Consider the following 144,179-nt stretch of genomic DNA (forward strand, 5'->3'; position numbering starts at 1 on the left):
GCCTTTTTTTAAATTAAAACATATTTTTGAGTTCTGTTTATTAATTTTGATTCCACGTGAAGATACAAGAATTTTCCCAGAGATTATGCTTTTAAAGAATTTATACCTAGATATATCGTCAATTGATTTTTGATAAATCAGCTAAAAATCATTTTCCAAAAACGCCGATTTAGATAAGATTGGTAGGTATGCAAATTCGAATAGCTGTTTACCATTGTTTAGTCGAGTAGGAATGCGCTGCTGGTAGACATTTAAAGATGACTTCTAGTTTGGATGACCACTGGGCACCGATATGATATGATGACTCTATATGATACCATTGGGCAATAAATATATTATACGAGTGTAACAATGGGATGCTCCATCTAAACGGAAAAATCTGGACGTAATAAGGTCAATAAGGTGCAGAAATAAACCCAAAACCATTATGAATAAATAAATCTGTATTTAATAAATTACTATCGGACATTCATTAACTCTTATTGTTTGTTAATATGTTTCATTGTTTCAAATATTTTAAGCGTTCACCTCTGAACAATAAAAATCTGGAATATACTCGCCGCGTCGGGCAGATCATTTCATTCTGTACAGGTAATTTATCCTAACGATCATTCAGCTATCAATATATAAACCGCCGGTTTATTACTTCTCATTACCTACTGACAGTTCATTTTGTAAACTACGTCAATGCGCAAAAGTTCTTTAACACAATCCGTTTCCTACAAAGATATTAGAATACAAGGTTTCCTACGTCAACGCTTTGCTAAGCAGTCTCCTTGCTTTGACCGGCAGCTTTTCTTTTATTTTTATTACATATAAATAATAATCTGGATTTAAAATGCTTTTTATGTTGCTTTGATCGGTTGACTGATGTACTCCTTTTTAAAAAGTTGTTTTTCTGAAAGTCCTCCTTTTTAATTGCTGATTTTCTACAAGTCCTCCAATTTAATTGCTGTCCTTTTGAAGTCCTCTGTTTTAATTGCTGGTTTTCTAGAAGTCCTCCGATTTAATTGCTGTCCTTTTGAAGTCCTCTGTTTTAATTGCTGGTTTTTCAGAAGTCCTCCGATTTAATTGCTGTCCTTTTGAAGTCCTCTGTTTTAATTGCTGGTTTTCTAGAAGTCCTCCGATTTAATTGCTATCCTTTTGAAGTCCTTTTTTTTAATTGCTGGTTTTCTGGGAGTTATCCTTATTATTTGCTGGCTTTCTGGAAGTTGATTAGCCTTTACATTTGATCGTTAGTTTGGCGATAAATTAATGCAAGAGTTCGTTATGTTTCTGTTAAGTACACTTTAGTAGTTATGTATTGTTCTCTTGTATGTAGACATTTCCGGGCCCCGAGCCACGACCCTTTCCCTTTCCAACTGAAACAAAAGAAAACAAAACAAAACATTAGTATCTTCATAACATAAGAATTCAAGAAATTTCAAAGAAAGCTGAATGAATCCGTTCTTCCATCCAGAGGAATAAAGAGAACTAGAAAAACAAGCAGTTCAGAGGTACAACGTACAACAGATATTTATGGAATAAAATGGTTTAGGAACTGATAGAATTGGTTCGCGAACATAGCGATGGCCTATTTCTACACGGAGTCAAGAAAAACATACAGTTTTGAGTTATGCCTCGTTCTTAAGTTTTTAGTTGATCAACTTTTGTTGAACGACAAAAATTTAACAAGATTTCGGCTACACGTTTCAATTTAAATCGGACCGATATTGTTAATCAAGATGGCGTTAACTGAAAGAACGAACTTGAGAATATTATGTTGTTGAAAAATCACAAAAAAGGCGTATTTCGGTTAAAACATGGGATCCAATAAGAATTGAATTAGGTGCATTTAACACTATTCAGAAAAATGGCATAAGAATTTTATAAGATACTAATTCAGAAATTTTGGAAGACCAATACAGTTATGAAGGTGCTATCCCGGCAAAAATAAAATTACAAATATCAATGATCTGGCAAAGGGAGATTTATTTTCAAGTTTATGATTTCATTGCTAATCTTAATTCCTTCATATACATGGTTCTGATTGTTTTTATTTAATTTTTTTTATGTCTATCAATTTCGAAAATACTATTATTTAATGAAGTGTCACGGGCATTTCCCTTCCTGTATAGATCGAAAAATCTAAACGTCATAATATCATCCGACCTAATGATATTTTAGTTTTTCGTTTCAAGAATATGTCATGATGGTAGGTACATCTAACGTCTTCTTCGTCCGCAGGAACTAAAAATCTCAAGCGAGTTGAAACATATTTATGTTCACACGTGTCGATTCGGTGTAAATCACGAACGATGACTCATAATTGAAAAAAAAAGGAGACGGGCTTTCAACTTTAGTTGTTCAACTAAAAACTTGATCAACTTTGGTGAAATTTGATCAAGTTTCCTCCTTTCCAATGGAGAAACAAGCAATATATGTTACAAAGTACATAGCGCGAACAAAAATGAATGTAAATAAGTTGAAATAGTGTTCATTACTAGTGCTCCTAAAATATACAATGCATTAAACACCGATATAAAGTCCAATAATTCTATATACCCTTTGACGAGCATTCTTAGAATACACGAGTTTATTTATTTATTTTATTTAGGAATTAACAGTCGTACATTTAAGCATAAACAGTAATTATTCATATGTTCTAGACCAATAAAGTTGCATTAAGTTAATAATAATAATAATAATAATTGGATAATTTTTAGAACGCCGTTTTTGTGAAAAATCACCTCAAGGGCGCTGCACAATTTATTTCCTAGGATCTACATTTGTTATTTAGACCAACTGTGCCAGCACGAGGTTCGTCATCCGTTCAGGCATGTGTCTGCCGCCAATATAGCGCTGACATGTGTCAGCTGCCAATAAAGAGCGCCGACACAACATCCTCACATAGACAACAAACCTTGGCAGCACCGCTGTGACGCTCGACGAAGACAGAAGATGGAGACTCTGCTGCAAGAGTCCTAGGTAGCGAAGGAACTGTACCAGCTGCTGCAGGGAGACAGACTACCCCGTCCACCAACTGTGCCAGCACGAGGTTCGTCATCCGTTCAGGCATGTGTCTGCCGCCAATATAGCGCTGACATGTGTCTGCTGCCAATAAAGAGCGCCGACACAACATCCTCACATAGACAACAAACCTTGGCAGCACCGCTGTGACGCTCGACGAAGACAGAAGATGGAGACTCTGCTGCAAGAGTCCTATGTAGCGAAGGAACTGTACCAGCTGCTGCAGGGAGAGAGACTACCCCGTCCACCAACTGTGCCAGCACGAGGTTCGTCATCCGTTCAGGCATGTGTCTGCTGCCAATATAGCGCTGACATGTGTCTGCTGCCAATAAAGAGCGCCGACACAACATCCTCACATAGACAACAAACCTTGGCAGCACCGCTGTGACGCTCGACGAAGACAGAAGATGGAGACTCTGCTGCAAGAGTCCTATGTAGCGAAGGAACTGTACCAGCTGCTGCAGGGAGAGAGACTACCCCGTCCACCAACTGTGCCAGCACGAGGTTCGTCATCCGTTCAGGCATGTGTCTGCTGCCAATATAGCGCTGACATGTGTCTGCTGCCAATAAAGAGCGCCGACACAACATCCTCACATAGACAACAAACCTTGGCAGCACCGCTGTGACGCTCGACGAAGACAGAAGATGGAGACTCTGCTGCAAGAGTCCTAGGTAGCGAAGGAACTGTACCAGCTGCTGCAGGGAGACAGACTACCCCGTCCACCAACTGTGCCAGCACGAGGTTCGTCATCCGTTCAGGCATGTGTCTGCCGCCAATATAGCGCTGACATGTGTCTGCTGCCAATAAAGAGCGCCGACACAACATCCTCACATAGACAACAAACCTTGGCAGCACCGCTGTGACGCTCGACGAAGACAGAAGATGGAGACTCTGCTGCAAGAGTCCTATGTAGCGAAGGAACTGTACCAGCTGCTGCAGGGAGAGAGACTACCCCGTCCACCAACTGTGCCAGCACGAGGCTCGTCATCCGTTCAGGCATGTGTCCGCCGCTAATATAGCGCTGATATTGATTTAGTTTTTGTACCTAGATATTATATTTATAAATGACAAAGAAATATAAACTTCCTAACACCGTTTTAAAAAAAGTTTTTACTGTATCTTTTATTTTTTATGTAGCTAAATTCAAATGTGACCGTAAATAGTTACATTTCTAGATAAGTACATATAATGACATAAAATTATTTGGTATAATTTTGCATGGACATATTTTAATCTTACTTTTAATAATTTTATTTCTATTTTCTTTAAAATATCTCTTTATCAATCAATTTAATCTTTATTTTTATTTCTAATATGGTTTTCTATAATGATACTTACGTATTTTTTTTATTTTTTGTGTTACCATCACATGTCATTTTCCCTTATGTTTTATTATTTGTTCTACAAAATACTATTTTGTTATTATTACATAAATCATATACGACTACTATAACACGGGCATGAGCCTGGTTTAGTAGTTGAGAAATCCACCAGAAGTTAATTGTAGAAAAGTATAATCCACAAGAACTATTTGCATGATAAATTTTAGTTTGAAAAAAACTTCAAAGGCAATTTTATTAGGAAGCGGTGATTTTTGAGATATCTCACTGTAGAAATAGTCCATCGAATTCATAGAAGATAATGAGTAAGTAACTAATAATTACTTAGCGAATTTATTTACAATTAGGATCATTTATCCAGTCAAATTCTATAAATAAAAGTTTATCAAAACATAAATAAGCCGTTAACCCTACTTTACATCTATAGTGCCAACAATTGGTTTTGAAATTTTAGAATAGATTGTTTGATCGGGGAATACAGGTTAAATTGTAAATAATATTATAGTAAAATAGTCATCTAATAAATGGTATTTATATAGAGCAGTTTAGTGTCTTTTCACTGAGTGCGCTTTATTATAATGATAATTTAGTATTAGTGGTCATGTTATTAAAATTATTCCTACAGTGTGCCTTACCCAATACAGATCTAATATTATAACACTAAATATACTGTTTATACAAAGTGATGAATAACAATAACAGTAGGACAGGACAAAACAAGAATATTAAAACTAAGGATATAATATAAAACAGAAGGCAGTTTGTGCTCAGAAATGAGAATCTTCTTAGCAGACATTTTAAAAAGGTACAAGGAGGCAACCAAAGATATTAGAAGAACGAGGCAACCGAAACCAAACAATTACCGGAAGTTTTAGAATATGGCTTATTATAAAATATCGAAAAGTAGTTAAGATTTATGAATGATAAGATTTTTTAAATTTATTTATTTGGATAATCTCTAGCATGAGATAGTTAGCCATGAAATGAGATAGCTTGTTGAAATTATTATATACAAATTTATGGTGCTTTAAAATATCATTAATGTTTTTTTCCTGTAATTTTCGGTCGTTCAATCAGAATAAAAAGGCTACAAATTTCGAGAGAAATCGCGATAATCACAACTACCAATTTAAAAGGGCTACAAATTTCGAGAGAAATCGCGATAATCACAACTACCAATTTAAAAGGGCTACAAATTTCGAGAGAAATCGCGATAATCACAACTACCAATTTAAAAGGGCTACAAATCTCGAGAGAAATCGCGATAGTCACATTTAAAACATTTTGTACACTAGCCATGATCATGGTCAGTAAATTTATCCATTGGCGTAGATTGAATAAATCCTTTCAGAGCTTTACCAACACGTGGTATAAATCAAATCCTATCGTAGGACGTGACTGAAATGAAAGTAGATACAGGGTGTGTCCACTATTGCCAGACAATTGTAAAATTGGTCGGGCTCAACGTACGAGTACATAGATCAACCGATAAAAAGTATACACGTGTACGGGGATGGTCGAAGGAATCAAACGAAATTTTGGCGAGACAAAGAAACTTTTGTTGAATTTTTGCTGTAAGAAGTTCTTTAGATAGTAGGAATTAGTAAAATTTTGACAAGACAAAGTCAAGTGTTTGCTGGACTTTGCTGTAAGAAGTTCTTTAATTCGTAGGATTAGTTGAAATTTTGACAAGTCTAATATTTGCTAGACTTTGCTGCAAGAAGTTTTTTAGGTTGAAGGAATTAAACAACAGTTTGGCAATACAAAGTCCTGTGTCTGCTAGACTTTGCAAGACTTTCTTATTTATGAACTGCTCGAAAGTTCAGTGGGTGGACGTATCGAATTATCCTTCCATAGATGACAATTACTTTCTTACACCCTTCTCGAGGTAGCTGGCGCGATTAAAAAAGGTTTATAGCTTCTTAAAAATATAGAATTAAAATTTCACAGGGTGAAACATAGTATTATGTGCGGGACTACGTATTACCAAGTTTGGGGAGGTTTGGAAGGTAATGAGGCGAAGTGGGGTTGAGGGATAGGAAAGTATTTGTTTTTTCTGATCTGGTTACTAAACACAGCGATCTAATCATTTCAAGTATCTCTTTTGAAGAAGCTGTAAAAATATTCGAGTTATATTGATATTTCAAAGCTCCCAGGTCTTGATGGGAATAACACTATACGAGTTGGAAATAGTTACGCTTACTTTCATACGGAAAACTGTGATAATTTCATGCTTTTAGAGCTCACCGTTCAAAAGTTTTAGCGGACATAAAATAACACATTTTTGCTTTATACTTTATACTATGCAAGAAACAAGATAATATATGCAAAAAATGTCTTCCTAGAGTGTACCCAATTCATGTTTCCCTTATGGTGATTTTGTGAAATATACAAATGATCAAAACATGATTATTAAATTCCGAAGACCCTGTAGCTATAATTTCCACATACTTACTAACAACACCTCTATCTAGTTGGTATTTAAAGAGTGTCCCCGTCTTGTCCATATACTTGTGGCCATAAAGAGTAGACAATGCCTGTGATCAAACTGTGCAATTACTAAATCATCGTCTTCTTCATTTAGTCTCAGACGTATTTTAAGATAATAGTACAAAGGCTCTTAAACCGTCCACAACATGACGTTTGTTATTATGAATTTAATAGTAATAATACAAATATTATAATAATGTTCATCTATACATTCTATGACTAATTGTTTATTCTAAAAGGGAGGGGAATAATACAACAATATTAGGGAGTTACCAAGTTGGTACCTCCCTAATATTGTTGCAGAGCACTTTGGTTTTGAACCCAGAGGTCACGGGTTCACCCGTACCAATCTTTTCAGATACACCCGGCATTGCCCTGGCAGGAGACCAAGATTCAGAAAAGGAATAATATTTCGTCAAATAAATTTCGTTATATTTTAGGACAAGATCTGAATAGTTCCAGTGAACGTAAGGACAAGGAATTGTCCGTAGCCTTAAAATAAACGACTTTTTCGTTGAGTGCGATTCCAGCTAAGGAAAATAGAACCGTAATCGCCTCTCAGTAGAGACTTTCGTGCTATATCACAAGAATTATTATGGCAAGCAATCCATTGGTTACGAGGGGAGCAACATATATAATTGCCTCGCAGACGAAATTAAAAACGAAAAAAATGTCAGTACATTTAAAAAAATTTGTTCAGTTTTATGCTCAATCAACAAAACAATGAAAGTGAATATTATCGTTGTGTAATATATTTATGTTTAATGTATTTGTTATTTCTAGTTAAATAAGTGAAAAATGTAATTTTCTTATATCTTGAATAAAAAAAGAAAAAAAAGAAAACGGCATTAAGCCTGTGACAGAGCGCTATAAGCGCACTATATTCTCGTGGCTTGGCCTATTTTAGCATATCGCTCGTCTTACATTACCATTGGTAGTGTTTGGCGAGCGATATGCTGAAATAGGCCAAGTCATGATGCGTATAGCGTAATGTGTCGCCTACCTTACAATGCTATCTGTACGGTCAGTGGGCAAAATAGGTATTTACAAATGACCATTTTTTTAAGTCCATAGTTTTGTTGTGCCTACAACGTTTCCAGGAGCGTCCTCCCGACTGTATACATAAGTATGTCGATATTGTCGATCTCTAAGTTAGTTTATACCGATAGTGGTAGGAGCGACCTCCCGACTGCATACATAAGTATGTCGATATTGTCGATCTCTAAGTTAGTTTATACCGATAGTGGTCGGATAAAAGGTATTCCGCTATTTTTTTTTAATTTCAAATTGTCTCAGATTCCCATTGTTTTTCTACGTTTGTCAAAGATATAATATGTAAAGTAATATATATATATGTATTATGAATGTCAACATCTGCATGTATTTGTAAAGTTTTATTTATATTATTTTAAAGTACTTATATCATTTTATACATACAGTAAAAGAAAACAATTGTCCAATGATTCGTTACTGTACATCTCAATTTAAAGAGAAACCATTACATCTCAAGATATTGTAATGCATGCATTTAAGGATGGTACCTAATAGTGATAAAATTATATTTTTCCTTAGACGCAAGCTCCCGTTTGAACACCATGTAATCGAATTCTCGAAATACTTCGACCAAGGGGAAAAATAACATTTGTGGACCATGTCCGAAAGGTTAAACTCGGTACTTATCCTACAAAATTGTACCACAAAATTAAAATTAGGTTCCTTCTGGCGTCGGTCCCGATATAGCTCTCGTGACGGGCGTGGACGGAGGTAAACATTAAAACGCCGGAGTTACAACGGTAAATGCAAGCAAACAAAACACGAGGGAAAAAACTGAAATGTAAACAGCGGTTTATCGTCTGAACAAAAACGCAGCGAAACGGTCCGCCAACGTTTCACGGGGAAACTACTTTAAAAAATCCACCAAACGTGTCAAATACCTAGACTGCCAATTGATCAACTCACAGAAGGGATACGATACGATTGTACCACCCCAGCCAGGATCACAGGGCACTGATTTGTTAGGACTAGGTTGAGTTTAATCATCGTCGACCGGTATACAGGTAACCTAATAAGACAATATTGGAATTTAGGATGGGCAAGAATAAAGGAATTAAATGAGCGTTATTGTTTCTTCTTTATGACTTCTTACATTTCCTTGCTTCTGTTTGGCTCTTCCTGGTTCATCTTATCTTTTCTTGTCTCTCATTGTCTCTTCTTGTCTCTCCTTGCATCCTCTCACCCATTGGCTCCTCTTGGCTCTTTTTGCTTGTTCTTGCCTCTTCTTTCATCTTCTTGCCTCTACTTGGTTAGTCTTGTCTTTTCTTTAATCTTCTTACTTCTTACCGCCGCTTCAGTTTATTCTTGACTCTTTTAGTTTCTTCTTAGTTTTTCACATCTCATTTCTATTAGCCAAATATTACTGCATCTTCTCTCCCTTTCTCGGCTAACCTTTTCTCTTCTTGAATCTTCTTACTTCTTACCGCCGCTTCTCGTCTCTTGTAGTCTCTTTTTAGATCTCTGTTTAGGTTTTTTGGCTCTTCTTGTCTCTCTTCTAGTCTCTTCTTGGCCCTTCTAGTTTCTTCTTGGCTCTTGTTATGAAAATAACATACGATTTTTACTCTAAGTAAGAACCTGTCAAATCTGTGATTTATCTTGTCTATTGTTTATGCTCTGGCAACTTAGAACTCTAACAGGAAGTGACAAAAAATTCAAGATGGCTTCACTTCCCGGCCGGACAGAGGAGAGACAGGGTGTCCGGTCGGGGGTCAATTATTATTTCTGTAGGTCTGAGGATCTAATCGAAAGTTATTTCATGGATTTGTGATTAATACCGAAATGTTCAGTTTGTGCTTCAAGATTAGAAGTCTAGTAATATTTCCCGCGAGTGGAATTCGCCCCGGGTGGCGTGGATAATGAAAACGTATTTCACCATGAGTGGCCATGGGGGTAATCAGAGTTTATCCAAGCGATCGGTGATTATTTCTGCCGATAAACTGTTTTCGCCGTGTGCATTTTGATTCGGAGCATTATTAAGTTCCACCTTGCCTCGTGGAAGGGCAACTTACGGATTAACCGTGAAACCGGCACTTGGCTGGACCACATTGGGCCGTTGGCCAACCACATCCTGAAGCTGCCGTCTACTCCTCTTGGCTGGACCACACTGGGCCGTTGGCCAGCCACATCTTGATGCTGTCGTCTACTCCTCTTGGCTGGATCACACTGGGCCGTTGGCCAGCCACATCTTGATGCTGTCGTCTACTCCTCTTGGCTGGACCACACTGGGCCGTTGGCCAGCCACATCTTGATGCTGTCGTCTACTCCTCTTGGCTGGACCACACTGGGCCGTTGGCCAGCCACATCCTGTTGTCGTCTACTCCTCCTGGCTGGACCACACTGGGCCGTTGGCCAGCCACCTCCTGATGCTGCCGTCCTCTAGCTACTTGGCTGATTCATCTACTCCGCCATTCGCGGCACTCAGTGTTCGTTCCTCATAACTACGTACGTTCATATTATTTTAGACAGGGTAGATAGATTCTACGTTCTGGTCGATGGGGGTAAGTTTTCACCTTTTTGTATTTCTCTGTGAAATTTATCAAATATAACTTGTTACGGCCAGTTCAAAGTTTAACCAAATTATTTTCATTCTGTAACCTTGCAACTTCCTTTCAAACATCATGTAGATGGGATATATTTTCCCCACCCTGAATGGAGAATTATGCTCTACCGGCGGATGGTCGATTTGGCGAGTTCTTTTCCAGTTCAACCACTGGAAGGGACTCTGGCGCGTTGGTTTTCAAAGACCAACAAAGTCAAACTTGGCCACCCTCCTTTCATTCAACATAACAGTCAATAATGTACTTAAGAAGCCAAACACATAAACAGCCTTTTAACACAACTTTGGGCTAAGTAAGAATCATAACATTGTGCCCAATACTTATTCATAACACTCTTCTAGTCTCTTCTTGGCTCTTCTAGTCTCTTCTTGGCTCTTCTAGTCTCTTCTTCGCTCTTCTAGTCTCTTCTTGGCCCTTCTAGTCTCTTCTTGGATTTTCTTTTTTCTTGCCTCTTCTCGCCCCTTCTTGGCTCGTATTGTCTCTTCCTTGCTCTTCTTGCATCTTCTTACTTCTTGCCAACCCTTCTAGTACATTCGCTTCTCTTATAGCCGACTAATTATTGTTTCTTCTTGCCTCTTCCTGATCTTAGTAGATTCTTCTAGTATCTATGAAATACGTGAATATAATAAAAACCTAACCAAGAAATTTCATCTACGAACAAAGTGCGCTCCCTCGACGTGAAATCTTTGAGAAAATGATGAAAAATATTATAATAAAAAATAATACTCTGATATGACGATTGTTAAAATAAACAAAGTTAAGCAGACATTATTCGTTGCAAACATTAGTTTGCAATAAGACACCGTGACACCTCGTACTATTTCTCGTGGTCCAACGTTTTCATACCCCTGTCTCAGATCTTTTTTTTTTTAAACATACAACAAACGATGTTGTATTCCCATGAGTTATTAAACTCATTAAGGGATCGCCAATTGGTAGTTTTGAAATAGAAGAGTAAAAAAATTTAAAAAAAAGAGTTTTGTACAGAAAAATTAGACCCAAGCCAACCCAATGTGCAGACACAATGTATGAAGAAAACATTTACAAAACATTTCACAGAAGCAACATACAGACACAACATATGAAGAATCACTTTACAGATATGCCACAAAAAAAATTGTCTTATAAGACTTTATGAATTATTATAATCACTCATTTGATTTATGTACTGTTGGTGTCAAAAAGTTAAAAAAAGTATCCTCAATGATGGACTATAGAAATGCATAAAAACAAAATCAGGAAAATACATTAAAAAGTACGGGCTCAAAAATAAACAGACCTAATACAAGATGTTTTACATTCAAAATACATGAGAAGATTAAAAAAGCCCATCATCTCTGGATGTACAAAGTTTGGTATTTGGAGATAATTAGGACGGCTATCAGAACAGAGTTTATACCTACTTATGACTCGTTTTCCAAATAACATTTGAAAAAATAGGATTTCAATATATCGTTTCGAGATTTTTTAGAGGCATATATACCTGTCTTAATTCTTCAGGCAATTTGTTATAGTTAGTGTAGGCAATATATTCTAATGATTTCAGTCCGAACTTTGTTGAGTGTATTTTTGATATATGTATGTAGTTTGTTATGTTGTCGTGTATTATATTGGTGAACATCGTTGTTATAGTTCAGTTTTATATTTGTGTGGGTGTTACACTAAATAATATTTAAAATGGTGTTTGTTATCTCAAAGCTAGGAACCATCTTAAATGGCAAAACAAGTGCGTGACGGTAAATATCTTTAACAGGTATAACCCAAGGCAAGCCAAAAATGTAAAGGGCTTGAGTATCGCCGGCTATCATAAACAAAAAATATTCAACCAACAAACTGTCTTTATCCCAGAAACTAATAACATCATGTTTTTATTTGTATATTATAGCTACTAGTAGTACATTTTACTTACAATATGTATATCTATAATGTACACTCCTCTTCCAACCACAAGCGAATGCTTCTCTGGAAGAGTAGTAGGTATTAAATATTGTCATTGTTAATTGGAAAAATTATTACTTATATGTACTTTTTCCTTTAAAAAAAGTGTATATTCTCTTTATGTATGTCATCTGAAACAAAAAAATAATATTAAGCAAAATGCGGCTTTTCTGTTTTATACGAAAATACCCTTCAGACAGCTCGCTGAAGAGGTCCTATAAATCCCGAACTAATTACACTGCTTGACACTTTAGGGGCCGTGTGTTCAATCTCCGGCTGTATTGTCTTTGTTCGTATTAGCTTCACTTTCCAAATCTTATCGGTTCAAAATATTAAATGATAATAGTTACGCAAATTTCGCTGCTAGAGAAGGTAAGCACTACATAAAACACTTTTGTTGATCACTTTTCAGCGAAACCTTCTAAAAGGATTAAACGAACAGGAGCGGTTATATCACGTCCGCTGTGATGGGAATCCACGCGCTTCTCCGCCATTATTCTTCAGACTTTTAGGGTTCTAATAATGGAATGCGACAATAGACCAAATACGACATTTCTTATTACATCAATGCATGCGACTGATTCAACAGCTTTTCGTAAAACTATCGAAGCATTTTCAAGGTAATTAGGCTGTTGTTTTAAGTATTTTTATAACTTTGTAAAGCGCCCTCGAGGGAATATTTCACAAAAAATTGTTATTATTATGAAGTGGACGAGTAGCAGTACGTGTAAAATTTATGGGAAGGCAGAATGCAATTCGATAGGACTGTAGCAGAAGGTTCACATAAAAGAGGGTAGCAGTTCACAGCGGAGTTCTGAAACCAAGTCTGATTTAAAGCAGTGTGGGATGAAATTAGGAGAGCAGACTAAATAGAATAAATGATAAAATTATCAAATCGATCAAGTTCTTGAGTTGGACCATGTCTCAGAATTATTGACGGTTTATAATAAGAATATTTATTTCTATTTATTCAATAAATTTGAGAACCAAAAGAAAATAAGCTAACACTCCGGACACATTACCATTGTTGTAAATGTTAAACGCAATTAGCTAACATTGAATGTAGACATAATTTGTTTATCTAAACATAAAAAAGCATTTTTAAATACATTTTCACTAATGACGTGTATTTTTACAATAAAAGTAAAAGTTCATATTGAAACGCAATTAGCAAGTCAGTCAACGGACACATTGTGTTTCTCCAACAGAAATACATTTCTGTTGGACCGTTTAATTTTAGTAGCAATAGTCTGCAGTTCCGAAAAACAGTTATAATGAGTTCAACTTGATGACAGAAACATAAATATATATTAGGAGATTTAAAAGACCAACGTTGACATGAAAAGTCAATATAGATTTTTTACAGCTTTTGACAAACTTCCTTGTGAAATGGTATATGTTTTTCAGTTGTGAATCTGTCTGTAACTCTTATTTTACAAGCAATAATTGTTCGCCTGAAACACTCATCCACATTGAAAAATCTCCTGGTAAAAGATACATGCCTAACTACCAGGTAAGTATGGTAATGTATATTATCTACATACATAGTTAGTTTTAGCAGTTTACAGTGGAGTGCTGGTACCTATCCTGATGTATGGAAGTGAGCCATGGAACTGGCAGAGAAAGGACGAAAGTACATTGAATGATGTTGAGATGAGATCCCTGAGGCTTATGTGTGGTAAAACCATGTATGATCGCGTGAGAAATGTATGAGACGATGTATGAATTTGAATGAGGCAAGAAGTGTGTGCCGAGTTGTTTGGAGGTTCGTACTCTCTGCCTACCCCTACGGGGTAACGGCTTGATGGTTAGTTAGTTAGTTTATAGTTAGTAATAGCATAGACCAGTGTAGAAATGTATTGTATATTTTTACAGAGCCCTTGAGGTGATTTTGCACAACAACGGCGCTATACATATAAATCATCCAAATATTATATATTATTATAATGAACTGCTTTGAATTTAAGTGATATAGTTTTTAAAATTGGAAGTGTTTATTTGGAGAATTCGTCCTTATAATAATGTAATATTTCAAGAGAAAAGTATTTTAATTGATATTTTTAATATTGGAACTGATTTGTCGAGAATTCAGACTACCCGTGAGTATTCACGGGTCAGCACTAGTATATTCATAATCATGATCGAAACCAAGCTACGAGCATACTATTTATGTAGGCCCATAAATTTCAAAATAGAAAATGTGTGACACCAGAGCTCACGGTTCCAGAGATTTGTCTGTTGCAGAAAAAAGATATCTGGCTTAGTGGTTAATATTGAAAGTAGGAATGCACGATGTTAAAATAGTAGTAAGAAGTTAAATTATATTGGCTACTTTAATATTGATTTACAATTTGCGATAAAATTTTGACGTAATTACTCAAATGAGATTCGATCAAATTTTCACGCCATTAATTACATTACAATCCAAAATATAATTATATGCGAGTATTTATGACCGAAAACAGGAAATCGCGATTGAAAATATTTTCGACACATTTCGGCTTTATTACGGGAAAATCAAATCGTATTTTCCAAATAATAATGTTTAACAATTATTATTACCTATTCTCCAGTATTCGGAGCTAACCCAAGCACAAGGCGGGTTTAATTATAGGATTTTTACGACGCACGGCCCGAAGATGAAGTATGAAGAGAATTCAATGAAATTACGAATTGTTTATTTGAGTTTGGTAGTTGACACGATCAATGGCGGTGGAAATTAGATTATAGAGCTGGATGCGGCAGAGCGATGAAATAAAATAAAATTTTATCTCAACACGCACGGATAACAAACATATCATGACGAAAATCGAAAATATTTAGATTTTCATGAAAAGTGTTCCGACATCGTGACAATATATTCGTAATGCAATCCCGTTTTTCACCTGATTACCAATTATTTAAAGAAATTCTTAATAAATTAGTAATACTCATTTTTCTCCGTGAGCTAACCGGAAATGGTCGATATTCCAGTCCCGGTTAAACGGAACCGATTTCTTTGCTGTTTTGTGAAAACATTTTTTTCTATTCAATGGGATGTAGACATTGATATATATATACAGCTTTAAAATATTAATTTTACTCTTAAAAAATGCAAGAAGCCACATCGTTTTTCAGATATTTTAAATTATTTAACAAGATATAAGATTTCGACAAAAGATTGGGAAAACGGGCGAAACCGAGTAGTGGGTAACTTCTAGTTACGAACATACACAGTTTTCCTCTCCATGTCTTTAGAAAGTAAAATGTCGTATGACAATATTCTATAAGAATATAATAGGAAAGTCACATCGCGAGGCAACACCTCCCCTAATAAATAAAAAATTTGACTCCACGTACGAATCTTGATTTATTGCCATCGACTGAATAATATATTTGCGCAATTAACTTTATGAAATATACGACGGCTTACCAATGAACTCTAGATCAGGGTTCTTCAACTACCAACATCAGCGGACCGACGCGACGGGAATGGGAGATATATTTGCAGACTTAATGATTAATTATTAAAAAATTATGCACGAATGCTATACAATAATTGTTTTCGATATGGTATATTGAATGCATTTATATGGAGAATAGAATCAAATAAGCTAAGTAAATATTAGTATCAGAAAATCAATATATTTTTTGTTTGTTGATTGATCCTCTCCTTTAAAAATTTATTTACCTTTATAAGAACGTTTTTACCCCAAGGTGCACTGCTGATAGCTCCTTTGTAATTTCCAATTTGTGAACATTCGCATTTGAGATTTTCACAAATTTCTATGAATATCGGTAGATTTTTAATGAAATCGCTAGATCTACCGAAATTTTGGTAGGAATGGCATCACTGTGTACCACCGTGCATAGTGTATTACCATACAAATCAACTACTGGCTGCAATCTGCCAATAGTGCCACTAGGACCGGCACCGGCTCTCGAGCCAGCGGTTAAAAACAACTGTCCTAGAAGACAATAGGCCGTATGTTTGTCTGATGGTTTGTTGGTTTGTCTTTGGGCAAAGGCGTGCCTCCCATAAGCAATAGCTTTCTACCCATTAGTACGTGCCGTCTATGGAGGCAAACCCTTCAACTAAATTTCTACACTGACCAATTCGTCCAAAAATATGATTGATGTTATCCAACGTTCCTTACTAACGATGAGGTAATCATAAACTATTATAGAAAGATAGGCCAATATTCTGATGCCCGGCACGTCGAAATTGTTCCGTACATTGTATTAAATTATAACTAAAATAGAGCACCATAAAATGCTACACTTATCAACGAATTGGCCAACAATTTATTATTTTTGGATCATTGTGGATGTCAAGTCTTATCCTCGAGAGGTGCATAATCTATAAGGTTAATTTAAGAAAGAGAGCAAAAAGATGTCAGAAAATTTCCTGCAGACCAAACAGACTCGCTCAGAGTGTATAAATATGATAAGATGGACATTTATAATAATGCTATGTTTAGTACTGCATGATAATACTCGCGAAGGTTTTGGTCTTCTATTTTTTAGTTATATTTAAACAATTTTGATGAGATCTGACTGCTGTACTTTCCCCGTCGTCGGTGTTTCAATGGGAGGTGATTAAGAGTCTTTGATTCCTTCTACACGGTGCGAACTCGGCATATCTTCTACACAGAACAGATCAGAGCGACTGGAATGACTTGCCAACTTTTTACTTCCCTTCCTCCTACAATATGGGCATCATCAATACCCTAATCGATCAACGCCTCCTACGTGGAATTGATGGCCCAAATTTCTAAAGCTCATGGAGGGACCAAAATATATGTTACATATAAATAACGTATGAATAGCGTCGTTATCAAAACAACGATCGTTTTGGTGTACGATTTTGATGCCTTTCCGAAATCAACGTAGGTGGGACAGCAGTACTTATTGGAGTTGTTTTAAGGACCATGTATCCTTGTGTCGTGTCCAAGCATTTAACAAATTTACTATTCCCATCATGTCCGCGGAGGTTCACCGAAACTATCGGTATCTACAAATGCCTTTCGCCGCACAGTAGCGAGGCGCTTCTACTCGACAAGGAATGAAGAACGAATAATGAAAGACCTTCAACGAGTGACTTTTCAACCGTTACTGATATCGTGATATGCTTAATGTTTAATTCAGAGGAGTTTTTGCGGCTTGTATGCCACCACTTATCTCTGTTTGGTGGTTCAAAACAAGACGTGTGTGGTGTTCTAATGTTGCTTTCGATTTAATACATATCACATTATACCGTATGGTAATGGTGGAGCTTCTTCCAAATATTTTCAGTTTAAACATTATTCTGAATTTCAAATTGTTTAATTTAGAGTAAACAACAAAAATTCAGGCGTCTTTGAAACATAATGATTATAATTCGATTTAAGACAGCCCCGAAACAAATAAAACCTACTGTCTCCATAGAAATCAAAATGCTATACGACAATTTGCTTATAAGACGCCTTTCTCATTTGATTGATTCTTTAGAAAACTGAAAAATAAGAGATGAATGTATGTATAAGGAAAGATTATCAATATTGTTTGATTATCTGCAAAACTATAAAGCAAGAAGTGTTTATATTTTTTATTTTATATTTTCAGTGGTTCTTTTGTATTTAAACTAATAATTTATTTTACAAAAGCCTCAAATAAAAATCAATTTGTTACCGCTAAAATTTGCATTGTCTTCACCAGACTCATAACCCTTCCCAAAAAGCTAATGTATTGTATGAAGTTAATTGGTTTCTCCACTAGGTGACTAGGTGGACTAGGTACACTGAAGGTCCCGTAAACGTTGATACCATAAACACTGCTGATAGTTTAATATTTCAAATTGAATGTAGCGTAGCTTCCGTCGCCACTTCGAGCCGCGGCCCAATCGAAAGTCGAGGAATTGATTAACTGAGGTGCAGGTGTTACTTGTGAATGGTTATTGGTTCTTCATTCTTGATATGTGCGAGGCGTGTTATTTAAGGCCTGTAGTCGAGTTCTGAGTGTGACCTCGATCCTCGATCGAAGAGAATCCTAAATACCTGGCTGTAACTAAATCAAATTGCTACTACAACGTGGCCTATTATAGTTTCTAATTTATATCAGGGCTTCGGTTAAGTTGTTCAAAAGCTTTGCTTTACACTCAAATAAGGCTTGTAACTGAAGGGGATGGGCCGACTTTCAACAACAACTGGAGATGATTTAGCTTTAATTCGTTCTAAAGCTTGCTCAAATGAATAACTTTGGTGATAGGATCAGAAAATTAACCGCAATCTTGCATAACTTATTAGCCCACCTAATTTAGGGAATCCATTTGGCAGGAGTAACGAATAATTCTTAAATACTTCTATTTGTAATTTAAAGGAAAACACAATATGGACTAAATAGGTGTTATTAGCAAGGAGATTGATTTGTGACTAGACCATCATCGCATGATGCAGTCAATGTCTTTCTTTGTAGCTTTTAGTACCAAGGAAATTCGAGAACAAGTATTCTTCACATAAAATTCAATTCAAGAATGTTTGAGTAGACTAGCTGACGTGTACCCGGCGTAATATAATATGCATGAATTATATATATAAATCTTCCGGAAGAAATTCTCTAAATTACAGTGAAAACCCTATCAAAATCAGTTTACTATTATTTTAGCAAAATAGAGAAGCGATGATAATATCTTCGTCGCAAACTGGCTGATGGCGGATCTTGTTTGTTGGAATATAAAAGTGACTACTTTCTAGATATTCGTTAATATTTTTTGGCAAAGATAAGGTAAACAATAGTCGACCACGGGCACAGGCGCCACTATAAAACATTAGTAAACCGCTATCAACCGCTTTCAAATCGCATTAATATGGTTAGTAAACATTTGTAAATACTTGTGGGAGAAGAATGCTAAAACTGCGCCAGGAACAACGAATGTGGATGCATTGATGTATTTTCTATCTTCTCTATAACTAAAATTTACAAGTTTCTAGCAGACGATCTACCGAACTAAATATAATGTTTTATAAATACTTTATAAGACCCGCGAAGTGATATTTCAGATTCCAGTAAATAACACTTCCTGAAATATGATGCGGCGGATATTCCCAGTATTACTTTCAAAGAAAATAAATTTAAAATATCTATATCGACATTGATAATCGCTTCCGCCGTGTTTCATCTATTTTTCGTAATAACTGCCAGATTTGTGTAACATCTTCCGTGCCAGAAATATATGAGGTTTTTGTACATTATTATTTGATTAGATATATTAGATGTTCGTTTTTATTCTAATACAGTGTTAAAGTCCGAGTGCGTCAGAGCTTCGTCAGTGCTCTATAGCAGCAATATATATATATTTTTTTAATATTAAAAATATGTATGTTTATTTTAACCGTCGTCGAGAGAAATAAACCACTCCTAACTTCAGTCGATACTTTGTTATGCCACGTCTACACTCTCGGCGAGACAATACAGAAAAAACTTTTTGTGGGAGCCGAGTGTTACCTTCTTAAAACTCGCGTGTCGCGTGTCACGCAGTAACCAACTAACTAATCATTACGCCGTTTCACGCAGGGGTAAGCAGAGAGGACGGACCGCCAAACTACTCGGTCCAGGCACACACTTCTTACCTCATCCCCATTCATACATCATCTCATACATACTCTTCTATTATTCTGACTCTTGACATGGCTCGACTCGAGTATCTGATTCAATTGATCGTGCCAGGTCTTTCTCGGGCGTCTCCGACTTCTGCTACCATTCACATTTGCATCGTATATTCTCCTTACACTCCTTTCTTCGCTCATTCGCTCTACATGCCCAACCAATCTAAGCGTCCCTTTCTTGATCTTACTCATTACGCTTACATCAGCCTTGCACTCTTTGCGGATCTCCACATCCTCACACGATCATACATGGTTTTACCACACATACGCCTCAGGGATCTCATTTAAACAGCGTTGCCTCACTTCCATACATCAGGGTGGGTACCAGCACTCCATTGTCGCGCAGTACCTTGGTTTATTTTTAGTATTGAGGCCATCGTTATTGCGATGTCATTTAACCATCGCGTGTCTCGTTAGATTCATTATAGAATTGTTAGAAAACTGCACAAAACCTTAGAAAAGGGGTACACTTAGGTCAGTTTGCAAGTGCAGCGTGGCGTCTTTTTCTAGTCAATGACCGCCCCACTAGAAAGGTTGCATTTGTCCCAAAGTGCTGATATTACAACAAAAAACTGCATCGTCTAAAAAGTCAAATACTACTTTAGTAGGTAATGAAAATAGCTCCTCGAATGAAATTATAAAAATACCGATGTACAATAATAATTATTAATTTGATGAAAATATTGAATTAGTACTGTTATAAATCTGTCATGTTTTAATGGCTTTTTCCCATTATACTTGTTTCGACGCTGTGATGAAGGTTTTAGTGCATCAGGCGGGGATTCTAATGCTAATGTCGATGGACTGGATTTATTTACGAGTCTTGGTTTAAATGTGGCACCGAGTAGCAACTTACAATAACAATCAATAAGCAATTATGTTCATCGGTTTATCGAGTGCGAAAATCCAACAATTCCAAAATAAGCTACAATATTATATTCTATATACAAGGTACATTAACATAATATTTTTGTTTTTCGGAATAACTTTATTGAGTAAAACCTCAAATTGTAATATTTAAATATTGAAGACAATATTAGTGATTTCTAAACGAAAATCTGAAACAGAAAAATCAGAAAAGGAAACGGTCACATCTGGGACTCGAACCCAGGACCCTTGTCTTTCCGGGACAGTGCTCTACCAACTGAGCTAATGGGACCCTATTCCCCTCGGTCACTTTTAACTGTATCATACTTCGAATAAGAACCACTAACATTGTATTCATTTTTTCACCGCACATTTTTATTGGCAACTATCTTTATGTATGATCGCAAGATTCAACCCGAACTAAATGCAATCCAGACAGCGTCTTTTTAGATAAACCTATCTTATGTTTTATTTTAAATGTACGACATCTGTTGACTTTGTGAAAAATGTGCGGTGAAAAAATGAAGACAATGTTAGTGGTTCTTATTCGAAGTATGATACAGTTCGCTTTATCATTATTAGCTCAGTCGGTAGAGCACTGTCCCGGAAAGACAAGGGTCCTGGGTTCGAGTCCCAGATGTGACCGTTTCCTTTTCTGATTTTTCTGTTTCAGATTTTCGTTTAGAAATCACTAATATTGTCTTCAATATTTAAATATTACAATTTGAGGTTTTACTCAATAAAGTTATTCCGAAAAATAAATATTCATTCTAGACTTGCAGAAAAAGTCAACAGATGTCGTACATTAAAAATAAAACATAAGATAGGTTTATCTAAAAAGACGCTGTCTGGATTGCATTTAGTTCGGGTTGAATCTTGCGATCATACATAAAGATAGTTGCCAATAAAAATGTGCGGTGAAAAAATGAAGACACTGTTAGTGGTTCTTATTCGAAGTATGATACAGTTAAAAGTGACCGAGGGGAATAGAGTCCCATTAGCTCAATTGGTAGAGCACTGTCCCGGAAAGACAAGGGTTCTGGGTTCGAGTCCCAGATGTGACCGTTTCCTTTTCTGATTTTTCTGTTTCAGATTTTCGTTTAGAAATCACTAATATTGTCTTCAATATTTTAATATATTTGTTTGTGAAAAGCATTAACAGCTATAGAAAATGTGAAGATGATTAAGAGATACCGAAAGAAGGCACAGATTCCCGGGAACCTTGCGGAACCAGGAGACCAACAACAAATCCTAGTGAGAACTGGACTACAGTCAATGAAAAAAGGCAAAACATGGCAGAGAACACAATGGGTCTATGGCCCGAGTGCTTTGAGGAGATACGCAGAACGAAATTAAAGCTAAGAAATTGAACAAAGCAGAAGTCGTGCTTTGGTGCGGCTTATATCAAAGCTTAGTTAAAACTATATCATTATATTGCCACAAAGAAACCGTCAAATTACTTCAGGGGTCGGCAATTATACACTCTGACTATCGCAAATGTGTGTGCGATAATCTACTATTAGAATGCACCAAACAAACTCGGAACCCTGAAAGCGCAATGACGGAACCGCTGAACGATGGCTGAACGTCGATGTTTACAAATATCAAGTTTACAATCAGCATCACGTGCCGAAACTTAATGTATGCATCAAACTGCAATGCGAGACCGATTCCATCTTAATTTATGGAGATCGAAAAGTGAATTCAAAACCGCGGCAAACGGCAGGCGTTTCAGAATTAGATGCCGGTTTAAGTTTAAGCACTTCCGCTGGTCGCTTTCCGGAGCCTCCGATTAAATTTGTAAATGTCGCCGACACGAATGCTTCCCGCCATCTAGATGATATTATTTTGGAAAACTAGCCGTGACAGCGGATATTATTTGTCAGATTATCCGACTCGGTGCTCGCTTTGCATTCCTCCGCGTTCGCATTCGCTCGCGGGACCAATATTTACGATTTCAGTAGCTCTCTCAAAACGTGTCTTAAAAACTTTTAATTATTATTGCAGCAACATACACAAATGGACATTACAAATATTTGGATTCCTACGTACCTCCCCAATAAAAAGATCAATGCTTATCAAGAATTAGGTAAAATAATATTATATGGGTAAATAAGGAGTTAATTAAATAATATCGTGATAGAACACAATAACATTTTTTAAATCAGAGATTACATAAACGGCAATGTCAAATATAAGTACATCAATCTATAAAGGAATGAACGTATGTTAGTTTTAGAAAATAGTTTTAATCACATTTATTTAGTTTAGTTTTGAAACATTATGAACTGAGTTCAATGCTGTGGAAAATGAATGTATTTACAAATCAAACAAGTATTTCAGAATGTGGCTTACGTACTGGGAGAAATCAGGAATGTCTTTGGGTCTTCTCCTTTACTCAGAAAGAAATAAAAGAAGCAAAAAGCTGAGTGACGCTTCCTTCAAATTCGAGGAATGAAATCGTCATTCTGAATAGATCATCAAATAGATGTGTTAGTAAAGTTTATGAAACAGACTTAATGCGCATGGTACATAATGTGTAATGTGCAGAACAAGACATAGAAACACTCCGTGTTCTCTGGTGCCAAACAGCAGACAGGAACATGACAGAACATTAGAACATAAGACCGTATTGCATAAGAATTTTAGGATCGGAGTTGCCTAAACATTTGCCTGACAAGTTTAGGATCGCATTTGGCCAAACATTTGTGAAATTCGATAGTGATGGACCTCATCCGTTAACCACCAGTGTGCAGGTAGAGCATTAGATCACGCTAGACATTAGGGTAGTATAGAATATTAACAGTTTTTTTAATTTTTTTATTTCATTTATAATAGAATAAATTGTATACGTATATATATTTAAATAAAATGCCGCCAAAACGATATTTTTTATGTGAGTACGGAAGACGGCAATGGCGTCACGTCGGTAATGTCTCTTGGCGGTTTCGGGTCCCGGTAACACTGTCTTGTTGTTAGCAGCCAGTAGTGGACTTTTAGATCGTATTCAAAATTCATAATAACCCAATAGCTAAATATGTATATGCGAAATTCGATAGTGACTGACTTAATTTTTTCAATGCATTGGTGGTGGTGGTGGAATCAGACGCGAGCCGTTGGAATATTGTAAACACAGTGAATGTTTAATAGATAAAATTCCAGAGCCACTGGAATATCACCGAAAGTGTTGTAAATTTTAATGGACGTAGAACCGTGCCAAAACTGATGGAAAGAAAGACATTAGCCAATTCTCAAATAGCTATTTCTAAAGCTGAACTGAATTACTGACTAACATTGCAAAGTAATCCCGGTTTAAATTATACACGTTTTATACCATATTTTTAAAGAAATACGCGAAATTCACTTCTATTAATTCAGACCCATTTCTAAGAAAATTTATCATAGTTTGTTGATACAGACTACCAAAAGCCTACTACGGACAGTGTCAATTTATTATAGTTTGTTGATACAGACTATCAAAAGCCCACTACGGACAGTGTCAATTTATTATAGTTTGTTGATACAGATTACCAAAAGCCCACTATGGACAGTTTCAATTTATCATAGTTTGTTGGTTAATACAGACTACCAAAAGTCCACTACGGAGAGTTTCAATTCGAATTCAGCCGTAGATTTATAATCAAACATATCATCAAAGAAGATCGAGCAATGAGTGAAAATAAAAAGTAAACACAAAAAGATCAAAAGAGATTTGGACCGGGATTACTTTGTACAGGGATGCATTAATAGAAAAGGTGAAATTCTGCGTCTCATAAGCAGGCTTTTCGGCAAGATCATTCACCATACAGTTAAACTAAACTAAACTTCCTATATACTGGTACATGCCATATATCCTATATCAATTCATTATTTACAATATGAAACCGCGTCCAGACAATTTGGCGCCTGACACGATCTACCGACCAATAAATTCGCTTATAGCTAAATTAAAGACGGAATCATAAACAGTTAAATATTTACTACCTTTAACGATGAAATTCGCACTTGGGGCGATATTTATGCGGGACGTGATGTCCGCTTTCCATCCCAAGCCAAAAATTATAATAATGTTCATAATTCATACGCTGACACGTGATTTTTCTTACTGTCGTTCCGATGCTGCATTACACAACCGATTGAATTGCGGCATACAAGTTTCTGCTTTTTTACGAAGGTGCAGGTAAATCAAGTTTTAATGTACTTGTGCACATCTTCCGATCCGGAGTTGATTCATGACCCGCCTTCTGCATTAGCCATTAGCATTAAACAAATATATAATTGACACATAAATACTTCTAGAAACTTGGATGATATACAGGGTTTCCGGGGGTAAAGTGCGCTAACTTCGGAAGAGTGATTCTACATGATTTTAGAAGTAAAAACAAAAAAACTTTTTTCGAAATTCCGGAAAAGGGTAAAGCAAGTTAAAATAAATTAAATTGTTTGTAAGAGAAAATAAATATTCTTCAACGGAAAAATATTAATTGTATGGGAAAATTATAATTGGTATATCTAAAAAACTTATTTATCTTTTTTACTTTTACCATTATGTAGAATCACCTTCCGAAGTTAGCGCAATTTACCCCCGGACACCCTGTTAATACGTACCACGTAGAAGTAAACCGCTGGCGATTCAATTCTACAATATATTTTTATTTTTTTGTTTTATTCTATGAGCTTCGGAATAAAAACAAAAACTCACAAGAAAAAATATCATTTTGAAAATAATTTAAAAATCAAAGTTCCAAACTAAATGAAGTTGTGATTTTTAAAATAGGTTCACTGAAAGAAGTACGATGTGTCTATAGTAATATAATAATATCCTTCGTGCTCTATATTTAATAATTGTACAATAAAGTTTTCTCTTATGAATTTGCATCCAAGAAAATAGTTTTTGATACACTCAGTCAGTAAATCACCGCACGAGTAAGAATCTCTTTAATACGATTTACCTATATACTATACCCACAGTGCATTCCGAAATCTAAGGTGATATGGGATATCATTATGATATCAGTGGCGAGCCAATTTCTTCAAAGGTGTCAACAAATATTTCAAATTTAGATTCTAAATGTTGGCCGTTCCGGTATCACCAGAGTATCAACAACTTTGAATTAAAACTTGGTTTTTAGCAAGGAGTTGAGGATATCCCAAGAAATGTATGATTCAGAGAATCAATTCCTCGATGAGAATTAGGTCTGACATCTCCTACAGGAGATTTTGAAAACAACACAAGGCCACACCAGCTGAAGGTAAATGGTAAACTGAGCTTATCGAGTAACTTCAAATCATAGAATGAAGTGATCTGAGGGAATAGCCAACCTCGGCCATAAGAAGAATCCAGGTGAGATCATAGGAGTGTGTGCAGAACAACGTCATATCGGCATGGTGTTAAAGTTATCAGTTAAAAGTATTGGTGAACCTACTCAAAAGTTGCTCCAGGTAGGCGCATCTGATATTGCTGTACTGGTTCTCAGGACCAGGGCTGGACGGCTCGTGGAGGTCATGACCATCTGCTGAGGCCATCATCAGGTTCAACTTCGCTGAAAGTCCCTCTACGTCTGAAAGAAAGGAAAAATATATTCATATTTGTTTTACTGAGTGGGACCAAAATCACCACATTGTTTTAATAAAGATGTAATGATCACATACAGTTACAGTTACAGTAAGGATCCGACGTATTAAGTGTCCTGTGTTGAGGTGGTTTTGATAAAGATATAATGATCACATACAGTTACAGTTACAGTAAGGATCCGACGTATTAAGTGTCCTGTGTTGAGGTGGTTTTGATAAAGATATAATGATCACATACAGTTACAGTAAGGAAGTGTCCTGTGTTGAGGTGGTTTTGATGAGACACGAAATGAAATATACAAAATGATAATAGTTGTGGTCTGTGAGTAGGGTTGCCAGACGTCCTTTATTTTAAAGGACGTCCTCTATTTCAGACCCAAAAATTGATCTTGTCCTCTAATTTAAAATCTTCAATAGAGGACAATACTTTGTCGTTTAATTTGGAAAAAATAAATGAATCAGCGTGATTTCGCGCGATGTGCTGCGAGTCGAAATGTGGGGAAGGGGAACACGGTCGGCGCCTATTTCCTCTGCTAGGTGAGGTGACGCGTGACGTTAGAGAGCGTGTTATTTCGTCTGTACGCAAGTAAATCGAATTGAAGATGCCTTTTTTGGAATGGCAGTACTTCTCAGGCTGAAAAATACACTACTATATTTTTGGAGTGGTATCAAAATGTACTGACATATATAGAATCGTGATTCGATTTCTCAGAAAACAGTAATATCCATTGTTTGCAGCCGCTGACACTGACGAAAGAAATTAAGTTCCAGGAATTGTGCATCATGGTATCAAAACTACAGATACCTAATATTAACCTTGATGCATTGTATGAAGAGTTCAGTATATTAAAGCCTCTCCTGACGAAAATTATAGACGATAAGAAAAAATTTGGATGCAGATTCTCAAATCTACGGACGAAAACAAGAATCTGCTAAAAATAATACAATACGTATTTTTCATCCCCGTTTATAATGCCCAAGCCGAAAGGATTTTTTCCTTGTGTACGAATACGTGGACCAAAACCGAAATAAGTAAATATTGATACATTAAAAGCCAAAAGTAATACCAAGTATTAACTTTATTTATTACTTTAAATGCAAAATGACTGATTAAGGTCGTACTACTTACTTGGCTTCGATTAACATTGTGTATTATCATTTATTTTATTAATAAATGTAACTACTGAGACCATTACAGCATTTTATAAAACTAATATTGATGTCCTTTATTTTCATCCTATGTCCTTTATTTAATCGTATCAAATCCTCTAATTCATAAAACGGGAGCTGGCAACCCTATCTGTGAGTGAAATGTGATAAGAATATGTTTGTAAATCCAAAATAATAAATCATTAAAAAAAATTAGTTAGTTTTCTTTGAAAACTGTTTTTCATAGAATTGAAGTCTGTGTATATTATTTCTGTTTGATGAATACAAGGAAGAGTTTATGGTTGTTTTTCGTACATGCACGAGTATGTAAGCACAAAATAAAATAATTTGTTTATGAAATAATAAATAATTTTTCACACGCTTCCTCCAAAAAGAAAAAAAAACTTTGCTAAACACGTCAATCAAAGAAGCTTCTGGTTTTTGAGAAAATATTAATGGCCAAAAAAATAATGTTCGATGGGAATTGGAAACAATAATATTTACTCACGATAAATTCGCCATTTTGCTAAACTCAGAACATAACGACAGATGAGACTGATTTATGTGATGAAAATGGCAAGCAAATAACTAATACACAATGTTTTTGAATTTCTCGTATGGCCACTGACCACATGTTGAACTGCAACTAAATCTCAACCGTATTTATATTGTAAATGTGTGCGGGAGTAGCTACCGTTTCTACCATCTGCATTTCTCACGATAAATCACAGAAAGGCTCAGTTTTTGACGAAGCGTTTACAAAGAAAATATTAATATTTATTATTTAAATAATTTTCACAACTACATAAAGAAGGAAGGAACTACTGTTGTTATGTCAACAATTGTTGTTTGACGATGTTGCGTGATAATTATACTGCTGTAGCTTCGTTGTTACTTCTTGTACTTTCTCATAATGTATTTAACGCTAGCTGAACTGCGACTTGGAAACGAACGAAGAAACAGCAAATGGTGCGAAACGCCGCTTATGGTTGCTTCGTTCCTTTCCATAATTCGTGGCAGTCACAACGTACCTTTCAGTGAGAGATTCGTAATATCACATTATGGACTCACTCCAATTCCTGAAACCCATATTAAACTAATTTTCTTTCAGCTTGTTGCTTGTAGGTATATATATAATCTAGTACGTTTTGAAATGGTTGTTCGGAAAATAATCACCGTTTGTCTATAAATAAATAATAAAAAAAACCCGCACAGACACAAATATTTTATTACGTGCCTTTCAAAACTACACTATTTTTCAACTAAATCACCATTTAAATTCATGCATTTGTCAAAGCGTTTTACCAATTTGCAAATTCCAACTCGGCTGCCTGGGAATGTTGTCAGCCTTTCACAGCTTTATGTGAGTGAACAAATGGAAATCAGAAGCCAAACGGAGTCAAAGGATTATTTCCATATGTTATAATTTATAATAATTCATGTACAACTGTATATTTAGGAAACATACAGTTACAAATGTGAATTAATTTTGCACTTAAGATGTTGAGTATAAAATATACTAGTTAAGTTCCATTTACAATCTAAGTTCTAAATAACGAGAATGTGTGATAATCAGAAAGTTGTGAATATTTTTTTTAACTTACGGTGAAATTTTAGTTTTTCTTCGATGATTTTTATCAAGCAAGAGTTATACCATACGGGATATTTTGGAGTCATATTAACGGTTCGTGATGGGATATAACCAAAGATATTAGTCTAATATCTTTGGATGTAACGGTCGATAGCTTCGTAGATAATTTCATAGAATTTATTGGTAGGTTCTGCCATGAACATTTCACTGAAAATATGTGACCAGTTAAACTGTTCTAGAGATTTATTAATTTTAATATAGTCTGATATAAGCTCAGTTAAATAAAAGGACTTGGCGTGGTAAATGTTTTAAACTCCGGTCTCTTTGAAGAATTATCTCGATATGTAAAGATTTGTAATGGGTATCTTCAGTAAGAAAGGGAGTATAGAAGGGCATTAATGCACAATTCAAATTACTTGTTAACTATGTTGTTATATTTATTTATATTGAATATATCTTTTTCATACACAATCTGTTTAATTTTGACAGTATTCCACAAGTTCAGAGCTTTGTCACGACCCACACAGATTATTCTTATTAGATTATTATTATTTACAGATCTGTAAATAAGTAACGAATGGATATGGAAATCCAACAGTAGTTTCAAGCTTTTTAAAATGCTGTTCTGGAAAAAACACAAATATAGTGTAAAATTATATTGTAATTATTTTTAATTAGTTATTTAATTCATATCGAAAAGCGAATTGAAGAATTGTCCCCACAATAACAGATTCTAGAAACGCATTCGCTACAGTACATTGTAATGTTATAGCGTCGTAGAGCGACCTCTGCGCTTGTGCTCTGTGTCTCTGCAGTATGCAGTCTGCAAGCTCGTTATGTTATCTTGCTGCGGCGTCCACGGGGAATGGTCCTGAATTAATAATCATGGATCTAATGGAGATTATACAAAAATATATCTGTACGTTTCAGTTTAAAAGATAATGATTGAATTAGCATTATCCACATGTACTTGATGCATTCTGCCTTACAAGGATTCATGTCTTCGTGATGTTGTTCTCAACAACAACAAAATAATAAGTACTGAATAATAAGCGCGCTAGCAGACTGGTGCCGGGGCCGGGTGCCATTATTTAGAAATCTTCCTGATTTGCTTTTCGCCAGGACCTTGAAGGAAATGCCGGGACGGTTCCGGGCAGGTGTCGTTGTAGGAGTTCTACTTTGCGTACATTGACATACAAATCAGCGCTGGCCGGAGAAAACGTGGATGATTTCAATACTCAAAAGCGCTGATAATTTATTGTAACTTACTACCGCCAGTACGGGCTGCTTCACAGAATTTTAACAAGTTAATATTCAAGTTCTGTGGAAATCCAATTGTAGTTCTGTTATTATCTAAGTATATACTATGAAATAATAATAGAATATGTGATGAAATAATAATAGAACTTAAAATCATACAGGTAATTAACTATCAACTCGTGTAGAATAATAATTATTAAGATTACGAAAAATGACGACTACAAATGGATCTTCTGTAGGAGGGTTTTAAGATAATCGTTCAGTCAAGGGGCAAAAAAAACCTCCGCCAGATGGTTGGCAATGTTGGCGTGGGCCAAGTATTACTCTAAGGGGCCAAGCGAGGGTCAACTCCACCGAGTGAGCCGATAGAAGTGTATCGTGGGCGTGTCCGTGTGCCAGAACTAATCACAATTTTCTTTGCTTCTTGTTAAATTGGAAAAAGATTTCCAAACAAATACAGTTCTATTGGTCTGTCTATGGCTTAAAATTCGCAAGGACTGTATGTAGTACAAAAAACGGTGTATGTTATGTTACATGTGTACTGTACATTTAGTGTTATATTATTAGATTTGTATTGGGTAAGTACTGTAGGAATAATTTTAAGAAAATGACCACTAAAACTAAATTACCGTTTTTAAGTTTGTTATAGTAAAGCGCACTTGAAGTGAAATGACTAAATGCTATGTTATTACTATTATTACTATATATGCTAGGTAGGTATGCTGTCCTTGTTCTATCGGTATTACAATGGAAGATGCTCTGAGGAACTAGCGTCATTGATCCCTTCGGCACCGGTGCGTAGTCGGGATACACGCCAAACGCGCGCCCAACATTTGTACACAGTTGACACTTGTCACATGAGAATGGGTCGCTTCTACGATTCGTTCTTAAGTTCAACAGTTCGACTGTGGAACGAACTGCCGGCCTCTGTGTTTCCTCCCTCCTACAACATGGGACTCTTCAAGACCCATGTTTACTCCTTCCTCTCCACAAAAAGACCCTCCACACAGCATCCCCAAAGATGACATAGGCCCTGAGGGAAATTATTTTCTTCAGGGCCTCCTGTGTGGAGTAAATATAAAAAAATAAATAATGGTGTACATATTATTCTTACATTTACATACATGTGAGGTATATACGAGAATTACCTACATGGTGTTGCCAAATTTTACATCACGGATACTGAAAATAAACAAGACGCAATACTTTATTACAAAATAATTCCTGATATAAAAAGTCAGATAAAATGTACATTCTATGTATGTATAACATACGTCACTTTTCCAATTACCAATTTACTGGCGATTTTACTGTTAATTACACCTTCCCAGCTAACATATTCTTTACCTTTTTTACGGCATTAATAGCCAGAAGTGACATTTCCACATTGCGATGGTCCGCCATCTTTCATACGCAAGCTGAACGGCCGAACTGAACCTTATTATTTCCAATAGGAAAGGAATGAAGCAACCGCAAATGCCGTAAATAACCGTAATTTGTGGTAATACATATCATTAGGTAATATGTATAAATCATTGTACGATTAACCACAGATCATCAATCACAAAATCAACCATCAATCAATCACAGCAGTGTTTCCAAAAAAATGTTAAAATGTCTGTACAGTACAGTAAAAAACCGTTTTTTGACCAAATGTACTATTTAGATCCTTTTTGTGACCGTAAAAATAAGAATATTAAAGACAAGATTCTCAATGTAGAAAATGCAAGACACATTCCAGTTACCCTGTAGCTTCAGTACATTTATAAAGTACGGGTGTGATAGCATGCAGCGCTTTGAACAGTTCACACGCTTTTAATAAAGGTGAGTACGGCATACCTCACACGAAGTTCGCAGAATGAGGCACTTCATACTACAAAAGAACTGGACGAGTTGTCGACTAACTGCACAAAGACAATGCGGTGTATAATGAAGTATGTACAAACCACAAGAATTGCATAATTATTATTAAAATGTATGTCGAGTGTGTGTTGATGAATAAAACATCATGTACAACATTCCGCGCGCATGTATGATTAATATTATATGTATATATTGGCAGGCGGACTTGATAATGGCACTTTTGATGAGTGTATGTCTCAACGAAAAGAGTACAAGTAATGCGACTAGTACACGTTGGCCTAATGAATTGGGCAAAAATCGGCAAATCGAAAATGGCACTTTATAAATACCTAGTTATAAAAAATTTATTCGTCAACATAAAAATAAACTTCGTTCAAAATATACCTTCGTCATCGTACTTTTTTCGTAATTATGTCCAACACAAGAGTCCCAACTGCTCCCAACCGTCTGAAGGCAGTGAGACTACGGAATCCCCTATTGGGGTGTGTTGTGAGGCTGAAGATAGTGGAGAGGGTAAGGAGATGGGGAAGAAAAATGTGGAGTACCTGGCTATTCAGATCCTGTCACCAAACACGGCTAAATCCATTTCAAGCAACGTTTCTACATGGTAATCTCACACCAGGGCGACACTGAGAGTATCTTCCACTCTGGAACGTGCTGCAAGTATACTATATTATATTATTTTAAATTAATAAATTGTGAAATTTATGTATTTATAATTTATTTGTGCATAACATTTAATTATTAATCACCGTAATTCGTACACGTACATAATCACTCACGCAATAATCAACACGACTGTCTCCGCTAAACGCATATTGTTAACTGAAGACGGGCCAACGTGTGAACGCTGTTAGCGGATTGGCGCCAAGGTCCTTTGATATGAACCGACAATAATCGGGTTGACCGGCCAACGCTAGCGGCCAAAGTTGGCGGCCAACGCATGCAACGGCTCAAGTCGTCTTGTACGCGATGGGCCAACGCATTAGCCCAATGCATTGGGCAAACGCATAATATTATAAACTGCACCTATGGAATAATAATCGCACTATCCTACAGTATGTCACTCAAGTACAGCAAGTGAATTTGTTAAAATACTCAAAATGTATATTTACGAAATACATTTATAAAATCCATATTATTATTAAATATTACCAATTAGTTAGATTTGACCGACTGCAGAAATTAAATGAACGCATTTTGTGCCAAGGTGTCCGTCCACGATAATAAGAGTTTTGCCATAATTCATAAAGATTAAATTGTAGAAATGATATATTGTTATGCCTTGCGGAAATAACTGGAACTCACTCGTGTCAAATCGCCCCTGATCGTCACCGTTTTTAAAGTTTGACACCCGTTATTAAAATATAATGCGGGCTAATTTGAATGTGTATGGCCAGATATATCGGTTGATTTAAAGCCAGGCTTGGTTGGAATGTCGAGCTTAGCGCGACTTGGAACATAATCCGTGTATATGTAGGTCGGAAGCATAGATATTAGTAATATTACACGTGTTTTCTTTGATTTTAATAGAGGAATGTTTCTATATGAAACCAAATAACTATCTATGTCAGTGGTACATCTGTGCTATCTACTGTCATCGGGAGCTTTCGAAATGTCTAAAGTTTTAGGCGGGCTAATTAAAGAGTTAATTTTTTGATTAATTTCACCACTTCAATCAGCGTGGCGCAATATGCGAGGATACTAATTTTAAATAGTATTTGTTTTGCTGGAGTCAATGCGCTATTTATGAAATTATGACAAAAACCGCTAAAAAATATGAAAACACTGTCCCTGTGTTGAAAATTTCCTTTTACCACGAGACTACTTGTCTATTATATATTGATTATCAATAAATAACGCCAACATCCCTAATCCCTGGATGAATATAACAATCCATATTGATAAAATTATGCAATTTACGTATATCTCGGTTAGATGAAAGTACGTACCTAATCGTCATATATTTGACATCAGTTACTGGTAGCGCGTCGGTGTCTAAAATTTGGACTATTCTGCGGCTTACCAAGTATTAAGCGGCCGAGGAATCTTCAAACTGTTAAATAAATTACATTTTAAAATTATTTTATTACATAAATATATTATACTCCTAAAAATTTTAACATTTTCATACATAATAATACCAAAATTCACAGCCAAAACTATTGCAAATCAAACTGTACAGTACTAAAAACAACAAATAAAATTAAATATCTTGGAGTAATTATTGATAAAAATCTGAAATGGAAGGAACAAATATGTCAAGTAGTAAACAAAATTAGAAAATTAATATATATATATTTTTAAGAATTAGAAACTTTCTGTCGATAAAAAATTTATATTTAATTTACTATGCCTTAGTTCAATCCACTTTACAATACGTTATTATTAGTTGGGGATCCGCGTATAAATGTAACCTTCTTCCAATTGAAATTATACAAAGAACAATTATTAAAATTATATTAAAAAATCCTTTGACTACCCAACAGAACGCCTGTTTGAAGAATTTCAAGTACCTACATTTAAAGACCTATATATTAAAAACTCACTAATCCAAATTATAAAAGAAAAAGATAAATATCAATTTTTAAATGAAAACAGAACGCGACTTAGACATGTTTTTCTATGCCCAAAACTAAATACGTCTTTTGCACAACATCATTATACTTACCAGGGAAGAACCTTTTTCAATCGTCTACCAGAAGAAATCAGAAGCATTAATGATAAAACCCAAATACTGCTCTCTGTCAAGAGACACTTTAAAAATATTCTGAAAAAAAAAAACTACTATCACTTAATTAATCTCACAAATATCCTTAGTTTTCCATAACTTCCTTTATTTAAATTTTTTTTTTTATTAATATATTATCCTTCACTACTATCAAAAAAAATACTACAGCAAACATACATTTATGTACAATGAATTATTTAAATACTAACTAACAACAACATTTATGTACACTCCCCTTCCATACACAAGCAAATGCTTTCAATGGAAGAGTAGTAAAAAGACCCAAGATGTAAAATGAATTATGTACCATGTAAGCATATTATTGAAAATAAAAAATAATTACAAAAAAAAAAATAATAATAATGTGCAATGAAAATGTAATGTTTTGTTGTATGTGAAAAGTTGCGTATTACAAGACTGTGGGTCAAACGAACTTTAGTATTGAACAAAGATTTTCAAGAGCATTGCACTGTGCTCACTCCCACTTACATTACCAATAAATATAAACTTGCGCAATAAACAAAGAAAATATTCCAAAGATGGAGTAATGCCCCGTCAACAATGCCCAAAAATGGCGCCACGGCCACCATTCTACTTGTTTATGACCGACAATTTAAAACTTTAATGGTCTTCCTTATAACTGTACGGCGGTTCGCAGTTGGCACTCACAATAAGGTTAAAAATAACACTTTTATAAATCGTTTTTATGAATTCTAATTATTTGGAAAATATTCTAATAGCTTGAAAATTATTTTATTTATTGCTGATCAGATCTCAGAACATGTGCAAGGCCTATAAATAATATAATATTATATGAACAAATCTCAATGGAACACGAATCTATGATCCGTGCATGAACCAAAAAAAGACAGAAAATAAAAAAAGGAACGGTCGCAATCAAACCTACGTCCTCTGTCTTACCGGGGAAATACTTATCAATTGAGCTATTTAGTCCTATTTTCGGTATTATCTTCTTCAATTATTAAATATTACAATGAGGTTTTAAGCTTCAAGTTATTCCAATGAAACAAGGTTCTTTGATTTAACTCAATTGCGACGCTAACGTCATGAAATCTAGACAGTTTTTTCTTCTTTATAGCAATTTTCTTAGATCAGAAAAACTATGTTCGAGTCAGTAATTAAATCAAAACGCCATTTTCCATGTGAAAAAAGATGTTCAAATCTACTACTGACGAAATCCACTGTAGGAGAATCACGGATGCAAAACTAGTACATAAATCAGGGTTTAGAGGTAGTGACCTCCGGTCTCAGAGTCGATGAGCTTCCCGCTCCACCATGTGGCATGTCAAATTAGACTTTAATCTTCAAAGAGAAACCACCGAATTCTTGGAAACAGGTGTCAAATACAATCATTTTATTACAACAGGAAACAAATCCATCGGAAATAAACAGGAGGCCCCTAAAGTGCCCATTACGAAATGCCTAAGCACAATATGACAGGATACAAAACAAATCCAACCACGTGGCCCATAGATTTCTCCAAAAGCACGTGGCTATGGTCGATTTATGACAACTGCAATGGCAATAATTATTACCTATCATCGGTGTCCCTTTTAAAATTAATGTCCCCATACGATATCACAGTATGTGGCCACATTAAGAAGTCAAAATGTCGAGTGACAAATCACTACTTTTCAACTGTACCTAATTATACGATGTTTATCTATATTAGTAGCTGCATGCCATATTTTTGTACGCATTCACGGAGTTATGAATTTTTTGCTTGAGTTTGTTGCATCGTTTGTACAAAAGTGATCTTGTATGAATTGGGATGGATTGTTTATGTTTATTTCGGTGAATTCAGCAACCTTATAATTACGAAGGTTTTGACTGTAGCAAATCAGGTGAATTGTGGCAAATTCAACAAACCAAAATATTTATTAGCAAACCTTTATCATTAGGAACTGATAAAATTACAAACATTTCAAAAAGTGCTCTTGAATCTTGAGGTATTATTTATTTCATAGAGGCCCCATAGACATTGTTCAACAATACTTTAAAATCAAATTTTCACCTTTTGACTTGAAGCACTTGAAATATAATATTATTTCTGTAGGATTACCTCTGGTAGTCAATACTAGTGTCGCGGTGCCTAGACATTAGATACTAGAGACTAGAGACAGGGGAAAGAAAGAGGAAGTATAGGAAGATTCCGTGTGTAGAAACGAGATGGATGAAACAGGAAGCCATGTTCGTGGCGGAAGTAACTCGTGAGCTATCAGTGAGGGCTGTCTTATTCAATTAAACTAATCAAAATTATACGTGGCGTTAAACACAGTGGACATGTGGCACTTGTGAGATGCACATCAGGTAGGAGTGCAGAATCTCAGACCCGGAGTTAAATCGTCTGATTCGTAGGAGCAATTAAATCACCTGAGAGCAATTTATGGACGTATGTAGTGACAAACTCGGGAATAAAGTCTCAGAGGAAAAAATTGAAATGAATACTTAACTAGCGCAGACCCATGTAAATCCACATATAGTCTAAATTCTTGACACATCAATTCCAATTTTTGAAATGAAAATAATTTATCGCTTGTTCATATTTTGAAAATTGAACTTAAATTCAAAACAAATCCGATTTCATTGAATCAAAGTTACAATCATTCGATGACAGATTCACAACCGAAATTAGTATTTTTTATAAAGTAGACAGAGTTGAGGAAATTGTATAGACAGGTGATATTAACAGAATCAAGATATTGGTAACGAAAAGTAAGAGAAATCCATTCCCTTTTTATTTCATGTATTTTTCTATTTGAAATACTAAATTAGGAAAAACTTTTACACAGGTTTTACGTTTCGATCTTGTATTGTTTTCGATTACTAAGGAAAATCAACGAAGTCGTTTTAGACAAAAATGAGAGGAAATACACACTACAGGAGAAAAGCTATTGGAGGTTGGAGTAACACCTTGTAAGGATAATAAGATATTTTCTAAATAACTAAACGGTCAGTGGCTGAGTTGGCAGCTATAACTGCAAACACCGTGCAGTTTTCTTTTCCCATCAGCTGTTTCCCCGTAGGCATGACGGACATACCGTTGCACAAGTCTGTGGCAGAACACTCCTTGCATCATTCACATGTCTGTTATTGTGATTCTTCACAAGACTATACTCAAGTATTTGATTCCATTCATTGTCTTCCAAGCAGGGGTGGTTCGAGACTTTTCGTTAGCTATTGTGGTAAGATTGAAAAATACGACATTATTGTTGTTGCTGAAAATATACCATTTTATTTAAAATTTAAACTTTTTGCTTGAAGATTTTTTAGTTTGCGGAGTTTAGTTGTTTTAATTTGTTACAGCATCAGTAATGTCGTATTTTTCAATCTTTCCACTCTGGCTCACTGCTCTATTGAGTGTTGCTAATCACTTACAATCTGGTTAAAAAGGTCAAGTAGGCCATTTCCTAATAAACTACATACATTCATAATAATCGGGACACGTATTCATGCAGTTGCGTTTACCCCGATAAAAGTATGGTAATACGATAATAATTATCCTGATAAACGTAAACAAAATGACGAAAATAAAAAAATAATCGAACATTGCCATAAAAAAATGTGTTTTACTGATAGTTTACTAGGAAATCTGTCAATTCATTCGTTAAAGGCCTACAGTCCCATTTTAAACAGGAATGCGAATAATTTGAAATATTTTCAATAAATTAGAAATATTTTATTTCAATAAGTTCCTCCGTGTGTAAAGACACGAACCGCCACTGCTTCCACGGTCATCCTCCAGTTATTCTACCATTCTACATATATTCTCCTTACACACCTTCCGTCGTTCATCGGCTCTTCCTGCCCAAACCTTCTAAGCGTCCATTGTTGAACCACCCCTGCTTCTGATGAGTTGTTTGACATTATAGACGGCGAAGAGAACATTTTGCAGAAGTCCACTGCCTACCCGGTATACCTTTAGCAGAGTGCCTATCTTTAGATACTTAAATCGTAAGAAACAATTTAGCGGATAATAATAAAACTGACACAACTAACACCTTTCCATAGGTCTTCCAATGTTCCGGAACTCATTAATGGTTTATTGATAGATAAAAGCGCGGGAAATCTACTGAACGTTTGCCGAGAAGTACAAACACCTTCTTGGAATTTGCATTCATTTGCTCTGAGAATAATTAAGTAGGTATAATTTATGCGACACGGCAACATTTTGCTGAAAAGGAATATATTTTGAGAGGTTAACGGTAAATAATTGAAACAATATTCATTTTTAAGAAAGATTTTTTCAAGTTTTTCAAACGGTTTTAAAACTTATTCATAAAATCACAATGAAATTAATAATACAGTCGAACTTGGTTATAACGATCACGACAATAGCGAGTTCTCGGCTATAATGAGCAAGTTCAGACTTAATTTCATATAATTTTTATATCGTACGATATACCACCATACTATTATAGATAGATGAATGAATGAGTTGTTTAGTCTGCAACCTAACAAGGATAGAGAAATTCTCCGGTACCGCCCGTTTGACGTTTGACCGTTAGACGCTGGTTCTCGGCCCCTTTTAGCTTTTGATCAAATTGATTTTGAAAGATAATCACAATTGGATAAAAGCTGAAACAGTCAGAATCGGCGTTCAAACGTTATAAAATCTATTTTTGTACATTAGCTCCACACAGGAGGTCATGAAGATAATAATTCTTCTAATGTCATTTTTCAGGACGCTGTGTGGAGGGTCTTTTTTAGGAAAGGAAGGAGAGGTAGTTCTGGGACGGAAACAGGTATGAAGGGCCAGTGTATCCAGGAATTCATCACTCCCACTGCAGTGCAAGGCTATGGTACGAGAAAGACGTGTTGGAGAGGTCAAAAGATCTCCATCAACCTGTTTCTACCGATCTGGCCCGCCACGCAGTTGGTGGACAGACGCCAAGACCCGGTCAAACCTCACTCCATGTGTCCACTTGGGCGCTGATGGTCGATTTGAAGGACATCAAGTTTGTGGAGCAAATGTCAAACAAAGATATTATTGCTGCTCGCGTGCTTTGAAAAATACAAGAAATAAAGCTCTAACTTTTCATTAAACTTGCTGGCAACCATACTGGATACTGGCAACCTAAAGAATTTTAAAACTTGTCGGTTCGAAATGGGATAACTAATAATGTGGAGTTGTTGAATTATATTGCCGTCGATATGTGCTGTTATTATTCTGGTGCGGAGATGAACATGTAATAATTATTCGTGTCTCATGTTTTCTTAGACGATAGACGAAGGCCGTTTCTAGTCTCCTGCGCGTGCCAAGAGGCGACTAAAAATCACAGGAAGCCAGAAAAAACTGGCGTTCACATTAATATGTATTTTATAAATATCCACAGACATTCAGTAATTAAATAAAGTGTTCCGTGTCAAACTACTGGGCTTTTGGCAAAGAAAATGTGCTGAAATCACAACATCGGAATAAAATAAATTTAATGATGAAGAGGTATTACTTTTTATCTGAAATAAATCTCAAGTCATTTTTATTTTTAAATGACTTTTAAAAATTACTCGGCAACGAGGTGTCGATGAGGGTTCTGTTGTCACCTTTGCTTCTGTTATTTCTTCATTGTATACGATCCCTGTTAACCCCTCCCCCAAATGTTGTACACATTAAGCATAGTTTGGAATCATTGTTTCAATACACATGTCATTATAATTGTCAGTATCAAAATAGAAATATTAAAAGTTTTCTATCTTAGGTCCAATATGATACGGGAGTTTCGGAACACCGTTCATGCATCTTGGGTGGATGTATGTACAGAATGGTCATAATTTAGTGTTTGTACACAACAAGGCGAGAAAATACGACAACAGGTTGGTGCGGGACCGAACTATTCAAAAGTACTGTAAAACTGTCGACAGGTTTTATAATTCAGTATTTTAATAATCAACCTGAAATAAGTCTTAGCGTATCGCATATTACAAACAAAATGAAAAGGTTTGTGATTTATGCATTATTTTGAAGAAGATGAGTTTACATTATTCAATCCCAATCACTTGAGGATTCCACGCAACTCTACAATTGCATATTCAGAGCAGAGAGAGAGCACAGAGGCGTAGTCGTAGTCCCACTTGACAGACCATTTAGCTGGATTCGTAAAGAACTACCTACCTACAACATACGTACGTTGCCCTATTAAATACATTTAGTACCTAGTGTCTCACTGGGGGAAGAACTGCATTGTGTATTGAGTATATATTATCCAGCAGGACGAGCAGGACTGGAAGGTGCAACCCCGGTCTGCTTTAAAGGGATAGGATGAGATATTATACAATTATTATTTTGCACACTGAATTCGCACACATAACACACATATCCACATGCACACGTACACACACGCAAATAAAAACATAACATTCAAAAATAATAAAAGGATCGCCCTTCAGCATCAGCTTCATCCATCGCTCATTGAGTGGAGAACTGAGCCAGATGCAGTAGCAGGAGGTACCTAGCACCTAAACCAAGCACGGTTAAAAAGATCTACCCACAGTACCTACCTAAAGAGGTCGAGGGAGAAACACGAGTACGTGGAGAAGAGAACGACTGTGTTTTCTAGTGAGAAGGGATATACAACATCATTCCCGAACCCAGACCAGACATACCTCCTCACCTCTGAACTCTAGTACGAAGAATTGAAATCGCAACCTGAATAATAATAATATTTTGGAAGATTTGTTTATCGACGTTTTTGTGCAAAATCACCTCAAGGGCGCTGTACAAATATATAATACAATTCTACAATTATCTACGTTATTACTACCTATAGACAAGTCAAACTATTATCAATTTACGTCTAACAGATTGCATCCACCGGTTCGTCGATCACTAATGCAAAGCGATATGTACAACGCATTTGATTGATGAACGTGATGCTGGAATGGTATTATTCTTATTTATTTATATTTTGTATAGGCAAATCTCAAATCATCTATTTTCTGAAAACAATTCCCAACATTTGACCATAATATAATAAGTACGCTGTTAGTGCCCCAATAAAAGAAGAAGGAACATAAAAATCGTATATTTTCTTACTTCCTTTCCAGCATCACGGAGCCTACATATGATGTTGAAAAGGACACGCCTTTGGTTAGGACAATTGCTTTCACACACCTACTAAAAATATACGGGTTGTGAAAAATCCGGATATAAATATAATGCGCAATATCATTTTCTCATTTTATGGAGTGATAAACACAGGTCTCAATTTATACACCTGGAGCGTGAAAATAATTTATTTTCAAGACGCTAAGGCCCAAAATATCCAGACGGCATGTTTTGGCATAAACCAGACATAAAATGTTTCGATGAGAGAAGACTTGTACATAAAACCCACCCAGCACAGCACGGTGTTGGATATTAAAAATAACACATAATTTGAACATGGTCTGTTTCTTGTCGGTAGCGACCTTATAATATCAGACAAAATATTACTAAAATGATGATGCGGATGTAAAAAGTTGCAGAAGGAAGTAAAAAAGCAGTTTGTTGATGAACTGTACATATAAATAGAGAGCTTGGAACGTGACGCTCTCACATCAACGCACAAGAAAGCCACTTCTGCTTTAAAACGTAGGTACTGCAAAGACTGCAACAAGATTCTAAAGTTCTTTCTCAGAGATGAAATAATAAACCGCGGCAACTTTCGATTCTATAAATATGCGAGACCCGAAGACGCTTGGATCTACAAGACGTTTTTCTAGAGCACGGTGTCAATCTCATCTTTCAAAGGACTTTGACAAGACAAGCACCACAAGCATCACAAGCACTAAGCCGTACCAAGTGACGTGACGTGAACCCTGTTATACCGAGCTAAGAACAAACCGCAGAATACATTAAAAGCAAACCGCGAACATAATCATAAAACACCATTGAAAGCGGTGCCTATTTGATGATTCCAAATGATTGGGATAATGCATTGGTTATGTTAATGCTACCGCAACAATAAGTTTGTATTTTTACTTTAAAGCAGACACGAAACTGTTGGAATAGTGTATTATTACCCTCAGTTTTTGAAGTTATACACAACCTTTGTAGAAAGTAATGCACAATAAATTCATAGTACCTAGGATGTATACAATACCAGCGTAAATCCAAAGTCTGAGAAATCTGAGGTAAACATTAGTTTAATCAAAATCTCGTAAGCTTTCCACCTGCCCTTGGACTGCGCAATAAAATTTGGAGATGAAATGCGTATTTTTTTAAATTTGGTTTTTCAGGGTATATGAGAATGCGTAGCGAAGCCAAGCACATATTAAAAGGAAAAAGAGGGAATTGCAGGATTTGACTTACCGGCCTCCAGATTTTTTTTCATAAGTCTCCACTGCTTGGCATGGTGCACAGAAAAAGCAGCAACAACAATAAAGAACAGTACGCACGCAAAAGCGGCTAGCGTTAACACTATTGTTTGCCAATCCCAAATGAGATCTCCTTCACTTAAAAACGGCTCGGAGCCAAGTTCAACTTCGACTTCGGAGTCGTAGTCCGAGTAATCCTCAGCGGTATCAGTGAAGCTATTATCTTCCACCGAAGAAGAAGTCTGATCAAGTTTATCATCCGTCACCTCTGGATCAGGTTTGGGGTACTTTTCTTCTGATCTGTCTTGCGTCTCCTCGCCCGAAAGCGTGGAGAACCTCCAGATAATCCTACGACTATCTTTGGTCTCGTTCTTCCGTTGGACATGTTCGAGGTGTTCATGTTTCTTCTTGTGCTGGGGCTTTCTCTTGTAGTCTCTCAGCCAGGACCAGTCGATGTGTAGGTCTCCGAGACGAGCGCAGAGGGCGTCTTGATGCAGCTGGCAGGGGCGCAGCACCAGCAGGGGGGGCTCAAGCTTGTCGCAGCGCGTGCAGTCGATGCACGTGTCCCTGTGGGGGCTCCACCACGTGTGACCTGGCCTGCACAGACCCTGCGCTGCGGCCACGAGCCCCGCAACCACAAGCAACGTCGCTCCTAAGGCTGCTCCTCGCATCACCTAAACCAGAATACATATTCATTGAATTATCACGAATTTTCATAAAAAGCAATCACTCGTTGGGTAAAACCAATATTTCAGGGTTTTGGGTTTTGTCGTCTACCGGAATTCGCTAACATTCATTTTATATTAACTAACTTCACCTTTATATTACTACCAGCTGAAAATAGGTTGTCCTGATGTGGACAACAAATGTTTTGATGAATTTGTAATTTTACACGAAATGATCAATTTTAATATGTCTGAAATTATTTTCCTTACAACCTAGCAAATAATAGAACCAAAAGTATAAGACTGTAGCACAACGAGTTAGATGAGGAAATGTCAATGTCATTACATATTTTGTTCAGCACAGAGCACAGGCGGAATTTGCACCACTTCTTCACGACGCACATAGATAGATTTCAATGATTTAGGCGGCCAAAATTATTTTTGGGGTTATTTTAGTTCTAAGTTCAATTAAAATAAAGGAAAGGTATATATTTATAAAAACATACATATATTTGTCAGGTTATAAAGAACAGTAATATATAACAGAGCTAAATTCACTAAAAAATACAAATGAATGGAAACAGAATTTAACAAGTTTTCTTTAAATATAAAATTACATTAAAAATCGTTATCTTCAGGTCCAGATGTCTCTACTGACTCTGTGTTTGGGTCACCAGGTAATAAAAGTTTAACCGTTTCAGGTAGAAATGCGTTACGTGAAGGTTTTCTTATTTGTCTCAAGCAACTAATGAAGGGATCTGAACTTAACAAAAGCCTATAATATACATCTAAGTTACATTCTTCCCTAGAAAACTTTCTGGCAAAGTTTAGCCGGTACGATCGGAAATGCTTGTTCCGGGCTTCTGCAGCTTCTTCCGATAGCTGTCCAATTGGAAGGAGCCCCGAACTTTTTATGATTTGGCTTCCATGTACCAATATCTTGTGCATAGTTGGCGTCATTGGGTCCCAACCATACTGTTCTACGTACAATTTTGCTGTGTCGTACGCATACTTATCATATTTTTCAGCATCAATTTTATGGCCACTAGAAATAGTTTCTAAAATAACCTTGAATCTGTAAATCAGTTCAAAGTTAATACCTGTGATGGCTGAAGCCAATTCGGGGTTTTCAAAAAACCTCCGGCTTGTGTTGCCATCATTGGTGTTGCCAAAGTTGGCCTTTGGCATGTCAATAAGCAAACCGGTTTCATTTCGAAACCTCTCCTGAATTTCCAACTTCTTTTGGGCTTCTAATGCCTTGTCTTCTTCGGTTTTTCTTTCCCTGTATTTTTTTACTGGCAGTTTATACGAAAGGTGTATAATGCTTTCGAAAATGCGGATCCGGGCGTGTAATACTGACAAGCCGAATTCCAAAGCTTGAGGGTTTACACTATTTTTCTTCGATAGATCATTAAAGGTTTTCGAAGTAGCTCCACAGATGTAGCACTGGGATGTTGACTTTGTGTCTGTGGCTGCGTTACACACCTTTCCGTCAATCATAGTCATTTTGAGTTGGTGCCCAAACGAAAACTCCTCTTCATTCAACGTAACAACTGTTTTGTTCAGTTGCTTAATGGACTCCTGCACACATTTTATCTCTTCTTTAGTTATGTCCGTTGTTTCTTTTACAAATCGGAATCGAATCGGACGGCAAAACCTTGACGAAGAAGGAGTTGGATTCTGCCAAACAATTTTACTGCCTTCTTTTCCACAAACAATGCGCAAAGGCACAAAGGAACTCATAAAAATGTTGGCATCGGAATCAGTCTCATTATCGTAAATTTGTTTAAATTTGGATTGCTGAGAACCGTCACAACACCATTTGCAGATTATCATTAACGACTTCCTTTCTTGCTCGTTAAGCCGGATTATCACATCTTCTAGGTATTTTGATAATCGTGTTACGGTTAGATCCATTAAGCACTGTAGATTACTTTCCGCGCAAGTAGCCGTAATTCTTAGGGATTCTTTCGGCGGATAGCACTCTTGTTTTGCTTTCAAAACAAGATCATAGCAAGGAAAATGTTGTGGATTTGTTGCCCTTACTATCTCATACTGTCGTCTCGTAAAATCAGCTTCAACGAACATCTTAAGTGCTTGCAGAGGCGTCAATTGAGGTACCTCATCGTTGTTGGTAACTCTACTGTAGGCTTTTCTATATTTACTAGCCCGTGTTGGGGAGTTCGTAATATCTTTAAGCACTTTCGAGGCGGTCCTATGTCCCGTTGTCTGCAACACAGATGTAGCAGCGTGAACAATAACTTCATCACCTGCGGAGGCCCTTATTTCTTCCGTTTTTCTTCTTTTACTACGCTCACTTAGTTCTCCAAAAGACTTGGGTGGTCGACCTTGCGAGGAGGCTGATTCAATGGGAATCTCGAATGTTCCCTCTAACCATGATTGGTTTATTTTCAGGAAAACATCTTGGTGTTTATTTGCCTTTACCCATCGTTGCTTAATTTGTGATTTTACATAAGAAAATCTTTTTTTAAAGTCTTCTTTAGCCTCTTTGTTGTGCCCATAGCGCATAAGGAGAAAATTCTCATAATAGTCAAGTTTTTCATTTAAAGTTGGTAAATTTTGACTCTGTAGTTGGTCAAATATGTATTGACGAGTCACTACTTTAGTACCCGAGGTAGTAGGTAGACCTGAAACAAATATAAAAACAATTTTAATACAAAATATCGCACACTCAATATTTCCTATATTTGACAAAGAGCCTTTCAAAAGGGCTTAGCTCAAAAAAGCGCGATTTTGCGCGGCTATTTCTTATGGAATTAGTTAGTTACATATATGCACTATATAGTATAATGAAAATTAATACAGGGACGGACTCATAAGTACATTAAAAAGGCACTCGAATTTAAATATATTAAAAAAAAAAAAAATTTGACAGAGTGATGTTTGTCGTTTTAAAAATGAATGACAGAGAATGTTAATTAAATTTTTCTGTAACGAAAACAAATTGTTCTTACCTGTATTATCGCAATCCATCACAGTTAAAACGGAAATATTAGCTTGAAATGAATAATGCACGTTTGGAAAGTTATAAGTTTAGGAGAGCGCCGAGACCCGACACGTACACACTTGTTCACTATCGAATTCCGACTGATCAAAGTCGACTCCCGCTCTTCCAAGGAGGGGGGAGGGGATGTTATATTGTACATAGAACTGTTGACTCGCCAATTAAATAGATACCTTACCATTATATTGATTTAAAAAAAAATACTTTTGGCCGTCTAAATCATTAAAATCTACGTATGTGCGACGCGTAACCATTCGATACGCACAAGTTACAGCAACTTACTTTTCGTCACGACTGCAAAAGCATAATATATTTTTAAGGAGGGTCTGGATAAACACCGCCGTCCGCTGTCCACCAGTCAATAAAACACACCGAGGCACACAAGGCACAAAACAAACACCGTTGTCCTCGCGAGAATTGGAATATAAAAGACACCTTGTTGCCTTGGCTCACTGAATGGACGTTTACTGAAATAGCAGTCCTGGCAGCAGTTCAGTTGGATGGTTTGCATTCCCAACGTGGCTGGAATTATAGCCGGAACTGAAATGGCAATCGAACGCGTTTCTTCACTCGGAATAATACATAATACTACCGAGTCGAAGAAAACCTTTAGCCAGTGTATAAGTCTTTACTTTTTAATAGCAAGGTTCCATACGATGTTGCTTTGAGAATAATATGTCAACACCTTGGATTACACTTATTATATTTATATTACTTGGCAGACCTGCTTGGTCGCACGTAAGCAATTCCAGAAGGATATTTTTTACTAGTCGGGACCAGGAGCTACGGAAAATTATGTAAACATTATTATTTAAAATTAGAATATAATTGGTATGATAGTAAAAATAACTATTATTTTTAGTAAGGGTCGGTTAGCTACGAGGGGATCGAGGTAACCGAAATCCATAAAGGAAGTTTCATAAATAATTAATTTGCCGACGATTTTGTATTCATTTTGGTCATCGACTTTTCACTTTTACACTAAAATAAACATGATTTGAATATTTTTTTAATAACATTGTACATCTTATGGGTTACCTCTGTTATTAGTGACCATATAAATCTGCAATTTCTAAAATAAAATCGTTGCTTTTAAACCAGCTCTGAAAAAGAATGAATTGATACTTGAAATTAATTGACTTCAACAAAGGTAACACCGGTACAAGTAAGGACGTAAAGACTTAACCTTACCGTAAGGTCAAACAACGAATACGAAATAATAATCAATAACCAAGGACTCAAAACTCGTTATTGTTATTTGCCAACGTCACTCAAACAAGGATCAACCTTTTATTAAAAGAAATGTTAGATGTTATTAATCTGTATTGTTATTTGCCAACGTCACTCAAATAAAGATCAACCTTTTATTAAAAGAAATGTTAGATGTTATTGATCTGTATTGTTATTTGCCAACGTCACTCAAACAATGATCAACCTTTTATTAAAAGAAATGTTAGATGTTATTGATCTGTATTGTTATTTGCCAACGTCACTCAAACGAAGATCAACCTTTTCTTAAAAGAAATGTTAGATATTATTGATCTGTATTGTTATTTGCCAACGTCACTCAAACAAAGATCAACCTTTTATTAAAATAAATGTTAAATGTTATTGATCTGTATTGTTATTTGCCAACGTCACTCAAACGAAGATCAACCTTTTCTTAAAAGAAATGTTAGATGTTATTGATCTGTATTGTTATTTGCCAACGTCACTCAAACAAAGATCAACCTTTTATTAAAAGAAATGTTAGATGTTATTGATCTGTATTGTTATTTGTCAACGTCACTCAAACAATGATCAACCTTTTCTTAAAAGAAATCCTAGATTTTATTGATCTGTATTGTTATTTGCCAACGTCATTCAAACAAGGATCAACCTTTTCTTAAAAGAAATGTTAGATGTTATTGATCTGTATTTACGCACAAGTTGACCGACTTTCAGACGTTTCATGAGAAAACATAGTTCCAATTTAATTTCTGATAATCAGACGCTCAAACAGCCTTGCAAATTATCTTAAAATTTCTATAATTAGGGGCAACTGCTGTACCTATGGACGGTTTTACCTATGGACACTATGCATATTTCACAAACTGTGCAACCTAAAATTACAAAAAAAATATTAACATGTAGTAATTTTGTTATATGGCAAAAATGACTAACGGCCATTTCTCTTCTGTCCCAACTTGGTAAGCACGGCAAACTACAATATTTTTTTAATAAAAAGTTAGTTAATTACCATATTGAAACGGTTTTCCCTAATACCTGAATCACAAATTTCGATATGTATTTAGTTTTACTTGAGAAATAACATATCATATACCCATTGACGATATTTAAACCTTCTTAGTAGATTATCTTAGCCATTATAACAATTTTAGCTTATAATGTCAAAATTGTACCTGTGGACAACACGATGATTGTACCTGTGGACTGTCCACAGGTACAATCAATATATCTTTTAAAGTTTAAGAATTTAGTTTGTTTCTATTTCCAGTGCATATATAGTGCGTATATGTCCATTCCCTAAAGCACCATCCAGGAAGACAGAAAAACGAAGAAGAAAACCTGGTAGGACTAGAATACTGACAGACACCCCCGAAAAAAATGAGATAATGAACGCATCTTTAAAAAGAAATCACAACAAAATAAAGGCTGAAAAAATAAAGCTTCAAGGGTTAAAGGGGGTTCAAAAGGTCCCAGCATCAAAGATAAAACATTACTTGACAAGCCCAGCACCAGCAAGATTAAAATAATAAGCGATGTTACGCTTTTTATATGCACAGTTTGTAGACAATATGAAAACAAAATTAACATCCTGACATGTAACTTATACCAAGGTTATTATCACTCTAAGTGTGTTTCTAGAGCATACAGAGAGAATTATTATTCAGATGACGAGAATTCTTTTATATGCCAGAGATGCTATATACTATCTAAAGATACTGATGGAGATCAGGATAGTATTGATTCGGAAGAGTTATACAGAGCTGCGTGGGATGCTAATAAATAAGACTATTTAACGGACTGCACACCATTAAAATGTTATTATTACTTGTTAAGTTAAGACGGTTTCCTTCTTATATTTCTTTATTTTTTGTTTGTTTATATTATTACTGTCCACAAGTACAAACGCGTCCACAGGTACAATGATGTGTGTCCATAGGTACATTGGGTAGTTGTACCTATGGACAAATATGCCGTTTTTTTATAAATGTTAATAACTCGACACTGAAGTAGTTAAAATAAATTATTAATTGTAATTATTGTGTCTTAACTATTTATTTTCCAAATAAAATAATAATCTAACTAAAATGTTATACCCAAAAAATTAAAAATATTGTTTTATTGAAAAATCGGGATTTTGTCCACAGGTACAGCAGTTGCCCCTACATTAAAAAAGATGAAATGGAAAAATTTGTTTAAAAATGATGGAAACAGAGATTTGTTGCTTTTGGTAAGACGGTTTTCGCTCATAAATATAAAATAACTGTGGTAATGGTCTACATGGCATTGACTTGACTTAAGTCAGGAGGTTGCGGGTTACATTCCGAATAGAAATATAATAACATTTACTTTTAAACTTTCAGATTAACGAACCTTACAAAGATGACGTTAGAACAATCGTAAGGCGCACTGGGATATCAAATAATCCACCAAAATCTAAACCCTTTCACAGTCTGCAGTCTGTAAACAGTCCAACACAAACATTCCCGGGTTATGAAAATAATATCTAATTTAACAACCATTTTTTAAATTTAAAGTTATGTCAGCTATTTGTAAAAGCCATTGGGCCATTATAATTGATTCGGGAGGCGCAATATATACAATATGCTGTGCATAAAGTTCGTAGGAACATGGAATAAATAGCTTCCTATCGCTTAATAGTCTGTGATACCATCCAATTAGTTTGAAGTGGACGGAGAGCTGGCATCTTGCCATCGGTGGAAGTGTTCTCTGCATTCTCTCATAACATATTTACAACGGATACAGCTTCGAGTACCTAGCTACATATGATTTAGGATCGAGGATACAGCAAAACGCCCCCTGGATACAACAGCAGTTGGTTTTCATACGCCATGCACCATGCGCTTATTACTTATGTTATGATCGAAGTTGACCAATTCGAATACATACCCGCTAGATTGCCCCCAAATACAACAAAAGTTGGCTTTCGTACACCACGCACGTATTACAAAAGGCTTTTACGCACAATATTAAATCATTTTTATCACAGAAGTTGATAACTTCGAGTATGTTACTTAGATATGATACGGCAACGACATACAGTAGAAATTGGCATTCACATACGATGAAATTTGGTTTTCACACAAAAATTGGATGACATTATATTTTTAAAATACTGCAGTTAATACACTAAATAAATATCAGCACTATCAAATTAGGATTTAGCTTAGGTGTTAGCGGTGTTGACTCCAGTCGCTGGGGAGGAAGGCCAATCCTCAGTCAAACCAAAAAAATAAATATTTGAAATTGGCTTTAGGCGGCCGCGGCCCAAATAGATGGCGCAAATAACTCCAAAATTTAAAATTTTTGTTTTTACGGGTTGATTTTTTGTTTAATTTAAACTGTCATACCCTTAAATTAAATATCCCATTCCTGAGAGAAAGTCCAGTTACCTATATCAAATTTTCCAATTATGTCCTAAATCCTGCATCTAAATTTAGCTAATAAACAATTAGTTAATGTTAATCTCATGTGACCTACCAGGTAAGTATTGTACTGTATAATATTATCCCCATATATAGTTGGTAATAACATAGATCATTGTAGAAATGTATTATATGTATATTTGTAAAGCGCCCTTGAGGTGATTATGCATAAAAACGGCGCTGTACGAATCATCCAAATATTATTATTAATATTAGGGCTTTGGAAATGGAGTACATATTTTTATGAAAAAATAAAATGAAAATATAGGTAACATAAAATATAAATAAGTAATATAAAAATACAGTTTAGTTTTTACAATGTTTTCTTGAAGCTTGTACAATGATGTGATTGGTAGACACATATATATACTATATATATATACACTGTACAATAATTTTTTTTTTTTTTTTTTTTTTTTTTTTTGTCTTCTTTTTTGTTCCACATCTTCGGATCTACCGGATCTGCCCTGATGATGGACACTGCAACGCTGTCCGAAACGTCGGCTAAAGAAGGAGTTAGCGCAACACGGCATAACACCCCAAAAACAAACAACAAAAATGATTTTGGCCGTGAGAATCTAAAAACTTAACTGTACAATAAATGTTACATCTTTCACGGTGCTATAAAGAAAACACGATAACGGTTCCTCATCATAAAGAGACAAGGTTTTTGTGTTTGGTTTGGGAATTTATGATAAAATTGAAAATAAAATCATAATGCATGATATTATGCTACGTATACATCTGCGAACCGAACTGCCGAACTGAACCTCATATGGGAAAGAAACGAAGCAACCGCAAATGGCGCGAAACGCCGCTTGCAGTTGATTCGTTCCTTTCCCGTAATTCGTGGTACGGTTCGCAAATGTATAAGTAAAATGTGTACCTATATATATGTGTATAATTTAAGTAGATACTCGTATACCTACACAATCCACATTCCAGCAAGCATTAGTTAATATTAATATTAGTGAGATTACTATTTCCAGTGGGAAATAACTATGTATGTGTTGCGAAAGTTTGCAAACTTGCAAAATTTTTGAGACTGTAAAAATACCAAAATAACGATGCTCTTTATATATTCTCGAAAATAAGAAACATCTACACGCCTCTGGTTAACAAAAACCTTAGCGAAAAGTTAATATGTTTTTGTTGTTAATTAATGCCTTTACGACTGTTGTTAGGTAGAAATACTTCCAATAAACTAATCAGCAAAAAAAATATCTTACCTTTTACTTTGAAACTCGGTTATCCTGAAGAATAATTTACATCTTTCACTAAACTCAAAACAAAAACTAAATGAATTTCGTTGCACGTTCAACTCGCTTTTTGTTCGTAAGTAAGTAGGTACCTTAATTAATTTCTATCCTATTTGTTTACGTTTTTATTTTTATGTTGTCGATGTGTAGGTACTGATATTCCGCCGCGCATATTCAAACAGACAATAGAGCCACACGAACGAAGCTCACTATGTTCGAAATTCAACTGATGATTTGAACGAAAACGGATCTTCAATCTACTCGAGTGATGCGATTTAAACTTGCGATGCGACCATAGACCATAGACGCGACAACAAAAGCGCGCCTGAAAGCTGTCTTGTGAGTGGTTTATTTATGGCTGTCTTCAATGTTGAATGGTCCAAGTACTCGGTTTTCTTTAACTCTGCAAGGATGAAACGGTGAATTAGGTAGGCACGACGTAAATGGGATAACAAAATACCATGGAGTAAAGAAGGGAGAGGAGATGGCACTAGGACAACTGGGCACATCGCACCAAATAAACTCAACCGGGCTCAATTGGGCGTGGCTTACTAGGCCAGTGTGATTTCACTCAATTTCACCGCTCGGCGTGAGCACTCACAAGCTATAAAGTGGCATTGTTACCTCTAAACAAGTATTTTTCAATCTGTGGGTGGCCGGCAAAAGGAAAAAGGCAAGGTTCTAACTACAATAAAAACACTACTTTAGTGAGAAGAATGGGCTTGTTTATTTTTCATAAATAAACGCAGCCTTACCAACTCACCTCGTAGGTACTTACTTTGTAATTTTTTATTAATTTATATTGTAATAACGAATATAGGCACCAAAATAGAGAAAATAATTAACGTATTTAAAATACTAACTTTTTTCTGTATCTATGGCCAAAGGGGGTCGCCAGAATTTTTCACCCTGTAAAGGGGTCGCTTATTCAAAAATATTGAAAAACACTGCTCTAAACGATGAAATGCAGTACGAATTTTTGTAAAAAACCATAAAGAAGAAAGTTAAAAACTAGGAATGACATTTTTTTTAATAATAAATAGCTCACGTTTCTGCTACGTGTTTATGACGCGATTTTTCGTAGCAGCCTTCTTTGTGCAGCAATGATATGCGATCATGACCTTTGAAGAAAGTTAGTTTAGACATGCTTTAGAGGTCACAATCGCATAGCTTTGGCTTTTTTCATGGAACCTTGCTATTCCAAAGGGTCGGTACGTGATTTTGATTTCATTGTTTCTTTTAATTCCACTTCACAGCCTGTTTTATTCAATGTTTAAATTATTTTCATGTTTTAATTACCCCCGTCTATTGCTAATTTGAATAAAACACTTGGAAAGTGTACTGCGATGAATGGGCGTGTCAATTGTGCGTGTCAAACTCACAGTAGCTTTATTGGACCTCGCACTTTTAATCTATTACCAAAAAAAATTCAAGTAACAACTAAACTAGCGCAATACCAAAAAGAATTAAAATTGTGGCTGTACAATGCAAATGTTGAAGCATTATTCATTTAATTTTTACTTTTCTCTCTTTTTCTATTTTGTTTCTGTATAGTTAGAAGGTCATTTTTAATATACTGCAGTTCCTCAATATAAGTTGGTACTTAAATACCTACCTACTTAATTATAAACCATAATAACATTTGAGAACTTAACTTTTTTTAAACTTCAAATAAGGAGTTATACAATTTCTGCACTGAAACGTCACTATATAAACGACAATTCTATTTTCAAACTTCTACAGGCAGGTAGATACTAGGGCCGGCCCTATGCGGGTGCAATTGGAGCACTCCGCTCCAAGCGCCGAATAGCCAAGGCCAACACCTAACACATCGCCCATGAGATTATTTTTCATAAAAAGTTGCTACAAAAAATACAAATTATTTGAATATTATGGTACCTATATGAATAAAAAACAATGCTGAGAGCAAAACCGAACGCTGCGGAACACAATCATACAATGAATGAGTCAATAACCGTCAGGATCAGTTAATCGAACTTTCGTCGGAAGTGAATAAGTTTTGACGGGCGGCGGCTTGCTGACAAGCCCTCAGTTCTATACTTGTCAAAAGCGTTGGAAATGAATAAAGTAGTAGAAAACAATCTAAATTTCACGAACGATTTGCCATTATTTGTACATTATTTTCCAGACGGGGGCGGCCCTGAGCCAAACGGCATTAGTGCCTTAGCTGCTTGGCTCCTTGGCGCATTGGAAAGTCAACGCCCGGAGCGGACTACTCCAGGCCGGTCCTGTGCAGACGCACATGACCGGCCTTGTTCCATGACACAATGATGAATAAAAAACAGTTAATCTTTCGTGAAAAGATCCAAATAAATCAGTCACTTCTGGTTTTATTGAGAGATCTATACTTTTTTCATATGCATATTCGGGTGTCCGTGAAAGAGCGGTGTCCGATAATAAGTGAATAACGATTCAACTGTGGATGGGGGCCCCAAGACCTTTCCGAAAATAGAATAAGTAAGTATCATATTTGTAAAATTCTCTTGGTTTTAGAGTTGATTACGCCCTTACTCATTCTTTCCGGTACCATGTTTTCAAAAAGCAAAATGTTTGGTAAGTTTTTAGATTTTCACGGCCAAAAGCATCTGCCCTGATGATGGACACTGCAACGCTGTCCGAAACGTCGGCTAAAGAAGGAGTTAGCGCAACACGGCATAACACCCCAAAAACAAACAACAAAAAAGCAAAATGTTTGTTTATTTCAGTTGAAAAGAGCGTTAAGTTCGATATACTGTCTGCCATATAAAAGCATACATCTAAATAAATTACATGAGATTAAGTTGAACATAAAACATAAATAAAACATCTTTAGCATTTGTACTACGGTGGCTTGAGGAAAATTCTCCATCTATGGTGTAGGGGCGCGCCCTGCTACGACGGCCTGAACAAGAGTGTTTTCCGATCTCCGATAGCCCTGACTCGTCCCGGCTACGCTGTTGCGCATCAAGGCAGCCCTTCCCTCTGTGAACATCTGTGAGGCGCTGCATCGCCAAGGGAGGCCGACCAGCGCTATAAAAATAAATGTCTTCTACCTAGATGGGTTTATATTATTTCCACATTAAATTGGTTTTTAACACAATCGGTTTCAATTATTACAAGGATTGTAATTTATTTGTATCATTTATTAAGTTTTTAATTTTGTATTTTTATTATTCTACAGTACCTTCTTTGTCACATTTTATAACTAATGTATATATTATGTGCGCCACGATATTTCGATACATTGTCAAGGACAAATCAATTCTGTCAAAAATCATCACACAGTCCGACACAATACTTTTGAAACGTTGTCGAATAAAGGATCAATTCTGTCAAAAAAATTTCTTAACCACGGCCGTCACGTCAAAATTCATCGATTCCCAAATCCGAGATACGTCAAAAATATCTCGGATTGCTTGAAAAATAAAATATTCCCGGGGTACATTGCGTTACCTACTACCTAATGTGATTTAATATGCATTTGAGATTACGCAATTATTCTTTGGTAATATTGTCAAATGTTGGAATGTGAGGTATTAGATATTAGCTGTTAAGTTACGATATTATCTACCAAAAGAAGAAGATACGAGTATGACGTAGTGAAGTAGAAGAACAATAAATTCATTCATTTTTTAGGTTACGATTTACGACGCCAGTACATTTAGTGTGTGCAAAAAAATGGCATTCTGACTTATAATAAGTTGGGAAGATTATTAATACTAATAACCCCCCTCTCCCCCGAGATAAAAAAAACGCTGCCTCTGTCCACAGCTATTGCTTCCGCTGAACTCTGAGCGGTTAAATATTTATTCTTTTGATGTTTCGATTAAAATATTTCGATCATGTAAATGTTTCGATCATGCCCATCACTAACCGTGAGTGCTTTATTTATGTGACATGGGCATAACCATAGATTAAAAATGGACAGATTTTAAAATAAAACATAAAACAGAGTGGTTCTGAGTGGTTTATTTATCATAAAACACTGTCGTGACATTTTAGCATAGTGTTTATGTTTTTCACTTTAACTTTAATTTGTACAAAAAAGGGTTAATTTAATAAATCATTTTTTCCATTCCGGTGTTGCAGAACCAAACAAAACATGAATAGTGAAGTTAGATCGAATAACCGGGCTGGACGAGGTGAAAACAAACCTATACAGAGTTCAAGAGTATCTTCTTCCGACCCACTCACCATTTACCCAATATATTCACAAGCCTTCCAACCCGTCCGAACCTACCGATATCCCTATTCCAACCTATGTATGACCATTCAGAAAACTTCCCTGTCAAAATGATGTATTATATATATATATATATATATGGTTTTTTTCGCATTATTTTACTATATTTCTTTATGCAATTACAGCCTGGAGTACCCCCGTTCCAGCCAAAAAAGATACATCTGAATTATCGACTACGCGAGCCTTGATTTCAGTGGCTGCAATTTTTATATTTTCACTGTTGACATTAGGATACATTTATAGTAAATTTCCGGACCTAGAACCGTAAGTTCAGCCTTGCCTTTACTTTTGTGCTCCTGTGTTTTACATTTGTAGAAACCATTTTCTGTATCCATCATAGTTTTCCCCTAATTATTTGGTTTTGTTGTGAATGAGGCCTTAATAAAATGAAAATGAGTGGAATGGGTAAAATTAAAGGTGTTTTTAAATGTCTTATTTCTACACCCTCAGTGAGAAACATTTCTGTTGTAGCTGTTTTTACTGTGGTTTAACGATATTGAACTATCAACTTTTCCCTGATTACCCTGTTTTTGTTACAGATATGAAAAACAACACATAAAATTACCGTTAGATATTGAAGATGCTAAACAACTGGGTCTTGTACTGGACAGATACAAGGAGAAATACTTTTATGAAGTCTTAGCCGGTGTATTTACTGTTTACATATTGTATCCTTTTAATTTATTGTATATATGAATACCACACAAGACTCCCAACTGCTCCCAACCATTTGGAACCAGTGATACTATGGCATCCTCAATTGGCACGGAATGCCGTTGGCCCGAACTTGCTGGAAGGCAATTGCTCCATGCAGACCAACAAAATGTTATCTATATCTTTTCACTGCAAGATAACGCATTTTCTTTTTGAAAAATGTTTTCATAAGGGTGGACACATTACGCTATACTCACCATGGCTTGGCCTATTTCAGCATATGGCTCGCCATACACTACCAATGGAAATGTATGGCAAGCGATTGCTCAAATAGGCCAAGCCACGAGAACATTAATAACATGATGGTGAGCTCCGGGACTGTATAATATGTTTTGATCAGAACGGTTTTAAAAGGTTGAATGTTTCCTTGACTATAGAACAGTTTACAATCGTTCGCCATCCCCGGCTCTCTGTTCCTCAGCATCCTGGCGGGCTTCCTGTTCCCCTTCTCGCTGGCGCTGGCCATGGTGTGCTTCTGCTCCGCGGCCGGGGCATCCCTCTGCTTCCTGCTCTCCCACTTACTCGGCAAGAGGCTCATCAAGAGATACTTCCCGAAGAAGGCGCAAGAGTGGGCGGTCACTGTGGAGAAGAACAAGGGAAACCTTCTGTATTATATGATCTTTCTTCGGGTGACTCCGTTTCTCCCAAACTGGTTTATTAATTTGACTGCCCCCATTATTGGAGTGCCTTTGGTGCCATTTGCCTTGGGAACTTTTATTGGTAAGTTCATTATTTTTAATCTGTTTAAATCAATTTACTGCAAATTTTTTACTTTCCCCTTTTTTCAGTTGGAAAAATTATTTTAGATTATAGAAACCCCCTAGTGGCCGATTTTATTCATATTTGACCTAAAAACATCGAACTCGATTTACTCGAAAACATAAGCTCAAATCAATATGTACTGTTTTACCCTGTTCACCCAGGGCCAGTCCTGTGAAGTTGCAATCGGAGCAGTCCGCTCCGTGCATTGACTTGCCAAGGTGCCAAGAAAGTGTTGTGAAATTTTACAGCACAATCTATCACACCACACATCACCTTTTGACACAATGAGAGGCGTGCATTCTGTATGCGTAGATAACCACCATTACTCATATAAAAATATGAATAAGATATTTTAAAATAATTGCAAGAAACCAATGTACACTTTCGAAAAATCACACAAAGTTCCAGAGACGCGTGCGTCCGCCCTACTATAACGTATCAAAAAGTAAGAACTAAATATGCTTGTTCAAGGGAAATCACATTTGTGTTAGTGTGGAAAAAGGGCGTGCCTTTCAATACTAATCACAAATGTAGCAATCATTGTCGTCTGTTGGTTCCTCTATTAATTAGTACAATTGGGTATTTTATCTGTTTTTTTTTTATTATTGAAAAAAATTACTATAATAGAGGTATTTTTATATTGCTGAATAAATTTTCTATAACGATTTAAAATGTGGCATTTTCGATTTTCCGCCAAAAGACTTGTTAGTTTTTATTTGTGAATTCAGTGGCGTTAACATCACAACCATCTTGCCAGACATTGGTGTTTTCTATGTCTTTATGACGTTGTAGTCAGTTGGAACCGGAATGTGCTGCTTTAGATTGTTTTTGAAATCAATAATAATTAATGAAAATATATTAAAATTACTTATTTTTAGTACCCTAATCAAAATCAGAAAAATAAACTTCTTGGCGAAAACTTGCCACGTCTGTAGTAAGATGGTAAAGTAATATCTTTACCATGTTACTACAGTTTTGCCTACTGCCTACTCTGATTAAAATGTATGTGTTTTATTCTGGTTCACTTATCGTCGTTGTTCAGGTAAAAGTCACCAACTCACAGCACGTTTTGCCCGAACGACCATGCGAAGATCGATCAGGTTACATTCATGTATTTGACTTGGTTCCAGGTGTGGCGCCTCCAACGTTTGTAGCCGTACAAGCTGGTCAGACTTTACACACGCTCACATCTTCATCCGACGCCTGGTCGTGGATGTCTGTGGCGTTATTATCAGTATTTGCGTGCATATCGCTAATTCCTGTTCTACTGAAGAATAAATTACGGGAAAAGTTTGAATAAGTAGTCATTTTTAAAAAATGTTTCGTTATAATAACATCTTCATTTTGTGTATCCATTTGTACATTTCAATGTTATCTTTAAAGGAATATGGTTTCCTTTTTTGTATATTTATTTCTATAAATAATTTTTATTTGTATTGGGGGTTAGAAAATGGGTAGGTGTTCGGTAAATATTTTTAAGTCAATACCAAAATACATTTAAATAACGTACGCCAGGCGTACAGCGGTGTGATGTAATAATTTATTGCACATAGAATTCAGTGGGTATCTATCACAGAATAAAGAAGAACACAAGAAATGTTTTGTGACCAAGAGTTTGAGGCTCGTGAGAACTGTGTTTCACCATCATTATATGAAATTCAAATGGGATGGTGATATATAATGTCAAGCAAGTAAAAGAGAGACAGAGAGCATACTTAATAGAACCAAAAGGTACTAAATCAATGGCAGCTGTCCAATTTCAAAACTTAGTGAGTCATTACAAGCCAACTCTTCTATGGAAGAGTAGTATTCAAATCTCTTAATATGTAAAACCCAATGTTTTAACAGAAGACATTCAGGAAGGCTAAAAACCATATTCAATGTAGCTATTATTTAACCATACCCTTACGCATTTACCCTTTTAAGAATTTATTCCATAAAATACAGCAGCAATATATGCATTCCATATAACGTAATAACTACGGAATAACAAAAACATCAAACACAAAAGCATTTAAAAATTTGACCATTATGTACTAGGTTTTGAAATTGGACAGCTGATTGGTTTCCATTCAAATCTTTATGGAAGGCATTTTGACAGGTCAGTGGCCGAGTTGACATCGTGTCTGGTTCCCGCCAAAGCCCGAGGCGTCGTCAGTTTAATTCCTCAGCTGGCCAAGTCCCCCATCACGATACAAGCAACATTTTCCAATTACTGTGATGGTACATGTGGAGATTTTCAAATATTGTCAGGTTATTTGTAACCCGGGAATGTTTGTCTCTCTTTAAATAATTCTTTGTTCTATGGTAAGGTATCTATCGAAAACTATAAGTAAAAAAATATATAATATTAAAGTATTATGTATGTATTACTAAATTAAATCCCATAATATGAACATTTTATCGTAAATGCATAAAATTGTTATACATATAAAATATGTACTACAAAAATCCATAAAAATGTAGTCCAATATATTGAACAGAAATAACCGACCAGGGTTTTGAATGAGTTTGATAAATAAATCAAATGACTGTATTTTATAAATATACAATATCAAAGTTATTGGCTGCTATTTGAGGTATTATTATTTTGGACTGCCAAATTTTATGAAAGAATGAAGATTAGTTAAAAATTTTCATTGCTGCTCACATTTTGTATTGTATTACATTTTAGTACCTGGTCCATTTTCATTCTGATTTCATAACCGTATTTCACAAAAGAAAAATACAATAATTGTTTTCGGAAAGTTGTATTATGTGGATTTTTGTGTAAAACTGTATTATTGTGTTTCTCTCAAAGTGACACATTCATGTTAATTCTTGTTGAATGTATTATGCATTATTTTAAGTATTGCTATATAAATTAATTATTATTTAAAATGTATATTTTTGTGAGTGGTTAGTGAATTTAATAGGGCAATGAAATTAGTTTAATTTTTGACAAAGTTTTGAATAATTGTGTTTAGTGGTAGTAATTTGAAACAAATAAAAGTGCTAAAATATCCAGACGCAACAGATTGATTGTGCCAACTAAACGATATGCTAAATCATATAAGAATGGAGTTAATACATAGTTCTAATAAAAAGTACAACCTACCTACCTTAATAAAATACTTGTACCATTCCAACTCTTTTCAAATATTTATTTACAACTAGCCCATTTTGGAAAAATGCTTGATTTGATTTGTAAATTTTGCCTTCTACATCGGCCTAGAAATGTATTTTTTCAGCCTATTCAAAACAAGCTGTTAGTTTGACATTGTAATCTTGAGTACGCACAATGCTAAGGCAGCCGCTGCACTACTCATAAGTGACTTATGGAAAAATTACCAATGTAAATGACATTTTAAGTTACTTACTGTAATTTATAGAAACTTACAGAAATTGTTAATTGTAAATTATGATAGCAGCAACTCATTGACAGGAAGCCATCTTACCGTAAATAAACTTGTTGGAAAGCCAAAATTTGTTGGACTGAGGACGGGTTGTTGCACAAAATTTGAATAATTCATAAAATTTATTAAAGTTAATATCCAAGTTCTGTGAAAGTCCTGTACAAGAGCAGGAGTGTCTGCACATATACTGTATTCACGATAGGGGGCTGGACACAATTTGTCACGCAATCAATCTCGGAGCGTGGCGGGAAGCGAAGTGAATCTAAGTCAATTGCAAAGAAGAATTGAATTCTAGATCTGAATTGACACATGAATTTACTACTAGGAAAAACTGATTTTAGACTGGGAAAAGAACTATTTCACATGGAGATTTGGTTTAGGTTTTTCTGTTGAGCTGTTTCTTCTTCAGAGGTAGTTCTTGAACTGACTTGACATCGAATCTGGCTTTATATTTATAGGACAAACTCGGGTCAGGTGTTTACTGACGCGAAACTCCCCTTTCATTGAGGGTGAGTTTTAGTTATGTATTTTAGGACATAGCTGAGAGGGTTGAAAATCAGTTCAACTTACCTAAATCACCTCACATCTCTTTTATTTATTTTACAATAAAATATCCAGTTTTATATAATGGCTTTGATGCATAACATTTTCAGATAAAACATTTTAACAAAGAGCAGAACATACAGTTAGGTGCCAGTTTTCAGGTTATTATTTTAGCGTGTATTGATTTGTTGGTGCTGATATTTATTTCCTGGTTATAATTACAACCAGTTTCTCATACTTTAGTTTGACGTTATCGTAAATGGTCATTTTGAAGTTGACTGTTTGGGCCATTGAGAATTCGCATTTCATCCGGTGAGTAGTGGAGGGGGACAACATAAATACTGAGTCTGGTGGCTCCGGGTGAAGAGATACATGTTTATTTGGATGTGATTCAGAATCTGTTATTTTAACATACTGTTGGCATAATTCTGTACACATATGGTACAAGTCCTATTCAAGTTCTTTTACTATCCCAGTGATGAGAAACAAGCGGCCCATGATGAAATAATAACAGAAATTGAATTTTAACTTTGGAATTTGATGAATTATCCATATTCTGTGAAACTACCAGTCCTTAGTGTAGTTATTTTATGTATTAATTTGTTTGATATGTACTGTGTACTGGCTGGTATTTGTTATGTAACTTTAAAAATTCATATTTATATTTATAATAAACTAATTTGTACATCGACATCTTGTGATATAGGAGTATCACCTTTGTAATTCTATAAAACTTTAAGAAAAATTATAGGAGTCATGTTTATGAAGATTCAACCGGACCTTGCGTGCTTTCGGCGTTCCAACCTGTTCATTGAGCATAGAACAAGAAACAGTAAGTCCTCTCCGCCTTCGCTACGGCTACAATTAATGTAAAGCTAAGAAGTATGAATGTGTACTTCAGAACAGAGAGCTTTGTTTGTGTCAGGTTTTTGCTAAGTATCTCCAACAAACCACCGAAAATAGCTGAGCTTGCGCATGACAACTGGATTGTCCTATCGCTATCGTTTGTCACATTTGCCGACTAATTATTGGCACACAACCACTAATTGAACAAGCATTATTCACAGATCTCGCTCCCTGCACGGAGAAAAATGAATAGAAAGAAGAATCTCTTCAAATTATTGCTAATCAGGTTAAAAACAGGATTGCAAGCCTTTTTCTGATATTTTGAAGTGTATTGGTTGCTGTGTGCACATACATAAGTTAAACTCACGTGAGCATCAATTACCAATTACCATAGAAATTGGACAAATATGTAAAGGCACTTGTGAGCGCTTATCAAAAACTTACATAGATCGTAAATTTAATTTACGGGTGTAAAGCTAGCCTTATATTTTTATCACTGATTTTCAACCATTCAAACAAAGATTGTGAGTGTCAAAATGATCAAATTTTATACTTTAAAATTATTAATTCATTAATTGTTGAACAAAAATGAAATTTGAATACTGACAGTCGTTAGCTCGAAACTCTGTATCTAACTTTAGCTTTTACCAGGTAAAAACTTACAAAATCAGTAAGGCAAAAATTGCATCGTCCTTAAGTACTTCTTTTGTGGACAAAGTTTTAATCAGACACAATTTTTGAACAATACACAATAATTTAATTTTATACCGGGCAAAACAGTGGATACAGAAGTGTAAGTTAGAAATACAACAATGGTCTCTGTTTTATTTATTACTTTTTTAATCTCAAACATGATAATATTTATTGACAGCTTTCGATTGATGTGATTTCCTTTGCATAAATTACAATGTTATAATGGTATAAAAATGTTTGATTTATTGTTGATTTTTTATGTAAGTAGACCAATAAATTTATTTTGTTTTAATTATGTTTTTTATTTAAATTCAATATTACAGAACAATAATTATATATGTAAAAGTATTCAATCGTAAAACAAAATATAATGAAATGAATTTGAATTAATTTCATAGACTACATAATTTTTGGTTTGTTAATTTCACAAAAATTCTTAATTTTTGGTTTCACATACATATTATTTTTCACACTTTGTTTTACTGACAAGATAAAAATTTGGTTTGGTTTTTTAGTACGACGTGCATGCGCTTTTGCCTTAAAATAAAACAAATCAGATCTTTTTGGTTTACCAACTTCGGGGCTTGATTCTTTTCAGCAATAGGAGCCCATGTAAGAGATTGAGGATATGTTTGAATTAGTTGGATGACTTATTGGTCTCCAATACCACCAGTTGTACCACACTGCAAACAATAAACAAAATGTCACAGGAAATTCATAGGAATTAGATCTAATTACCTAAGCTTAATAAAATGGTAGATTATACTGTTATGTATAGATTTTTATATTTTAGGGGCCGTTCAAGTATTATGTAAGCACTATAGGGGGGCAGGGGGGTCGAGATAGTGATTACGTCAGCACTGCTCAGCAGTAGTTATTTTTTTTTACACATTGGCAACCCACACATTGTCTATGTTTGAAAACCGAATACATATTCGGGGATTCCCACTGTGTCAATAAAGTTTGTTTAAATGAATATTATGTGCATTAAAGTCCTCTATCCTAAGTCTATTTTATAAGTGCTGCTTATGAATCAATAAAAAAACAGAATACATTAACAGAAAAATGCATATATATAGGTACCAATTTTTACGTAAGCATGGGAGGGGGGGGTAAGAGCTTTGCTTACTTTTGATGACAAGGGGGAAGAGGGGGTAAATAATTATAATAAATCTGCTTATGTAATACTTGAATGGCCCCTTATTTGTAATGTGATGTGTGCAAGAAAGAGGAGTGACAGGAGGGAGCTCGAGCAGACCGCATAAAGAAAATGAATGCGATGTACAGAAGATGGCGAAGTCATTGTACGTTACCTGCTGCCAGTATCAAACTTCCATATCAGACCCATTCGACTGGTAAACTGGCATCCGACCGTCTACTTTCTGTTATTTAAATAATGTTTATACATATACAAGGGGGTACCCAAAAGAGTCGAACCGGGGTTAGTTTTTGTAGTACCGGGTTCTGCCGGTAGAAGCAACCTAGGTACCTTTCCTCAGTCAGTATTCCAAGGCCCTGCACTGGAGAAGTCGTACTTTCGGCTGGTGTGAATTTTTTGGTGATGGTTGTTTTGTGTGCTCGTCGTTTTTGTGATGGCTGGTTTTCGTGCATAGCGTGCAGCCGTGAAATTTTGAAAACTAGCACAGAAACTCTTAAAGTGTTGAAAACGGCCTACAAGGATGATACTACATGGAAAACCCAAACTTGAGAACCACAAATGTTGGTGGTTCTCAAATGAAGAACAAACTCTGAATGGTTGTCTCCTCTCACATTGAAAAAACAAATTGGCGTTGTCTGATGTAAAAAATGTGAATTTAATAAAAATTATTTATTATCAAGTTCTGCCGTGTAATTATTATTACTACGCATAACAGCTGTTTCCCCTTCTGAAGGCATTATCAAACTCTGGTAAAGCCACTTACAGATGATATATTTATATTATTTACATATAGGTTGGTACATATGGATAACAAATTGACTAAATTTTTATTACCTACTAGCTGTACCCCGCCACGCGTTTTTGTGTCTAAGTTTGTCTGTGCAGGTAGAGAAACAATAGCGCATTTTGCTTTTATGTCTAACAGACGGCGCAGTTTTTTGAAAAAGCATGTTTATACCTGTCACAGCTGACATAACATAACTTTTTTTTAAAATAAAGAAACATTCCCGTGTTACGAATAACCTGAAAATGTTTGAAAATCTACTAACACCACATTAAGCGGCAAATGTGGAGTGTGATGGGGGACTTAGCCAGTGGAGGAATTGAACGCACTCTGCCCGGGCGGGACCCAAAGGCGATGTCGAGTCAGCCTCGGCCACCGACCGGTCTAATCTATATAATATAGGAATATTAAAACACACGGCTGTTGTGGCGACATTTTAAAGCAATCGGTAAAGACCTTTTGGAGATTTAAGATTTTGAACAAACGAAATTAACATTTTTATTTATATAGAAAGAAGATGTCATTATTGATTTAGGACTAAATATGGAAAATTATGAATGGTTATTAACTCTTTGCACGCGGCCGTATCAACTGTTGTTACGGAAAAAAGTCTATACTCACACGTGGCTGTATCAACAGTTGATACGGAAACTTTGACGGCCGATATTGCAGCGCTCTTTCGTCATAAATGTATTTCTTGCTCACTTGGACATTCGTAGAACTATCACGATGCTGACATCTACAAGGATTTCTCAAAAATAAAATTGTATTTCATAAAAAAAGATCGATAATCAAGTGCGCCTCTTCGCGCCTTTTAGTCCTTTAGTTTACATTTTTGTCGACGGATGGTGTTAGTACTAGTATGTCATTCACAACTTTTCATAACTAAAAATGATAAGTGATCATGGTGTCCCACTTGTGTCTATCAACGCAGTGGCCTAAGTACACACACGCCGAGTGAATGGCGGGACCACATTCAAAAGATACGGTACGTCTTTGAATGAAATTTTATGTTTTTGTTTTTATAAACATCTAAGAGTGTTGACACACGAGGATTTGTTTTCATATTGTGGAGAATAATCTGTTCTGTCTATATAGTCCAATAAATCATGCCAGAATGCTATAATTTGACATTTAATTGCGTGCATAGGTATTTGAAAATATGTACCGCGTACGGGTATAGATAAAACGGAGCAAATTAACGCGTTCAAATGGTTAATAATTTCCCCCAATTATTGTATACTTTAAATTTGACTAAAGGTTGTTAGAGTGCGGTGTTTCCAGGTGAATAATTTGGGTAACTCGGGGGTTTCTTTTTCCTGCATTATTATTTTACTAACTTCTATTTTTGTGTTCTATAATAATTGAACTCGGCTTAAACATATCTAGGAATGTCTGGGCGTGGCCTCACCACAGTTTGATAATGCCTTCAGAAGGCGAAACAGCTATCACATATACATAATAATAATTACACATTTTAAGTTTTTTTTTGTAAATTTAATAATAATATTATTGAATAAATAAAAGAAAAACACAAAATTAAAAAGGAATTCTACAAATTAAGATGACAATAAATAATTAAAAAAAAACCTTTAATTTTTATTTTCTTTACTCGGTATAATATATTATTGTTTATTAGAGGTGTTACAGAATTTTTCCACGTTAATATTAGGCACATGCTCGTGTTGTAGTAGACTAGATAGATTAGGGGGAGGTAGAAATATTTATAGTGGATATACTCACATAGATACGAAGGTGTCAGGAGTATCGATATCGGACTACACTGTGTCTGACACTCCGGAGCTGGCTGTAACTCAATAAGTCTTTCCCCTAGACCTTGTATTACAAACACAAAGTTGCATTCAGGGTCCGTCAGGCTGTATGATGCGGAACCTGACTCGTCTATTGTGACGAATCTCTCTGTAGATAGACCCAGTCTCGGAACTACTTCGGGTCTTGGGAATAGGGCACGGATCAACTGCGCCGGAAACATCCTATTGAGACGCCTGAAAAATATATAAAGTTTGATTATTTTTAGAATAAGTAAAAAAAAGCTAATTAACCATCAACTATAAAACTAACTCTAACTATAAAAAACTAACTAACCATCAACATCAATAATGAACAATGAAAAAAAGTCCTATATCCTGCAAAAATCAAATTTCCTTTTGAGGCAGATGGAGTTATAAACTCAACTACTTGGGATTTGATAAGGTGCATTTAGGCCAGACAGAATATCTTCGAAACAATTTCGTCCCGAGACAGATGGAGTTATAAAATCAATTGCTCGGGATTTGATAAGGTGCATTTAGGCCAGACAGAATATCTTCAAAACAATTTCGTCATGAGACGTTATAAAATCAATTGCTCGGGATTTGATAAGGTGCATTTAGGCCAGACAGAATTTCTTCAAAACAATTTCGTCCCGAGACAGATGGAGTTATAAAATCAATTGCTCGGGATTTTATAAGGTGCATTTAGGCCAGACAGAATATCTTCAAAACAATTTCGTCATGAGACGTTATAAAATCAATTGCTCGGGATTTGATAAGGTGCATTTAGGCCAGACAGAATATCTTCAAAACAATTTCGTCCTGAGACAGATGGAGTTATAAAATCACTTGCTCGGGATTTGATAAGGTGCATTTAGGCCAGACAGAATATCTTCAAAACAATTTCGTCCTGAGACAGATGGAGTTATAAAATCACTTGCTCGGGATTTGATAAGGTGCATTTAGGCCAGACAGAATATCTTTAAAACAATTTCGAGAATGCAAACTCGACTGTCTGGACAAATTGATAATTAGCACTTACTTTGCCATTATCCATTACTTGGATTTGTGCCTAAAGTGCTGGGAAGGCCTGAAACACATCGAGCGCGTGTTTGAAATCCATAAAATGCTATAAATATTAAGAGGGGTGACGGGGCTAAGCTTAATAGTTCCTGATATCCGGTATTAGACGGCTACACCAGAACCAAAACACAGAAAACCATTTCAACTTTATTTGTTCTATAGCGGACTGAATATCAGGGATGAAAAATAATCTTTACAATGGTTTAATTAATTTGTTCACAGTAGTGGGAGCCTGCCAGTGAAAATATTTCAATGATATTGCCTATTTTTGAAAACTGAAAAAAAAGTCATCTTGTGATAAGTAAACATTTTTTTAGTAATATGTTAAAAATTGAAGTATGTACATAGGTAGGGGATTTTTAGAAGCCTGTAACTATATATTAATGAATCGCAATCTTCTATTTTCATACAAAAAAATATCTGTAAGTGGCTTTGTTTATTATACAAATCTACAGTTTTATTCTAAGATTGATGAAAGTTTGCACACTTCACCTTCGAAACAAGATAAAGGTTACTGTTGACACTGTCTACATGAGATTTTGAAAAACCACTCTCATCCCCTTTTACCACCCCTTAGAACAGAATTTCGAAACTTCTCGATGAAATTTGTTTCTTGACGTTCAAAATAAGAGGAAGATAACTATCTACATCTAATTTCGACATACTCTGCATGAAGCCCGGGCAATGTCGGGGACTTGCTCCAGTATTTATGTAAGTTTTAAAGTATTCTCACCATATAAAGCTGTTTCCAGCCTTGTTACCTCTTCCATTTAAATTATAATCCGTGAAAAATTTGGACACAAGCATTGTATTTTTGTTGTTCACAGTAATTTTATACGCATCCTTGTCAAATACATTTTTATTTTCTTTGTATGCCGTCTGCAGATCCTCAAAGGTAACCTCCTTTTGGTCAGTCTGCAAAAAAATTAAGTAACTGTTATTATAGCGTGAATAAGTTAGTTTAAAGCAGCCTTTCATAAATAAAATGTCAAAACTACTACCTTATACACGAATGGCGGTGATGAATTCGGATCAAATTCAATGCTTGTCAATTCTGCAACATATCTTATTGAGTTACAAGGCCAACAATCCATATGGGTGATACGGAAATATGGGTTTTGTACAAGGCACGTTTCATCGTACAATTCTGTAAGCAATACAGTACAATAGTAATTATACGGAATTCTAACTTTATATACTTGTAGAAAGAATAATTATTAAAAGCTTTACCTGTGAGTGATGGAAAATACGATATTACAGGAATTGAAATAATTCTCAATAGTCTTAATCCGGGGTAGATTAATTCTTGCAGTTTACAGAATACAACACTGAAAGGTTTCCCATTGAACAAATAATTCACAACATACAATGAAACTCCTATGATAATTAAGCGCCAAATAAACCATAATATTATATCCTTCTTGTTTCTTTTGGTTTTTATGTTACTTTCATCGTTTTCAACACTGCCAAGACAGTCATTAAATAGGCAATCGAATTCATTGTCGCTTAGACCGACATTGTAAGTAAAAGCTCGAATACTCTTTATAGATCTTTTATATTCACGAAGCAAGCGTTTTTTCGTCATATTCGTCTGTACAAAATATCATCACGTATTTAATTTTATTCACAAAGTTTTGCAACATTTAATAACGTTTATTTTGTACATAAAGTAATATAATGTTACCAATAGTAGAAATTATGTATAATATTGACAGCTGACTGACAGTGACAGTTGTCCAAAAATAAACATTCAGTTGTCAAATACTAACAGTGCTACCACAAATAAACCACTCACAGTGCTACCATCTTCGGTGATGTATTCTCGTATTCTGTGCCAAAAGTGGGAACGGTTCCTAACCTAATAATTTTGGTTTCTATGTAGGGACTTTTGATATTATACTCGTTTCAGTTTGGAGCAGAATGATTTGCTATCATTTTATTTACAAATAAAAGATGGTAAATAGAAAAATTATCAAATTTTTATTTTTAATATAACTTACAACTTAAAACCTAGTAACACGAGTTAAAATAAATGCGATAAAATATTATTTACACTAAATAACTATTTTATTTTAAACATTACGCCTCTGGCCACAAATGTTGAACATTGTGATGCTTTCTTATAACAACGACAAGAGGTATAACTACCCAAATAAGTCCGGAAAGGGAGAGTAACACAATTAAAACACCAAAACAAGGGGAGAGTCCGTTTTCAGTTGTGAGCAAATAGCTCATCCATGCAACTAAACCAGCTATAATAAATCCCGCGAGGCAGTCCAAACTCCCTCTCAACTTTGACCATTTCCTAAGGCCGATGCAATTTCTCATAGTCTCTTCACATGAAGCTAGAATTGCACCATATCCAACACCTGTGAAAGCTGACCCAAGGGAGATGAATTCAAATACATTTGAGTCCATTATAACTGTAAAATATAAAAAGAGCAAAAGTTTCATTTTATAACACTGTCATGAACAATATAAAAAAGCAATATAAATGACCATCTAATTGATAAAATATAAATTAATTACCAAAAGATCCAAAGGCTGATGCAAAACATCCAAAAGCTGCAATGTATTTATATTTGGATTTGGGAATAGCAGTCATCCACGGAAACAGTATTAAAAAGGCTAGCCAAGCGATTCCATGAACCGAAAGAACAAATCCCAATTCGGCTGTACTTAATATTGGCTTTACATCATTGGCCAAGAGAGCGATCAGCGAGGATAAGCAGCAAGGAATAAATATTGAGCAGACTTTTAATAGAAGCGCAGGATAAAATTGAATAGTCTTTATGGCGAGTTTCAATGGCCTGATAAATATTTCATTCAAGTAATCGAAAGCGTTTCTAAATTTTCGTTTTGTTCTGTAACAGCTATAGCATGAACAGCAACATCTAAAGCCTGACAAGGTATTCCTCGAATACTCCAGGTGAGAAGTGTCATTCAGCCAATCCATGGAATTACTCGTTCTTCTTACAATAGAATATTCACTTTTACCATCACCCATTTTACTAAGATTAGAAACGCCGTCACTCATTTTTGGTTCACTAGGTTCGGGCATTTCAGATTTTATAATAATTTCGTCCAGCTTATCACTTATTATGCTAAGTCGCTTAATGTCGTCGTTGACTTTTTTCTTATCTCTAATTTTTACTGTTCCAGATTTATGAGAATCACTGGATTCATTTTCTTCTCCGTCTGTATCACTGTTCTCGCTCTCTTCAAGTATTTGAGGAAGAATATCAACACCGTACAGGTTTTTTGTTTTGTTTTCGGTCGCAGCGGTTTCAGTTACATTTTCATATTCTTCTACATCAGGATCTTCTTCAAATTCTTCTGTTTGCTCTGCAAGGTTTTCATCAGAAGGACTTTTCCACGATTTTTTTGTTAAATCAACCAGTTGGACGTCATTCAGCCCGCTAGCCACTGACATGTCATCCTCAAAGAGAGAGTAAGCTCTCACGTAAGATCTTTGTTGCAACACTGCTTTTGGTTGTTGTATTGTTGCAGTTTTGAGGAAAAGAATTACCGGAAGTAATTGTAACACACTGCAACTGAGAAGCAAGTATCCCATGGAATGTCCATAAAAATGGAACAGTACCATAGCCAGGTATGGCATTGTACATTGCCCCAAAGCTTGTCCATACTGTCCTAAAAGTCGCACTCGATTGATATTAACTTGAAAGAGATCGGTGATGACAAAATCTATTTGCGATAGAACGAGGCTGCTACCAATTCCTGAAAAATTAAAAACATTTTTTTTAAATGGTGTGGCTGAACATGGATAAAATATTATTCTGAAAAACTACCTTGATGTAGGTATATAATATCTTATTAAAAAGGTTTCTGTTAAAAAATTATAAAGGAAATCGATTATTTGTACGAACCTCCAAGCAAACCAAAGCTAACAGCATGCAAAATCTGCGGTCCACCCACCGTGCTAGCGGCTACTCCCAGACAACAGATGAATACTCCACAAAATGCCAGAGTTCTGCTGGTTATTCCGTTTTTCCAAGAGTCCGCAGCATCTCTGAACCAGGGATCTTAAAATTTTTAGTAAATTGAATAAATAAATGCACCTAGTAATAACAAGTAGGCATGTTATCGAATTGATGAGGGATTTTTAGAAAAACGTTTTGACTATGGTCATTGTGAGTCACGAAACCACACCAATCATCCCTTTGAATTATTTATGGCTCACTGTATAATTGAATAAATCTAGATAATTTGTAATTATAAGATTTGTGATTGCGATCCAATATCCAATGATAATTTCCAGATATTAGTCAGCATATTTAAGTTGAATTAGACAATTGATCGCTCATTTTGAACGGTTTCGATAGTCTACTCTACTTCCGAAATCTGCTTTCTAATAATTGAAAGATAAATAATCAACGATAGATGATGTTTTCTCTTTGTTTAAACATGAAATGCATATTTCAAAGCTAAATAGCTCACAATGAATTCCAGAAATTCCAGAGACGCCAGACCTCAGAAGTTAGAGTTTTTGCTGCTTCAAACAACCAGGGTTTTTGTGATAAATGTTCCATAATAACGAATTTGTATTGTATTTTTTACCTGCTAGACTTCTCGAAATGCAGAAAATGCCAGGAGCCAATAGAAGCTCATGGATCTCCACTCCAGAAGTTAATCTGATGGACACGATGATGCCATAGGACAGGAGAACACCACTTAGGACCAACTGAAAATACATTTGACTCATTTATATCAAACTAGCTGGAGTGATGATTCAAATGGTTTGGAGTAATGCTCTGAGGTTGGAAATTCTAGTGTATGAACCCGAATATTTATTTTCAACGTGGAAGTAATAGTCCAGTCAGTGGGGGATAAAAAAGGGCTCCACCTTGCAAAAGGTTAGGTAGTAGCGATTTTCACATATGTTGTTAAGATTGGGACTCTAAAGAAAAAAAAAAGTTTTCGACCTTGGGGGGGTCGAGCTCGATCCGCCATCTTGGATTGAAGGTGCCAAAATTTGGTTTTTTTCAAATAATTATGAAGTGGTTGATTTTACAAGCAAATTGTTGAAAGCAAACTTAAATACAACTAAATTACCTACATTTTTTGTAGAGAGTTTTTTTTTGTAAGTCTAATAGGTAACGAGTTACAGCGGTTGAAAGAAGAAAATTTTGACAAAAAATTGTAAAACTCCAGTTTTCTTGATAAATTTTGTACGAACATATTACACAATATCATTTTAACATATTTCTACGTTACAATATACTTATATAGCATCATCCGTGTACTCGATGACGTTGATTTGTTATAGTGGGATCCTAGTCTACAGCTGACATGGCAACACTGATTGAGTCCTGGTTACAGGACGTTGCCTGGATGCTCATGTCTGCAGATGTTCTTTTCGATGAAACAATGCCAGTTCAAGTTTCACAAGAACGATTTTTAGCCAATGAAAATAACAAAGTCCGTCTGATTTCGATGCTTACAAAGCAATTTATACAGGATGATTTTACAGTTAAGCAGGCTGAAGAAGATGCTGATGAGTTGATTGTCAATACTGCGATTTCCTTGTGTTCATCATATGACGCTGTTTTCATTATTGGCGAAGACGTTGATCTCCTAGTTCTGCTGACAGCATTAGCACCACCCAAAAGTAGTATATATCTTCGCAAACCCGGGAGAGGCAAAACTTTTGAAAGACTGTTCCGCGAATAGTGTGAAATACAAAGAGGCGGCTGAGAATATTCTGTTTCTTCATGCCTTTAGCGGCTGCGATACAACATCGTCCTTCTTCAACCAAGGAAAAACAAAATTTTGTTCGCTTGTGCAAAACGACACAAGACTCAATGCCATGATAGGAATCTTTAAACAACATGATGCAACACCAGAAGACATAGCAGTTGCAAGAACACGCTTTCTTGTTGCTTTGTACAGGGGTGACATGGATAAGGAAACCTTGGAAGAAGTCCGCTACAAACGTTTCGCAAAGTCGACAACAAAAAGCAAATTCAATATTGCCTCTTTGCCACCAACAAACGACGCTGCACGGTACCATGCATTTAGAACGTACCATCAAGTCGAAAAATGGTATGGAATCCAAAAAAATCCAGAAACTGGGGCTGGAAACGTGACACCAACGGGCTTGTTCTAGTAAGAATGACAAAGAAACCAGGACCCGAGACTTTATTAAAATTTATTTCATGCAATTGTAAAAAAGGATGCGGCGTTGCATGTAGCTGCAAGAAAGCTGGATTGAAGTGTTCTATTGTATGTGGGTGCTGTAATGGTCAAACATGCTGAAATTCGCTAGAGGTTCACATCGATGTCGAGGACGAAGAAGAAGAGATTTTGTCAATGAAAGCCCAGAATCTCAGTATCACAGGCAATGAGTTAGATGATGACATTGGTGACGAAGACTGTTATTAAGTAACATAATTTATAGTAACATAATTCATAGTAATGTAACATAATTTCGAAATCTACCATCGCTGGTATATCTGTGGAGTAGACCTACTGGAGATACCACAATAAAAAAAATGCGCCATGTTCTCTACCTCATGGTGGTGTGGAAATGAGTTTACAAAATTATTATAATTATGTAATGAATAACCCGAAAAAATTACAAAGTTGGGAATTTCATCATTTTTTAGAAACATATTCACATTTCCGCCACTGTAACTCGTTACCTATTAGACTTACAAAAAAATACCATAATACAAAATTTATCAAGAAAACTGGAGTTTTACAATTTTTTGTCAAAATTTTCTTCTTTCAACCGCTGTAACTCGTTACCTATTAGACTTACAAAAAAATACTTCCTACAAAAAATGTAGGTTATATAGTTGTCTTTAAGTTTGCCATCAACAAATTGGTTGTAAAAACGACCACTTCACAATTATTTTGAAAAAAACAAATTTTGGCACCTTCAATCCAAGATGGCGGGTCGAGCTCGACCCTCCCAAGGTCGAAAACTTTTTTTTTTCCTTAGAGTCCCAATCTTAACAACATATATCAAAATCGCTACTACCTAACCTTTTGCAAGGTAAAACTCCCCACTGACTGGACTATAATACTATTTTAAAGAATTCATAATGTTTACTTTTCATAAGTTTTTGTTTCACTTGATCGTGCTATGTCTTCCTCGGGCGTCCCCGACTTCTATCATTCGATACTGTATACCGCATTGTAATATTAAAAAAAACTACATTATATGGACTTTTATTCGATTCCGTATAACGTTCCAGTGCAGAGATAAAGTCTTCCTCGGCGTCCTCGTACACATATTTACTGTTGCAGTGATTTTACAACTTGACTTTGATATAAAAGCAACGGAACACAAAAGTAAAGTCCGAAAGTAAGGTAACGGTCAGCAGACCATTGTGAGATTTTGGAGCGGCGCGTGGTACCGTCGCTCCGAAGTGTACGTGTGGCAGAGCCTATTTCTGCGCGGCGCCCTAGAGCGGCCCGTGGTACCGTCGCTCCGAAGTGTACCTGTGGCAGAACCTATTTCTGAGCGGCGCCCTAGAGCGGCGCGTGGTAATGTCGCTCCGAAGTGTACCTGTGGCAGAACCTATTTCTGAGCGGCGCCCTAGAGCGGCGCGTGGTAATGTCGCTCCGAAGTGTACCTGTGGCAGAACCTATTTCTGAGCGGCGCCCTAGAGCGGCGCGTGGTAATGTCGCTCCGAAGTGTACCTGTGGCAGAACCTATTTCTGAGCGGCGCCCTAGAGCGGCGCGTGGTAATGTCGCTCCGAAGTGTACCTGTGGCAGAACCTATTTCTGAGCGGCGCCCTAGAGCGGCGCGTGGTACCGTCGCTCCGAAGTGTACCTGTGGCAGAACCTATTTCTGAGCGGCGCCCTAAAGCGGCCCGTGGTACCGTCGCTCCGAAGTGTACCTGTGGCAGAACCTATTTCTGAGCGGCGCCCTAGAGCGGCGCGTGGTAATGTCGCTCCGAAGTGTACCTGTGGCAGAACCTATTTCTGAGCGGCGCCCTAGAGCGGCGCGTGGTACCGTCGCTCCGAAGTGTACCTGTGGCAGAACCTATTTCTGCGCGGCGCCCTAAAGCGGCCCGTGGTACCGTCGCTCCGAAGTGTACCTGTGGCAGAACCTATTTCTGAGCGGCGCCCTAGAGCGGCGCGTGGTAATGTCGCTCCGAAGTGTACCTGTGGCAGAACCTATTTCTGCGCGGCGCCCTAGAGCGGCCCGTGGTACCGTCGCTCCGAAGTGTACCTGTGGCAGAACCTATTTCTGAGCGGCGCCCTAGAGCGGCGCGTGGTAATGTCGCTCCGAAGTGTACCTGTGGCAGAACCTATTTCTGAGCGGCGCCCTAGAGCGGCGCGTGGTAATGTCGCTCCGAAGTGTACCTGTGGCAGAACCTATTTCTGAGCGGCGCCCTAGAGCGGCGCGTGGTAATGTCGCTCCGAAGTGTACCTGTGGCAGAACCTATTTCTGAGCGGCGCCCTAGAGCGGCGCGTGGTAATGTCGCTCCGAAGTGTACCTGTGGCAGAACCTATTTCTGAGCGGCGCCCTAGAGCGGCGCGTGGTACCGTCGCTCCGAAGTGTACCTGTGGCAGAACCTATTTCTGAGCGGCGCCCTAAAGCGGCCCGTGGTACCGTCGCTCCGAAGTGTACCTGTGGCAGAACCTATTTCTGAGCGGCGCCCTAGAGCGGCGCGTGGTAATGTCGCTCCGAAGTGTACCTGTGGCAGAACCTATTTCTGAGCGGCGCCCTAGAGCGGCGCGTGGTACCGTCGCTCCGAAGTGTACCTGTGGCAGAACCTATTTCTGCGCGGCGCCCTAAAGCGGCCCGTGGTACCGTCGCTCCGAAGTGTACCTGTGGCAGAACCTATTTCTGAGCGGCGCCCTAGAGCGGCGCGTGGTAATGTCGCTCCGAAGTGTACCTGTGGCAGAACCTATTTCTGCGCGGCGCCCTAGAGCGGCCCGTGGTACCGTCGCTCCGAAGTGTACCTGTGGCAGAACCTATTTCTGAGCGGCGCCCTAGAGCGGCGCGTGGTAATGTCGCTCCGAAGTGTACCTGTGGCAGAACCTATTTCTGCGCGGCGCCCTAGAGCGGCCCGTGGTACCGTCGCTCCGAAGTGTACCTGTGGCAGAACCTATTTCTGAGCGGCGCCCTAGAGCGGCGCGTGGTAATGTCGCTCCGAAGTGTACCTGTGGCAGAACCTATTTCTGAGCGGCGCCCTAGAGCGGCGCGTGGTAATGTCGCTCCGAAGTGTACCTGTGGCAGAACCTATTTCTGCGCGGCGCCCTAGAGCGGCCCGTGGTACCGTCGCTCCGAAGTGTACCTGTGGCAGAACCTATTTCTGAGCGGCGCCCTAGAGCGGCGCGTGGTAATGTCGCTCCGAAGTGTACCTGTGGCAGAACCTATTTCTGAGCGGCGCCCTAGAGCGGCGCGTGGTAATGTCGCTCCGAAGTGTACCTGTGGCAGAACCTATTTCTGAGCGGCGCCCTAGAGCGGCGCGTGGTACCGTCGCTCCGAAGTGTACCTGTGGCAGAACCTATTTCTGAGCGGCGCCCTAAAGCGGCCCGTGGTACCGTCGCTCCGAAGTGTACCTGTGGCAGAACCTATTTCTGAGCGGCGCCCTAGAGCGGCGCGTGGTAATGTCGCTCCGAAGTGTACCTGTGGCAGAACCTATTTCTGAGCGGCGCCCTAGAGCGGCGCGTGGTACCGTCGCTCCGAAGTGTACCTGTGGCAGAACCTATTTCTGCGCGGCGCCCTAAAGCGGCCCGTGGTACCGTCGCTCCGAAGTGTACCTGTGGCAGAACCTATTTCTGAGCGGCGCCCTAGAGCGGCGCGTGGTAATGTCGCTCCGAAGTGTACCTGTGGCAGAACCTATTTCTGCGCGGCGCCCTAGAGCGGCCCGTGGTACCGTCGCTCCGAAGTGTACCTGTGGCAGAACCTATTTCTGAGCGGCGCCCTAGAGCGGCGCGTGGTAATGTCGCTCCGAAGTGTACCTGTGGCAGAACCTATTTCTGAGCGGCGCCCTAGAGCGGCGCGTGGTACCGTCGCTCCGAAGTGTACCTGTGGCAGAACCTATTTCTGAGCGGCGCCCTAGAGCGGCGCGTGGTAATGTCGCTCCGAAGTGTACCTGTGGCAGAACCTATTTCTGAGCGGCGCCCTAGAGCGGCGCGTGGTACCGTCGCTCCGAAGTGTACCTGTGGCAGAACCTATTTCTGCGCGGCGCCCTAGAGCGGCCCGTGGTACCGTCGCTCCGAAGTGTACCTGTGGCAGAACCTATTTCTGAGCGGCGCCCTAGAGCGGCGCGTGGTAATGTCGCTCCGAAGTGTACCTGTGGCAGAACCTATTTCTGAGCGGCGCCCTAGAGCGGCGCGTGGTAATGTCGCTCCGAAGTGTACCTGTGGCAGAACCTATTTCTGAGCGGCGCCCTAGAGCGGCGCGTGGTACCGTCGCTCCGAAGTGTACCTGTGGCAGAACCTATTTCTGAGCGGCGCCCTAGAGCGGCGCGTGGTACCGTCGCTCCGAAGTGTACCTGTGGCAGAACCTATTTCTGAGCGGCGCCCTAGAGCGGCGCGTGGTACCGTCGCTCCGAAGTGTACCTGTGGCAGAACCTATTTCTGAGCGGCGCCCTAGAGCGGCGCGTGGTACCGTCGCTCCGAAGTGTACGTGTGGCAGAGCCTATTTCTGCGCGGCGCCCTAAAGCGGCGCGTGGTACCGTCGCTCCGAAGTGTACCTGTGGCAGAACCTATTTCTGAGCGGCGCCCTAGAGCGGCGCGTGGTACCGTCGCTCCGAAGTGTACCTGTGGCAGAACCTATTTCTGAGCGGCGCCCTAGAGCGGCGCGTGGTACCGTCGCTCCGAAGTGTACGTGTGGCAGAGCCTATTTCTGCGCGGCGCCCTAAAGCGGCGCGTGGTACCGTCGCTCCGAAGTGTACGTGTGGCAGAACCTATTTCTGAGCGGCGCCCTAGAGCGGCGCGTGGTACCGTCGCTCCGAAGTGTACGTGTGGCAGAGCCTATTTCTGCGCGGCGCCCTAAAGCGGCGCGTGGTACCGTCGCTCCGAAGTGTACGTGTGGCAGAACCTATTTCTGAGCGGCGCCCTAGATCGACGCGTGGTACCGTCGCTCCGAAGTGTACGTGTGGCAGTGCCTATTTAATAAAAGTCAAAAAACTAATTAAGCGTCCAAATACATATTTTTTTACTGACTGTCATATTTTTAAATGATAAACCGCCGTAAGGATGTCAAAATAAATATGTTAATTTTATACTATATCGAAAATAATTAATATATCGAAACGATATAATTCTTTTCTGGGGTTCATTGTTGGTTTACCGTGCTATTTATGTTTGTTTGTGCCCTCTTGTAAAAGCAGTTTGTTTATCGAAATAAAATAAATAGTATTATCTTTGTAAATAATAATAATAAGTGTTTTATTCCTTTTTGTAACAAATAAAGATAATTATATCCTCATTGGCATCTCCCGTGCTGAGGATTTCGGTTACATATTATTATATATGCAGTGCTACTGTAGGTAGGTACCTATCTGTTTTATAAAATATTATTTATTATTTTATTATTTCAGTTTTTGTAACAAATAGAGATAATGATATCCTCATTGGGATCTCCCGTGCTGAGGATTGTGACATGGTGTTTTTTTAGATTGGTTTCAGTCAGTATGTTATCTATTTCTGAGCTCTCTATGATTTGTATCCAGCATTGTATTTGAGATTTAATTGTTATAATATTAGTGAGTATGAGTTTTGAAAGAGAGTGGAATTTTGTTGTAGATGTAGTGGAATTTTACCTAGTTGCTTTTTTAATTTAGTTTTGACTCTGAGGGCTAGTGTTTCTAGAATTCGTGTTATTATTTCCTGTGTGTTGTATATAATATGAATGCGAAGTATATTGTTTTAGAATAGCGTTGTTTAGATTTCAGTGCTGGTTCTTACAGGAAACAGTATACCTGGTAATCAATTCACTGTGTGATGCAGTTGTCATTCATTTATTTATATCACGCATTTACGCAAAGACAGGCTTAACATTTCCGAAGAGTAGTTTGTTTATTGTAGGTAAGCTCTACCTACAAAATGAAAACGATGATATGCGATCTAATAAAATCTACACTCTTGCAATGGCATTGGCATAAAACTACCAATACAACTTTCTTATTGCATTGAGGCCACATTACACAGCCCGAAATAATTGACGCATATTTTAATATAATAAAGATATTGGGTTGGTACCAACTGATTAAATAATCCAACTGTAAAATATTGACATTCTTGCGATATAACGTACCTGTGAACCTAACAAAAATATTTACGATAGAATAACATATACAATTTATTGATAGCTACCAGTACGTACAACATCATGTTGCATATACAAATTTGTTTATTGCTGCCAGTAGGTACAACATCATGTTGCATATACACATTTGTTGATAGCTGCCAGTAGGTACAACATCATGTTGCATATACACATTTTTAGAGCCTGGGACTAATTTCAGAATTGGTATTTGTTTATTATAATATAATTGTTGGTCGACAATTGTAGTAGATAGCTATAGGAAATTAGGTAGGTGCTAGATATATGAAACAAACGATACGAGAGTAGTGTTCGCAAGAGTGAGAAGGTGACGGTAAAGGAAGTGTAAATTTGTGAATTCGTTGCGCTTGTGGCCATCAAATAAACCTTATCTCAAGGTGTCATGTGTCATGCAATATCATCATCAACAAGTATTAGGAAAGAACCCACTTATCTATCAATATTTGAAACGGGGATACAGTTGCATAAGGAAATCGCACATTAGATTAGGCGTGGTCGAAGACTTACATTACTGAAGAAAGTTGCAAACAGAACTCCATATCTTTTCTTTTCGCCTTCGTCGATATTATAGAAAGATGCGAATTTTCTGTCCGACAAAGTGGTCCGGAAGATTTCGTTATCCATCATGACAAAAGGCGCTTGGTCATTGAATAATCGAAAAGAATATTCCAATTGTTTTGAACATCACTGCGAAAATGTCCAATAATTAATTTTTCATTTTCCATTAAAACAACACAGCAAACTGTTCGATATATGACCACAAGACCTTTGTGTACGGTCTCAAAAGTTTAATTTTAAAATCAAATCAATCCGAGCATTTCACACATCGAATAGCCTCTCAAATATCAAAAAGGTATATTTAAGTAAAGCCTCACGAAAGAACATTTGAAAACACTTGTTTCGCAGTCACTTTCACTCGAGTATTTTCCTTGGTCACAAGAAACTATAGGGCTACGTTTGTCGTGTTTCTTCATCAAAAAACCGTCGGTAATGGGGAAAATATATTTTTTATCTCGGTTTAGTAAGGTGACTGATAATGATTACGTATCTTATCACAAAGCAATGCGGTGACGAGAACGTGCGGGTAAACTTGAACTGTAGGTAAATTAAATCTGTTGATAAAATGATGAATTAGCACCTTTGGCAGGCCAAACATAACACATTGTGTTCACTTGTAAGGTTTCAAATATTTTGTCTATTTTATCTGCCTTTAGTCATGCTATTTATTTCTCAATGATCTATTATTAATACATACATACTACTTTTATTGAGTCACTTGATTGCTCATTGTTTTGATAATTATTTTAACTCTTCAGTTTTGACTTAATGTTTTTCTTAATTAGATATTAGTTAATAAATTATTATAACCAATAATTAGTCGCCTGTAATATCAATACAAATTGAAAATATTTACTGAGTAAAAATAAATGCCGCCGACGGGAATTGAACCCGCGCCTTCTGATGTCTGGTCAGACGCTCTGGACCACTGAGCCACGTCGGCTATATCAATAAGTACTAGTAGGTACTTCAATCAACAATTACTGCTTATTATATTTTTTCCACCTGTAAAAAACCAACTTTATTTTATTACATGCGTCAAATTATTGCTTATAATAATTTATTATTCTTTGTGCTATGCATAAAACCTTGTCTTATAAACATTAGTTTATCATTAAAAAATATTAGATATTAGTTATTAGTTATTAAAACTTTAATCTAGGTACACACGTAGAACCCAGCATTGTGCGTGAATATTTTGCTGTACCTACCTACATGTAGTTTAAAAAAGACTGGATTGAATTACGAATACGATTCAGGTAGCCTTTGCCAAGCAGACGAATGACTGCCGATGATGATAATAGTTAAATTAGATTGAACCTCGGCACATTCAACTTTCGCATGATTTGTTATCTACATAAATCAATCTACGTAGGTACATTGGTGTTCAATATGAAGTGCGACTCCATGTAGGTATAGACTGCTAAATTCATTTGAGTTCATTTATTCTCACCGAAGAGATAAACCAGCGTAAGTGTGTGATACGAATACGGAGGTCCCGGTTTCAACACAAAGATAAATGGCTGTACACGTGTATTTATTGCGTTATATTCTCTCTTTATTTACTGGAACATATTTCACAATTTATTAATAAAAAAATAATATATCGTATATTTGCACAAGTTCCAGAGTGCTGGACACTTTCCGTATCGCCCTGATGAAAATCAACCATTCAGAATCGAAACGTTACTTGGAATGGCTTTAGCTGTGTTTGGTGACCAGATCTGAACAGCCAGGTTCTACTCCACTCTCATCCTCTTCCATCTCCACTACCTTCAGCCTCATAACAAACCCCAATTGGGCATGCCATAGTCTCACTGGCTCCAGATCGTTGGGAGCAGTTATTTTTATTTATTCATTAATTCGAAAAAAAACTGAAAGCAGCGATTTTTTTTCTTTATTTTCCGAATTTCTCTGGAATTTTCTTTACTAAAGTAGAATAACAAATTTGAAACGTGCTGTATGCAAGCAATTCATCTGTTTGAGTAACAATACCTATGCACCCAGATCACAGTGCTTTAGATTGCTGACCACAGAATAAATATTAAAATTAGAAGTGCAAATTCAAATTTGAATGGAAACATTTATCCCAATAGTCCAGCGCTCCATCTCACTTGACATTGTAGATCTCCATCTCATTTAAATTTCGTAAACACACTTTTGTATTAGAATTTTATGCCTCGATTAGGCAAATATTTGGATCACGAAACACGCCCACAAGGCACTTGTTGTGTTATTCTTTATTCTATGGTACCGAGATACAGTATTCAGTAGAATCATTAGAGATTCTTGCTTGTGTTGTTCAGTGGTGTATGTAGGACTTCTGAGGGGTAAAAGGGGTCTATTTCGAACCAACTTCTATCGGTCAAATATTTCGTATACTATCGGGTGCACAGATATATTAAAATATACGCTCTTTAAAATGATTTTCCCGTACCTACATGTAGCTGACAGCGAACAAGCTGAATGCGACCAACAATCAAAGAGATGGCGTGAACCCGTGAACGAGTCAATTATTTTGTTTCGAATTTTATTATATATTTATGTTCAATATGACAAAGAAAATACTGAACGTCTGCATTTTTATCTCCCATCTTTATTTTACAATAAAAAAATACATAAACTTTTTATTGACCACTTTAATTTTATTTACGCTCTACCGGCCTCGGAAGAACCTTCCGAAGTAAAATGTTATAGTTGTTGATATTAATAAACGTTTAATTTTAATTAGTTTTTTTTTTAAAAACTCTGTTTTTAATAATCTCCTGATTAAGGAAGGGTTCTTCCCAAAGATATTAGACTAATATCTTTGGTTCTTCCGAACCCGGTAGAGTGTAAATAAAATAAAATTGGTTAGCAACAAATTTATGTGTTTTTTATTGTAAATTATGACGAGCCACAAAGTTAATGCTTTTTACAAATACGTCTTATTTTTAAATACATACGTAGCAATCGGATATACATTTAATAACACTGTCCAGTCTACAAGTGCAAGTATTTTGTTTTAAAATGCAACATAAAAGAGCTATACCTACATAAATTATTGTCGTTTCTCAGGGGTGTAAAATTTAAAACATTAAAAAAATAACAGGGGGTAACCCACGTACTGATAAACGTGTTTTAAATTTAACAAAACTGATAAACCACCTTTCAAAATAAATAAATTGTCGTTTCTCAGGTGTCTAAAACTCCTTTATTAGTAAGGGGGTAACTCCCTTAAATGACAATTTATAAATGGTAAATGGTTGATTGTGTTAAGTTTAGTTATTAAATTCTTGAGAGTATTTATTATTGCGGGCCAGAATATTTAATTGATTTAAAATATGAATAGGGGAGAGAACGCTGCATTAATAAGGGAGAGATTGCGGCAGGAATAGGGGAGAGAATGCGGCTGAAATAGGGGAGAGTATGCTGCAGGAATAGGAGAGAGAATGCTGCAGAAAAAGGGGAGAGAATTCCGAGAATACCTTACAAAATAATATTTCTTGTTCCAAATTTGTGTGTTCTTGGTTATTTATAGCCATGGACAGGTAGCCTTGCACCTCTTTCATAATGTTCATAATGCATGCCAATTGCAAAAACCTAAATTCATAAAAATGTCTCGCAATCCATAGTCTCAATACAACAAGATGTGTTAGAATATTAATAAAGAAGCACATTGTGTCACTGGATTATATTTAAAAAGAATTAATTAAGGCATTTCCTTGCAAATACAAAAGGCCATCCTGCATACTCACGAAGACATACATAGGTAATACAAAAGAATCGATATTCAAAACTGAAAAAGACTTAATTATTCACTTTTCTGACGACATTACAAGTGTTACGATATGTAGGTGCTTTAACAGCGCCACTGTCACCGCCACTACCACTGCCACTGCAACCGATGTGACCAGCATTATATCATAATATCGTAGTGAAGTTCTTTTGACAGTCAACATCATCAGGCGATTGATGAAATACTAATTACAGTTTTACGCAGTTAGCGTAGAACCAAAGAGATCAACGCCGCATTCCAACTTTAGACTCGTGAACGATCTTCGGAACTCTACCAATTATCTCTCGATGTCTGTTTGAAAGTTTAACACGAAAACACGACAAAACGACAAAATGTTGCTAGGAATGTATTTAGGATTAACGTTTTCCGTTGTGGTGAGTTCATAATGTATTTATTTTATTTTAACTCTTTACAAACATTAGCAAACCCTTCATCAAACTCTGCTGAAATACCTACCTACCTACTTTAATTTTAATTTGCTACTTGCAAACGGTTATAAATATAAGATTATAACAATTGTCAAATTCATAATTTATTTTCCCGAGTAGATATTAAATATTAACTTGTGAGATGTAAATTATTCATGACCAACGTTTGGGTGTAGGTACGTTGATTTCTACAGCATGTTTCTCACGAATGCATTATGTTTAATGTTCTTGTTGTTTTTTTTACAATATTTATTTCAGATAATTTTTACTCACGTCCGAGGGGAGAACATAAATTGCAACGGTAAAGGATTTATTTGCAAAAATTCCACACATTTCCTGATATGCGTGGATATGGGAGCGGGATTAATCCAGACTGTGGACGCTGTGGCACAAAAATGTCCAGAAAATACGTTTTGTGACGACAAAAACCTTTTTGAATGTTCTGAAAGATACAATGGTACCAAGAATGGAACAATTTCAACATCACCCCTCGAAATGAGTTTCACCATCCCTTCAAATACTTCGATTGCTTTAAACAGCACAGTACAAGGTACAACAGTATCGCCAGTTGGCCTTAATACCTCGATAACTATTATTCATCCTGCAGGACCAACAGTGTTCCGTTCGTGTATCAATGGTGTATCAACTTTGACTGAAGTTTCTACTGTATACTTGGATTCGATCGCTCTTCCATCTGTTACTACTCCTTGTGTTATTCAAAGTGTTTTTAATCAGAATCAGAATTATGGATGTCAAAGACCAGGCCAATATCCAGATGCAAACAACTGTCAGTCTTATTTTTCTTGTTATAATAATAATATGTATAGATTTAACTGTCCTTTCAACATGGTTTACAGCCCCTCTCAGCTAATGTGTACAACGTCCAAAGAACAGTGTTTGAACAGTGATATTTTTATGTGTAACTCAATGGGTCGTTTCCCGGATTCTAAATCATGCTACTCGTACTTTGCCTGTCAAGGTTCGGGCTATGCTGCCACGAGATACTATTGTCCTTCGTATTCGTCATTCCAAGCTAGTAATGGTCAATGTGTCAGAACAAAAACGACTTGCGATTGTCGGCAAACACCCCAGTCAAGCGCAAATTCTCCAAAATGCCCAAATCCGTCACAATATCCAACTGCACCACTATACCCAAATCCATCACCACATCCAACTGCCCCACCATATCCAAATCCATCACAATATCCAACTGCATCGAGGTATCCAAATCAATCGCAATATCCGACATCACCACAATACCCAAATCCCTCACAATATCTAACGGCACCACAATATCCAAATCCAGCACAATATCCAACTGCTCCACAGTATCCAAATCCATCACAATATCTAACGGCACCACAATATCCAAATCCAGCACAATATCCAACTGTTCCACAGTATCCAAATCCCTCACAATATCCAGCTCCATCACAAAATCCAGCTCCACCACAAAATCCAGATCCACCACAATATCCTATCCCACCCCAATATCCAACTCAAATTGGTGAAAGAAATTACTACGGTAACAGCTACCAGCCACCCAACCCTGCCCCTGCCGCTAGAGATGTCCCAGCTGACCGCACTAATATTTTGTACAATGTTGCTCCAGTCGATAGCACACATGACCGCTCTTACGCCCCAGTAGACTATATCAATCCAAACATCGGATACAATGTGCCAAATCGCGATGAGAATACTCGGTACAACGGAGAAGCGGTTGGACCCACCAGGTATAACTTTGTTCCAATAGATAGTACGAATAGTATCATCCAACCTCCGCCTAGTATAGTGTCTCCTGATCGCGGTGATACTACCAACCGACGCACCCCTGCTCCAACTGACTCTAGTATTGGATACACGTCGTACTCTGAAGATGTGGCCAATAATAGGGGTCAACCGAACTTCCAAGGGAAATGGTCTCAGCCTGTGATGAACGAGCCGCCTGCTTTCCAACAGTGGACTTCAACTTACTTTGGCTCCTCCGCTTGGTGGGGTGTACCTTGGTTGCCATGATTTACAATATGATTAAGTATTATTTTTGAACTTTATACTGAAAAAAATAAATTTTTGGAGGTGAATATGGTTTTCATTTTATAAAGACGATGTATATTTTAAGTTGTGTTACGGTTCTAAAATATGGTTGGTAAAGTTAAATTTATAAAAATTTTCATTTATTGTACTTGATTTTAATTAAATAAAATATATATATCGTTTGACCAAAATTTTAAATCTCTGAAAGATTTTCACCGATTGCTTTGAAAATTTGACACAAAGTTGCATTCGAATACATGTGTTTTTATATACCTATATTATATAATTGTCATCTGTGACCGGTAAAAACATGATTTTTTTGAAAAACAGCGCCACTGTTGTTCGTAAATTGTTTCTCTATCTTCACAGACAGACTGAGCCACATCAACGTGTGGCAGGGTACAGTTAGTATACAATATAAAATAAAAGTTTTGGTAAAATTTTTGGAAATTAAAAAAAACGATCAAATACATCAATTATGCTGTAATATTTTTTTACGTTTTTCAGCCACTAAAAAAATAGCATTCAAAATGAAAACTGTAAAATTTTCATCTGGTCACAGCTTATTTTCTACAGTTCTTAAAAAAAAAGAAAAAAACAAATTTAACGTTTAAAAAACGAGAAACAATTTATTATCACTTGAAAAATCGTACAAAATTGTACACACTGTTGAGAAATACCCGCTAATGGTTTTTGTGATTCACTGCGATTTTATTTAAATTCACTGCTAAACACATTGGCTAGTAAATCACCAAACAATTTTGCAACACACAAACTGACTGTAGATCACACTGACTTGTATGATCATTTCTATTATTATTTACATTTCTCATTTTTTTACATCAATCAAGTAGATTATTTAGACGATCATACCCTTCTAGAAAAAGTGACTGAATCATTGATGTTGTATTTAGTCTGTGGGCTGAATAGATTTAAAAAAATAAATACATCATGTTTGTATAAAGACGGGTTAATAAGATATTTGACTTATTTCGTTTGTCCACCAAATAAACAGCATAGCGACCTTATCTAATTTTACATTTAAATAACTAAATACAAATATCTTTCACCCCTTCGTGAGACAAATGCTTATAATTATATTTATGATATTATTATTATTTATTGGATACTTTGTATAGCGCCGCTTTTGTGAGATATCACCTCAGGGGCGCTAATAAATGGATTTATTTAGTCTTTATTAATTGATTTTCATAATTAATTTTAATATAATTTAAAACATACACTAATAATAATAGATGTTTTCGTGACTGGCAACATAATATTATTATAAATACTAGAGATCTGCTACGATAGAAGGCAAGTGTAGGTATGATTTATTCTGAGAAAATCAAGACGCGAGCTAAACCCAGGGTTGTACCCAAACACCATTATATCGATGGTCGTGGCTCATTTGCCAGACAACATATTTGTATGGTTCCAAATATACATCTTGCGTTTTACACCTAAAAAGATCATTAAGGTATTCTAAAATAGTGCATGATAGGAAAGCCTTATTTTGTCACATTTTCTCAGTCTATTCCAGCAAGGATGAAAGAAAGCCGAACACCAAAGATGCTTCTTTTATAATGAAAAGACCCCAAAGACTTACAGCCATAATAATCCCCATCCCACAGGACACAACAGGTGGTATTTCTTACAGTCAACCAGAACTTTTGGTTTTGTAGCACCGATGGTAATGATGATGATGTTTGGCTGGTTTAAGTCTTGGCGGCTGCCACATGAATCAGTCAAGAGGCCTACTTGTGTTTGGTAATGACTAAGAATTATTATAAATCATAAATAAATTAGCTCAGCTTGGCCACGAAACGAAATGGAATTGAATGTATTTAGGCAATACCTTGCCACCGCAAACAGTTACCTGCCCACCTGTGAATCCATAATTAACAGCTGATCAATCAAAGCATCCGCAACCATCGACCATAGACTACTGCAATTGTGAAGAACACTTCTCTCGACCCGACTAGTGATATACTCTGCTGTCTTTTAAATATGACGTGTGTTCAAAGGAAAATATCCAGCAAATAAGAGTCACGGTGAAGATTGTTCGACACCCAATATTTTATCCATTGAAATATGTCATTTTTATAACAGCAGTGAGTGCAGTGTGATGTACATACAATTGAACAGTGTAACTAACATAGTTTCAACAAAGAAGTTTCATTCTCCGGCCGGCAAAGTACAGTGAATATACCACCTGGAAATACACATTTTTAACAATATGTATCAACGATTATTACTACTACTTTCGATTTTGGTAAGCGAATTGCATGAATAATTAATTAAGCATATCTTTTGCAGTGATTTTTGAATTTTTTTAACATTCAAGAATTATTTTATTCAAATTTGTTATTATTATTTTATTGATTTAATATTTAAACCGATAAGTATGCACATCGATTAGATTCATGTTAAATCTAAAAAGATGCTCAAAGTATTGAAATGATTAAAAGTATTATTTATGCCTATTTAAAATGTCTGCGATATTTGCTTAGGTGAACCAACAGATTACTTTTCTGATTGATTCAAGATTTTTAAAATATTCCTCCAGATGTGAACCTTTTTATATTAAATGTTATACTTGTACTATCATAGTTTTTCTATCGCAATCTTGTATTTATATTTTCTATCTGCTTAAATTTCAGGTTTATATGAGAAATGTTGGAGCTTTGCATATCAATTGCAATGGAAAAGGATTCTACTGTCAAAACTCGACACATTTCTATGTTTGCGTGGACATGGGAGGTGGATTTACAATGACAATGGACGACGTGGAACAGCAGTGCCCTGGCAACACATATTGTGACAACATGAATCCATTTGAATGTATGGAGATCACAACCACCACAACAACCACGACCACTCCAAAAAGTACCGACGCTTCGGTCTTGACTCTTCAGTGGCCATCTGCTTATCTCGCAAACTTGGGCATTGCTCCTGTTACTGTTCAACCGAATCCAGCATCGTCTACTACTCAAAGTCCTCCAATATTTTCACCAATCGCACCTGTAGCGCCACCACCTTTCGATTCGTTTTCAATACCCGCAGTGCCGTCAGCTGCTCCAACAGGTACTGAGATTGTAAAGGAAGAGAATTATTTCAAATTCTTACCAATAATAAAACGCGATACCATAGAGACTCTTCCCCCTACGATACCTCCTTACACAGAAAGGGGCAACAATCCTATCTTCGACGATGCCACGACGATTTTGCCGCTTAATTCAACAATATTAAATCCAATATCGACATTAGTAGAATCATCTTTACTGGACACAGTGCTTAATGCTACCGAAAGCAGTCAAATCTTAAATGTAAATTCAACTACCTTTTCCACACCATATTCAACACCGACAAACACATCACAAACTCAATCGAGAAGTTTTATTCCATCAAAACAGGATTCTGTGACATCGACGACGGAACCTTATTTGCAAACTTCCACTTTGCTATCTACAACTGAACCAAACACAAACACAACTACACTAGATTCGATAAGAGATGTAAGCAATTTAAAATCAACAACACCGGATTCAGAAAATACCTCTGAAAGTTTGTTCGATACAACAACTGAATATCCCCATAGCTCAACACCATTAGATTCTTTTTCGACCGTAAACAACTCGATTAATTCAACAACCGAATACCCCATTAGTTCAAAACTATTGGATTCACTATCAACAGTTCAAGACTTTTATAATTCAACAACTGAAAACATACTCGACTCATCGACATTGGATTCAACTTCAATTACTGAAATCCCATTAAATTCAACGTTTTTGGATGAAACATCGATTAATCGAGATTCAATAAAATCAATTTCAATATCACAAACTCAATCGACAACTTTTATTCCATCAACACAGGATTATGTGACATCGACGACGGAATCTAATTTGCAAACATCCACTTTATTATCTATGACTGAACCAGACACAAATACAACTACACTAGATTCGATAAGAGATGTAAGTAATTTAAATTCAGAAAATACCTCTGAAAATTTGTTCGATTCAACAACTGAATACCCCCTTAGCTCAACACCATTAGATTATTTTTCGACCGTTAACAATTTGTTTAATTCAACAACCGAATACCCCATTAGTTCAAAGTCACTGGATTCACTATCAACAGTTCAAGACTTGTATAATTCAACAATTGAAAACATACTCGACTCGTCGACATTGGATTCAACTACAATTACTGAAATCCCATTAAATTCAACGTGTTTGGATGAAACATCTACTTATCAAAACTTGTTCAATTCAACAACTGAAAATCCCCTTGATTCGTCAACATTTAATTCAATATTGTTAACTACTGTTAACTCAAGTGAAAACCCACCTGAAACAACGACATGGGTTCCGATATCGGCAAATGAAACCTTGTTTAATTCAACATCATTGAATTTAACATTGTCTAATTCAACTAGTGAAAACCAATATAAACCAAATATATGGGTTCCAATATCGACTACTAAAAAAATATTTAACAAAACAATTGAAACCCCCTGGAATTCAACCGTAGATATTTCAATGACTGATATTCCACTTATTTTAACCACATTAGATTCAATAGCCAATACTTTTACCTCACTAAATTTAACTGATAACACACTTAATTCTTCAACACCAGATTTAGTATTATCAACTGAATCGAGCATATTAAATTCAGTTCAGTCTCCGGATCTTTCCAAAACGTCTTCACCACCTACCACCAAATTTAGCAAAGCAAGAGATAATACACCTGTAAAATTTAATTTAACACAAGTAAATCTGATCTTAGAGGTAATATCTACAACCCCTGCAACAGGGTTTGAAACGACGACCGTGAAAAGTTATACTGTCGATTCTGTACCCCAAGAAAAGGATGCTGGTAATTCAACTGATAATATATTACCTCTGATACCCAAAGTTGCTAATTTTTCAAGTAATAACTTGCCCGACGTGCCCTTGACACCAGACCATGCGATATCTACTAGAATGATACAAACAACAGAAATGCTCCCATTCAATGACAGAGTGTCAGGCTTTGTACCCGGTAATGTTGCGAACACAGGAGCATATCCATCTACTGCTCCACCTTTGACCATTTCGTTGCCAATTCCTAGTGACCCAAATGCTTATAACGCTTGTCAGAGACCCGGTCAGTATCCAGATGAAAACAGTTGCCATTCATATTATACGTGCAATAATAACGTAAGATATAAACTCGTATGTCCCTACAACATGGTTTACAGCCCCTCTTTGCAAAAATGCACCACAGCCAAAGACCATTGTTCAAATTATAATGATTTTATATGCAACCAGGTAGGCCGATTCCCCGATTCAAGATCGTGTTACTCTTATTATGATTGTCAGCCAAACGGCGCCGGATTTACTGCCTCTAGGGTCCATTGCCCATGGTATTCATCATTCCAACCTAATAATGGCCAATGTGTGACTAACAACAATGCATGTGGATGTCAACAGACACCTCAAACGTGTAGATATCCACAACAGGTGCCCATGGGCTACCAAGGTGGGCAGCCAACTCCTTTTACATTCTACCCAGAAATTCCAGTTACTTATGGTCGAGAGTATGGTTATCCACCTATATCCAGTAGTAATGTTCCAATAGTGGTTAGCACTCCTAGCCCAGGAGATCGTGTTTTACCTGCTGACCGTGTTGCTATTTATAATAGAGAGAATGCTCTTCCAGTCGATCCTTCCAATACCTATACCGATAGAGATTACATTCGAGAAAAATTACCAGTCGGAGTAAACTATCCTAGTTTTGGAGAAAACGTCGTTCCTTTTGTTGACCGTACACCTACGTATGTTAGAGATAGTGCACCAGGTACCATTACTAATGGTTATATTCAAGATTATGCCCCAATCGTTGGAAATACCCCATATATTCCAGAAAATATAATTCCAATCAGTGGGACTAACACGTATTATCAAAATAGTGTACCTGCTGACCACAGCAATACTTACTACCAAAATAACGTTCCAGGTGAGAACATTTATACTTATAATGGCAATGTTGTCGCACGTGTAGATTCCGCTAATAACAAATATATTCCCGCTAACGTCGGCTCAGTTGAACGACCAAATCCTTCCTACGTTCGAGATAACATTTCACCTGGTAATTACAATTCTGGCTTTAACAGATTGACAGGAACAAATAATAATTTTGACGACAGGACACGATGGTCTCAACCTGATCCAGGTAATGAGGCTCCTGGTCAATGGACTCCAAACTATTACAGTTCCTGGTTCAATTAATGAAGTTTTGTAAAATTTATGTATAATTTTAACATAGTCTAAATCATGTTCCTATGAAAATATTTTTTAAATTTTATTTTAATAAATAATAATTAATGCTGTTCATATGTATTTAATTTGTTTTCATTTATGTTAAGTCAGAAAATGATTTTTCTTTTGCACCATTCAACAAAAAACCCCAAAATTATATATTCAGATTCTAACAATTTTCAAATGTTTTTTTTGTTGTTTGTTTTTGGGGTGTTATGCCGTGTTGCGCTAACTCCTTCTTTAGCCGACGTTTCGATCAATTTTCTAATGTTTTTCAAATCATTTTCAGATAGCGAAACTTCACCAAAAAGGAAATCAATAAAAACAATTTTCGTGAATAAAATGAAAAGTGTAGGTTCCATGGCTAGAACCGTCATAAAAGAAGGAAAGGGGTTTATTCGCGAGAACATGTCATCATTGATTAAAGGAACGAGCTTATTAATTAAATTTTTAGGTTATGCAGGGTAAATATTTTGTAGAAAATGTAGAACAATATTATCTAGAAATAAATAATTCCCATGTCTCCTAGTATATTTTTCGCAAATAAATCTTAGCAAAATTGTAGAAGATAAATTAAATCCAAATTTGACATTCTTTTGGGCTGACAAAAGTATAATTCATACATCAATGATTGAGACTCTCCCCTGTCTCTTAGTATATTTTTCGCAAATAAATCTTAGTAAAATTGTTCAAGAAAAATTAAATCAAAATTTGATATTCTTTTTTGCTAACAATCCTACATACTTAATGAGAAGATAATATTAATTCCCAAATAACTATATCATAGGAACTTTGGCATAAAATACATATATTGTATCTTCTTCCTCCGTGAAATTGCATTTTCTACCTGCAAAGGTAAAAGATATTATAAACTGATATTTTTCTTAGCGATTTTTTTTCGGGAAATTGTCTTTAAAAAAATTGAAAAAGACACTCATTAAATAATTATTCACCTACTTTATAGTATGTCTGATTTATTCTTCACGTAATCAGTTCCAATTTCTGAATGTCACAAATTCAAAGTAAATTTGATTTCATTGAACCAGATTTCACGCAGGAGATTTCAACCAAAACTAGTATGTTTGATTTACCTCCTTAAAATTAAGAATGAAATCAAACTGTTTTTTGGTTGTTAAAAGGCAGTATTATCTGAAATTCCGCAGTTAGTCGTAAAACCGATCACATAAAGAAACTATGAAGTCAATAGTCAAAGATAGGACACGGGTTCACGTCCCGTTGGCGTCATGTCTCTTTTATCGGGAAATTATTCAATGTGGATGAGTGTTTCAGACTAGTAATTATTGCTTATAACATAATTGTTATCAATAGTTTTAGTTGTTGGCGATACAAGGTTAACTGGGCTACGTGCAAAAACGAGATTTAAAAAGTATTGGATAAACAACAGTAAATTACAAGTTTATGAAAAGCAGCCGTTTCAGTTGACTGACGGATGCTGACAAATAAATATATTATTTCACTTTATATTGAAACAATTTAACTAGGTAGAGTGATTATAATACAGGGTCCGACAGGAGGATATATTTTGGAACGTATAAAAAGTAAGATGTTAACATATTGTTCACAATAATCAATGATGGAAAATTAATAAAGAGACTCAAATGCTGATTCCAGCAGTAGAAATAAGAAAAAATAATGTTGAAATCGCCCAAAATCCAATATTATTATTCACTTTATATTTTCAAACAGCTCGCAGAACCATAAGAAGAAAATACCGTTTTGGGTTTCAAAAGGCGCAACATTTCAATTTGCTCCAGGCGCCATTTGGATTTGGGCCATTTTGGAGGAGGCCCACCACTTCCCCGCCCTGTTTTAGGTACTGATGGTACCCCTTCAGAGCTCTCGCAAGGACGCTAATTTTTTAAAAAACGAATCTACATTTAAAATTTCAAAACAAGACCTCCAAAATGTCCATGCATACGTTGTTATTCGCAGTATGCAAGTGCTGTGTTTTAATAATTTTAGTAAGTTCTATTCTACTTGGTTAATATAATAAAAACACATTTACAAAATGTCAACAATAGGTAGAGAAGAATTAAAATAATACACAGCCACCTACAAAGAGAACAAAAAAGAAAAATGGTAAAGTATGCGCCTCTTTCTGTGGTGAAGGGGGTGTCGATACCCACTAACAGGCAGACCTAGGGAGAGAAAGCTGGGCGTTGGATCGGCTTCACGAGAATCAGGTTCCGCGCCCCTAAGCCAGGAAACCGGTTGTGCCTCGACGAGAAGTGTGAGTTGGGGTTGGGAATATCCCGAAGACCATGAGGAGAAAGCGTCGGAATACCTGGAGGCAGGGCGGAAGGTCGCCAATCCACGTTCGGCCCATCCTCAATCCAGTTCCTGACCTCAGGGGAGGCGCTGCGAGCAGACGATGACACAGATCCCTCATCGTGATTTGATCTTGAAGTTTGATATGCACGGACGAGGTCTTCTGTCACCCCAGAGTTGGGGTACGCCGGACTGACACAAGAAAAATATAAGTTCAGTGCTACTACCAGCAAGCAGGTCACTCTATAGTAGAAAAGAAAGAACAAGATACAAAGCAGTGTATAAAAATAAAAGAAAATCTTAAAAAAATTATAAGCAGAATCAGTCTGTTACAAAATATCCAAAATAACCTGCAATAAGAGATAGAAAGTAAACATTAGATGCAAATAATAAACATTAGTATAATCAGGAACAGAAAATTTGTAGAATGCTAATTAATACAGTAAATAAACAGAAAGAAAAAGAAAAAAAAACAGTTATAAATATGTACATGAAAACAATTGTCTCGCAGTCCATTGTGTCCAGGAGCAACACCTGGCGTTAAAGCTATCGATTTTAGTCTAGTACTCGACTCTAAGATCAGACCATCTCTCAACCCAGATCTTTGTATACTTCCTCAGACACTCGAAATTCACTTTGTTCGAGACGAGATCGGAGTTCCAAACCGGTCTCGTTGTTACTTCCAAACCGGCCAATAATTCATCTCTTGCATCCATCATAATCTCACAGTGCCACAAAATGTGCTCAGCGGTTTGATCAGAACTACCACACGCGCAGTTTGGATGTGGGGACAGGGAGAGTCTATGTAGTCTCCCCCTGAACTCACCATGTCCTGACAAAATTTGGGTCATGTGATGATCCAATTTAATGTGGGCTTCTTCCATTCTGATTTTAACTGATGGGAAGAAGGAGAAAGTCCATCTTCCCATATTCGACCTATCCCAGCGAGATTGCCACTCGTTGAGTGACAAATCACTCATTTGTCTAAGCAGTCCAGGAAGAGTCCCGACACCGCCTGGCGTAAGAGTTACGCCGAGATGGGTAGCGGGGAGTCCCCTGGTCAACTTTTTCTTCGTTAAAACCTCCCTAATTTCTAGATCGATTGGCAAAATACCGGCCAACACGGGCAAAGCGTCTGAAGCAACGGTTCTATAAGCACCGGAGAGCGCCAGCAAGGGGGTTCGCTGACCCCTCTTGAGAGCCGAGAGTATAAGCGAATTCCCCAAACGGTGCTCCCACACAGAGGCAGCATACGAGACTTGCGCCACGTATGTACCCCTATAAAGAAGTCGCAGCGCTGGGGATCGCAACCCCCACTCAGCTGTAGAGATTCTTCTCAGTTTCAAGAAGAGGGCCTGGGCCTTGCTGGAGACCTCTTTAACATGAGTTAAAAAGGAAGACGATCGATCTAGTGTTACACCAAGATATTTGACAGAGTCTGCAAATTGAATAGTGGAGGCTCCCATTCTGATGAAAGGATTTCTTCCTCTACTGAGGGTGCCTTTCATCAAGAGTCCCACGGTCTTTTGGGGGGCAAAGTTCAACTTGTTCCTCTCACCCCAACTGAGGATTGCTCGCAAACCTTCTTCAGCCTTTCTTTCCACTTCCCTTCTGCTGTCCCCCGAGACCAGATACAACTTATCATCAGCGTAGTCGACCGATGTGCATCCTTCAGGAAAGGGTAACCTGGAGGAGTCATCAAAATTTATATTCCAATATTTAGGTGCCAATATGGAGCCTTGTGGGCATCCCTTATCAACCTTACGCACTATTTTCTGATCACCATAAACGATCTCTATTGTGCGATCATTTAAGTAATCGCAGTTGATTTTAAAAAGGTCTGGTGGGCAGCCTCTATTTTTAATTTTTGTGATCAACATCGGCCACCACGCGTGATCGAAGGCACCAGTTATATCTAAGAAGATTCCAATGACATACTTCTTTGGACAGACCTTCACCCATTCAAGCGCATACATAATGGCGTGCTCGGTAGATTTCCCAGGGACGAAGCCAAATTGTCGCTCACATGCTGGTGAAAGATATTGCTGCAACCTGTTATTTATTAGTGTTTCCAAAATTTTGCTGAAAACAGGCAAAAGGGTGATTGGACGGTAGGCCTTCACGTCCGTCCTGAGTTTGTCGTTTCCCTTTGGGATAATCTTGAGCACACCTCACTTCCATTCCGTAGGGAAAACTCCTCTACGCAGACATGTTTCCATAACCTGGAACAACTCTTCCTTGGCATGGATCCAGACGTTCTTCGCTATTATACCATTAAGACGATCGTGCCCTGGTGCCTTCTTCGGACCCAAACCCTTAATTATAACATCAATTTCAGCCTTAGTTACTTTTAGCGTTCTATCCTCACTGGCGAGGATCCTAGGTTGAAGCCGTGACAGAGCTCTTATCTGTTTGTGGTGGTCGTTTTCCCCGATTACTGAGTCTAATGGAACTAATTTATCCAACAAGGTGTTTAGTGTGCTGGTCACATCGGTACTCTCAGAGTTCCCAGAGGGATTATCCGATATGACGCTAGTCAAATACCGGTCAGAACCTTTTCCCGTTTTTTCGATTGCGCTGTGGATTTCCCACGGGTTGGCGTTACCCACTTGTTTTACCCAATTGTGCCATGCAGTTCGTTTTGCCGAGAGGATAGATAATTTGAAAGCTTTCCTGGCCCTACTGACACGAGTCTTAAGAGATGTGAGCATCTCTTGCGTGCCACCAGTCCTCTTTAGGGATCCAAGTGCCCTAAAAGCCCTCTTATAGTCCCCCTTCAGCAAAGTCAACTCACTCGACCACCACGGCGTTCTAATAGCGGTTTTTGGGTTTGATCTTCCCAAAGACCTTTCAGCAGCTGACACAACGGCTGCGTTAAAGTAATTTCCCAAATTATCCGGATCGTTTGCTGCTACGTTGTGAAATCCCCTTAGAGTGTCACGTAGAGCCTCCCCAAAGTTATCCCAATTCGCCCCTGTGGTTTTGAAGTTCCAGGAGGTTTTCGGAGCATGGGTCTTTTGGACCCCCACAGCAAAAGTAATTAATCTATGATCGGAGACAATTGCGCTATCATGGACCTTCCAGTTTGACATCCTGGTCGCAACTGATCCAGAGCAAAGAGTTAGATCTATGTTGCTCTCCCCATGTATGTTTGCGAATGTGGTTAAGTGACAGTTTTCATTTAATAGTAATAGACCTTGCGCAGCAATTAGATCCTCAACGGCGTCTGATCGTTCCGTTCTATGATTATTATCGTCAAACCACATTGGGGAGCGAGCATTAAAGTCACCTCCAATAACTATGTTACGGCCTTTAAGCGCGTTAAGGGCGCGCGTCAAGCTCAGAATGTGTGGTCCGACAGGGTTGCTATATTTAAAGTAGACTGAGATTAGAATAATCTCAGTCTGGCCAAAATTAATAGATACACAGGTTTGGTATTCGTTCGACAGGCCAACCAGGAGGAGGGGGCTGATCAATGTGGTATTGACCAGGACACCCGCCCCCGGTGATCTGCCTACTTCAAGCACCGCCCCTGGATGACTTACTGGTGTTCTCCCTTGCCAGGTGTATTGCTCCTGGATGAGCATAAGATCGATTTTCAGGTCGGACATGACCTTCAGCGCCTCGAGCGTAGCTGCCCGAGATCTCTGGAGGTTGATCTGACCTATGGTAAAGAGAGGGTTAACGGCCATAATCAGTCATTCTGACCTGAGCGTTTATGGCAGCCAACTGGGCCGGGCATTGTCTGTCTCCTGTTGTGTGGTTGGACGGCTTCTTGAAACGGCTACAAGTAGCACAGACAGCCGCTTTGCCTTTGTTGGGGCAGACTTCGAAATCATGTCCAGTTGTTGCACAATGTCTGCAGATGGCGGTTTCCTGTGTACAAACCTTCGAAATATGACCATACAAATGGCATTTGAAGCATCTAGTGGCTCCAACGAAATCTCTAACCCTACAAGAATTCCAACCAAGGAAACAATGGCCACTGTCGATTAGAATTTTCCTGGCCTCGGGATGGCAGGTTAAGATCATGTTCATATACGGCCCGTCCCTCTTTCCGAAGAGCGAGACTCGTCGCATGGTCCTTATGTGATCTTCCTTGGTGAGGCTACCTTTATCTGAAATGTTATTAGTATAAATTTCCTCAAAAAGGGCCACGTCTGAGCTTGATTCTCCTCTTGGGACGTCATACAAAACGATTTTGGGTAATCTGCCTTGGGGGGAGATCATCTTAATTCCTTGGGCGCTTAGTTTTTCTTCAGCCTTTTTGATGTTATCTAGACCTCCAAGAGAGGTGGTCTGTAAGGCCAGGCCAGCTCCCTTTATCTTACGAGTGCGCACCACTTGAAAGCCGTCCTTTTTAGGATCTAGAATTTCTGTGAGCGCTTTCTGTAGTTGTTCAGAAGTTTTACCCTCCGCGATCGAAGGGTAAAACAGCACCGTAGGTTGTTTTTGAGGTGTTGGTCGCTCTAACCCATTAAGTACAATGGTCTGTGATGCTGGGGCTCCCGAGGCTACACTGACATAACTCCTTCTTTGTGGTACAGTGACAGGCGGTTGTACTATGATTTTGTCCATTTTATCTGACATCTTTTGTTGAGCTTCCAAAAGTTCCTCAATGGTTGCACCTCTCGTTTTTACTTTTGTAAGTTCAATCGTCATGGAGGTCAAATCCGTCATGAGTGCATCTACCAAGGTGGTAATTTCCGTTTTGTCGGTTTTATTTAATCTATTGCTGCCATCATTAATAATTCTAACAATCCTCATCAGTTTTTCCATAGAGGGGATAATCCGTTCTTGTTCGCTATTAGGTGAATCATTAATTCTGGCACGTTTCCTATTTTCCTGGTTAGGTGAGTTTTCGATCGAAACTATGGTAGGGTTTGGTTGGTCATCAAGTAGCACGACTTGCTTGTCGCCTTTGTCTCTTTTATCACTCTTATTTTTTTTTCGTGGTTTCTTGTTTTTTTTATTGACAAATTCCATGAATTCTTTGATATTGTGAGTGGATATGGTTCCAGTAGACGTACCAGGTTGTTCTGAACCTGCGACATGCTTGTCACCATTGTCTTTATCATCCATTTTGTTCTTTCCAGAAATGAATTCCATAAACTGACTCAAACTGAGCTCCGCTTCTTCATCGCTTGAAATTTCATTCGTTGAGGACATTGTTTTCGAAAATTTGGGGAAAAATTTCCCTAAAAAAGGGAGAAATTTTTTCACTAGAAATCACATAAAATGTTCAAATACTTAATATCATTAAGCGAAAATATATTTACTAAATATGATAAATGGAAGCACCAAAAAAAAAAAATATATATATATTTATTAAAATTAATTAAATAACTAAAGAGAGCCTGTCTAGTTCACTGGTTTCTGTGGAGAAAAAAAAAACATGGCCGGCGCCAAAAATGTCGAGTAATTAAAATCTTAAAAATAAGATTAAGTGTACAACCACTACACCGAACTGGGTATGGGGGGTGTCAAACGACGCAGGAAAATTTCCCGGGTCCGGATGACCGTGGTCACAAGTTAAAAAGAGCACTTAAAGGTAATTAAATTATTAAAAAAAAAACAGTTTTAACACAAGTGTGATGAATTGTCATTGTGATGAATTGTCTGAAACACTCAACACAATAAAAACAACACTGAAATTGTATTAAGAGGATCACACGCAGATTCTACCTGCGTAGATTTTGACGGCGCACTTTTTAGTGTTATATTTGTCTCTCTAACACTATTATTACTAAAGTTATTACACTATTTATATTCGTATATCACAAGGATTATATTAGGCCCTCTATTTTTGAGGACTTAAATTGTTGATAAAATGCACAATTGTTGAATCGGTTTTCAAATAGTTTTTTCCTATGCGTACCCGGGAAAAACGCGCACACAAGGGTTACCCTTAGGGGAACCTAAGGGATACGGGGGCACTTGGATGGCACCCAAACGGGAAGTTTGAATGCCAAATTGTTACTTTGAAAACTAAAAATACTAAAAAAGCACGGTTTATACACTTAAGAACACTGAAAAAAAGCACAAGGCTTTAAGCCCGTCACTTATAATCCCGGTAACACACTTTTTTGTTCGATTTGCACGATATTAATGTTTTTTATGAGAAATATGGCGCTGAGCGAGAGAAAGTTTGACAGATCTGCTCAAAGGCGAGAACTGAACGGGGATTTGGGCCAGGGGGTTGGACATAGTTAGTTTCTGATTTCACCGTCAACAAGTTTTCGATGATTAAGTAAGCAAGGTAGATTTTGACTGACACTGGCCATAACTGTAATTTAATTCCACAAGTCAAGTTGTCGGACCCTGTACAATAATATTAATAAACATGAAACTAAATGTCTTAAATTTTTTGTATACAAAACAAACGCACAGAGATCCTTTGATAAACATACATTAATTTATATCATAGTCTAGTAAATAGAGTTGCGTTATCTCAATTTGAAGATTTAAACTGTGAACAGTATATAAAGACATGAATTTCTACAATAGTCACCATAACGGTAAATCAAAGCTTTCAAATGGCGTTCTCTTTTAAGTGTTCTCTTTTGGTAAGTAAAATAATTAAATAGGTATATATATATAGGCATCAATTAAAAGAACCTATACAATTTGTAAATTTAATAAATAATTAATTACGAAACATTTTCAGGTTCTCGCACTGTTAATCTGGGAGTCTGATTCTCAAATAACGAATTGTAATGGAAAAACATTTTTATGTCTTAGTCTACAATCGTATGTTCGATGCGTCGCCGGTCCATTTGGTGTGTTTAGACCTACGATGTCATTTGGTGTTTGTGCTGCGGGTACACGATGTTTAAATACAGCCCCGAGACCGTGCACTCTGAATCCAATTAGCACCACCACCAACCATCCAACCACGGTAGCCCCTACAACAACCAAGAAACAAACAACCACGATAGCACCTACTACTGCCAAGAAACCGACAACTACGGTTTCTCCGATAAGTACAATAGCTCCTACAACTATCAAGATACCGTTAACAACGGCAGTTCCTACAACTACAAATAAAGCGACGACAATTCCTTCTATAACAACTAAAATAAGTCAAGTAACTACGACAGCGCCTACAACTACTAAGAAATCAACAACCACGGTAGCTCCAATAACTTCCGAAAACCCAACTACTAAATTATTTCCTACGACTACTACGAAACCAACAACCACGGTGGCTCCAACAACGACCGAGAACCCAACTACAAAATTAGCTACTACAACTACTACGAAACCAATAACAACGAGAACTCCAACTACTAAGAAACCAACAACTACGGTGGCTCCAACAACGACCGAGAACCCGACTACAAAATTAGCTACCACAACTACTACGAAACCAATAACAACGAGAACTCCAACTACTAAGAAACCAACAACCACGGTGGCTCCAACAACGACCGAGAACCCGACTACAAAATTAGCTACCACAACTACTACGAAACCAATAACAACGAGAACTCCTACAACTACTAACAAACCCACAACCACAGTAGCTCTAACAACTACCGAAAACAAAACTACTAGATTAGCTCCCACAACTACTACGGCACAAATAACAATGAGAACTTCTACAACTACTAAGCAAACAACAACCGCGAGAGCTTCTACAACTACTAAGAAAACAATAACTACAAAATCTCCAACGACAACAAAGAAAGCAACAACCACAAGACGTCCTGTATCTGTAAGTTCTACAAATAGAATAACGACAAGACGGACTCTTCCGAAATCTACTAAACACCATGGACATGGTAGTCATGAACACGGTAGTCATGAACACGGTAGTCATGAACACCATGGACACGGTAGTCATGAACACCATGGACGCGGTAGTCATGAACACCATGGACATGGTCACGTTCATCACGGATCATCCTCACACGAAAATAATCACCATTCAATACCAGTCATTCATCCCCCGATCAAGATACCTATCCATCTACCAATAATTAAACCAATCCCTCGTCCATCTCTTAAACCACTTTCTCCACCAATTATAAAACCAATCTCTTTTCCAACTATCAAACCACCTTCCCCTGCAATTATTAAACCCTTCCCTCTTCCGATCACAAAACAAATTCAACTTCCAATTATTAAACTAAACCCTTTGCCGATTAAACCAATCATTCTACCAACTATTAAACCAATTTCTCCATCGGTTATTAAACTAATACCTCCTCCGATTCTTACTAAACCAATTTATCCACAAATTGTTAATCCAACCCCTCATCCAATTAAACCAATTCCTCTTCCAATACTTAAGCCAATTTCACGACCAATCATTTTACCAATTCCTTCTCCAACCATCAGACCAATTTATCTTCCTACCATTAAACGAATTCCTCCACCAATAAAGCAAATCCTTCTTCCAAGTATTTAAACCACGCCAAAAAACTGATCAAACGATTGGTATCACAAATTGCCAGATACCTCATATTCATGCGAGGCTTTTATCAGATGTGTAACTTTAATAATGTTACATTTAAAAAGAAAATTTATTTTTAAATTGTAATTCTTAATTTGTATGTGTATAAGTATTTCAATAAACAGCATTTAAAAAAAATCATTTCATTCTGCATTTTTTATTAATTCCTAACGATGGTAATACACATGCTTAAGAAAACTACCCTCCCTCCAGTAGGTGAGGTCTAATTACGGTCTTCGATAGTATGGCGACGCCTGCAACCATAAATTTTAATTTTAGATAGGTATATTAATTAAAAAAAATGTAAAGAAAAAAACTATTACGATGACCGCAGCGAGAGAGATTCAGTCTAAGAATCAATAACTGATGTGTTTTCTAAACCACATTGTAGATTAATTTGATCATACACGATGTCCTTCGGATGTCTCGGGGTAAAGTGCAGTAACTTCGGGCATAATTCTGAGGTAATTTAAATTAATTTTTAAATCAATCTCCCCAATAAAGACTCCATTGAAATGCTTGGAGTTACTATATCAGACCAGCTCAAGTATCGGGGATCCATAGAAGCCCGAGTAAATCAGGCCTCCAAAAAGTTGGGCGTCTTGTACAGGGCTCGGATATTCTTCAACAGTGACCAGCTGCTGACCCTGTACAAGTCTCAAGTCCGCCCAACTATTGAATTTGGGAGCCACCTTTGGGCTGGTGCCCCAAAATACAATAAACCTGCTTGAATCTGTGCAAAGGAGAGCGATCCGTCTGATTGACAATCCGTTGTTAACAGACCGATTGCCTTCTCTAATGCATAGACGCAATGTAGGCATGCTGTGTCTGTTCTACAGGTATTTCAATGGAGCCTGCTCCAAGGAGCTAGCAGCATTGATTCCTGATGCACCGGTGCACGTGCGCGAAACTCGACGGACACGAACTGAACACCCGTTCACGGTTGACGTTGGCTTCATGAGAACGGGCCGTTTTTACGACTCGTTTTTGTGTAAGTCGGCTCGTATGTGGAACGAGCTACCGGCATCTGTTTTTCCTCCCTCCTATAATCCGAGCCTCTTCAAGGCCCGCATTAACAAATCCCTTCCTACAGCCCCTACCTTATTCCGCCTCACAACGCCGCCCAACCGGGTGGTGACATAGTTCCCCTGTCTGTACACTGCACAGGCAGGGACACTCTTGTGAGGTGTCACATAAAAAAAAAATAAAAATAAAAAAAAATAAAAAAAAATTTTCCGTTCAAGCCTTTACCTGAAAAGTATCTTAAATCCGGAGCTCTTATTGGGACACCATTCATTTTCCAAATTCCAAAAGAAACGTTTTAAGAGGAACGGTTTTTTCAGACAAAACTTAAATTTGGATTCGAGACTTTTATTTTATAAAATTAAAGCATTAAAATAGCCATATCTTAAATTTATTTTCGCTTTGATACCTATCTCTATATCTATACATATCTCTATATCTATAATCGTTAATCAAAATCAAAAATCTCCAAAAGTTCTTCACTGATTGCTTTGATTGCTTTGACACAATGTTGCATTTGAACTCGCCTATGTTTTTATATTATGTGGATATCACCTGTGCGTGGTAAAAATAGGCTTTTTGAAAAATAGCTTAATCTGTTGGACAAACATGTTTATTTTTTAAACAGCGACTTCTGTTGGACGTAAAAGCAACACCCGCTATTGTTTCTCTATCTGCACAGACAGACTGAGCCACAGCAACGCGTGGCAAAGTAAAGCTAGTTGATAATAATTTTAATTTAGTATTTGTATTTTAGTTTTTATATATTTTAGTTACTACTCGATTATTTTATGTTGAATTATAAAAGTTTTTTGAAATTTACATAATTGTGATATTTCAATATTTACATATATTATGAAATAATTAACTATTTCATGAAATTTTAATTTTAATTTTGTTGTAATAATAAGTAATAAATCACCTCTCATTATAATAAATATATTTTTGTCTAGAAGCACTTATTTGTCTATTTTTGAAATCGTTGATTTTAATTATTCTGGGGATAACTTTTAGTGTCATATAACTACTAAATTAATAAATAGTAGTTATATATACCAAAGCTATATATTCTACTAAACAAAATCTCAAATATAAACAACATTGTAAACTGTTCCAGAATATTTTATGAAGAGACAAAAAATCGAAAATTTATTACATTTTTTCAAACTTCGAAGGACCCCCGGAGCCTAAAGGAATGTTATGTTTTTTTTTTTAAATCTATATTAGTTTGATGTTGTAGATACAACTTCCATTTATTATTTGGTCGATTTTGGGTCCAACCCTTTATATTATATTTGTATCAATAATGAAAAAAATATTTAAATATGTAAGACACTTTGTATATGCTGACGACACTGCTCTTGTCATATCTGATGAACAATTATCCATTGCGATTAAATATATGCAACATGAATTTACGTCCCTGATAAAATGGTCACGTGACGCAGGTCTAATCATTAATACCAAGAAAACTAAATTGATGCACATACGGTCTCCACATGCTTCATTTCAGATCATGCCTAAAATAATTTCACATAACTTTATATGTATTCATCAAAACATTTTACAGCCCTGTATGTGTGAAAGTATTAAACTGGTAAATGAATACGTTTATTTGGGGGTGACTGTTGATTGTCATTTCAAATGGGATACACAAATAAACAAAACTTGCAAGCGGCTGAGAGCGATAGTGGGTAGGATATGCAAACTGAAATGTTTCGTTCCGGTGAATATTTTAAAAATTATTTATCTATCACTCGCAGAATCAACTTTACGGTATGGTTTAACTACTTGGGGTCACTCTTGTAAAACTAATTTAAACCACCTGCAATCAGTACAAAATTCTATGGTTAAGTTATTAGCTCAAAAACATATTTTTTCACAGAGACGAAACATATCATTGTTGTATCGGAATTTAACAATATTACCGGTGCAGGCCTTATTATGGTACAAAATATTGATTCAACATATATCTGAGTCTGATTATAAAAGGAAAGTGGAACATGAATATAATACAAGGTTTACAAAGAATGAAGGAATGCTTGTTCCAAAATATAATAATAAATACGGACGGCGAACCCTAGAATTTAACGTGCCAAAAATGCTTAACATGTTACCCATTAATATAAAAAATTGCGATTCTACAAATAGATTGAGATATATGCTGAAACAGTGGTTACTAAATAGAGATAGTTTATATTAATTTAGGTGTGTTAATTGTATAGTTATAGTAATAATAGTATGTGTGTATGTATGTAATTGATCATTAACATCCTGTTGACAAACTGCTTTATTGCAGTTTAACGGGATTGTAGCTTGAAAACCAATAAAAAAATTTACTTTTTTATTTTAACTTTTCCATATACATTTAAATATTGTTATCCCTGTAGAATAACCTACACTTTCTATTATGTCTTCACGGTGTAAATGTATAAATGCGTTGTAATTTATATTTTAGTTATAGTTATGCATGTATCAAAAAATATTTAAATACCCATTTATGTATCCAATACGTCTGTCTCGACACACGTATATCCTAGTGAGACAGATATCGAAAAACACATGTAAAAAAAACAGCTGAATTAAAAATAAATAAATAAAAATAAATTGTGAAAAAAATCAGCCCACACAATAGCAGGTGGGATTTCGCCTCCTCTGCAGATAGTCTTCGTCGGTTGCGGTCCTTTGCCACTCGCCTTCGTCCTCCGTCCTTCCGGTCCTGCTACAATCCTCCTTCACGCAGTTTAGCCAATTCTTCTTTGGTCTGCCTTCCACCGGGGCACCATTATTTGTTGAGCAACCGCCCATCGATCGACCGTCCAGAACAGCCCATCGCAGTCTTTGGGACCTAATAACCTTACAATGGTAATATGATCTATTAGGTCCCAGAACAGCCCATCGCAGTCTTTGGGACCTAATAACCTTACAGTGGTAATATGATCTATTAGGTCCCAGAACTGCCCATCGCAGTCTTTGGGACCTAATAACCTTACAGTGGTAATATGATCTATTAGGTCCCAGAACAGCCCATCGCAGTCTTTGGGACCTAATAACCTTACAGTGGTAATATGATCTATTAGGTCCCAGAACAGCCCATCGCAGTCTTTGGGACCTAATAACCTTACAGTGGTAATATGATCTATTAGGTCCCAGAACAGCCCATCGCAGTCTTTGGGACCTAATAACCTTACAATGGTAATATGATCTATTAGGTTGTCAAGTTCACGATTCGTTACCCTGTAAGATCAATTTTCTAGCGCAGGTCCAAAGTATTTAGTTTGGTCCTTTTGCCAAGTATTTTCGACCCCAGTCCAGTAGTCCCTTATTATAGGTGGAACCAAAGATATTAGAAGAACGAGATGTGCTATGAGCAATTCATACTGTGTGGAATTGTTTTGCCCAGTGTCGCCGGTTTTGTTCACCAATACTACTGCACACCTTCGCTTGCGCTAATATACGTCCCGATAGTATTCAAAGGTACTACTCCGCCTACGGTCCTGCGGCCAACATAGCATATCTCGTTCTTCTAATATCTTTGGGTGGAACCATCTGCTTCCAACCAGTAATGTACGCAGCATGTTTAACTATGTTGGTACTTCCTTCATTTTGTGTGAATCGGGTATTATGTACCAACACATATGAGTTACACCACTTTCAATGAGACAACTTACAAAATCACAGTAATTATGGAGTAATTTTAATTCTAAGCCAAAATTGTATTCGGCTTTGGTCAGATTACCGTTTGCTAACTAGCCACCTAATCAGGCTTTTGCGTTTCGAATCAGCTGAAAGCTTGTTAGTCTTATAAACGTAAGTTGTTGGTGATTCTGCAAGGTGTAATATTTACGATTTCGTCTGAATTTCTCTACGTTTTGCATTTATAATGTGGTGATATTTAATGCGTACGTGTATCAACATTAGCGCGTACGTGCATTGTAGCATTGTAGCATTGTAGCAGTTACGAATAACACAATTTACCTATTCATGAATTTACGCGATGTCTTTTCACACATTTGGCCCTGATTCGCATAGAGCATTGACTTTTAAAGATGTGTTATCATATTAACCTCTCACAATCATAATAATGGCCTCCCCGGCTCCTGTCCCCATCCATTCACCGCTAGTCTTCAGTCCTGGTCCAATTGTCTTTTATTCAGTTTTTTTATCTGCCTCTGGGTTACTTCCACTTGGTCACCTATCATCTGGCATTCTCTTTGCATAGCAAGCCTATTATCATTTCAGTGTCATAGTTTCACTGTCATAAATCATTCGAGAGTTTAACCTCTTATAGCCCGATGAGGAGGAGCTAGGACGGTAGCCGTCTGTATTAAAACACGCGGAATCATATTTATACGTTTTCTCCTAAACTTTCGCAACTAATTTTGAGAGACCTTTTTGACTGTGATTATTTTTCAATATTTTTAACAGCTGCGTATGATTTAACAATTTTTCATCCGTTCCTCCTGGAATACTTGAATTATTCTACTGACTATACATTGTAAACAAATTTTGTTTTCTGAAAGCTTGAACATGAATTAACCTGAACCATGCAGTTTTAGAGAATAGCGGCCAAGTTAGAAATTAGATAAATGGATGAAATATTTTTCCAGACACTTCATATAAGACCTGGAATTTAGCACAAGATTTTAAAAATAAACCAATAATAATGTCGCCCATCTGCACTATTTACTGTTATTACTGGATTAAACGCGTCATTAAGGGACTGAGACGACAGAAGAGAAATGTATGTAGGTACGTAGGTAGAAATTACGTAGGCAATATGTTGTTATTACAATGCTAAATGCTAAAATAATCTACAAGTGTGTTACATTTATTTATATGGATAAAATATAGTCATACATGATTTTTCAATGGAAATTCCCGTGTTGAGACAGATGTAGGAGTTTACATGTAATTGGATTTTATTTTAAAAATTAATATTCATGGGTGAGTAGTGATTTCCAATGAATGTATTGTTTTAGTAACTCTTCAAATTTGGGATCATTGCATTTTGACAAACTAGGCATTGTGTCATTTCGCTGCAACTTAAAAAAACATCCTTCTGACTTCTTCTCGTATCACTGTTATAAGCATCTTGACGTGCACCTGATACATTTGATCATACCATGTTTTCCTCCTTTATATTCCTGTTGTTTAAATGATTAAATTAAACACTATAAGCAAATTTTCATTTTTAAAACTTGTTAAATTTTTTATTTTTTCTCCAAGGAAAAAATGGGTACTTTGTTTTCTAATGATTAGAAATGGATCTAATTCTCATTACATAATACCATTGACTCGATCTTAAGAAGATGTGAATCAACCGTAAAAGGTTATTCCTCTTTCTTCGTTACTTTGAGTAAAAGGAAAGAGGAAAAACAAACACTCAGAGAAATCACAAATATTGTACGAGTATATATGAGTGCACAAAATGAGTATTCTAATGATGTGAGCCATAACCCCATAACCATGGTTCATTAAGGGTGTAATTGCCAGGATATTTGGATTAAATGGAAATACACGACGTTTCAACCACATTTGAAAAAGATTGAAACGTTTTATTTAACTTTCCGCTACCAAGTTGGTCAAGGTTTGCATGTCATAAAGATGATATTCTTTTTACCAAGGGAGCCTTTTTGTGTTTTACGTTATAATTGTATTTATTTAATAACATATTCTTTAGTGAAAATGTGAGTTAGAGTTTACTTTCATTATCTTAATAATAAACAGCTGGGTCCTTGAGTGACTGAGCGTGTAAATAAAACGTACAGAGAATAATTATTAATATTAAATGTCTCACGAAACTATATAAAGACAATTTCTTGGACAGACCATTCAGACTCCACTGATACACCTAATCAAACAACATACGAACTCGTTGCCAAACACAATCATGAAGAACGTACTCTTTTTTACACTTTCAGTAAGTCATATATTTTCTTAATGCTTTTTAAATTAATTAAAGATTATTGAAAATAACTGAACAAGAATTTCCTCATTGTACCTATTTTGTTTTATTTAAATTACGACCGAATAAAGTCAACATTGATATTTATTAATTTATTGTTTATGTTTTCAAAATAATGTAGATGTGTAGACTAAGTGTGTTGTAGCTACAACCGTGTTCACTAAGTGTGTTGTAGCTACATCCACGTTCACTAAACGAGAAATTTACCCTTGCGTATTTATATTAACAACTGTTATCAAGCCTTATGTTCTCTAGTATTATGATCTGCTATTCTTCAGATGAGCGGTGCCCCCTTTAAGGCTTTATTTTGGTGTTGTTTTATTTTATATTGCTTCTTTTACCAGGTCTGTCTGGTGTTCACCATGGTCAGCAGTCAACAGAGTTGCAATGGCAAAGGGTTTCTTTGCTTGAACTCATCGGATTTCCTCATCTGCGTAGACGATGGAAAAGGCCAAACACAAACGATTGACAACAATGTCCAGAAGTGCCCAGCCCTGACTGCTTGCAAGAACACAAACGATCTGGAATGCACGGCAGCTTGAGAACAATACTCATATTAGTATTATATTTCCAGTGTCCTCCTTTGCATATTATTATACGTTGAACCAAACCATTACAATATTAAAGTCTACACTGATGGACAAGATGGCCGTCAATCACGTCCAAAGGTAATTGCGAATACTATGTTGGATGTTTTGTAAGAATATGGTTATTTATATTTATAAGCACACTGAGGTTAATCTTTGCCAATTCGTACATTCCTGTACTTGTGAATTGAGTATATTGTTAAGATCAAAGATATGTGTATTAAAATAGGTGACCGGATAATCATAATCAAAATATCATCAAAATAATAATTCAACACACCAAAGTGGTATAAAGTCTTGAAAAGTGATGAAACAAAAATTAAGTTAAGTAGGCTACGTAGGTAACTATTAAATCTAGTTTTTGTTCAATCACTTTTAATGGATTTATATTACTTTTTAAAGGTATGTTGAGTTGCCATTTTGATTTGAGTTAATTGGAAACAATTTGTGGATTTCGCTATTATGATGTTATGTATGTATTTTCGTTAATGTAAGTTTAATTCGAAGTGAAATAAATTATAATGTGTTGATCTGCTGTGTTATTATTTACATTGATATAATCATTTGGGCTAAAATAGTTATTTTTATCACTTGTGCAAATCTTGAATAATGACAAATATTGAATGTACCAATAATTTATGACTCAGTGGAAACAGACTACACGAATTTTTCTAAAATAAAGCGTTATTCAACCACAAAATTAAGAATAGACAATTTGCACGAATTTTATAATGTTTTTACAATATTACGAAAATATCACAAAAAAAAGTTTAGTTAAATAATAAAAATAGAATGAATACGTTGATAGTGATTTGTTTTTGGGGTATTATGCCGTGTTGCGCTAACTCCTTCTTTAGGCAACGTTTCGGACAGCATTGCAGTGTCCATCATCAGGGCAGATGTGTGACCGTGAAAATCTCAAATCATTCCTGAATACGTTAAATTTGTATGCTCTTATTTTTAATCCGTTATAATAGTTTTTATTGTCATTTGGACATTCTAAGTATTAAATTATATATATTTACCCAAGTTAAGTACCCATTACGTACAAATGTCTTGGTAATTTCATGTGGGATGAAATTTATCATTCTTAGTGATGTAGATGTGAGTTTTGAGTAATAATAACAAAAATATACTAAGTAGGAAGAAGGTGTGTGGCGAGATGAAGAGAACATTTTTGAAAATGTTCTCTTAAAGCTCACGAATTGTAAAAGACTGTTAATAAAAGATTAATGAAAAATTAAGTGCAAATAATTTTGTTATGATTTATCACTCCATTTTTTTTAATAATTAAATCAAAGCCATTAAATAAATGCAGTGATTTGTCATTTTTTTAATGGTTATGTGGAAATCGAATTATTTCTTTTAAGAACATAATACAAATGGTTGCTTAATGTTGAATAGTGTTGAATAATGCAATACAATGCACGTATATAGTGGCTTGATTTTGGATAATGCAATACAATGCTCGTATATGGTGGCTTAATTTTGGATAATGCAATACGATGCACGTATATTATCTAGTATTAGTTATGTTGGGGCTATAGTCACTCGATAAAAGGAATTAATTGTGAAAAAAAAACATAAGATTTTATTTGGTTTAGGAGATTTGACCGGATTGTGTATTTTTTAAAAATTTTGTACCAAAATTAAATGAAAATTCACCATTAACAAACGGGTGATTATATGAGTTATCGTTTAGACACGAGTAAATAGAGCCACTTACAGAAATGGGGCTTATTTTATTTTATACTGAACAATATGCTGTTTTAATCACAATTAAATAAAGGGAGAAGAACATTAACTTTTTAGACTAATTTACGGTTGATAATTTTTTTATTCACTATTAATGATTTTTACAGACCTGTACAGATTTCGGAAAAAAATCGGTTTATGGGCGAAATTCCTAAAAAATAAAACTAGTTATTTTTATACTAACTTTGGGCCGGGGAATCCGAATCTACGCGAGTAGGCGCTACGAAGGGGGCACTTTCTTTTCTTTAGTTTTTAAATTTAGTTTTAGGGATAAATATTTTTGAGAGTTGGTAACACTGTATGTAATATCTTTGGTTATTTTTCTATGGATTTTATTGTCAAAACGTGTCGAAAATGGGGTATTGTATTTTGTTCTGCATCGAAAATTTTTAAGTCGTGTATTTCAGTTTATATTGCTTGCCCCAACCTAATTCTTTCGGATTCGGATTCCCCGGCCGAAAGTTAGTATAAAGAAAACTAGTTTTATTGTCAGAAAGCGTTCAAAATGGCCAGTTAAATTGTTTGTGCGTTGAAATTTTAAAGTCGTGTAATTCAGTTAATATTGCTTGCCGCAACCTTATTCTTCCAGATTCGGATTCCCCGGCCCAAAGTTAGTATAAAAATAACTAGTTTTATTTTTTAGGAATTTCGCCCATAAACCGAAGTTTACCCCAGATTTCTTACCTCGAAACAGGTTATTTAAATTATTTTTAGTAAAATGTGTTAAATTTAGTTCTTTGAAATTTGGGCCTGACCATTACAAACAAAAAACGGCCTATTTAAGTTTTCGTAATTCGAATTCGAAAAGGACTTTCAATCTATGTAATCACTACCAGCGCAAAGAGTACGTGTCTTTGTCTAATCAAGTACTAAATAATTTATAGGTCATTCGAATATATGTCTATTTTTATTGGAACAACTTTTCTTGTTATAACTTTGAAGTTTATACCTTAATATATTATTGAGAAGAAGATAATACTAGTAAATTTAAACGTACCATGAAACAGAACAAGACACAGAAAAATAATAAAGATTCTATTATAGATTAATGAGTTAATTGAGACCTTTATCTTTTTATTTTTCTGTGCATTGTTCTGTTTCATGTATCGTTTATATTTATTAGTATTATCTTCATCTACAATGATATTATTTTCTTCTTCACATTTATTTTTAAATTTTAGACTTCTACGAAAGTTGCCAAACTTTGAGAGGTAAATATTGTAACGGTGTCGCTTTATATCCACTACTTGTGTTCAATACATTATAATATTGTGATAGTTTTTTTGCATCTACATTTCGTATAAATTAAGGCGTTTAATAAGTATTTTATTTTTTTTTTTTTTATTTATTTGTTCGAGACACAAACAGGATATTTATAAAAACATTAATTATGGATTACAAAATAAAAAAAAAGTACAATTATAAATATCCCTAGACTAATGTGTCTGCAGCAATCACATTTGCACATTCACATAAGCAAACATGTAAAACAATGACAGTATTAACATACAAAACTTAAAACTTAATTACAAAGATTGAAGCACATAATAAGTAGAAAAATTTAAAGAGTATATATAAAAAAATTCTAAACCACTAAATTTTTTTTTTATTTATTTATTTTTCTTTTTTTTTTAAGTACAGAAATCGTGGAGATATTTCTTGAAATAAGTTATATTATTTGCAAAAATATCTATGACAGTGTGTGTTTTAGTAAGATGATCGTATGATACAGATGAGAATGTCTATGTCAGATGATGGTTTGCGATTCATTTTTAATACATTTGAATGATTTTTCGAGAATTGCATAAATGTCTTTATTTTTTAGTTACCCGAAATACCTACAATATTATTGTAGACATATCTAGAGTTCTAATAACTCATCTGGATTGATAAATAAAATTAAATACTTTTCATAATCCTAGCAATCTTCAAGCCTCTTTAGGTCTGCAAAAATGCTTTGAGCTACAGGAATTCATCTCAGTAACAGTTTTAACAATTTGTTTTATTGTAAAACTGTGACATTTCTATTAAGTTCTTAAAATTCTGATCGAAGTTCGCAATTCAATCGACGCCATCTCGACCTTGCAAGTTGCCAAGCTACCAGGACAAGAGTAGGTGCACGGCCACTTCCAAATGTCAGTGTCGTTTTGGAATATGCATCGAATATGCATATTATTTCATTTAAAAAGCGATGTATTATGGCTTCTGTATGCATTACCAAAGTGCCCAAAGTGCAATACCCTCTTAAAAATAATTACCCAACAGAACTTGTTTATATTTGTTTGTTGCATGCATTTAATGTACAAAGTTTTTACATAAAAAAAAAATAAGCAAAAAAACAAAATTTAATAAACCTTTAAATTACAATGGAGTTCTGCAAATTATACTTAACAATTTTAAAAAAAATTGTTAACTATTATCATTGAATGATAATAGTTAACGCGGGAATTTCTAGTCTTTGTAAAACGCCCTCAAAACTCCACTTTTAATTCTGACCGCAGCCAGCGGAGCTTCAGGGATTCACTTCGGGGTAGAGTTTTTCATTAACTTTAGGACATCTAAATAATGAATAGGTATATGCGCGCAGAAGTCGTCAAATAATGGCCACCAGAGGCGCGGTTAACTAAAGTTACCGGACCGTATTTATACATAATCATCATAATACAGGTACAGTAGGTACCGCAAAGTAATGTTTTGAAATATTTATCATATGCACAAAGGTAGGCCTTTGATTTTTTTTTTAAATTGTTAAGTATAATTTGCAGAACTCCATTGTAATTTAAAGGTTTATTAAATTTTGTTTTTTTGCTTATTTAAGTTTTGAGGGCGTTTTACAAAGACTAGAAATTCCCGATCTGATCGAGACATTCTTGACATAGGATTAAAATATCCAGTGTTATTGGCAAAAATTTCGGTCCAAAATAAGTTCATATTTCTAGTATATTTGGGCCTGGCGTAAAAATTGATTTGATTGACTAAGTTACTATTTACACGATTATCTACAATTTTGTAAAGCATTAAGAGGTCATTTATATTTCGTCTTTTAACTAAACTCTCTAGTTTGAAATTTGTAAGTCTTTGTTCATACCCATTTAGAAGATTTTTTTTTAAATTTAAAAGAAAATAAAAAAAAAATAAAAAAAATTTAAATTTTAAATTTTTTTTTTTTTTTTTTAAAGAAAAACAAACATTCCCGGGTTACGAATAACCCAACAATGTTTGAAAATCTCCTACTACCACCAAAGAAAGCCGAAAATGTTGCTTGTGTTGTGATGGAGGACTTAGCCAGCCGAGGAATCGAATACGCGACGCTCGGGTGAGACCCAAGCGCTATGCCCACTCAACCACTGACCGGTCGACATGGTGAGATGGTAGACACCGATCGATAAGACAAAATCCGTGTAAATTTTCTTTGGACAGATTCAAGTCTAGATACCTGTGTAAGTAATAACAACATTTGAGTAAACATAAACGACTAGTCCCGACAATTAGACAAATTTATCTGAGGCATTCTTGTTGCTTTGATATAAGAGCGCACCGAATGGAAGAAGATTGTTCTTCTTGATCAATTTTATTGATGTGACTTTTCCGAAACGATTCATTGGGTTTTCCAAAATTCTATATAATAGTTTTGTAACAATGTCTAATAAAATTCAATTAAGCAATAATATGCTGCAAAATTAATACAAAAAAAGAATTAATATTCTAAAATACACGAAAAGAAATATCGACTGTCAAACTGATATTATATTTATAAAGTTGATACCCATTCAGTTAGCCATTTAGACAAACTTTGACACATTAATAACACATACTTGGAGCAGGTGGATGAGTTTGTGTATTTAGGAAGTATGTTCTAGAGAGATGGGAAGGCTGAGAGAGATATTGAAAGAAGGGTAAATGCAGGTAATTCCATTAATGGAGGACTGAACGCCGTTGGCGCTAACAAAAAATTGTCCAAAGAAGCGAAGTTAGCAGTCCACAACGGAGTGCTGGTACCTACCTTGATGTATGGAAGTGAGGCATGGAACTGGCAAAGAAAGGATGAAAGTAGATTGAATGCTGTTGAAATGAGATCCCTGAGGCGTATGTGTGGTAAAACCATGTTTGATCGTGTGAGGAATATGGAGATCCGCAAAGAGTGCAAGGCTGATGTAAGCGTAATGAGTAAGATTAAGAAAGGGACGCTTAGATGGTTTGGGCATGTAGAGCGAATGAGCGAAGATAGGAGTGTAAGGAGGATATATGATGCAAATGCGAATGGTAGCAGAAGTCGGGGACGCCCGAGGAAGACATGGCACGATCAAGTGAATCAGATACTCGAGTCGGGCCATGTCAAGAGTCAGAATAATAGAAGAGTATGTATGAGACGATGTATGAATGTGAATGAGGCAAGGAGTGTGTGCCAAGACCGAGTTGTTTGGCGGTCCGTCCTCTCTGCCTACCCCTGCGGGGAAACGGCGTGATGGTTAGTTAGTTAGTTAGTTTCAATGGGATATAATTGAAGAATTTCACGGCCTAAAGTATTATCGTTATTTAGCCAACATTCGCTTCCAGGAGCGTTTGTTAACATTAAAATTACATATGGTTGGTGCGCCCATGGGAGTGAGCCGAACCGGTTGTCCAACACTTCGGATAGCGATACAGTGTCCATCATCGTGGCAGACGTGTAGATTGTATATTTGTGTAGAAGTGATGTCGTGTTGTACGCGTTAATCTTCTTTCAGCACAATAAGTAATAGTGAAATTAACTATTAAATAGTTCTTGGTTGGCTACAACAAAGCTAAACACCGAAAACCACATTAATTTCACTACAACTTATTGTGCTGAAAGAAGATTAAGATAGCTTCTACATAAAAACATAGCCCTGTATATAATTTATTGTCATATTTTGTGGGTAAATTAAATTTCAATTTCCTCCGTAATTCGGCGTGCTCTATGCATTTCGGGTGAATCCAGGATTTAAGGAACAAATCCAAAGCAATGGCCAATTTCAATAAAGTGCCGATTTGTCGGCCGCATGGCGAACTGCATGCTAACTGTAACACGGACATCGTAATGCTGCTTGAAACTGCCCTAATCTCGTATGTAGTTAACCCAATTGTTTACGGTTGCGATGCTCTCTACAACAAATAACAAAGAAAAAATACATTCGCTCAAGAAATATTAATAACATTTAACAGAATAGTTTTATCAGGTCAGTGGAACATTTGAGGTCATACTTACCTAAAGTACAAATAAAAACTATGTTTATATAAGCGCTATTCGTACACCATTCGAGAAGAAAAAATCTTTTGCTTATCTTGGTAACATCTTTAATATTATTTGTAGGCGAGACTTAATTTTTTTTTCTATAAATGGAACGCATTTTTTTCTACAAAAATATTCTTTGCTTCATCTTAGCTGTGAGCATCGTCAACTTCAAACCTTTAAGATGAGAAATCCAGTCATTTCCCTTGTAGTAAGTCGTAGTTATTTAAAATTCAATAATTTGTACATAAAGTAAAGAATTTTTTAGTAAATGTTATAGAGATAATTTGCATAAAGAAAGTATTAATAAATGTATTTTTGTATCTTAAATTGTCATTATTGGGAATCTGTATCATGAAGTAAATAAAAAAGAATTTCGATGTAACGATACACATTCATTTAAATAAAACTTAATACCACAACAATGCAAAAGTCTCCTTTAATTAAATAAGAGTGAATTATTTTTTTTTCAGATTTGTGTGGCAGCTTTCCACATCACGAATTCAATTTACCAGAGCTGCAGCGGAAAACCATTCCTTTGCAAAAATATGACCCATTTTCAAATATGCACCGACATTGGGCAAGACAACATCACCATAACTCTGGACGATATAATCCAAGCTTGTCCGGATGGCACCGTTTGCACAAAGACCAACTCCATTGAATGCACAGGACCGGTCCCCACACTTAAAACCACCGCCAAACCCATAGTAACCCCAGTAGTTGTTCCCGAAATCAAATGTCCTAGAAAGGGGAACTTTGCCAACCCTTCAGATTGTCACTCTTATTACAAGTGCGAAGGATCTCAAAAGGTCACAGTACATTGCCCTTGGAATTCTGTGTTTAGCTCTGCTGCTGGAATATGTACCCACGAGAAAGACAGTTGTGGATCGACTATTGATGAAATTCCTTGCTATTTGAATGGCAGATTCAAAGATCCGAAGAACTGCCAATCTTACGTCGATTGCCGAAGGGAAGGAGGGAAATGGAAGAAGATTAAGGTGTATTGCTCCGCCTATCACGCATTTCATGAAATGACTGGCAAATGCGTTTATAGAAGTGGTGGCTGTCATTAGTATCTGTTTGTGTATGTTTTAGTCCTACCTCAAGGGCTTTATTCAAATACGGACGATTTCCTACCTTGTACGTCTGGAGATATGAATATCTATCAACACTTGCATTAAATTTATAATCATTTGTTTGTATTTTTCTTGTAAAATAAATTTATTTAATGTAATTTATTGTGATCTGTTCCAATAAAAAATGTAATTATTTAAAATTTATTAAATAAACTTGTTAACAATGAAACTTTTAATGTCGCACAAAAATACCTACATCTTTTAATGTTAAGACCCGGCATACCCAATTTCTACCGATTTATAAAAAGTTTTTCTCCAACTCTTTTAAGTTTTTAAGATAAAAAAATAAAGATTATTTTTTAAGATAATATCTATACATTTGTTTTGCGAAACGTGAATTATATAAAATTCCCTCGATAAAAAAAAAATCGCAAAGTAAACTCCAAAAAGTATTAAAAACACGTTTGTTTGTTATTTAATATGTTATAGTTTGTTCTGTTATTTAATATGTTATAGGCATGAAAAAATTTACAGTGTTTCTTTAAATACAACTAAAGCATTTGTCAAGTGATTTTTGCTCTGTTTAAAACAAGTCGTGTTTTATTAAATATATTCACAGGAGTCACTTACGTCTGTTCATTCCATTCTCTTTGGATGTACATAAGTCCCTTTCAAATAATCGTCATCCGCCCCCCACAGACGGCAAGCCTAACAGACCTGCGTTCGTGCTTTCGATACCTAAAATTAAGTGATTTATTGTAAATAATATTTTGTTTCAAATATTTGAATAACTTATTTTACTTGTATATATCATTTATCGGTTACATAATATTGTTTTTCAAAAATGGGAAATAAATAACAAACATAATATTAAATCTCCAAAATTCAGACATGTTGCAATCTGGACGGTAGATTTTAGCTACTGACGGCGTACAAGCCCATTTTGCATAGTCCCGTATAATTATTATTAAATTAATTATATACAATATATTATTTTCTTATATTATGCTAATACTTTTTATTGTAAAGCGAACTTACATATACTTGCAAACTTATGGTGTCCGATTCGCAGTACCATGATATGGAATAATAATAACACTATTCAAGCTACACCTTTGGCAATTTGTTTAATTGAAATTTAATAGACCGGACATAGACAGAATATACGCAACATACTCCAATTGGGGATACCATAGTCTCACTGGGTTATAGACGGACCGGACATAGACAGAATATACGCAACGTACTCCAATTGGGGATACCATAGTCTCACTGGGTTATAGACGGACCGGACATAGACAGAATATACGCAACGTACTCCAATTGGGGATACCATAGTCTCACTGGGTTATAGACGGACCGGACATAGACAGAATATACGCAACATACTCCAATTGGGGATACCATAGTCTCACTGGGTTATAGACGGACCGGACATAGACAGAATATACGCAACGTACTCCAATTGGGGATACCATAGTCTCACTGGGTTATAGACGGACCGGACATAGACAGAATATACGCAACGTACTCCAATTGGGGATACCATAGTCTCACTGGGTTATAGACGGACCGGACACAGACAGAATATACGCAACGTACTCCAATTGGGGATACCATAGTCTCACTGGGTTATAGACGGACCGGACATAGACAGAATATACGCAACATACTCCAATTGGGGATACCATAGTCTCACTGGGTTATAGACGGACCGGACATAGACAGAATATACGCAACATACTCCAATTGGGGATACCATAGTCTCACTGGGTTATAGACGGACCGGACATAGACAGAATATACGCAACGTACTCCAATTGAGGATACCATAGTCTCACTGGGTTATAGACGGACCGGACATAGACAGAATATACGCAACATACTCCAATTGGGGATACCATAGTCTCACTGGGTTATAGACGGACCGGACATAGACAGAATATACGCAACGTACTCCAATTGGGGATACCATAGTCTCACTGGGTTATAGACGGACCGGACATAGACAGAATATACGCAACATCCTCCAATTGGGGATACCATAGTCTCACTGGGTTATAGACGGACCGGACATAGACAGAATATACGCAACATACTCCAATTGGGGATACCATAGTCTCACTGGGTAATGGACAGACTGGACACAGATGGTTGGGAGTAGTTGGGACTTTTTGGCGGTATTCAAACAAATAACACGTATAGAAAGATGACAAATTCATTATTTAAATAAATTGGACTGAAGATAAGGAGTCTGGAGACGATCGATGTAAATTTACGCCATTGATTCGATTGACAATTGCTACTTGATCGTTTATCGAGGCACTTGAAGATATTGACAAACATAAAGAGTCGATTGACAATTATGGAGATGTAAGTTTCATTTTACTGTGCGCATTGAAACTATGGACGAGAATCATTGACGAAGCGAAATAATCTTTGTTCTGTGCGATAAATCGTCGGTTCAATTGATTTATCTATTTCTTTGGAATTCAGTTTCATCGCGGAATGAGATTTGTTTCACTAATTGCTTTATTTCACCATTGTCCAGAGTTGTGGAAAGAATAATAAAAATACATATTATAATTATATTATTTGCAGATTTAAGTAACGTTTCCGCTGAACTCTTCGATTCTCCCTTTTGTGGCAAAAATATTAATCGCCCGATTTGAGTTGTATATCACATTTCAATGCACATTGTCAATGACATAAGAACATTTTCAATGACATAAGAACATTGTCAATGACATAAGAACATTGACAATGACATAAGAACACTGTCAATGACATAAGAACATTGTCAATGACATAAGAACATTGTCAATGACATAAGAACATTGTCAATTGGAATTGATCGTCCCCGGACCCCTCAAGACTGATCGGACATTCTTGAAATTCCAATAAATCTGCAATTAAAAAGTAATTAATTACATAATTAAAATTTTCACGAAAATCTGAACAAAATTGTCCATAAAACCTTTTGTATTGTACCAAACGATTAAATACAAAATACTATGATAAAATTGACGGTATAATAGCTTAAATGATCATAAAAATTAAAAACTTTAAAAAAATTGTTACTATCTTTTACTGTCGTACATTTTCTGATTTTTGTAGAGAATTATGAATGAATCAATTATGGAAAAAGTTTCTATTTCTACTAACTATAGGTAGTTGAAATATACGTTTTATAAAACGCATATTTCAATGCTTGGTTGTATTAAACGATTTTGTGCCTTTTTTGTAAATAAATGAATTTTCTGCTGGTTGTATACAGTTGTCAGCCAGTTGTTGACAGTTTTCCTCATTTGTGTGAAGGTTTCCTTTTAAATATAAGATTTTCTATTTTATTAGATAATAATACAAGCAGTCATATTTCCAACTCATCTGATGTAAGGCTACTGTTTCCAACTATGCACTAAGAAAACTAATTCTTTCGAATAAAATATTCTATGGTTACAATTTATTAATATTTCTCTAAGTAGCAAAGATAATATTGATATAAGAAAAATTATCAACAGATAAATATAGCATAGGTAACGGCAAAAGACATGACTCTGATAGATAAATATTATGTGTGATTATTCACGTACGCACAGAGAAATGCGACGACCCTTGCCGTTTTCCACAAAAGAGTGTTATCTGTCGACCAATTGTCTATTAATTAACCAGCAATTAAATAAAACCTCTCTAAAATGTCTGTGACATTTAGGGATTTGGAGAGAGGGATTTATTTAAATGTAAATATTCACTGCACTTTCTTCTTTGTGAAACATCATCTTTACTGCAACTTTATGATGAGGGCTTCAGTGATATCTTCTGATTTTCTACTTTTCTACTCCCCAATTCAGCATCTCTCCATTAGAAAATAATATTTTGAAAACGTTTTATTATTTTTCAGATTTTTCTCATCGATGCAGGCTTCATCACAGTTCACACCCATTTTCCATATTGCGTCGATATTGGAAACGGAGCCACAATTACACTGGACAATTCGACCCAGGCATGTCTGCCGGATTTAATTTGCGATAAGAAAAATCCTCTCCAACGTCAAATTCAGGGAACCACTAAAATCGTTCTAAAAGTGACGACCGCCAAACCCAAAGTTACAACCATTAAACCAAAAGTTACAACCATTAAACCAAAATTAATGACGGTTAGACCCAAAAGGACAAGATCACACCCCAATGGACATTGACATAAACACGGGCTGGCGGAGACCACGGATATGGACATCCGTGCAAATCCAAAGTAACGACAGTTAAGCCCAAAGTGACAACCCCTAAATGCAGAACAAAACAACAAATAAAGTTTTTACAAATCCATACCTAGAAAGTTCAAGACTCATTGTCCGACGAGCAGTGGCGTAGCTAGGTAACCAAGGGCCCTGGGGCAAATTAAAAAATGGGGCCCCACTGCTATGTAAACTGATTAGGTATTATCAAATAAAAATATGAAATGTGGTTCCTCCAAACCTTCCGCTCTTATGTGTGTCATGCAAACATCATCCACGTTCACATGATCGGCGGCGGAGGTATCTCCAACTGCAATAATTGTCTAATCTTCTTCAGTAGGCTTCTCAACCAACACTGCAGTTACCACATTATTTGAGTCACTATCAATAGAAATATTTTGGCCAGATGTACTTGCAGAAGGCTGACTAAAAATCTTGTCAATTTAGGGCAATTTTTTTTTACTATCTTCTCTTTCTTGGCGTTGTTTGCGTTTAAATGCACCACTGGGTTTCTTCTTTTTATCTATATTTTAATACGCTACAAGTGTCGTTGGGGAATGAGGCACATATAAATATCCGTCAAATTGACAACACTGCCAACCTACAGAAAGAATTTAGGGGAATTCCCTAGGCATAACTTTTGAATTTCTCTCAACTGAGTTGTCATGATTAAAGTGGAGTTGCAAGTTGCAACCTGTCATTTTTATTTTGAATTTGAAAATTGGAGAAATTTCCAAAAGTTCAGTTCGATCGAGATTTCTGGTAAGGATTCGAGGGCCCCCTGAGCTTGAGGGCCCCGGGGCACTGCCCCGCGTAGCCCCTAGGTAGCTACGCCACTGCCGACGAGCAAAGTGGAGCTGGAAATGTTCACAATCTCCAGAAACCGAAACCAAACTCAAATCGAAAACCCAAACATATTCACCATTCTAATCACCATGGTTAGTAAGCGACGAATATACCCTTGTATATTGATTTGTTGATTTGAAAATGCATATTATCATGGTATATTGTTTATTCGAATATTTGCTAAAAATTATGTATATAAATAAGAAATAGTAATACCCTACTTTTATCTGAACAATAATGGTAATATATATGGTCAAGTGTTATATCTATGGACGCTTGTAATTTTGAACACTTTTAGTTTCTATGGCAAAACATCGTTCTAAATCAACTTCCAAGTTAACGGGTAAAGTGTATTCACCTCCAGCCAGGAGGTGAAATAACACCCCGAAAGACCGGAAAAAGATCATGCGAAACTATTAACATTTCAGATACATTGACCAACGGACCATTGACCAGATACAAATGCAACACAGCCAAACTCCATCGACGTCATCAACTTTTAAATCCTGAATTGGTCTTCCATTCCTTAAAGCACCTGAAATGAAAATAAAATAACCTAACCTAACCGTGGAAGTAGGAAGGGAAAATCGAGGATTTTGACAGATACGCCCGAGATAAATGAAATAGCCGAAAAGTTTAAAAGGAAATAAGAGAAAACTATTTCCAAATAAAGCTGTATTCAAAAATTAAATTGCGCGGAGTGCTTCTAAAAAAATAATAATGAAGCGGTAGTAGTAGCTTTACCTGTGAATGTATTTCAAATAAGGAGCGGGCACTTCGGACGATGCCAGCAAGGAATACTCTCACAAACAGTGACAATTTTCTGTCATTCTATTGATTATGAAAACTCATATTCCTTTCTAATTCTAATTTCTATCTTCTACTTTTTATTACAATTTTTCCAAAATTTTAGCTTCATCTATAGTTACTAATTTCATATGTTTACACTAGATTTCATATTTCATACAAATTAATTACACTCAATTGGTCACCATGAAACAGGCAGCCGCCTAGTATGGTGATTCATTATATCTACTTTATGTAAATTTCATAATAATGTAACATGTATTAAATAAATAAAAAATAAATAAATAAATATAATTATTTAAAGTTTACTAAACAGTGGTTATTATTCAATATAAAAGTAGTTGATAATATGAAAAAAAAATAAAGTAGTATTTAATAGGTACCATTTTGCATTTTCTTCGCAAAAATCTAGTTTGTCCAATATTTGTACAATATACTCTACAAAGGTATAATATGCTGTCAAAAGGTAGAATATACTGTCCAAAGGTACAATAACCCCTGTTTAAAGTTCAAAGGTACATACACTTATTGTACCTCTATATATAAATGCATTTTTTTTCAATTCCAGTAAATCAAAATCAATTGAAAAAATCAATGCATAAATTTGAATAATGGATCATTTCAAAAGATTAAAAACTGCTTTCTTCGTGATACAATTTGAATAAGTTAAAAAAAGTTTGAAAAATACAAAATTGCCCAAAGGTACATCACATGACCCCACTCATACTACCCGAGCACGGGAATACCCAGTGCCCAGGTACGCCACATGACCCCACACATACTACCCGAGCACGGGAATACCCAGTGCCCAGGTACGCCACATGACCCCACACATACTACCCGAGCACGGGAATACCCAGTGCCCAGGTACGCCACATGACCCCACACATACTACCCGAGTACGGGAATACCCAGTGCCCAGGTACGCCACATGACCCCACGCATACTACCCGAGCACGGGAATAACCAGTGCATTTTCTTATATCGTAATAAAAATAAGACATACAGAAATGCAATTTGCCGTAGTAAAACCTTTCTTAGTTTCGGTGTTTAATATCAGTATGATAGTCTGTCCTTTGGTAATCACTGGTGTATTTTTGGACAAAGGATAGAAAAACTGGTATACTTGCAGCATCTAAAGATATTAAAGAAGTAACCGAACGGCGAGGTTTCTGCTTCACCGAATGGTGACCACGAAACAATGTAAGATTTCCTATATAGAAGCTTTGCCTATTTAAGCATATCGCTCGCCATACATTCCAATTGATAGTGAATGGCAAGTGACACGCTGAAATAGGCCAAGCCATGATGCGTATATCAATAAACCAAAACGATGCTGCCGTGTTGTAGCAAGTAGCAATAATTGCATTGCAGGAAACAGTGATTTCGTAAAAAGGGCCGATCCTTTGACGGGAAGGCCCGAATACAATAATATTCACTACACACTGATTTGTGTCGCCCTTTTGCCTGCTTAATTATTAATTTGATACTTGGGACCAAAGAGTATGGATACTAGAGAGACAGCATGTGAAGTGTGCCCGCGCGCTCCAAGTGTGAATTTTGTGGAATTTTACGGAGACGGCTGACATTAGCTTTTACACCTCGGTCGCGTATTGAGCTCCTAGTAAAACGTTGATAAAACATAGAAAAATGGTCAACTGCGCCGTAAAATTGTGTAAAAGCAATTCTGTGAAGAAAATTAAGAAGAAAGACGGCCTTACCTTTCACATATAAGTATTTAAACACCGCTCAATTAGACATTTTATAGTTAATTTTTTGACGAGTTCATTTCAACCGCCATCACGCCAGCACGCCATCTCGGAACCACGTGGCGGACGAATGTCAATGGGCCGAATCAGTCAACTTATTTTATAATAATTAAAAATTACCAATAAACCTTTATTTTTATTTATTATAACACACGTTTATAATGATTTGTCTTGTATGGTGACCTGATAAATCAACACAACGACGATTCAACACGAATTTTAAAAGTGGTATAAAGTCATGGAAAGTGATGAAACAAAAACTTTATTAACTGGGTTAAGTAGGTTAGGTTAGTTAGGTTTTTTTTCCTTCGTTTTTAATGACTTTATAATGTACTTTTAAAATGTGTGTTGAATTGTCGATGTGTTGATCAGGGAACCGTCTGTATATATATATACCTAGGTCGTACTTTAAATCCTAGTTTTGTGAACAATCGCGCATGTGCGCGCGTCGGTACGACGAGATGTGTGTCACTATTTTAGGTTTTCGATAAATAACTCTTAAAAGTTCACTTGTATCACATTTTATTTTTTTCCGGTGTAGATAAATATTCTAAGATATTCCGTGTTTTTTATCGTATTTTTGGAACCATGGATTGATGTTTATATTTATTCATTTTGTATCATGCCTATAAATTGTGTTTATAACATAATATTTTATTAATTATTTAAAATTGTTATTCATGTCTCCTGTACTTATCTTTAATTTGATTTTTTTTCTTCTTTTTTTTGTTATCACTGTAAAACTGTAGAGTTTTTTTCTTATATTATTTACGACCACTCCTTTCCTTAAAGTCAAGCACCAGCTTCCATAGGGAAATAATAATGCACAAAATTGTACTATGCAAATCTGTTGATAAAATAAAATAATACTACCTAACTCTATATTATCAAGTTATTCGTAATCCGGAAATTTTTGTCTTTCTTTGAAAATAAATCTTTATATATGTATATATAAGAAATCTCGTGTCATGGTGTTTGTGGTCGCACTCCTCCGAAACGGCTCGACCGATTTTTATGAAAGTTTGTAAGTATATTTTTTAGGTATGAGAATAGGTCGTAAAGTATATTTCTTACCAATAGGTGATTATGTGTCCCTATTCAGAAAAAAATAGGGTGTCCCTATCTAAAAATAATTTATATGGCAGAACAACGTTTCCGGGTCAGCTAGTATATATATAGTTGATACACTGTAACACTGTAAAGTTATTTAATTTGACTTTAATGTCGTTTTTAGTGTTTTTATTAGAGTTTTTTCATCCAACTCTTTCAGCCAGATTTTTATTTTTTATTTGTATTCATGAAACTTTTCCAATATTTTTTTTATCTGGAGGAAGGATGTTGTCAATTTTTGTTACAAAATAAATTAAGTTTCTTCATCGCAATATGGGTTTATAACTTGCAATGTTTTCTGTCTTTTTGATTCGTCTAGTGTGATGGATAAGTTTTAAGTTTTTTCTTATATTATTAACGACAACTCCTTTCCTAAAAGTCAAGCACCAGTTTACATTAGAAAAGAATATAATAATGCACAAAATTGTACTCTGCAAATATGTTGATTATTTAAAATAATTCTATCTAATACAAAAAAAAATCTATTCAAACTGATGAATTGCGCAATATTAGCACCAAGGAATGGCGCTGCGAGTTTCAGCAAGTTAATAACATTAGTTTTTCACCCAATTGCACTTGCTATACATTCCCTGAAGATTGATACCGATTTATTTGGACGCGCACTACACGATTCGATCATAATCTTGATTTGGCAAAAAAAGAGTTACGTGAAATCAGATTTAGGTAATTTACAATAACATGTATGGTACAATAAATAAATAAACAATATGTATGTCTTTTTTTACTTCCGTTTCTGCACTAGTTAATTTTATATTTTTACCACCATTCTTTGTTTGGCAAATAATGCGTAATGCGCTGTATGCCCAAAATGTGATAAAAAATTAAGGATGTTTTTTTAATAAAAAATAAATAAAATAATGTGCAGCCCGTTCACAGTTCGGCCCTTAACTCTGACCCACGGCCCCCTCCGCGCTCGCTTACCGCTCTTCCCCGTCTCTATCCCCTCCCACAAGGGCGTTGAAAATTATGGGAGCTTCATTGGTTTTGCGTATTATTTAATACATCTCGACAAATTATGCCGCTTCCATTGATCCTAGTTCCATGCTTGGGACTGTCTCAAGGGTGTACGAAGCTATTAACAATTTTATTTTCAGACACCCTTTGAAAGGGATTAGAACGACGAGAATCATTATTATCTTTGTTCCTTTGTATTGCAATACTGCAGTATGGCAGCATAAAACATTTTAATAACATCGTGGAAAGTAGGTGAAAAAAAGAATGAGAAAAATTTCCGTTGGTTTCTTTATCATCCTATTTACAAAACGGTTTTGCGCAAATAATGAGAGTTCATTTGTTGAAAAGGAATATGATAATCGCACAACAGGGTCTCCAACAAAAAATGAATACACATGTGAGGCTGAAGGCAGTGGGGGAGAGGAAGAAGATAGGAAAAAAGGAGGCGGAGAATTACCTGGCTATTCAAATCTGGTCACCAAACACGGCCAAAGCCATTTCAAACAACATTTCAATGCTGATTGATGGGCTTACACCAGGGCGATACTGAGAGTATCTTCTAATCTGGAACGTGCCGAAAATATACTGTATATTATTTTAAAATAAATATAAGTAGTAATTTGTGAAATAACACAAATTAATCAAATAAAATTTACTCGCGCACTGGGATTTGAACTCGCGACTTCCCGCTTGCCAGTCTAGAGCCACTTGACTGCCACTCACTCACTCTCTTCCCGCTTGCCAGTCTAGAGCCACTTGACTGCCACTCACTCACTCTCTTCCCGCTTGCCAGTCAAGAGCCACTTGACTGCCACTCACTCACTCTCTTCCCGCTTGCCAGTCTAGAGCCACTTGACTGCCACTCACTCACTCTCTTCCCGCTTGCCAGTCAAGAGCCACTTGACTGCCACTCACTCACTCTCTTCCCGCTTGCCAGTCAAGAGCCACTTGACTGCCACTCACTCACTCTCTTCCCGCTTGCCAGTCTAGAGCCACTTGACTGCCACTCACTCACTCTCTTCCCGCTTGCCAGTCAAGAGCCACTTGACTGCCACTCACTCACTCTCTTCCCGCTTGCCAGTCAAGAGCCACTTGACTGCCACTCACTCACTCTCTTCCCGCTTGCCAGTCAAGAGCCACTTGACTGCCACTCACTCACTCTCTTCCCGCTTGCCAGTCAAGAGCCACTTGACTGCCACTCACTCACTCTCTTCCCGCTTGCCAGTCTAGAGCCACTTGACTGCCACTCACTCACTCTCTTCCCGCTTGCCAGTCAAGAGCCACTCGATCACAAAGGCCGTACATTTTCATGAATTATTTTCATTAATATTAAGTTATTTAAAATTTTTATCATTATTATAAAAATTATCAAACATAAAAATATTATATTTGTAATATTTTTTCCGACTTATGTCCGGGTTAAATCTTCCCCATAGGAAAAACTAAACCCTTCCACACACTTTTCCACAAATGATCATCTAGTCAATCCACATGACGCAAGTGCATTATATAAGCAAAATAAATACAAAACAATACAAGAACATCACGTCAACTCACAAGAGATCAAATGGGAAAATAATTCACCGACTCCAGATATTTTCATATCAGAGGGTTCGGCTCGGTAGAACTTCTAACTGAACCTATAAATCCTACTGATCCCTCAACATAAATATTTAAAAAATCTTTCGTAATCCTACATGTATTTAAAATGACTAATTTTTTAAATAGATCTAATACGGCTAAATTTTGAATGAGAGAGCTAGGTATAATGCCAGTAGCCGAAATAACAAATGGTAATATTTTTATAGTCTGAGAATGCCAAATTATTTTAATCTCATTTCCTAAATCTGTGTATTTTCTTATTTTTTCATAAATAGAGTTTTGAATATTATAGCAAATTTTTTAATTTTTAAAATAAGAGTTTATATTTTATATTTAGTCTTTAGGTTATTATTTGTCTATTTTTAAATTTGTTTTTATTTTTATTATTCGTTTATCCTTGCGAAGAAACCGTTGGTTTTGAAACATGTCGATCCTTGTTGATTAAATGGTGGCGTTTACGAAGTTATTTAGTTTATTTAAATTCAAATGTTGCGACAAAGTGATTTTGCAATTATTGAAGAAATAATATATTATATTTTTGTTTGATGTCCCCCCCATCTCCCTGTAAAAAATCAGGTTTGATACTTTTCGGACAGACCTCGCAGAGGACAGAGTATGTGGAGAAAGCGCCGAAAAGACGTCTCTTGAACATAAGAACTTACAAACGAACATTCGCCGCACAATATGTTCCTGTTATGTAACAAAGTTGCCTCGAACCGAGCATTATATTACAAATAAATGAAACAAATCAACCTTTATTTGCATTTATGTTGGAGGACTGCCAATCTGAACTTCATTTTGTCTCCTTCCTAATAATCCTTTACCCCACAATTATGTGTCAGAATTCTACAAAAAGAGAAGAACGCGTTTCCTCATTACTGCATACATATAGATACTATCATTTTATTCTTTTTCAAATACCCCGCCGTCTGAATTATCTGTCCTGTTGTCAAGATTTGTTTATTTGTCATTTAACTATCTTTGTTTAAGAGAGTATAAAAGGAGAATTTTAAATTGAACCTCATCACACGTCCCATCTCATAGCTGACAGCAAGTACCACTCAGGAATTACACTCTCCAAGATGTCTCTTGCGATGCCAATTCGTGTCTTATTTGTGAGTTCAAATTATTCATAAAATTCCTTCTGAACTGCTCTAAGGTTTTATAGTAATTTAAGTACCTTCTTCTTTAGCTAAAGATTCATTACAGTATATCATCAGGGCAGCCCTGATGATGGACACTGTAATGCTGTCCGAAACGTTGGCTAAAGAAACCCACCCCATACATACCCCAAAAATAAATCACCATAAAACTTTTGGCTGTGATCTCAAATCATATCTGCTCCAAGGTTCTCTAATATTGCATCCTGTTCTGAAACTTTCTTATGTGAATTTTTGTGAATGGGAGACTTATAGCATCTCTTCCTTTCCCTTTCTAATACATAGAAAAATCAAAAATATCCCAAAAACAGTATAATACTATAAAATTTTAATAAAATATAATCCTTTGTTGTTTAAGATATTCGGCGCTCTTGTAGGATTTTCGCAATCCGTAACCCTTTTCCAAAACTGCAATGGAAAAGGGTTTCTTTGCGCCGACTCCACTCACTTCGTGACTTGCGTTGATGTCGGCTCTAATGTCACGCTGGTACTAGATGTGACGAGCAACGCATGCGCAGCCGGCAGTGTCTGCAACCAAAACAACGCCGTGGAATGCAAGTTTCCATCGCCGATAACCACTACTGTTAAAGCCGTCACCAAGCCCAAGACAACTACCACAACCACAACCACGACAACGACAACCGCCAAGCCATTGTCTTGCCCGAGATGGGGCACATTTGGAGACCCTTCGAATTGCCGCATTTATTACAAATGCCTTGGTATGATAAAACTTCAGTATGTTTGCCTCGTAGGAGGATATAATACTGCTACGGGAATGTGTAGCATATCTACACCTTGTGTAAGATAAACATTATATTCACCGTCTTACGTAGATAACAAAGTTTTTTAAACTCGTAAATTCGGTTCAATTAGACGTAAGCTATAACCGTTACAAGATTATATATGCAGAGAGTCATTGTTTATTATATTATATTATTTTTACAGTAGATAACAACATTTTTCATGCATTTTTGGCCCTTTATTGATGAAGCAGTACTGAAACTCTTGTATTCTATTTTTATTTATGGTTTCATATTATGCATATTTTTATTAAAAAAACTTTATCAAAGTATTTTGGCGTTTGGTTTTTCATAATTTTAAATTTAAGAATCGACAGTAGTCTCTTTGTTTCAAGGCAATTTAGAGTTAAGTAATATATTTAAACTTTTGTGGATTATCTATAAGGGGATAGGACAAATCATATATAAAATAAATAAACTAAATTGAATTGAATTATATTTTAAAGTCATTCAAGCCTATGAACTTATATACAATTAAATATACACAAAAATTGTTAAGGGACAGCAAATACGGAAAACTAAGAGGTGACTGGCGGGTATTTTTTAGAAGCAAACGATACATGCATTTGAAAGAAGAATAGTTTTTAAAATTGAAGAAGACTTGGTCAAGAGTCACATCCTCCACAACACACTGGCAGAATGGACTCTCGAGTACCTGAATTTTGAACAAATGAGCTGCAATGGAGCAGTGGCCAATTCTCATTCTCGAGATACATGAAATAAATCTTTTGGATTTTTTTTCCGTGGAACCATGGCTTACTTGGAATATGATTTTGTATTTCAGCATAGAAAGACCCATATCGAGTTTCCATACGCGTCCAATTTTCTTCCCAGGAACGAGGCATGTTGGGTTTAAGATTAGCAAAAGAAGAGAACCAGAGACTGTTTAGCAAGAGAATCAGCTTTGATGTTACCCTTATTTCCTAGATGGCCAGGCACCTAAACCAATATTATCTCAAACTTAGATTCGTTTAAAGAATTGGGGATATTTTTGATATAACTAAAAACATAGTCTCCTGGACAACGAACGACATTAGAGAAAAAATTTAATACTAAGGCTCGACGAATATTGAGGAACTGGATTTGAATTAAAGCTTGTTCAATAGCGAAGCATTCTGCAGTAAATATGGTAATTTGTAAGACAGATTTACATTGAATTCAGGAGTATATATCGATGCGCTACATTCTATGTGATCAGATTTGGAACCATTAGGAAAGCTTATGGTCCAAAAATAGGCCAACAAATTTTATTTGCTTAACGATTTGTAGAGGGACATTATCAAAAGAGAAGGTAAAGTGGGGCAGTTTTCTTTTGAGTCTAAAAGCCACTACCTTGGATTTAGAGGTAGCTAAATTAATTCCACTTGCAAACAACCAAACTTTAATATTATGCAACGCCAAATTTAATTACTTCGCAGCATGCGATACATTTTTGTGTGATAAATATATAAGAAAATCTTCCGCAAAATAAAGTCGCTTGATCAATATCTAAATCAGATATTATATAAATATTAAATAATATTGGACGGATTACAGATCCCTGGGGTAACCCTTTACATAGTTTGAGCTTCAATAAATCGCTTGCATATTTTAGGCAATGAATATGCTAATATTGATCACGCTGCCGGTAATCTGTCTTCATACAAAAGATGCGTTAAACTAAATTTGTTTGCTAGTACCACGTAAATACATCGTGTAAACATAATATGCCTACCAGTACTTCTAAAACTATTAATGCACTTGAAATCATAAGTACTTGTAAAATCTATCATATCGGTTAACATAATCCAGGATTTATTACTTTTTATATTTAAATCATTGTCGGTACCTTGAGATAGGTATCTTATTGGTACATTTTATTGTTTTATTTCAATCTTTAAATTTTTATTTTTATTTTTAATTTTTCCTAATAAATTATGGTTTGTACTTTAATACTTTATATTTTAAACTATTCACTTTACAATTTACTTTTATACATTATAGTTTTTATACACTACTTATTACCTTACTTTTTACCTATTTTCTTAAATTTTACTAACATTTATACTGTTATTCTTCATGTTGTTGTACTATTATAAGTATGTCAATTATGTTAATGGCACGTGTTGTGCCGTATATGTGTAAATAAATAAATATTTTTGAGGAAGAGTGGATAATAATGGAATTTGTCTGTTAGCAAGTTGATAATAAACTAATTTTATGTGGATTTTTATTTTTATTAATTTTACCTTCTTAACATCAACTATAAGTTCTAGAAATGTGGCCAATATCTGTTGTAAACACAATTAAATTATTCATAGTTGATCTTCTTCTTTTTTCTGAAAGTCATATCGATTAGGAGAGATAATACAGTGATTTTCAACAAACCATTCTAATCTGTTATTTATCTAATGTTCCGCTACTTTCATTAAACACGACAAAATAGCAATAGGACGATAGGATGAGACTTCAGACGGATTTTTCTCTGGTTTTAACCTTTTTTTTTTGATTGCAACAATAACATTTGGCTGTCATCAGTTGTTTTGTTTTGCTCTATCTAAAATTAATTTTTTACCATTCTATTTTGTTTTCTGGCCAAAAAAAAGTGTAGTGTGTTGTGCCTTGAGGTTTCTTCTCCCTTCTGATCTTCCAGGAGTCACTTTTCGCTGCTGATTTTCAGATATTTATAAACTTTTTTACTTCTGTCATTTTTCATACTATTATTGTAGTTGTTTACTGCTGTGAATAATGGAGGAAGATTTCCCTCCTGGACCCCCTACAAAGCCCCCAGATCCCTCTCCGGACCCCCCAGACGGGGAAAATGTAGAAATTTCTGACAGTGATTCTGTCATTTTGACTTCTACCAAAAAAAGGAAATTTACTCCTTCTTCCCCAATAAAACTTGACTCGCTTTCGACTTCACAGTCCCCACCAGCACTTTCTCAACTTCCTCCAACAAACTTTTATTCTCCTCATTCCCGTGGCCCATTCATAGTATACGCCCAAAAAACTGAGCAAGGAAAAACCATCCACCCTCTTGAATTTGGCAAATTCCTATCAAATAGCAAGAATCTTTCAATCAAGCCTGGAGGTGTAAAAGCCGAGGGTCGCTTCCGAATCTCCGTCGAATTCCTCTCAGGGTCAGCTGCCAACAGTTTCATCAAAAATGTCTTCATTTCATCTAATTCAAAGTTTAAGGCATATATCCCTACTTTCAATGTCACTCGCATGGGCTTGGTCAGAGGTATCTCGACCGATCTGTCCATCGAAGAAATTCTGTCTTCACTTTCAACCCCCCAACACATTGGCAATCCCATAAAAGCCAGGAGGCTAAATTACAAGGACTCCTCTGAGGGTATAATTTCTTGGAAGCCCTCCCAATCTGTCGTTATCACCTTTGAAGGTCAATCTCTTCCCTCCCATATATATTTATTCTTCAACTCATTACCAGTTGAAATGTATACTTATCCCACCACTCAATGTTTTAATTGCTGCCGTTTTGGTCATACCAAAGCTGCATGCAGATCTCAACCCAGATGTTTTAAATGTGGAGAAAACCACGCAGCTGACCAATGTCCTTCTTCCTCCTCACCTAAATGTTTTAACTGCTCAGGCTCACATACAGCTATCAACACATCTTGCCCAGAACAATCTCGCCAAAAAAATATTAAAATTTCTATGGCCTCTCAGAACTTGTCTTTTCTGCAGGCTTCTAAACTATTCCCGCCTGTCAAAAAATCATTTGCTGAGGCTTTATCCAGCAACTCCTCATCCAACCCTCTTCCCTCCACTACAACAACTTCTTCTCGTTCAACTAAATTCACATACAAAAACGCTATTTCTAAACCGGCTCCTGGATATGATCAGCAACAACACAACTCACTGCTCTTAAATCCCAATGGTTCACCTCTTTCAAATGCCACAAATGGGTGTGCAAATAATTATAATCCGTCCTCAATGAACTCTCTTAAACTTTCTGAAAAACTCTCCCAAGACAATTCTTCATTTATCCAAACTCTTATTATGCTTCTAATTGACCTTATTTCTTCTCAAACTAATCTACCGTCCAACGCTGCTACTATTATTTCCACATTAAAATCATTTATTCAAAATGACTCTTCAGGATGTCAGAATACTTCAGTGGAATAGCCGAAGTGCTATTTCTAACAAATCTGATCTTCTTAACCTATTAAATTCCAACATTATTTCTTTGGCTGCTATCTCGGAGACTTGGTTTACTCCATCCACCCATTTTAATGTGGGAGGGTATTCCTGTCTCCGCGATGACCGCCCGGAAGGTTTGGGCGGCGGTGCTGCCCTTTTTATTAAAAAATCCATATCATTTTCCCCAATAAATAATATCAAACCCCCCAATGCTGACTTCCAAATGGTTGCAGCTAAAATAAAGGACACATCCTTTATTTCAGTCTATCTTCCCCCAACAGCCCACTTCAATAAACAAACTTGGTTGCAAATTGTAAGTCAACTAAGCCCTCCTTTCTTTATATTAGGCGATTTTAATGCCCATTCCCCCGTCTGGGGTTCTGCTTTCTCCGACCGAGATGGTCGAAGTGTGATGGATTTCCTAGATCAATCCAACCTTTTTCTTTTGAATGACGGATCTCCTACTAGGATCTCACGCCCCAGCACAAACCCCAGTGCAGTGGATCTATCGATATGTTCTACTAGTCTGGCTTCTCTCTCCTCGTGGGTGGTGTCCCCCGACCCTTGCTCCAGTGATCATTTCCCGATCACCATTACTTATCAAACTTCTTTCCAATCAGACAAGTCTCATATTTCGACAAAAATTAAAACGAAACACACCAAATGGGATGAATTTAACTCTCATATGGACAAGTTCCTATTAAATTCACCCGCCACCGATATATTTTCCGTCAAAGATGATTATAATAACTTCAAATCAATGCTCATAACTGCAATAAATAAATCAAATCCTCCCCCTAAAACTAAATCTCTCAAAAAACTCCCTCCAACTCCCTGGTGGGATGAGGAATGTTCCAAAGTAGTAAGAATTCGGAAAGCTAAATCTCTTTCCTATCGTTACAATATGACTATGGAGAACTATCTTATATACAAAAACGCTGAATCCAATGCCAAAAGGGTATTGAGGTCAAAAAAAAGATCCGGGTGGTACAACTTCTGCAGTTCAGTATCTCCGAACACTCCAATTTCGGAAGTTTGGTCTATGATCCGAAGATTTAGATCCTCCTTCAGTTCACCATCTCCTCGAGCGTCTCATTCTAAATGGATCGATGAATTTTTGGACAAAATTGCCCCCCCTTCTGTACCTAACTTAGATGAAATAACGCCCATCTATAATACTCCTATGTCTAATCATTGGCTAGACTCTCCGTTCACCTTAATTGAGCTAAAAAATTGTTTATCAACAGTCAAGGACTCATCTCCAGGCAGAGATGGTATACCTTACAGCATAATCAAAAATAGTAATAATAATGTTCTAAACCACTTCTTAAGCATCTTAAATAAAATCTTCCAGACTGGTATAATGCCTGATGACTGGAGTTGTCAAATAATCATCCCTATTTTAAAAACAAACAAATCACCAAATTCTGGATCCAACTACAGGCCAATCGCTCTTTCATCCACCCTCAGTAAACTTTATGAAAAATTAATTAAAAACCGATTAGAATTTTTTGTCGAGAGTAAACAGCTTCTCTCTCCATCTCAATTTGGATTTAGGAAAAAAAAATCCACTCAAGATAACCTTGCCATCATCAGTACTGATATTAATTTATCAATTTCTAAACAGGAAGTTTGTCTTGCCGTCTTTATAGATATAGAAGGCGCCTTTGACAGTGTTTCCATCCCAATCTTGAAAAAAAAACTTCTAGGCCTTGGCCTTCCCCCCATGTTTGTCCAATCTATTATTAATCTATTTCTAGATAGAAAAATTTTCATTGAACTTCCAGATATTTTTCCTCAAAGTAGGTCTATTTGGAAGGGTTTACCACAAGGCGATGTATTGTCCCCCTTACTGTATAATATATACACATATGATATGCATGTCGCTATTCCCCCACAAGTAAAAGTTATTGAGTTCGCAGATGACATAGCTTTCTTCTTATCATCCAAAATCATCCCTCTCGCCGTCAAATATCTTAACGAAGCCATGAATGCCCTTTGCACATGGCTCACGTTAAATGGTCTTGAACTTTCAATCCAAAAGACTCAGTGTGTCACCTTCTCAAACCGCCATAAAAACCCCCCCGTTCAAATTTTATTTAAAAATTCTCCAATCCCCAACGCTTCTGAAGTAAATTTTTTGGGAGTAACATTTGATAGGAAACTTAAATGGTCTTCCCATATTAATAATTTAGTTACTAAATGCGAAAAAAATTTAAATATCATCAGATCATTATCTGGCGTTTGGTGGGGTGCTCACCCTACTTGCATTAAGTTGCTTTACAACGCACTTATTCGAAGCCATCTTGACTATGCCTGCCCACTTTTTAGTACTGCCTCAAAACATGTACTTGATAAATTAGACAAAATTCAATCTAAATCTTTGCGAATTATAACTGGAGCGATGCAATCATCACCCATCAATTCCCTTCAAGTAGAATGTTCTGATCCTCCTCTTTATTTAAGGCGTCAACTATTTGCTGACAAATTTGTTCTTAAATGCTTAAATTCTAAATGTCATCAGGTTATCCCCAGCGTCTCGTTGTTCATTGACTCAACTCATTCATCTACAATCAGAGCTTCAACTAAACCTCTTCCTGACATCTGTAAAAATTTTAAGTCTCTCTCAGAGCTTCACATTATCCAAAATGATCTACTTCCCTTATACAAATTAAAATATAGTCACGTCACCCTATCCCCAACAATAATAGAAGGGATCGGAATCCTTAAAAGTCATTCCAATCTCCCGGCCCGAACTGTCAATAATATGTTCAATGACATTATTTCATCTAAATGGCCCAACTTTTCTCTTTTATTTACTGATGGATCCAAATCTCCCGACTCTCCTAACTGTGGTATAGGTATTAACGTTTACCACAATAATTCTAATGACAGAATATTTCATTCAATTTCAAATCAATTTTCAATATTTTCAGCCGAGTGCATTGCAATAATAGAATCTCTCAAATATATAATCAAAAATAATTTTGAACATTCCCTCGTTCTCTCTGACTCTCTCAGTTCCCTCCAAAAACTTAAATCCAGTCCTCTTCTTCATCCTGATGATCACTTTGTATGCCTTATTCGAGAGATGATAGCCTCCATTCAAAGCTCTGGTAAAACTGTAACTCTGATTTGGATTCCTGGACATGTTGGTATCATGGGTAATGATATTGCGGATGCCTTGGCAAAACAAGGAGCGTCCAACCCTATTGTTACCCTCGTAAACCACATTCCCCTATCTGACATTTTTTCCATCATCAAAGATAGATCCCGCAATGTTTGGTCGGAGTATTGGCACATTGCTAGTCAATCCAAGGGAGCCTGCTATGCCTCAATACAAAGGACTATTCCATCAAAACCGTGGTTTCAGCAATTCCCTCATTTTTCCAAAAAAGAAATTTCTTCACTCATTCGAATGAGGATCGGACATTGTTCCGTTCCTTCCCATCTTTTTAAAATTCACGTTGTTGACTCCCCAGATTGTACATTCTGTGGTCTAGAAGTGGGAACTTTAGATCACATATTTTTTGGTTGTCCCTCTCTAAACAAATATCCTCTCTTCTATCAAGCCTTATCTAAAATTGCCTCCCCTCCATTCAACATCTCATCTCTTCTAAGTCTGAACTCGACTCCAATTTTCATTATAATTTTGAAATTTGCCAATTTAAATAAAATTAATATTTAAATTCACCTTTCATTTCTCAATAATTTTAAATGATGGCCAAGAACACCCTTGAAGGGTGAAAGCCAGAAATAATAAGAAAAAAAAAAAAAAACCTTTTTTTTATTTTGCAGTCATCCGGAATAAATCCTGTTTAAAACAAGTTGTTAATTAAGGACAAAAATATTCAAGCGAAATGTCAGAGAATGCTTTAAATAAGCTAAATAATATTCCACCAGGACCCGGAGAAGAGTCTGAAAATTACTCGTTTTAATTCACTAACTGAGAAAGATGAGTCTAGTCAGTTAGAATGAGATGGATATGAAATAAAAGAGGGCATTTCTTCACATCTAAAACTGAAGGAGGGGCAATCTTATCAGTAAAACCTATAATAATTTCTTCTTGAATATGTTTGGTACGCTGCCGCTGTGGAGCATTTAACGAACCGATTTTTTTTTAAATTGGTCTAAACTGACGACTGGGGAGTTTTAGGAGACAAGTTTTCAAATAATTTTTTCAGACCGCTTTTTATTTTTCAAAATACGTTTGTTTTCTGCCTGGGTGCGTTTCACTAAGTTTTCAAAAGGCATGCATTTGCGGAAAACGGAAATTGCTTCTTTTCTAGAGTATTAGTGCATTTTTCGTCCCACCACGGGGTCGAATGTTTGGTTTTAATGTTAAAATTATGCATTGGAATTGATTTTTCTTCTGACTTTATAACCATTTTAGGAAATAATTCATATTGCGTTCTGATGTTTCCAAGAGAAGACTTTTTAGAGTGAACAAGAGAGTCTAATTCAGATGAAAAAGTTCTCCAGTTTACATCTTTCGTTTTAAATTTAAAATTACTGTTAACCGCAAAGAAATGCGACGTGGTTAGATGGTGAAACAGAATAATAATAAGGAAATGATCACTGGAAAGAGGATCTTTGTTCTTTGTTTTTGGGAACTATGTTCCAAGAACATTTGGGTATCACCAATATGAATGGAGAGATAAATCAACAGGACTTTTCATCCGTCCGGGGATCCGTCGTTTAAAATACATAGATTATAGGAGTCATTAAAATCTAAAAGATTACGGCCAGAACGGTTTGTTAATTTACTACCCCAAGAGGGTGAATGAGCATTAAAGTCACATATACGGGGTAGTAATAATAGAGGTATGGTAGGCAGCACCACCTTTACCATCCAGTCTATCATGTCTAAGACAATTATATCCAGGAATCTTAAATTGAGAGGGTTCTAACCACGTTTTGGAAATGGCGGCATCTGAAATGTCATGTTCATCGAGTAATTGTACAAATTCAAATATATTAGATAATAGGCTTCTGCTATTCCACTGTTCAGTTTTGGAGACATTCGGAAGACAGGATAATAAAAAAAATTAATACCATCGGCAGCGTTGGACGGTAAATTATTATTGTTTGAAAGAATAGAAATTAAAAGGGTAATTAAAGTCTGAATAAAATAAGAATTTTCATTTACCACCGTCTGAGATTTATAATTCCCATTCGAGTAAAAAATATATCATTATGTAAATTTTTATCAATAGAAGCAAACAGATTTTGGTTTGATTTTAGTGGTTTAAAAATTATTTCCCTGTGGGAAGATGATGGAGGAGCTATAGAGGAATGTAGATTGTATTGAAGTAGATGTTACCTCTGCAAACGATTTTTTCAACAAATTTGATATTTCGTTATGGTTTTCAAATTTTCGAGCTCTGAAAACACGAAATAGCATTTAATATGAGTTTGTCACACGTACTATTTTTTATTGTTTACAAAAGATATTGTTAATATAATTGATACAGATATTATCTTGTTACTTTTTGCAGATGATTTAAAAAAATTCAAAATAATTAAAACCAACTGTATATTAAAAACAAAGTAACATAAACAGGCTACTTAATTGGTGTACTCTTAACAAACTTTATCTTAATATAGTATACGTAGAGCACTGTCCCGGAAAGACAAGGGTCCTGGGTTCGAGTCCCAGATGTGACCGTTTCCTTTTCTGATTTTTCTGTTTCAGATTTTCGTTTAGAAATCACTAATATTGTCTTCAATATTAAAATATTACAATTTGAGGTTTTACTCAATAAAGTTATTCCGAAAAATAAATATATATAATATTTATGTAAGTAAAAAAGCTACATTAGCCTATAGGGATGGGATGGCGGAAGGGAGGGGTATGGGATGGATCTAGTCTGTGTAATGTGTAGCATGTACGTATGTGTATTAATAAAAAAATAATAATGATAGTATAATTATTTATTGATTTTAGGTTTGAAA

The 144,179-nt window shown here is 36.3% G+C and overlaps 7 protein-coding genes and 1 non-coding gene across 10 annotated transcripts; 4 read left to right on the forward strand and 4 right to left on the reverse strand.

Annotated features, from left to right (window-relative positions):
• Positions 1 to 425: 425 nt before the first annotated feature.
• Positions 426 to 53,342, reverse strand: wgn (Tumor necrosis factor receptor superfamily member wengen). 3 transcript variants are annotated; one of them, XM_089632216.1, is made up of 4 exons: positions 52,955 to 53,342; positions 43,358 to 44,036; positions 26,305 to 26,439; positions 426 to 1,361 (listed from the first exon to the last, which is right to left on the reverse strand). In XM_089632216.1, exons 2-4 carry the CDS (start codon positions 44,031 to 44,033, stop codon positions 1,297 to 1,299), a joined length of 876 nt encoding a protein of 291 aa, XP_089488342.1. In that variant the 5' UTR covers positions 44,034 to 44,036; positions 52,955 to 53,342; the 3' UTR covers positions 426 to 1,296. The 3 variants fall into 3 exon arrangements, with proteins under 3 accessions (XP_089488342.1, XP_089488343.1, XP_089488344.1); XM_089632217.1 differs by lacking the exon at positions 52,955 to 53,342 and adding an exon at positions 47,335 to 47,462; XM_089632218.1 differs by lacking the exon at positions 52,955 to 53,342 and adding an exon at positions 44,374 to 44,430.
• A 3,561-nt stretch (positions 53,343 to 56,903) lies between these two features.
• stas (Transmembrane protein stas) lies at positions 56,904 to 64,518 on the forward strand. The gene is made up of 6 exons (XM_089631888.1): positions 56,904 to 57,126; positions 57,353 to 57,491; positions 57,767 to 57,895; positions 58,324 to 58,661; positions 59,834 to 60,003; positions 60,805 to 64,518. The coding sequence occupies exons 1-5, from the start codon at positions 57,087 to 57,089 to the stop codon at positions 60,001 to 60,003; spliced, it is 816 nt and encodes a 271-aa protein (XP_089488014.1). The 5' UTR covers positions 56,904 to 57,086; the 3' UTR covers positions 60,805 to 64,518.
• On the reverse strand, positions 64,516 to 70,728 carry LOC149423977 (uncharacterized). Its single transcript, XM_089631887.1, has 5 exons — positions 70,209 to 70,728; positions 69,980 to 70,125; positions 69,712 to 69,893; positions 67,867 to 68,129; positions 64,516 to 64,863 (listed from the first exon to the last, which is right to left on the reverse strand). The coding sequence occupies exons 1-5, from the start codon at positions 70,561 to 70,563 to the stop codon at positions 64,775 to 64,777; spliced, it is 1,035 nt and encodes a 344-aa protein (XP_089488013.1). The 5' UTR covers positions 70,564 to 70,728; the 3' UTR covers positions 64,516 to 64,774.
• Positions 70,729 to 70,868: 140 nt separating this feature from the next.
• LOC149423978 (uncharacterized) lies at positions 70,869 to 82,221 on the reverse strand. Its single transcript, XM_089631886.1, has 5 exons — positions 81,764 to 82,221; positions 73,557 to 73,680; positions 72,866 to 73,021; positions 71,508 to 72,716; positions 70,869 to 71,401 (listed from the first exon to the last, which is right to left on the reverse strand). Exons 1-5 carry the CDS (start codon positions 81,881 to 81,883, stop codon positions 71,058 to 71,060), a joined length of 1,953 nt encoding a protein of 650 aa, XP_089488012.1. The 5' UTR covers positions 81,884 to 82,221; the 3' UTR covers positions 70,869 to 71,057.
• Positions 82,222 to 82,684: 463 nt separating this feature from the next.
• TRNAS-AGA (transfer RNA serine (anticodon AGA)) lies at positions 82,685 to 82,757 on the reverse strand. Its single transcript has one exon. It is a non-coding gene; the product is annotated as a tRNA-Ser (tRNA).
• Positions 82,758 to 85,647: 2,890 nt separating this feature from the next.
• On the forward strand, positions 85,648 to 88,037 carry LOC149423980 (uncharacterized). The gene is made up of 2 exons (XM_089632219.1): positions 85,648 to 85,966; positions 86,279 to 88,037. The coding sequence occupies exons 1-2, from the start codon at positions 85,925 to 85,927 to the stop codon at positions 88,034 to 88,036; spliced, it is 1,800 nt and encodes a 599-aa protein (XP_089488345.1). The 5' UTR covers positions 85,648 to 85,924; the 3' UTR covers position 88,037.
• A 1,938-nt stretch (positions 88,038 to 89,975) lies between these two features.
• Positions 89,976 to 94,449, forward strand: LOC149423981 (uncharacterized). Its single transcript, XM_089631889.1, has 2 exons — positions 89,976 to 90,329; positions 90,718 to 94,449. The coding sequence occupies exons 1-2, from the start codon at positions 90,294 to 90,296 to the stop codon at positions 94,336 to 94,338; spliced, it is 3,657 nt and encodes a 1,218-aa protein (XP_089488015.1). The 5' UTR covers positions 89,976 to 90,293; the 3' UTR covers positions 94,339 to 94,449.
• Positions 94,450 to 103,198: 8,749 nt separating this feature from the next.
• On the forward strand, positions 103,199 to 105,141 carry LOC149423982 (uncharacterized). The gene is made up of 2 exons (XM_089632221.1): positions 103,199 to 103,223; positions 103,325 to 105,141. Exon 2 carries the CDS (start codon positions 103,454 to 103,456, stop codon positions 105,068 to 105,070), a length of 1,617 nt encoding a protein of 538 aa, XP_089488347.1. The 5' UTR covers positions 103,199 to 103,223; positions 103,325 to 103,453; the 3' UTR covers positions 105,071 to 105,141.
• The last annotated feature ends 39,038 nt before the right edge of the window (positions 105,142 to 144,179 follow it).

Source organism: Hesperophylax consimilis, chromosome 5 (assembly GCF_061612785.1).
Source record: "Hesperophylax consimilis isolate HC1 chromosome 5, BYU_Hcon_1.0, whole genome shotgun sequence".
NCBI classification, from domain to species: domain Eukaryota; kingdom Metazoa; phylum Arthropoda; class Insecta; order Trichoptera; family Limnephilidae; genus Hesperophylax; species Hesperophylax consimilis.

Excerpts from the sequence above, each read along its gene's own strand:
- LOC149423982 (XM_089632221.1), top strand. The coding sequence starts at position 103,454 with ATGTCATTTGGTGTTTGTGCTGCGGGTACACGATGTTTAAATACAGCC.
- LOC149423980 (XM_089632219.1), top strand. The coding sequence starts at position 85,925 with ATGTTGCTAGGAATGTATTTAGGATTAACGTTTTCCGTTGTG. Across the intron at positions 85,967-86,278 it reads GATTAACGTTTTCCGTTGTG|ATAATTTTTACTCACGTCCG; the intron begins GTGAGTTCATAA and ends TATTTATTTCAG.
- LOC149423981 (XM_089631889.1), top strand. The coding sequence starts at position 90,294 with ATGTATCAACGATTATTACTACTACTTTCGATTTTG. Across the intron at positions 90,330-90,717 it reads TACTACTACTTTCGATTTTG|GTTTATATGAGAAATGTTGG; the intron begins GTAAGCGAATTG and ends CTTAAATTTCAG.
- LOC149423978 (XM_089631886.1), bottom strand. The coding sequence starts at position 81,883 with ATGATGGATAACGAAATCTTCCGGACCACTTTGTCGGACAGAAAATTC. Across the intron at positions 73,022-73,556 it reads CATTTCGAGAAGTCTAGCAG|ATCCCTGGTTCAGAGATGCT; the intron begins GTAAAAAATACA and ends AAAAATTTTAAG. Across the intron at positions 72,717-72,865 it reads TAGCTTTGGTTTGCTTGGAG|GAATTGGTAGCAGCCTCGTT; the intron begins GTTCGTACAAAT and ends TTAATTTTTCAG.
- LOC149423977 (XM_089631887.1), bottom strand. The coding sequence starts at position 70,563 with ATGACGAAAAAACGCTTGCTTCGTGAATATAAAAGATCTATAAAGAGT. Across the intron at positions 70,126-70,208 it reads GTATTTTCCATCACTCACAG|AATTGTACGATGAAACGTGC; the intron begins GTAAAGCTTTTA and ends TATTGCTTACAG. Across the intron at positions 69,894-69,979 it reads CACCGCCATTCGTGTATAAG|ACTGACCAAAAGGAGGTTAC; the intron begins GTAGTAGTTTTG and ends ATTTTTTTGCAG.
- wgn (XM_089632216.1), bottom strand. The coding sequence starts at position 44,033 with ATGCGAGGAGCAGCCTTAGGAGCGACGTTGCTTGTGGTTGCGGGGCTC. Across the intron at positions 26,440-43,357 it reads GAAAAAAAATCTGGAGGCCG|ACGTAGAGGGACTTTCAGCG; the intron begins GTAAGTCAAATC and ends CCTTTCTTTCAG. Across the intron at positions 1,362-26,304 it reads CTACCTGGAGCAACTTTTGA|TTGGAAAGGGAAAGGGTCGT; the intron begins GTAGGTTCACCA and ends CTTTTGTTTCAG.
- stas (XM_089631888.1), top strand. The coding sequence starts at position 57,087 with ATGAATAGTGAAGTTAGATCGAATAACCGGGCTGGACGAG. Across the intron at positions 57,127-57,352 it reads GAATAACCGGGCTGGACGAG|CCTGGAGTACCCCCGTTCCA; the intron begins GTGAAAACAAAC and ends ATGCAATTACAG. Across the intron at positions 57,492-57,766 it reads AAATTTCCGGACCTAGAACC|ATATGAAAAACAACACATAA; the intron begins GTAAGTTCAGCC and ends TTTTTGTTACAG.